Raw genomic sequence first — 126,846 nt, forward strand, 5'->3', positions numbered from 1 at the left:
ATTTCTCACATTTCAAATGTCTTAATGATTCAGGAAGAAGAGTCTCAGTCTTTTCTTGATGTATGCAGCCTTAAGTACCAAAAGAGATTTCAGTGGTGGAATTTACCCAATTGCAGAGTAGGCCAAACCATGGGGATATGTACCTCCACCTGTGACCCCCCTCTGCACAAATCCAAGCAGCCTCAGAGACCATTTCTGGTAAGCACCATGAATTTACAGAGGTTAAAAGATTTTCCGGCCGGCCGCATCCCCTGTGACTGAAGAGGGCAAGGAAATGGGCCATTGGTCCCCCCTCAACTGGGCCTTCACTGTACTTTTGCTTCCTTCTTCATCATTTCTCACTACCATGAACCTTAACGATTCAGTCATTCTGGTGGGTATAGAAAGGCCTCAAACATGTGGTCCCCATCTTGGGCCCAACTAGAATTGCCCATTTTCATAGACTGCTTCAATCGTCATGATTCATGAATGACGCCCAAACTATGGCCTAGTCTTGTAATTCTTAGGGCCCATGGAGTTATTATTGATAATTAAAATTAATTCAAATATAAAAAATCTGTACTTTCATCGTTATCCATTTACCATATGCAAAAAGAGGCAAAAGCAATTGGTCGCACCCTGATTCTCAAAGACAATTTTTCCCAATCATTTCAACAAATATTGTTCTTTATTCTATCAATATTTTAGGCATTTGAGTTAATGACATTTATTAAGTAGCACGAGTAGTCCTGTCAATGGGTCATTGGGTTGGGTCTGGTCTGTGTCAGGATAGACCGGATCCAGATGTGAAAAATATTTGCAGAATCAGTTCCAAACCAGAACCTATAGTTAGGACTACCAGTTCTATTCCAGTAAAACCCAATTATACTTTAACCTGTAAATTGGCAATAAATCTACTTAATTGTATGAGAATTATATTGAAAAGATATAATATTTGAAAAGATTTGACCAATCAAAGCACCTCTGCGAATTTGATGACTACCACCTGATTGGTTAACTTTTTTATAATACTGATTGATTGACTGTAAGTTTTTATGGTATCATGTCTTTCCAATATGACAGTGAAACCTTAATTAAATTGATACATTTGAACATCGTAATATGATAATATCACAAGTATATCATGAGAAAAATAAGTGTTTTATGATGAAAGAGAAAATGGAAAACAGATAAAGAGTGTCTTTGTAATATAAACCAACATAAATTGGTTTGATTCTTAATTAGTTTGAAACAACCAAAACTGATCCCAACCCATTTATAATTATAATCGGGGGAATTCAGACCCAGACCCTACACTATTTGGCTTATTTGATTCAAGCCTGTGCGACCCATTGACAATCCTAAATATACTTAGGAGATAACAGATTGTGCTAAAGCCTCTGCACAATGCACGAGACTCTCACATTGAAATAGTTAAATATGAGCTTCAATCCCCTCTCATACAATCCTTATACAAACAAAACAGCACATAGTATTGAAGAAGGAAAAGAAAATATAGGAATCCACTTTGTAGGTTTTCTGTGTGCGTTCTGCTTAATATAGTAATAGGTTATTCATATGGAGAAAGGAGGGATAGACATCAAAAGAGATCATTTCAATAAACACTAACCAGTCACCAGTCTGATCTTTTCTCAGTCTTATCTCTTCCCACATTAAAGGCTTGATGATAACGATGACGAATATGTCTACAATTTAATCAAATTATTCAAATGATTTCAGAACAATCTGGAAGTTCACTAGCTGCCAATGTAGACTATTTGTTTTTCAGAGGTGCTTATTTTAATCTTTGTAGCAACATCTTTATCCAACTTAATCTATGTTTTTTTTTTTTCTTATATTACGAATTGCAAGAAAATAGTTTTGATAACCTAAATCCGGTTCAACCCACAAACCAGGTTGGGTTGAATCATAAAACCAATACTGCTTATTTTATTGTGCATTCGCATTTCAACCGGCCGGCCCAGGCAGTGGTATCATTTGTTGGGTCTGGACCAAGCGAACCAACTTGATCATCTGGTCGAATCGGTAGGTAAGAACTTTGGCATTCCATTAATTCAAGTATCAAACTATTAATTATGTCCGAATAAAAAATTGGGCCGTTTTCACCTATCCAGACCAAGCCCACCACCCCATTGACACCCATAAAACTCAAATGACAAATATACCCTTCACCTCGGGTTGATAAAACTCTCCACCTCCCAACGTCGATGGATCATGGTCCATGGAATCTCATCAGGCCCCTCAGTTGCCGAGGAAAATGCCACTCATGTCATGTGGGCTTTTTCGTCAATACATTCTCGAAAACGACAATACACGAGAGACAATCAGACAAACGACCTCTTCTATTCGTTTAATTTTTGGGCGTGAGGTTAGTTGAAAGATAGAAAATATTTAATAAATTCTACCCTTAACAATGATAGACACGGAGTCACATACGCATCACACCGTCCAAGAGGAATCCTACAGATAGGCCCGGCCACGCGGATCCCACGTGGGTAAAAGCTGCGTCAGCGGGTGGATAAAATCAAAATCGGTTAAATATTTTTTAAATAAGTCATTTATTACCGCACGCCAAATTTCTTGAATTATTTTTTTTTCTTACGAAAAAATTGGAACACCGCAGAAACAGAGGGAAGCGGCATCGGCTGCAACTTAAAGCAAATGATTAATGTGGGGAGTTTAATATTAGTTTATTCGTTGCAGCCACGCGACTACAGGACTACAGGAGGAGACCATCCTTCTCTCGCGTATTTCCAATTTTCCAATTCCGCGCTTCTTGGCTTCTGTTCCGTCCTTTCCTTGTTTGTGAGTTGTGTGGAATCAAAACCCCAAATCTCACGATAATATGATGACATTAACAGCTAAAACGAACTAACACGTGTGGAATGAATGAACACGTGAAGGACCAAAAAAAGGTATGCTGCCATCCATCGCATTTCGCATAGGGATGTCAGTGGGTCGGATTAAGTTGTAAACCCGCACTGGCCCGAACGTATCAGGTGAGGTTCGGGTTAATCTTAAACTGGTTTTTGGATCGGGTTCATGGTGAGGTACATTTGTGACTAACCCAACTCATTGACATTGCTATGATTAGGGCTGTCAATGGATTCTGAAAACCCGTTACATGAGCCAAACTTCGACCCGATTACTGTTAAAACCACCATCCCGTTTATTAATCGGTTCGGATTCAAATTTATCCCCATTCAAATTTATATAGATATAATATCTATGTTCATACTTTTTTATATATGTATAGGTAAAAAAATAATTATTTTTTTTATTTTAAGTGAACATTATAGTCTATCCCACCTCACGCAAATTTGAATTTTAATGATTATAGAGTAGAGTTCATTAAATCCAAATCCAATGTTTTGTTTTTATTTTTGGGAAAATTGGATTTGAAAATTCAATGGTCGGATCTTCAAATCAAACCCCTTTTCTACACAATGCTATGTATAACTGTAAGATGAGCTGATTTATCAAAAACAAAAAAGTATAAGATGAGCTTAGTCAAGTGTGGATTCTCATAAGCTGATTTATCATACACGTGTGTCAGTCATAATTTGTCCTCGTACGATAAAATGCGAGCCGAGATATTGAAGGGGATGATGCAGGTCATGTTCTTGGTTAGGTTAAACGTGTTAAACGGTTAAAGTTTAACCCTACGATTGCGGGGCCCACATTGGCCAACCATGAGAGCCGAGTCTCAACTCCCAACCTTCCTGGCCCCCGCTGTCCCCACGACGCGCATAACTGAAACTCGTCGCTCTGTCCTTCAATGCAATCGAGACAAAACCCATAATCACCAAAATTACAAAAAATATATAAAAATTTAAAAATAAAATCGTAATTCGTAAAACTGAAAAGAAATTCAGTAACGAAAAAAACGAATAAAAACAAGGAAACAAAATAAATAAAAAAATCAGTATTATCCACTTACAGTGAGGACCGATTTTGTGGGGACGAAATCCAATCTCCACAGTCACAGGCCCATGCACGCCATCCAATGAACGCCAGTGACGGAACGGCCGAATGAGCCTCTAAAAGCCTCGTGTTCCTTGGAGCACTGAACTTGATACATCCATTCGATCCTTACCGTCCAATTTCATAAAATGGGGTCCACAACGAAAAGGAATTTAGATCAGAATGTCAATGACGTGAGGGCTCGGGAGCTGGGATGGCCGGATGGTTAAACAAAAGTAGAAAAATTAGAGAAAGGAAAAGAGGATTATTCCGGCTTCCGACACGAATCACACGATGTGCGTCTAAAATACGCCGTAAGCGTTACCCGAATATGCTCTCCAGTTCAGGCTCATTTTCTTTTTTGAATTTTTTTTATTTTATTTCAATATCTTTCCCTCTCTCGCACTCCCTCTCTCTCGACTGGACTACTTGTACTACTTCTCTCTCTCGTGTGTATATAAGGCCGAAGCGAGGAGCTAGACGCAAGAGCACAAGCACGAATCCTCGCAAAGGGTTGCTTTTTCTTGGTGAACTCGGAAGGAGTTACTGATTCCTGTGTATTTTCGTCATTGTTCTGGCCGGTTTCGGGCGGAAGCTGCTGTTTTGCGGTGATATTCTGGCAAAATTTCGACCATGGGTGCGGCGATTCTCTCGGATCTCGCCACGGAGATCTTGATTCCGGTTTGTGCCGTAATTGGGATTGTGTTTTCTCTCGTTCAGTGGCTTCTTGTCTCTCGAGTTAAGCTCTCGCCTGAGAGGCAGACGTCGTCGAACAACAGTAAGAATGGGTATAACGATTACTTGATTGAAGAGGAAGAAGGTCTCAACGATCACAATATCGTTACTAAATGTGCCGACATTCAGAGTGCCATCTCTGAAGGTGAGGTGTTTGGTTTAGATCGTTAGTTTCTTGTGAGGGTTTTGGGTTCTTTTTCTTCTCTGGATCTAGTAGTGTTTGTTTGTGACGCTCGTGTTTGTTTGCGTGATTTTGCGTGGATCGTGTTGGTTTGTATTGCAAAGTTGAATTTTTTTATAGGCTTGCTATTCTGCAGTTCTTGAATCTGTGTTTTCTGTCTCTGTGAATTTGAAATGTATGTTTTCTCTTTTGAGCTTATATTTGGAAGGAAGAAGACGCTAAGGTTTTCTGAGGAAACAGTTGTTGGAGCTTCATTGTTGCTGGTATCCAAGCATTTGATGAAACACTCTGAACAAGGGATTTTTTTTTTTTCTTTTCAGTTCTTGTTTTCTGAAACACGAATTAACAATCTTGTTTTTGGTTTCCAAATTGTGACTTTTGGCCTTCGTTTTGCTGTCTTCTTGTTTGTACTATGTTATCGCTGTTTCCGGTTGATCATGCGCATCAGTTGGGAAAGTGCTGATATTGTTTACAAGTAATTAGAGCAGGCGTTGGTATGGTGGAGGTTTGGTACCGTTTTCTTTTTGCGACTTACTGTGTCTGATATTTTCGACTTTCCTTTTGTGTGGTCATATGTAGGAGTTGTTCTTTTTTTTTCTTCTCTTATGTTTTATTCGTTTATAATATTTTTTTAGTAAGCTTCAATTATAGATCTTCAACTCCTTTATTTTATTTTAACTCTTTATTATTAATTTTATAAGTTGAATTGACTGTGCCAGCTAGCTTGGTTTTAAAATCTCCTGCTGATTATAGTGGACACCTGTGATCAAATTCCGATTTCATCAGGGTTGGAGGGAGGGCTTCCCTGTTTCAATGGCCAATTTGCCTAGCAAAAACTCTCTATCATGGAGGCTTTCTTGGCTTTTCTTTTTTGTCCGAGTTAAATAATTTGATCGTGATGATCAGTCAAATAAAAATAATAATTTGATTGTGATGCCTTTTCAAAATCTTGAACATGGATATGATGACTATCAAAAATATCTTGAATATGATGTGGTTGATGTGGTGTAATGCTATTTTTTTTCTTCTTCTTTTGGTAAGCTAAGTGGTGGTATGCGTGAATGCTTACGAAATTTTACCCCACTATGCATTAGTCTGCTGGGGTTTCAAGTACTTGCCCATACTCAGTTGGGTCATGCCCTGTTTGGGCAATCTTTAATGTCCCCGAGTTGCATGGATCCATGGACCTTGTTGTCTGGGAAAGAATGGAAAGTTGCTGCCATTTGGTATTTCATTATGTGCAAAAAATGTATCTAATATATGTAATGACTAGTATCTGAGTCAAACCTCGCAATTTGTAATGTTGGAACTAATTTGATTTAGGCGTAATTTTTCCAGGCAGTTTATTTCCGATGTTGGCTCTGAAACAATTGAAACTAATATTGGGTTTCAAAACTTGTTGGTTTTCTAATTGTACTTGCAATGCAAACACTTAATGATTTGTCAGAAGAGCTTGGGAGTTTCTAATTTATTGTATTTAAATGGTTGTTATAGGAGCTACTTCCTTCCTTTTCACCGAATATCAGTATGTTGGTGTCTTCATGGTTGCTTTTGCAATTCTCATCTTCCTCTTCCTTGGCTCTGTTGAGGGCTTTAGCACAAAAAGTCAGCCTTGCACCTACAATCCTGACATAACCTGCAAGCCTGCTCTTGCCAACGCCATCTTCAGCACTGTGTCCTTTATTCTTGGTGCTTTTACCTCTGTTGTTTCTGGCTTCCTTGGAATGAAGATTGCTACCTTTGCAAATGCCAGAACAACCTTGGAAGCAAGGAAAGGTGTGGGCAAGGCTTTCATCATAGCTTTCAGATCTGGTGCGGTCATGGGTTTTCTCCTTGCTGCAAATGGTCTTTTGGTGCTCTACATTGCCATCAACCTTTTCAAGCTATACTATGGTGATGACTGGGAAGGGCTTTTTGAGGCTATCACAGGTTATGGCCTTGGTGGATCTTCCATGGCCCTCTTTGGAAGAGTTGGTGGAGGTATCTACACAAAAGCTGCTGATGTAGGTGCTGATCTTGTTGGCAAGGTTGAAAGGAACATTCCAGAGGATGATCCAAGAAATCCAGCTGTAAGCATCATGGCATCTTTTTGTGGAGTATTTTGATATTTTTTACCTGTTTGGCTTCTTTATCACCATATCGTTTTTGTCCACTTTCAGGTGATTGCTGATAATGTTGGTGACAACGTTGGGGATATTGCTGGAATGGGATCTGATCTTTTTGGATCATATGCTGAGTCCTCCTGTGCTGCACTTGTTGTTGCTTCCATTTCCTCTTTTGGAATTAACCATGATTTAACTGCAATGTGTTATCCCTTGCTTATTAGCTCCATTGGTATCCTTGTTTGTTTGTTCACCACCCTCTTTGCAACTGATTTCTTTGAAATCAAGGCTGTCAAGGAAATTGAGCCTTCACTGAAGAGGCAGCTCATCATCTCCACCGCCTTGATGACTGTTGGAATTGCGCTTGTTACTTGGCTTGCCCTCCCATCATCCTTCACAATCTTCAATTTTGGAACCCAGAAAGTTGTGAAGAACTGGTAATTATCAAGGACCTGGCTTTTGCAAGAGACTTCTGACATGGAAGAAATGTTCTTGTAGATTTTTGTTATTAACACTATTAAGGACCCGGATTATGTTAACATTGTATGTTTATAATCAATCTTGGTTTGCAGGCAACTATTCCTCTGTGTTGCTGTTGGTCTATGGGCTGGACTTATTATTGGTTTTGTTACTGAATATTACACCAGTAACGCATACAGGTATTGCATATTTCTGTCATCTTCCCTCTATTATATAATATCACATTTTGTCGTGATCCTAATGCCTCTCTTTTTTTCAACAGCCCTGTGCAAGATGTGGCCGATTCCTGCAGGACAGGAGCTGCCACTAATGTTATCTTTGGGCTTGCTCTGGGATACAAATCTGTCATCATCCCAATATTTGCCATTGCAGTCTGTATATTTGTTGGCTTTAGCTTTGCAGCAATGTATGGCATTGCAGTAGCTGCTCTTGGAATGTTGAGCACCATTGCCACTGGATTGGCCATTGATGCATATGGTCCAATTAGTGACAATGCTGGAGGCATTGCTGAAATGGCTGGAATGAGCCACAGGATCCGAGAGAGAACTGATGCCCTCGATGCTGCAGGAAACACTACAGCTGCAATTGGGAAGGTACTGTCTTATGCTGTTTGAGCTCACTAAATTGCTTGTCCATCATCTCCATGTTACTGATATCAACATTACCCTGTTTCTAGGGATTTGCCATTGGGTCAGCGGCTTTGGTATCTCTAGCACTCTTTGGTGCCTTTGTGAGCCGTGCAGCTATTTCAGCTGTGGACGTCCTAACCCCCAAGGTCTTCATTGGGTTGATTGTGGGTGCCATGCTTCCTTACTGGTTCTCAGCCATGACCATGAAGAGTGTAGGAAGTGCAGCTCTGAAGATGGTTGAGGAGGTGCGCAGGCAATTCAACTCCATTCCAGGTATCATGGAGGGCACTACCAAGCCTGACTATGCAACCTGTGTCAAGATCTCCACTGATGCCTCCATCAAGGAAATGATCCCACCCGGTGCCTTGGTCATGCTTACACCACTCATTGTTGGTGTGATATTTGGTGTGGAGACCCTTTCTGGTGTTCTAGCCGGTTCTCTTGTTTCTGGTGTGCAGGTAATACATGAAATATTTGACATTTTAGCTCCAAATTAGTTTCATATCCAGGGAGGGAACTTCACCTTATGAACTTGAGTATCTCCTACCATGGCAGATTGCAATTTCTGCATCCAATACTGGTGGAGCGTGGGATAATGCCAAGAAGTATATCGAGGTAATAATCCTTCTGACACTCGTATACATGATTAATCCACATAGTGTTCAAGAAGTATTGGTTTACTGACACTGCCTTTGAATTGCATCATCAGGCTGGTGCGTCAGAGCATGCAAGGACCCTTGGCCCCAAAGGTTCAGACCCACACAAGGCAGCTGTGATTGGCGACACCATCGGCGACCCACTCAAGGACACGTCTGGCCCATCGCTCAACATTCTCATCAAGCTCATGGCCGTGGAATCACTTGTGTTTGCTCCCTTCTTTGCCAGACATGGTGGTCTGATCTTCAAGATCTTTTGAGAGGTGAATTTGATGTACAAGTCAGGGCGAGACGGAGATGGAGCCATTCTTATTGCTTCTTTATTCTCGCATCTCACCCCACTTCCCCTTTTCCCCTTTTGGGTTTCTGTAGTTGATGGCTGTTTGTATTATTTCAGTTCATAATTTCTAGGGTTGAGCCAAGGAGGCAAGTTTCTCTGATTTTGGTTGATGATGATGATAATGGCGATCGATTCAGATAACGGGAGGTAGTGCGGTCTGTTTTTGTTTATTTTCTTTTTCTTATATTACGTGAATTTCATAATTCATATTAGAATGGTCTGTCCCAAATTATGTATATCTTTAGTTTCTCTTGAAATAGAGAGAACGTTTTGGAAGAGTGGGAATTAGCGCTAGTCGTGCTTGCATTTGCCTAATATGTTGAAGTTGAACAGGGGGTGGTTCCTAGCCTCCTCCAGAAAGGCTGAATCTGAAATGCTCGACTGCCTAACCAGGTATCATCTGAAACATGAGAACTCAAGTGCCCTTACCGTTGAGACTTGAGAGAATCAGTTAGACATTTTCACTTGGGCAGTGAATGATGAGAGACCCCACCCTGGGCTGCTTTGTGTTTAATTGATACTTTATATTGATTATATGAGCTTAGGACGGCGGCCTTCTAAGTTGTAAGTTTCATCAAGTTTAGATGAAAATATTTTGTAATCAGAGGAACGAAAACTATTAGGTAAAAGTAAAACAGTGGCACCGACAAGTCAGACATGGACGAAGGCGCTAAGAAGATGCCAAAGACAAAAGTACAGTGATTGTTCTCTGTCACTGGTATACACTGTTACACTACACCTGGTCCTCAGTCTAAAGTTGCCTTGCCCTTGTTGGTTACATAATACTTGTGTGTTTTTTTCTTGGTCATATTTCATAAATCATATTATTTTCTGTTGATGTGCTAATTTCAACAACAAAATGAAAACAAAAAGTTTCATTGCGTGGATCATTACTTGGTATGATTGTTACCGTTCACATTGAATGTTTCCAAAAAATAATTTGTGGTCCGATTTTTCAGTTCCCATCATCATATGAATTATGAGCCGGCACATCACAGATCACACCCATAAAGGCTAACAAAGTGATGATGTGGCTACATTATGCATGCCTTTGATGCTACGTATCATTATTACATACTTTTTTTTTTTTTTGCGTCTTCTTTACATTATTACATACTTCATCAAAGTTGGGCACGTACGGTATCGCAGCCCACCATTCTCCTTGGTCCCGTCTTGACTCTTGACTCTTGAGGCCATGTATCACTTTCCTACTGCTGCCATGAACAATCCATACTGCTAAAAGATTTATAATTTCCATCACTGCATTGAGAGATCCATCAACAAAACAAAAATTCTATTGGTGTTTTCTTTTTTTCAAGTGAGAGTTTATTTGCTCATGTTACTGTCTTTGTTCGATTTTGACCCCATTTTGTCCAATAAACTCAACTCGTGTTCTAGACTCATATTATTACAGTTTCTGCATCTGCTGCTTATGGGTGGAACTTCAGAACTTGTATCGGGTTGGTTTAGAAAATTGTTAAATTTTCAACGGATACGAAATCAAACCCAAGTCTAAATGTAGCTGATATTCCTCAATTGGGGGGTAATTCGACTTGCAGCCCTAATTATACTGAACGGGTTTGGGACTTCTGGTTTGCTTCTTTTTGAATGACAGCATTCCTCTCATCCCATATTATATTCTGTGTAGGTTCAGAGTTCAGACCAATCAATTTGTATAACCATAAATGGCGTACAAAGAAAAGACAATGTTGCATTTGATCATGAGCTCTTTAATAGCTTATTCACTAAAACTCCAAGGCCACGTATAGTAAGGATGCAATTGCAAAACCGAGACAAATTTCTACTCTTTATTCAGTTTTTATAACTGTTTGGCAAGAATATGTCTTCATACTGAAAATCAAAGTACATCTTCTGTTTATTTTATTTTTTACACCTGTGCATTTTAAATTGTTTCACAAAACTTAGAAATATAAATTCAAATAGCACCCAAAAATGATGTAAAAACAAAGATAAAAGACAAGTAAAATAGAGATGATACATAGATTTGCATGGTTCAGCTTATAGCCTACGTTCACGAGTGAAGGAAGAGTAGAGTAAAAAGTTGTGTATAATTTTTCCCTAAAAACTGTAAACCCTGAAAAACACCAAAACATCTCAACTTCTATTTAAGCCAAAAAAGATGTATACAAGAGAAAGCCCCGAAAACTATGTAGCTCTTTGTATTTGGGCTGGACTCAAACTAAATATGGTTTGGCTCTGAATCACCCCTATGCTTCCACCATAAACCATTATAAAATTTTATCTTCGGATTTTTCTCAACTTAATTCATAACAGGCCATGAAGCAAGGCATAATAAAAAATAGCCAATATATAAAAAAGTAGATTCTAATTTTAAAATTCCTGTTATAGTTTTATACCCATCACAAGCAAATGCAATACAAAATTTAACAGTCCAAAAAAAAACAAAATTTCATTCATACCTTTTTACCAAATTTGCATTTACATCAATACATATGCTTTTTTGAACTCTTACCAAATACAGCCTAAAAAGTAATTCATTCAATTCAATTACTTTAGCTATTACCAAAGAGCACCTATGTTTGTGCAGTGGAGAGAACCAAATTAGACCAAGTCTTTAATGCTAAACAGTGGGGAAGTTCACCATATATTAACACTACCACAAGACGCAGCAGCCAGAAATTGAGTGAAAGCCAAAAATACCTTACCTAATACCTATACTTTGACGTGGCCACAAGTACCACTTGTATCATGGTTACATAATTGTGTGTTTTCACAGCTGACTTAACCTATTGCTCCTCCCTTTCCCTTTCCCTTTTCTTATTCTTCTTACTTGATCATTACCTTCTTTCTTTTTGAACAGTCCCTTTCCTCATAATTCAAAATTTAGTAAAAAAATTAATCAATAAAGGCTTTTCTTCTCAGTGTAAGATCACAAAACTGTAACCAAAGTTTAAATATTGATAAGACATGCACACACATGAAATGCAGTAATATGCATTTTTAAATCTACAAAAAAGAAACATGGATATTTTGAATGGTTTCTTTACATGGTAAGAGCCCGTTTCAACAAAGGTATGAATAGGCCTGTTCATGCTTCAAGCCCAATTATCTTTCGCGTGAGGAGCATGTTGGAAAATAAAAATCTCTCACCTATCAGCTTAAGGTTTTAGGTTGAAGGTTCCTTATGGGAGTTGAAATCATCCCCCACAAGGGGCACTCCACGATGTTCCACAGCACATCCCCGCTGTCTACTGGGAATATCTCCCCATGATAAAGTATTAGAAATGATGAGATATTGTCACATATCTATTAAAGGGAGTCCACGTGCCAAGATATTAGATAGTAAAATTGGGTGAGTGGAAATAGGACAAATTAAGTGGGACAAGTTGTTAGTGATGTGTAGGGATTAATTTGATTTTGTACATGGCTGAGTTGTTAGTTTGAGAGTTAATTGGAGTCTATATATATTCTTGTAAGTATGGTTTTGAGGATATGAATTAAAGAATTTTACCTAAAACCATTTGGTTTTTATCGGATGCTCTCATCTCCCTCGAAGTAGACAAAATTTACGTTACGTCCTATTCAGGATCGTAACAGATATCATCAGGAAATGTTCCTAATACACAGCAAGGATGTGCTGTGGGACGTTGTGGGGCACCCCCTTATGATAATCATTACAACCCTTCCCTATTTACCTTAACCTTGAAACCTTAAACTGAAGAAGTTAAAAATAAAAGAGCATTGTACGGTTAAAAAATGCCACACACAATTTATATTGCTCTCTGAAACGCCCAATGTTTGTGTTTAGCACGTGTTGATACTTTGAACCTTGCTATGGAGGGTTTCAACCCGCAAAACAACATAAATCTTAAAAATTAGGTGAAATGTATTGATATATTGATCTCTTGTTAAATTTATGATGCCTTTTCTTTCATTGGTAGATCTGAGATCAAATCAGCCCCCCACAAGACTGTGCCCCGCAATGTTACACAACCATCTCCGCTTCCGCTGTGTATTGAGAACATCTCCCAATGATAATATCAGAAATGACAATGTCATCATCTGAAGATGTTCTCAGTACACAATGGGGATGTGCTGTGGGACATTGTGGAACACAGTCTGGTGGGGGCTGATTTGAACTTGATAGATCTATCAATTTTTCCCATCAAATCAAACTGTTTTAAATGATTTTGATGCTAAGAAAGGACAATAAGATTGTAAAAATAAAAATAATAAACTATAGAATAACCATTCTGATAATTAAATTTATTAATCGCATACATATGATTCTTCTTTTTTGTACTTAACACCACAAGCGCACACACTAACTTTTCAACTAGGTGGTAATAGCAGGATTCAAATCCGTGTCTCTGTTGGGACAACCCAGTAACATGTCAACCGAGCCACTACTCGGTTAAATATATGTGATTCATGTCTTAAAATTATCAATTATGCATCCTTTTTCATTCTCACGGATCCGATATATTCTTAGTTTAAGATCATATATATTTCTATAAATAATTTAATCTACAAATAATAACATACTAACATATTAATGATTTAATACTTGTAGTATTTTTAAGAAGTTATATAGCAATGAGATAGTGTATATAATTTTAATCTTAATATAATCTATAGAAATATAAATAAATAAAATATAGTATAATTGTTTTAGTATTTTGGCTTAATATAGATAATGAATTAAGCCTAAACTAATTAAAGCAGCATTCTAATGCTTTATTATCATCATCAACTCATCATATTCAATATGTCATGTTGAATTTTTGAATTTTTAGTAGATTGGAAATTGAGACATTGATTGATATATTATTGGTGAAGTTATTGTATGATACCTCCATATACTATATGTTGATTGTGTTGTCTTGATTTACATAAATCATTAAAATATGTGCTTCTGATATTTTAACTAACACGTTTTCATGGTGATTAATATTTGTATTACTTTTAAGATTTAAAAAACATAAATCGTTTTTTTAAATAAAATTAACTGGTTTTTTTAGGAGACTGTATTTTAGGCTCAGTTTAGAAAGAGTATAAATACATATAAAATAATACAAATACAAGATTTTGCACTTTACGTACATGTATTTGTACTCTTTTCAAACTGTCTTAATTTTTTTTTTGTCGATGTGACAATTAAAAAAAAAACATATAAAAAGTAAAAAACAAGAATATTCATGTTATAGAAGACCCACCAAATGTTTGCCATGTGGTAGGTTGAAGACCGAACCATAATTTGTGGTTGTGTCCCAGGCGTGAGCCAATCCCTTTCTATCTATTATTGCATTTTATAATGATTCAAGTATAATCACTTTGATCATTAAACTTAGACCTTCTAAATCTATTTGGATGTTTCCAAGGCTTATAGTAAATTTAGGTCCTGTTTGGTTTGCTGGAATAGGGGTTTGGAATTAGAAATGGAATGGGCTATTCCGATTTTAACTGTTTGGTTGGGCGGAATCGAAATTCTACTCCTGTTCTTATTGGAATGGCATTCCCTCTTTTGAGGGAATGGTCAATCCCTCTCTTCCCCTCTTTTGGGAATGGAATTTCATTCCTGTTGATTTCAATTCTCATTTACATTCCTGTTTAAACCAAACAGACTATGTGAATAGACCATTCTGATTCTGATTCCAACTACGAACCAAACAGACCTTGATGATTTTATTAGATAAAAAGCCATTATCCAGTGGTGGCCACAGATATGGGTATTGGGAGGGATAGTCTTATACCCTAACTTTTGGCATTTTATTGGGGAAAATTCCCAATTAGTACCTTGTACTTTGGGCTTAGTGTCACTTTGGTCCCCAAACTTTAAAACACAACAATTCAATACCCAAACTTTCAAAACATGCCAATTTAATACCTACCATTAACTAGTCGTGAAGTGGCATTTGAAAAGACAAAAATTCCCTTCGAGTGTCATCTAATTTTCTTTATTGACCATCCAAATGCTGATAGAAAATGAACAGCCTCAAATCCTTGTCTTTTCTGTTCAACAAAGTTTGGGTCACCAGAATGCCCACTGAGACGTGACTCCAACCTTCTTGAATAGAAGAAAAAAAGATTTTTGACTGTTCATTTTTTATCAATGTTTGGATGATTAATAAAAAAAAAATAGATGACACTCGAAGAGCATTGTATCTTTTCAAATGCCACTTAACTACTGGTTAATGACAGATAATATATTGTAGCATTTAAAATTTGGGGGCCAAAATGACACCAGGCCCAAAGTACAATATACTAATATAATGAAAAATTTTCCCTATTATTTTATATAAAGTAACCCGTTTCAAGACTTAAATTTGCATTCTCAAAATTTCTGGCCCAAGATTTTATCATTACACCAAATAATGACCCCTACATGACTATAAGATGGGATCCATAAAAAACATGTTCAACTTTGTCTTTTAGTGCGTCTTTTCATGAACTCCACTGCCACCCATTCATAAGAGGGAGAAGTTTCCAAGAGCTATATAACTTTGTTGTTTACTTTAGTGACATTATTGATGTATTCCTCTCATAATTATTCCATGGGCTTCTTTCTTTTCAAAGTCTTTTTCAAGGCAACATATCCAAACTATCTCTTTCCTTCATGGAACCAGCACATCTACTTTTATTGGGTCTTCAACGGTTTTATTGGTATTATTGGACCGATCGATCATGATTTGACATATTAGCTTCATATACATAGGAACAACATGCTTTAGGCTTACATGGCATATTGACTAGATAATATTTGTACATACAAAATAATATTTGTACTCCTTCCAAACTGAGCCTAGGGATCACTTTGTTTGTAATGTAAATTTCATTTGCACTATGTAATTGAATGAAACATGGAGTATTTATTGGTTTCTTTTATTTGCAAAGTAATAGATAATATAAACATAGACATGTTTTGGTGTGAGAGAAATTTTTAGGTATATATTGTTTGGTTTTATTTTATTGCTCACAAGCTAAATAATTAAGTATATCTTTTAAATATTACATAATCTTTTTTTTTTTCATTTTAATATATTAACTAGATAGTGATGGCCCCGTGCTAAGTATGGAGCCACCATTCTAACCTTTTTTTTTTAATATCCATTATCAATTTATGTCAGGTATTTTTTTTTTTTGTATATAAGAGATTAGATCAAGTTTTGTTTATAAACAATAATCCAATTTATTTGAGATTCACTATTTACATAGTGTATCTAATTTTAGTATCTTATTTAATTTTAAAAATTAAATCATGTTTTAAAGATATAATAGAAATGCATTATCACCATTATGCTTTAGAATGAATTTTTGATGCATTACTTTTCGACATTATTATCTAGGGTTTAGACATGATAAAAAAAAAATCATCATCATCATCATCATTATTACTATGGTATAATGATTGATCAAAGCTCTTTTGGTATAATGTCTTTTGAGAACATTCATTTACTCTATTACTAACAATAATCCTAATCCTAGAATAATAATGATTGTGGCGACATCAAACATCATCATCATCATTATTACTATGATGTTGAAATTGAAGTTTCTAAGAATTTTCATATGAACTTTTTTCTTCATCTAATCATCAAGTTGAACCCATATGGATGGTGATTCGAGTGAAAGACAAGTAGCATGATGGCCCTTTGTTATGATCCTCAAAACTCCCTTAGATTTCTTATAAATATAAAAACATCCCTCACCTTTTAAAAGGACATTAACCACTCTTATAGACTTACTTTTGTGTTTGGTATATCTTTGGTTTATTAAATAAATGTTTGTACTTGATTTATCTTCAAAACCGAGAAAAGTACTTGATAGACCGTTTTTGGACCAATTAAGTACCATTAGGTGCCACGTCGGCGGAATAGTGAATAAATGCTCAATCGTTGGGAGAAACATTAAATGAAACTTCCCCTATCAATTGGTCCGCAGATAAATAAAAACTCACTTTTGTGAATATTAATATATACGAATGAATATAATGGAGAAATTGCTGATTTAATGATAACATGACAACATTTTAATAAACACGTATCACGAAATGCCTACAAAACAAAAAACACACTATATTGAGAGGAAAGTAATCACCTTTCACTTGGGGTATTCCACAATGTGAATGATTATGCTTTTTTAAAACAAAAACAATTGTTTTGTTTTTGTGAAAACAAAGCCATCCACATTAAACACCCTCTTATTCTACATTAATTGCTGATTCACAAGAGTCAAACACTTTGGGCATCAGATTCAAACATCCAAAACCCCATCGAAAAACATTTTCTATATTTTCTTACATTCTTATTCTACATTTTCTTACATCCAAAACCTCTTATTCTACATTATTCTACATTAATTACATTCGAGGCTTAGGAAAAAACAAAGAGGAGAGATTTTAGTATTTGTCAAAAACCTCAGGGAGGTGTAAGGATTTTTCCCAAAGATTGGGGCATTTTGTAATTTGTCTTAACTAAAAATGGATTTTACATGAAAAGACAAAACAATATTTGGGATAACTACAATATAAACCAAGGTTTTAAAAACCGAACCATTCTAGCTATCGGTTTTCGGGTCAGGAGTTCAATAGTCTGGATTGAACGGTTCAGACGGCTTGCATATTAGGGTAAATGTTTATATGAGATTTGTCCTAATATGCAAACCTCATAAGAGATGTTGGTTGAGAGTAGAAAGAGAATTGTTGTTTGAGACAGAAAAAAAGAAAGAAGAAGAAGGAATGAGAGGAGGGAAGGAGAGGAGGGAAGAAGAAGGAAGAGGATGAGGATAACTGGATGCTCACTGGCAACGACGACAATGAGGCGGCGACAACAAATACTGATATGAGATATGAGTTCCTAGATATGAGAAAGTTTGTGTCTTCTTTTTCTTCTTCTTCTTCTTCTTCTTGGATCTCAGATATGAGAACTGGGAAGATCTGAGTTCGTGTTTTCTTCTTCTTCTTCGTGCTAGATCACAGATCTGAATTCGTGTTTGATCTCAGATCAGAATCATCAAGTTCTCTGTAATTTTATATTGCAAACTGCTGACCGGGTCAAACGAGTCGACGGTTCGATTGCCCGGGTCAGCATTTTTTTGACAAAATCAACAGGTTTTGACCTAATAACGGGTTAGGGGTGAAACGAAACTGATTGTCTGAACGGTTTTCGGGCCGAATGGTCTGACCGTCCGGCTCAATGACGGTTCAAAAGCATCGATACAAACCATATGTTGGCACTTTTCCTTCTCATGCAAACACTTCCGTTCAACACAATTAAAATGCTATGCACCATCACCGTCTAATTAGAATCTTTCTACATGGATCCACACTATAACGGTGGAACGTTGTGCTTGTATACAGGGAAATAGTCTAACTACTTTTATAAATTTTCAGATTTCAGATTTCCGTTGGAAGTCAGCCTTTGCCCTTTGGTAAGGACGTAAGGTAACCCCACCCAGTCAACTGTCCACGCCTCCACGGGGTGCAACTTGGGCGGGCTTCCGGGTTCGGGTCGGAGAGTTGTTAAAATTTCAATGGACTTCAAATCGGGTACCCTATAAAGAAATATAGGGTTTGCTCCGTTATCATCCGTTACTGGTTCGCTACGCAAACGCAATGGCCTCGTTCTCTGCATTGCATCCTTCCCAAACGACTCCGAATCTACCTACGAAGCTGCATGCAATCTCTCGCAGCTTTCCTCATTCTCGGCCTGCATTTCTCTCCTTCACTTCCAGAACCCGAGTTCCTCGCCACAGTCTCCAAATCAGAGCTCTCGATGCTGCTCAACCCTATGATTACGAGGCAAAGATAAATGACCGCTTAGAGAAGAGCACGAAGCTGAAGATTGCCATTATTGGGTTCGGAAACTTCGGCCAATTCTTGGCTAAGACCTTGGTTCGACAAGGCCACACTGTTTTAGCACATTCTCGGTCGAACTATTCGGCCGCGGCTCGTGAATTAGGGGTTTCGTTCTTTTCTGATCCTGATGATCTCTGTGAAGAGCACCCAGAGGTAATCCTTCTCTGTACTTCAATTACTTCCACCGAGTCCGTTCTTAAGTCGTTTCCGGTGCAAAGGTTGAAAAGGAACACCTTGTTTGTCGACGTTCTTTCGGTGAAAGAGTTTCCCAGAAAATTGTTCCTTAAGGTGCTGCCGCCGGAGTTTGATATTCTCTGCACTCACCCCATGTTTGGACCAGAGAGTGGAAAACATGGGTGGGCTGGGCTTAAGTTCGTCTATGACAAAGTGAGGATTGGGAGCGAGGAATCAAGGATTAACCGGTGTAATCATTTTCTGAATATTTTTGCTCAGGAGGGTTGTGTCATGATTGAAATGTGTTGTATAGAACATGATAAGTATGCAGCAGGGTCACAGTTCATAACTCATACAATTGGGAGAGCACTGGGGAAGTTTGGACTGGAGACTACACCTATAAATACTAAGGGGTATGATACATTATTTAATTTGGTGGAGAACACAGAAGGGGATAGCTTTGATCTTTACTATGGGCTGTTTATGTATAACAAGAATGCACTGGAGCAATTAGAGAGGTTGAGCCTAGCTTTCGAGTCACTAAAGAAGCAGCTTTTCGGCCATCTACATGATGTTCTTAGAAAACAACTATTTGAAGATACTGAGGGGTTGGATCTTTCTGAGGAGAAAAAATTGCTTCCTGAACTACGTCCAAATGGTGTTGGAATCAAACCACCAGAAGGAACTTGAGATAAGGCCCTAAGGAAATCATCCTTTTTTGTCTTCTTTTGCTTCCATGATGATGGAAAAAAGGCTTGGCAGAATGTATGCATGAACAAAGAATCACTGGTAGGATTGACTTATCATTACACAATCGGTTGATATCATAGAGAACAGAAATAGGAGACAGAATCAAAATTGAATTAAACTTATTTTCTTTTATTTGTTTTGGTAGGCATTGTAGCTTCAAATTGCAAAATTGAGGATTAAAATGTTCTCTGATATAGATTTCAGGAAAAATTGGATCTTGATTTGGTTGTGCTGAATCTTAATATTGTTCTTCATACAGTCATCAGAAAGGAATGTAAGTTATTTCTGATCATCCTGCGCACCAAGTGTTCTGTTTCTTTTTTGCCACTGGTAAATATAACACTTGATTTGACGAGAAGAAATTTAAGTCTTGATAAATCTATGGCTACGTTCAAATTATTTCTTATCTTCTTCACATAAACTGTTGTGTCACTACTGGTAAAGTGGTAAGCTATAATCCATATTTTACATAAAAAGGCAATTAGGCCCAGATAAATTAATGCCTGCATAGAGGTAGATCAGTGGTTCCTCCACCATGATTATCTTCATGATGGGCTCATCTATGGTTGGTTCTTTCATTGTTCTGTTTTCCTCAGCCATTTTCTCAGAGTGGTTATTTCTTTTGTCAACTCTTCAATGTTTTCAGGTTTTTCAATTGGTTTTATTCGTTTGAGACTTTCTTTTTTCATTGTTCACTTCATATCTGATCTCCAAGTGTTTTGTGTTGTTTCTCTCTCATAAGACCTGGTTTTCTTGTTTCGTTATTACTTTTTTCATTTTAGATGGGTAGGAGAGGAGTTGTGCTTACTATAAATCTGTCCTTATTAGATTTTACAAAACCTTTGGAGAAGATTATGACATGAACAGCAATAGGGAAGAGTTATGGTGAGCTCTCTCTCTACCATGACCAGAGCACCAGAACATAATGATAGCTTATATAAATATTGTAATTTATGTACAATTGCTCGGATACCTCTGAGATGGAAAAAATATAAAATAGAAAGAGAACAAGAAGAACCAGAAAATAACACTTCTGTACATTCTACTATGTAAAACATCCTATACTAATATGGTACAGCATATCATCTTTCATCTGTGTTTTCTTCAGTCCTTCCAAAACAAATTTCAGTTTTGATGCTAATCAATGAAGACAACTAGAGATGCTGATAATTTACAATTAAGAAAATTAATTATATCACTTGGAAATAGTTTTCTTTTTTTCCTTTATAGACGGCCTTAGAAATCTGGAGCTGAGGAACCCCTAAGGACCAACTAGGTGGGGTTGACCAGAGAAATTAGTTCATTTTAAGGGTATATCTGATATAATTGTTTCTTTCAGTAAGGCCAGGTCATATTTGATATTGTCTGCACAGATCCCATGATGGAATTTTGAATTTTTGGATGTGGGAGAAGATGGATTTCATGGCTTGGATAAAATGCTAATTGTACATTTTTCTCCCAAGTTCCAACTACTGTATGTCACATCGGTGGCATGTTCAAGGTTCTAATTTGAAAACCACTTGAATTTACAGTTATGTATGTTGCACCATATTCTTATGGTTTTACGTACTTTGTCTATAGTTGAATCAAATGTTCCTGAATGTGTGTTCTAAATGGTGCTATCTAATGCTAGCTCTTGTATTCATTTCATCTCTTGAAATGGCTCTTAACAAGAGTGTCGGCAAAGGATTTTGATTGGAACATTAAATTTTATCGGGCTGACAATGTGAGAATCTTTTGGATTAACTGTTGAAGTCCCCATGGACATTGAGTATTGATTGTAATCCAGAGTTTCTACATGTTCCACCAAACTGTGCCAGCGAGGTCCTCAGAAACTTGGTTAGCACATAGCTTATTTGCCCATTCCAATACTTCAAGAGAAAATATCATGATTACATTGGATTTAGATTAGAACATTAAATTTTGTTGGGCTGACAATGCAGGATTCTTTTGGATTAACTGTTGAAGTCCTCATGGACTATTGATTGTAGTCCAGACTCCAGAGTTTCTACATGTGCAGCCAGCCAAACTGTACCAGGGAGGTCCTCAGAAACTTGATTAGCACATAGCTTTTTTGCCCATTCCAATACTAAAAGAAAAATTATACGTTTACATTGCTTACACATTTCAACTCTGATGAAAATATGAGGGTCAAACTAGACCCTTGGGCACCCCACAAAAAAAAAAAAAAAAAAACGCTTGACCATTGGCCTGCATTGGTATTTTTTTACTAATTGATACATGTACATGCAGGTTGGTACAAATAAAAACAAACATGCAATGAAAAGTTGTTCCATGTATCTTCATGGATTGGAGACAGGAATATTTCAGCATATTCACCCTTGTTCAAACAGTGAAATATTTCAGCAGCTCAATGTGTGTCTCTCAATGTAAATATGTCTTGGTGAAGATATGAAGTTTTTGTTTCTTTGGGCTATGTGAGTCCTTGACTTAATGCATTTCATGTATGTTTTATATCAGTCCTTAGTTTTTGAAGTTCATTTTGTCTTTTTTTTTTTTTTAAGCTCAATTTTCGTTTGTGCTAGTATTTTGATATTGCACGTGATAGAACCGCATGCTTACTGAATTTATCTAGTAAAATTACTATCCTTTGCTCTTTGATTTGCTTAGCCCCTTTTCTATTTTCACTACTATGTGCTTACTAACCTCATAACCTGATACTGAAGGTTTTACGACCTCATTGAATTCTGTAAAAGAAAAGTTTTGATAAACTTTTGAAGTAACATATTTAGTAGTTGATTTAGCCAATGCATTTTGAATTCATAAAGGGGTGTAGACACCACACCTTGTGGGCAGAGACCAGTCCACATTATACCACTGTCCTCAGTTGTTCTAAATTATGGACAGAATTGTGTGGATAGAAATTAGTCCACACCATGATCTGTTGATTTTATACATCACGTACAGTTTCTGAATTATTAATATATTTGCCATTTATGTCAATTATTAGAAGATAAAATGTCTATAATATGAATTTATGTAATAGTATAAAACCATTTTGATGAATAAAAAATGGTGAGAAGACTAATTAAAAAAAATGGTACAATGTTTAGAAAAATCATTATAATATTATCTTCAGTAATAAAGAATTTAAAAATGAATTTGATTATAAATAAAAATATGTTAGAAGAGTAACAAAAATGAGGGTGGTTGGGGCGGTGTAACACAGGTATAGTACACCGAATTCTTCCCACAAAATTGTTCCACACGAAACTGAACGCCCCATTATATGGTGTACGGTAGTGAACACTCCTAGTGACATATGAAGACTTGGGTCATTTGATGCTTTTTATAACTGAATTTCTGGTAACATTTTGATTGTGGCCGCGACTTTTTATTGACTCCCAATAAAATATGGACACCGTTGTATTATAATTCAAAACATGAGGTGATCTGCTTTTAGGTTAGATCGTTAACATGCCCGTGTTTCATTGGGTAGTTGCAAGAAAATGCTGTGACAGAGGTGAGGTTGCAGTGAACTCTCAAAATTGTATCCAATGTATATTGGGCCTAGTTTTATTGGGAGAGAAAATCTGATTTAGTTTTTGCTTTGACTTTTACCTTGGTCGATTGCAGCTTAGGTGGAATAACTAAACAAAAGCCGTAACACAAAGTCAACCAGAATATGCACTCTCATATATTTGTGCTAGTGTATGAAACAGTTTAAAGGCCAGTAATAAATACTATATAAAACAGAGTTTTGGGCAGTCAAGAAACATGGTTGAAAATGAAAGTCATTTGAAAGAACTGAAAACTAACACGAATATGTGATTAAACGATTTGATCACATGCGTAGAAGACTATCTACAGAATGTGTTAGTAGGGGTGCAACTTGGGCCAACCCAAGTTAGCATATTAATCTGTTTCAGGCTTTTGGGTCAGGGCTGTTCAAAAGCCCAATTCGAGCCCCCTCCTAGTTGCACCTCTACCTGTAATATAAGTTGCAAGGTGAATCCGTGAATGTATGGAAAGGCTGGAGGCAAACCAAAACGGACGTGGGTTGAAATAGTTAGAAATGTTTTAATTATTCATTGATCAAGACAAAACAGCATTTATGTAGCCAATCCCATATAATTGGCATAAGGCTTATATAATGATGATGTATTTGTACTAGTGTAAATGAAAATGCATTGCAAATAAACAGAGCGCATAGCATTGAGAATTCACAGTTACGCATTTTCTTGATATGACAAGGCATTTTGGGCTTTGTAGTTGCTTTCTTTGCATTTCAACGAAGGCCAGAATAGCAACTAGTTTCAGCCCTCATTCACTAAGGATGTGTTTGGTTTGAAGGTAAAAGTAGGTATACAAATCCAGATAGTCATTATTCTCCAATAAAAATCATCTCCAAAGTGTTATTTTAATTTATTAATTATTTTATTTCATTTTTGTTTGTGGTTAATGGGCTTTGGGAGATGTTTTGGGCTTCCCTGGAAGCTCGGTAATTTGGAATGCGACTTTTGGGATGGACAACGGACTTTAGGGTTCCTTTCGGCCCAGCAAGGATGGAGGCTATAAAGACGAATACTAACTACTAACCGACCCTAAAGACCTCGAGAGAAACATATGCTGAAACTGCTGATGGTATGGTTTGCGTCGCCACCCAATTTATTGCATCACATAGCCTTGATCGTCCTTTCGGCTGAGATTTGTTAAATGAAAATTTACACACTACTCTCTATCTCACTGCAGAATTCTGAATTACAACCCCTCATAGTCTATTAAGTAATTCTCTTATAAATCGCATCCTGCTGATAGATTTGACATCAATTTACAATCAGGATTCATCCCCTGTATGATGGAGGTAAAGAATTCTGAGATCAGCCATTCTCCCTATAAAGAACTTACATCAGAAAACCACAGAGAGAGAGAGAGGAGCAATACACGATAACACGATATCATGCCAAGCACATGAAGAATGAAGCAATTGACGAAACAGTTTGGACTCGCCTCCCACTATTCAATGGGCCATAGTGATATGAAGATTATTATCATCCACATTAAATGAAATGATGAAATGGGCCTATCACTAACCAGTAATTAAGCCCAAATGTGGAAATAACACAATTTTGAACCAAAATTCTTTCTGCTTGGTTGGTTCTACACATGGCAATTGGGTTGGGTCAAGACTCTTTGGGTTGTTGGATTGAATTTTCGGTTCCGTCTGTAAATGTTAGATTGACCCACCTGTCAATTTGGGCCATCCCTAAAAATAACTGAAATTTTAAAAAATAAAGAAAAAATATATAAAAAATGGTAAAATTAACAAATTAACCTTACAATTCCAAAAATAAAATAGAAAATTTGAACATTCAATAATTCAACAAATAAACGGGAGACTAAATAGTAAAGATTAAAGAGTGAGAACTTCTAATCTTCTAACAATATATAAATAGTCCCAATTGACCTGATAATTGGGTCAATGGATTGATCCAGACCCAACCCAACCCAATCCAGTTTTTTTTCGGGCTTGGGTCGGGTCATTCTCAAATTCAGTACCTAAGCCTAAATAAGACTCTAACCCTGTTCTCATCATTCTCATTCAACATCTATTAGTCTCTCGCTCTCATGCTTACAGAAGAAGCATGTAAACCGAGGATGCTTCTTCCTCTCTTCCTGCCTCTGCAGCTCTCTGTCGTAAGCGACCATTATTCATTCTTCAACCAGATTTCTAAGTTCAACTTTATATGAATGCCCATAATGTCTGCGAACTTCCACAAGAATCAAGCTTCGAGTAGTAATAATTCCATGATTTCCATCACTGTAAGCAGTCACCATGTTTGTTAGACTTGCAAGTACTAAACCCATTACATATTTTTTAACTTTTCTGGTTCCCTTTCATTTTGCTTTGCTTTCTGTTTCATTAGTTTACGAATTATAGATGATGGGAGCTCAATTTATGATAAATGGAGGCAGAAAGATCATCTTCCTTTGAGAAATCTGAAGGAATTTTGTACCGCCAGGAAACGGAAGCGACAAATCCCTGGTTAAAAATCAAGCCCAAGAAGCAAAACTAATCGAAATTGAAAGTCTGCAGGGATCATGGAGAATTTTCACAATGAAAAGGATGAATTTTACAATGAATCAGTGGTCGTGAAACATAAGGAAAGAGAGCCTTGTAAGAGAGGTGTTGGTGACAATGAATCAGAGGAAGGAGTATCAACAGGAAGTCGGTGTTGCACTGTTAATTCATCGTCATCTTTCATGGTTACCACTCTTGTAGGTGGTGCAAGCTCATGTGGGAAAGACTGTAGAACAAATTGCAGGTCTTCAAATTCGAACCAGACGAGCAAGAATTCATCCGGAGACTCGGGAAGTAGGACTAGCAAACATTCTAATGTGGATAAGATACGGCTGAGGCTCAGTGCGATCAAACAACTTGATATGAGATTGCAAATTCTTGAAGAAGATACCAAGAATTTCAGAGAAGCGTTTTTAAAGGCTATAGATGAAAGAAATGAATTGATGAATGAGATAGGGAGGATATTTCAAACCATGCATCAGTGTCTAAGAAATAAAAAAACAGAGGGAAAACCTCTGGAGTGTGCTCGGACTCCTCTGATCCTTGAAGAAGAAGATACCAAGAATCTAAAAGAAGCTTTGTCTGGGGCTATGGATGAAAGAGAGGAGTTGATGAATGAGATATGGAAGATATTTCAAATCATACATCAATGTCTAAGAAATCAAACAGCAGTAGGAAACTCTCTGGAGTGTGATCTGATCCTAAGCGGTAATGAGGTATGATCTGCGTCCTATTTCTTTCATTATTCTCTATGTTCAAGAAATAATTCTTTCTGAGATTTCACTGCATCTGTATTTAGTATTCAAGTTTATGAGACACCTTCTAACCTCTTGTAAAAGCGTAGAAAATTGAAACTTCCATGGTTTGCATTACTCCAATCAGTTCAGTCAGATTGATTTGGGCAATTTGGTTATGGTATTCTTTTCTTATGCTTTCATTGTGATGCCTTAAAATCTGTTTTTATAGTAATAAAAGGAAAAATAATGCAAACCCTCTTACAGAACTTTGTCTTTTGGTATTTCTGTAAATTTCAACTCACAAACCACTTTCTCCTGAGTTGCAGAACTGTGTCAGATTAACTAGGCAAAGCATGCCCAAGCATCAAAATTTCGATACTATATGCCCCATATCCGGCATATCGTATTGTATCGGCAAGGCCCCAATGTTCTAAATAAGGGGATTTTAACCAGTTTCAGGGGGTAGGCAGGCTTAAGACCGACCCCCTGACCAATTTTCATCCCATTATTAGTATTCTGCGTTTGTTCTGATAAATAATTGTGCATGTGTATGAACAGGATAATGCCACAGGAAGCGGTCTGCCACAAGTTCTACAGCAAGGGGCAAGTCCCCTTCTGATCACTAGAGTACTTAAAATCAATGCCTTCACATTACAGCACCTTTCTGGAGTGACTCAAGGATGCTCAAATGGAAGCCATGGATTGAATGCTATTCCTTGAATGAATATGTCTTGTGATCTGTTTACCAAGAGTTGAACTCCGTCATGCTGACATCGTGGCAAATTTGGATGAGTGTCTTCTGGATATTCTTTCTTCTCAGTTGTGTTTAGTTTCTGTAACTGTACACATAGGAGATACTGCAATTTCAGCATTTTTTTCTATTTGGTATTAACTGCAGTTTCAGCAATTGACCCTTGCGCTTTTGGTTCTGTTCTCATATTATCATCTTATCTACTAAACAGCAAAGCAGAAAAAAGGGAACAAGAGAAAGGAGAAAATTGTGGGAGAGAGAAAGAGACTCCTTACTTAAAGGAAAGATTGTCCAGACACTCAAGATGTGTGCACCTGCACCAACAGATTAAACTCTCCTAACCATTGTGCCCACCATGAAATCTATGCTTCCTATTTAACGAGGACCTTAAGACCTATTTAGCCAACCATAAATGATGCAGCCCTGAGACAGAAAATACAACCAAGAGTTTTTCACCCATGATCTACCAAAATAATTTTTTTTTCACATGAAGGCAGAGATCCCACCTCTGCAAGTTCCCGAAATAGAATCCACAAAGAAGTGAACATAACAAATGGTTTGACGGTTTCAGTTCTCTATGGATTTCAGGATTTCAGGTTCATCAATGCAGCGGCTTACGTTGGATAACATAATGCAAAACTATAGTTTCATAGCATCTTTTTGTATGGGATGAGAATGTAGTTTGATTCCATCAATCATGGGAATCAAACTCATGATTCACTAGTGAAGAAATAACGAATTGGTTGATTGTCTTGTCGATGGGAAAAATAAAATCCTATAGGGTTCAGTTCACCAAGGGAGGAAAGAATATTCATGGTTTTCAAAACCGGATAGGACCGGATGATCGGACTGGAAAAACCGGGACCGGTTCCATTTTCCCCAAAAACCGGATTCCCCCCCAAAACCATTGATTTTGGTCAGCGAATCGCTGAACCGGGCGGTTAACCATTTGAACGGTTTTGACCTTTTTTATTTTTTTTGAATTTTTTTTTATTTTTGTCAGAACGGGCCGAGCATTCGGTTCGAACGGTCAGACTGTTCAACCTGGTAACCGGACCCCTGACCAGTTCGGTCACCAGGTTGGTTTTAAAAACCATGAGAATATTTCAGATTTAATAAGTGCTGATTTCAAATCTAAAATTGGGAGAAAGAAGATGAATGGATGATTCATCGAGGAAACCTCACAGAAAATAGTGTGAAGGAGAAATGTAGTGGTACAAGATTTTAACAAGAAAAAGAAGATTGAATTAGATATTATTAGAATGCCTTCTTACCGGATATTCCAAAGTGCAGTATCATGACCTCATGAGACCAATTAGAATGTAAGCACAACCTAAGGCCGGATACTACTAACAAAAAAAAAAAATAGAATTATTACATTGCCATACAAGTTACAAAGTTTCAGTAATAGTATATCCCCTGATTGAAAAACAGGCTTGCACATCCAGACATACAAAACACAGAGATCAGATTTCTCCTCGGTAGCCCCCTGAACCAAAATAGTCTCTCCGTGAATTGGCAATCGCCATACTCTTCTGGTGCTCCAATTTTGGACAGTCACGGATACGATGGCCAAGCCCACCACAATATGCACAACCCTTCACTCCACTGGCATTAGTGATGGCATCAATATCTTCCATTGGATCATTAAGTTCAGCCAGCACTGGAGGGATCCTCTGCTTGGCTTCTTGCAATAGGTGCTTCAGGTCCAGAAGTGTGGTCTCGCTTTGGTTCTTGTTTATAAATGTTGTTGCTATTCCTGTCTTTCCACATCTTCCTGTTCGTCCAATCCTATGGACATAGTTCTCAATTTCTGCAGGCATGTCATAATTGATGACATGCTGAATATCGGGAAAATCCAAACCCTTCGAAGCGACATCAGTTGCTACCAAGACATCCTTCTTCCCTGCTTTGAAAGATGCAATTGCATATTCTCTTTCTTCTTGGTCCTTGCCGCCATGTATGGCAACTGCTTCAACTCCTTTCAGCAGGAGATATTCATGAATATCATCCACATCAGCTTTATTCTCACAAAATATCAAAACAGGAGGCGGTGTCTTTTGTAGGCATTCAAGTAAATAAACTATTTTAGCCTCTTGTTTCACATACTCCACTTCTTGTATGACATCTAAGTTTGCAGCTCCTGCCCTTCCAACATTAACTGTGACAGGTTTCACCAAAGCACTCCTTGCAAAATTCTGGATCTTTGTTGGCATGGTGGCAGAGAAAAGAAGAGTTTGTCTTTGAGCTTTAAAATGGTCAAATACCTCCCTTATGTCATCTTCAAAACCTAAGTCCACTAATCTATCTGCTTCATCCAATGTCAGATACCTGAAGATAGAATAATATAGTGAGGACAACGTATTAAGAATCACTCCATAAAAGAAAATTTATTACAAAACTATACTAGTTCAAGAAGTTAGATTATAAAAGTAAAATAGCAATATGAATTATGAAAACATCAGGTAAATTCATTTAAGAACCAGCGAGATTAACTTCCAGCTTATGGAAGTTCATCAATGAAATTCCTGTCTGCCCTATCAAAATTTCCATGGAGAAAATTTTCAACTAAATATAAAACTGGCACTTTCAGTTAGATGAGGCCACCTTTTCCAAGTTTTTTTTGTATAAAATGGAAATATCAATATACAATTCTGAATTCTAATCCAAATATAGATATTATATGTCTGAAACATGTAAATATGTGATAATGCAAATTAAAAACTAGACAGCCAATAAAGATAAATTAAGAGTAACGCTGGCTGTTCAGGCCAAATGAAAGAAAAAAAAAAAAAGTCTTTTGAGCCTTCAAATGTATGAAATTTGCCTAAATCCCGTAATAAGTAGAAAGCAGAACAATCATCTTCCCTATCTTTTCCTTTTTTTTTATCAATCTTCCCCATCTTTTCCTGATCAAGGTTATCTTTTACCAGCATCCTTTCTTGGAGAAATCAAGTTTGGATTTGTACATTCAAACTGACCTCTTCAAAAAATACCAATTAACCCCTAAGAATTTATTGAATCTGGATAGTGTGAAAATTTAATGGTGAATTAAATGTACAGAAAGCAATTTTCTGTCCTGTCTAAATATGCCTTTATAGATTAAATAGGCACCTACTAAACTAAGTATCAACCAACTGAATTATATGTAAACACTAATAAATCCAGAATCACGGATAAATGCAAGCAAAAGCTTTAAAGGAATCAGAAGCTTGGAATTTGTAGTTCATACCTGCAATTATCGAGATTCATCTTCTTCTTGGCAAGCATATCCTTCAACCTCCCAGGCGTGGCAACAACAATATGTACTCCCTTCTTCACAACCTCCAGCTGCGACCGCATATCGACACCACCGATACAAAGCAATGGTCTCAACTCCGGATACCCAGACTCCTTAAGTGGAATCAAAAACTGCTCAACAACCTCATACGTCTGTCTAGCGAGCTCTCTTGACGGGCAAATCACCAACCCAAAAGGCCCTTCTCCGGGAACAATCGGCATCGTCACCTCTTCCTGCAAAGCCGCCATAATCAATGGCAGGACAAAAACCAATGTCTTCCCAGAACCCGTGAAGGCAATCCCAATCATGTCTCTCCCCGACAATATCACCGGAAGCCCTTGAACCTGAATAGGCGTGGGCTGCACGATTCCCTTAGCCTTCAACTTCTTCAGAATCGGCTCCGGCAACCGCATATCCTTGAAATTCTTAATTGGCGGCGGAACATCTTCGCCGTCGACAAGTATATGCCACTGCTTCCGGATCGAGTCACACTCCTTCTGCGGTATCCGTCGAATATGCAACGGAGGCTTCCATCCCGTCACCAGCGGTTCCGTATACGTAATGCCCTTTGCGAGCTCGCGTACCGACATTAGGGTTTTCCGGTCGGAGAGGTGTTCGATCATCTCCTTCTCCTGTTGGACAAGCTGCTCGGTGGGGCTAATCTCAGGGAGGTCACGCTTCAGTTGGGAAGCCTTGACAAGGAGGCTGGGTTTGGCTTCGGCAAGTTTGGCCCGCTCGGTTTCGTCTTCGAGCGCCGACGACTTGCCCTTGCGTTGGAGGATCTTCTGAGCTTCCATGAGACGGCGCTTCTTCACCGGGATGTATTCGACATAGTCATCGTCTTCCTCCATGACCGACGGAGGCTCCATCTTGCTCTGATCGACGGGATGCTCGCTTGACTTGCACCGAGACTGCGGAACTTGAAGCCCGACGAACTGAAGACCAGAGAAAGGTTTTCTGGTTTTGAGGCTCAAGACGGTGGATTGATGGGTGTTAATATCATTTTATATAGGGTTATTTCGGTAATTAACCACTTAGCACCCACAGAGTGTTCATCTCACGGCCACGGTCTGTTATACGCGCAGTAGGTCTAGACTCTCGGTCCATACCTTGAATCCCAGAAGACTGAAGACCTTTTCGCTCTGTTTGTGCAAAGTGTATGTTGGAATGAGTTCGAGACCTGTACCACGAAGAGAGAGCCCATGGGGGTTGCCGGAGGGAGATAATCGGCAACCGCAGGCGCACAGGTGTAATGATCGAGTTGAGGATGTAATCCAGGTAATGTGCAGAGTTTAAGCTCTTAGATCATCATGAATTCCAGTTGGGTCCGTGGAGGGAGTGGACTTATGATGCTTTACGCGTTTCACTAGCTTTATTACTTTGTTCGTTTTCTGTTTATCAGAAATCTTTATTAGTGTTCTGCTTGATTAAGAGTTGCAGTAACTGCTTATTGCATATTCTCATTTAAATCAATCTATTTCCATGACTTTGCATCCTTTGAATGATGATTGTTCATGTAACACGCCTCTCTTTCCCTCCCTTTTTTATGAGCAACTTTTAATTTCGTCAGAAAGAAAGAACACCTTTACATCCCAGGTGATATGGCATAAGACTGCCATTATATATTCTCTCTTTTCCAAGATGAAAGCTTCACCTTTGGCCTATGTAATGGCATTGCTTGAATCACCTCTAGCAAAAGTGGCAGTGGGCTAAAAGCCTAAAACCATTTGCCTTGGTGATTCGAATTCCACAAAGTAAATCCTTTATTTTTGCCTCATTTAACTCCAGCCCTGTAATTATCCATAATAAACCAAACTTAAAATAAAACTAGAAATCTATCCTGCTTCAATGAAATTCCTTCAGTACCCACTAGGCCAAAATTTATAACTGAGCTCCTATCGGTTTCAATTTAAGATCTTGGGAAAACTGGGTATCCTAACTGCTGTTCACCAGATGATGCTATGCCATTTCCATTGCATCACACATCACACATTTACTTATCAATTTCCAATAACTGTGCATACAACTGGAATAAGTAGCTCCAAACATAAATCATTATTTTCTTGCCCTTTTGTAAGATTAAGTAGCTCATGTGTCTCCATTCAACTGAGGCACCTACCTTCTTGTGAGTTGCTTTCAACTCATGTGAAAATTAATTATAATAGAATGCATGGGTGGCCTACACAGACAGCTTGAAGAGATCCAGGTGTCACAACCTTTTCTAAATGATTTAGTCTCAGATCTTCTAAAGGAGAATGAATGAAGATGATCAGGGAAAGGAGAAATCAAGAAAGGAGTCGCTTATGCCTTTCTAGTGTTAATTTGGTTATCCGTGGTCAGCACTAAACTTAAATGTTTTTTGAAACAGGTAAAGTATAATTTCATTAATACTAAGAGGATGTACATGAGATTATGTACCAAATGAAACTTTAAGCACCACCCCGCCCCAAAAAAAAAAAAAAATCTACATTCGAAAAAGAAGAGAAAGTATCATTTTAAAATACAGTATTAATCACCACATATTCTGGTGATGCTCTCTGTTCGAAAATCCTCAAGTTTCGTTCTGACCAGATGGCCCACAAGACTTCTAGAGGAACTGCTGACAAACAAACTCTGCCTTTCCTTGACAAGCCCAGAATGTCCCATTCTTGTGAAAGGTCCTTGACTGAGAAGGGACAGCACCAATGCAGATTAGCAGCCCTTGAAAAGTGGCTCCAAACAGCTGAGCTGAAGCTGCAATGCAAGAACAAATGGCTTACTGACTCACCCTTCCTGCTGCATAACACACAGTCTGTCTTGGATAGGGTATCCTCAAGAGCATTTCCTTAGTCAGACGCTTCTCTAGAGCGACTACCCAAGTAAAGAATTTCATTTTAGAAGGTGCAGCTGAACCCCGAATGGCTTTGCTGGGAAAATGGTTCCCCAAAGCTCCAACTAGGCCCTTGTAAAAAGATTTGACTGTGAAAACCCCTGTAGAAGTCCACTTCCAAAGTCTAGAGTCCTGATTCTGCACATCCAGAAGTTGGTTCTGCAGTAGAGCTAACAAATCAGAAATTTGATTAATCTCCCAATCATTGAAAACTCCTTCTAAAGGTAGGGCTCCAGCAAATTGAATTATCATTCACCTCATAGTAGTCTGCCACCCTAGCCAGTTTGTTATCTGCCATGTTAAACAAAGAGGGAAATCTGTCTTTTAAAGCAAAATCACCACACCAAAAATCTAACCAGAATCTCACCTTCTTCCCATCCTGACTTTGAAATGCAGCCCCTCACTAAAACTACTGAAGGTTTTTGATATTCCCTTTCACAAGCTGCAGCCGTAGGATGAAAAGGGCATTTCTGTATCCCATCCATTGCTACACAAACAATACGTCTCAGCAATAACCTTCCTCCACAAATTGTTTGGCTCCATAGCAAATCTCCAGAGCCAGCTGACCAAGAGAGCTTTGTTAAACAGTTTGACCTTCCTTAACCCCAGACCTCCAAAAGAGACATGATCCCAGCATTAAACTTAAATGGTTGAATGTGTGCTTTCAATTAATAGATTAGAATTGGCATGCTTATGGATTTCATATTCTTCAATACATGTTACAGCTGAACAAGAGAGCTTTGTTAAACAGTTTGACCTTCCTTAACCCCAGACCTCCAAAAGAGACCTGATCCCAGCATTAAACTTAAATGGTTGAATGTGTGCTTTCAATTAATAGATTAGAACTGGTGTGCTTATGGATTTCATATTCTTCAATACATGTTACATTTAATTTATTTGCCTGAACTATATTGAGATTACAATACCTAGAATGGCAACAGGATAGGTTTGGGTCCTACTTGGACCTCTCTTTAACTTTAATCTTGACCTTTGTTTGATCTGCCTTGTGCGTAGAGTAGGGCATAGCAGGAAGTGGATCAAAGCAGGTAGATTGAGAAAGCTTAACATTAAAAGAAAAGAAAAGAAAAGAAAAGAGTAGAATAGATAAGTATCTTTGATCTTTCCACCTGCCTTACTTCTTTCTCTTGCATCTCACATATTTCTAGCCAAATTGTTATCTATTTTTGGAATCTTACGCTACTGATTATAATGATAGAAGGATTTGATCTTCTGTCTTCTTCAAGTCAAGGCTGAATTTGAATTGGAGAGTGGATTTGGATTTGCATTCCATTTATGTGCTGATTCTCAGAAATTGAAATGACTTTCCTCTCCATTTCATTTGAAATAGGGTTATACATTTTGCTACCTGTGGAGTTTGCAAATCCACAGATGACAGAGTTGACAATTCCAATTCCTCTCTGATCCAAACACAACCAAATTCTGCACTTTTTATGCAGAATTGCCATCTCTCTCACATTCTTCACTGATCATTTGGTACATCACCTATTTAATTTAAAATGAGGGTGTGTGGAAGAAGGATATTTCTACCCTCCAACCTTCCTCTGAATTTTCAGATCAACCTACTTTCTCTCATTAGAATATCTCTCCTCTTGACCAGCATACTCCTCTAGAGACTTATCAACTAAATTACATAGAAAGGTTCCTAGCCGCTCATCTTTTACTTAAAGTTCCACACTTTTCATCTCCATGGATCCCAATTCATCTCATCTTTTCTCCATCTATTCTCAGTCAATGGCATTCAGACCAAAAACATTGTTTTAAAATTCTTGATCATGTTTGCGGTTTGACAGAAAATGAATGCATACAGTTACCTATAGGAAAGTGTGGGGAACAAAGTGTGATGCTCTATGATGATTTTTAGAGACAATATTAAACTCACAATGAGTTTCCTGTTTTAAAATGTTTATATTGATAGGCTGTTACATATGTCATTAAGCTCTACAAGGCTTTGGAGTACCTTTATGTGAACTCCTAGTAATTTGTAACATTGTTGTGATGAAAAAACTTTGTGTTGAAGGTTAGGACCTATCCAGTCTACCCCTCCCAAGACCCCAGATGGCTAGGACATTGGGTAATGGCCTTTTTGTTGTTGTGACAAAAAAAACTTTATCTTATAACTAGAGAAATAATGATCTGGGGATAATCAAATATCTGACCTGATAATTGCATTACATTTTGTCTTATCTCTATGATCTATATGCTGTTTGTTTTATTACCGTTGTAGTGTCCTCACCACTGGTTCTTTATAGTGGACAAGGGCTTCCTCTTCATTAATAAAGTTTGATTTTACTAAAATGGGGTCCACTACTCAATGTTGGCCCCAGCTATCTGGGGATTTTGGAGGGGTGGACTGGATATGGACCTAATGATTTGATATGAAATAATTGCCAACTTAGATAACATTTTTTAACATTTTTTCTATATAAAGCTTCCTGTTTAGACAACCTTTTCTTATTTGGAACTTTCCTCTTTATATACTAGTTTACTGTTTTAGCAATATATATTTATTTGGTGGGAAATACACTCAGGGTGACTATCATAGTAATAGAAAGATGAATGCATCGCCCTATTGTGTTTTTAAATAAGTTGCTAAAAGTGGAGTTAAGTTGGTACTGTTGATTGTAGGCTTGATCTGCCAGACAAAGCAAACACTTGCTATCTTAACTGCTTCCTTTATCCTTCCTTTTGGTTGTTCTATTGGCTTTCTTGTATTTTCTTTCTTATTAAAGTTGCTTTGTTGTTGAATATAGTTTTGGGTGGCAAGGATGTTTCCGAAAATCTGCATAGATCAAATATATTGACTTTTGCCAAGATTCATGAATTTATTCTCATTTAACCCCCCATGAATCATGATGCTCAAGCAGCATTGTTGACTGTGTTATTAAGAGGTGGCTAACTTCTTCATTTGTAAAAAGCCCCTTGATTTGATATTTTTCCTTTCAATTGTGTTATAATTTATCATCAAATGTTATAGTTTAAGCTGCTTGAATTAGCGATTTGTAACACTTGTGTTTTGTTTTTCTTGTTAACTCTGTAGGCTTGCTTTGAGGGAAACCCATTTAAAACAGTTCCAGGCCCTTTCAAGCTCTTCTGGCGGTGCATGCGTTCTAAACCAGGGTACAGTGGAAAAATAAACTTTATCCCTTATTTCTTTTTTGTTCAAGTTAGAAATGTTAATCAATGTCCTCATGCTTAACATGGGGGAAGCTACTTATCTGACATATAAGAATCATTTTTATTTAATTTAAAATTATAATGGTAAATATATGAAATACATAAAAGCAAACACATGTATTTGAAATTTGAAACATCTGTTGAAAGGTTATTATTCTGCAAGTTTAGTACCGCAGGGGTACTTTGGTACTTTCATCACCTTTTATTTTAAGTTGTGTCGCCCTAGTATAAATAATAAAAAACTAATGCCGCCAGCATCTCCTTTTGTGACTCCAAATCTCTTTCTTTCTTCTCCCTTCCTTTCTTCCTTCTTCTCTTCTGGATAACATGGTATCAGAGCGGGACTATCAGATCTGAAAGAAGAGATTGAGCAAACCTTTTCTGTCTTCTTCCTTTGCCAGCTATAGTGAGATTTATTGAAGATCCAGATCCAGATTCAGATCGGACTGAAGTACTCTCTCTCCCTTTCTCCTTTTTTATTTTTTCTGGCTGTGTGCCAGAACAGAACCTGTAATAGGTTCAGTTAGTTAATGTGATGTGAGCAGCACCCTCTTCTTTCCTTTTTGTGGGGTCGGCTAATCCCTGTAACAGATTGTAGGTTGGTGATGACTTTTATATGCTGCGACAGCAGCCTTCTGATGAATTTGTAGGTCAGGGGATGATCTGTATATGCTGTGACAGCAACCACACTTGATTTGTAGGTCAAGAGGGGACTTGTACATGCTGTGACAGCAGCCATACCTGATTTATGGTAGGCCAGTGATGACCCGTGAGTTCTGTACCGGTAGCTGTTTTTGTTTAAAGAACGGAGATTTAAAAGGGGGGAAAGTAGGGGAGTGCTTGTCTCTAATTCCCTGGTGCAAAGTTTTTTATTGGGGTGTTCGGTTGTTTGTTTTTGGATTTTTGTGTTCACTTGGAGTGTAACCTGGAGTTGTAATTATGAATGGTGAAGACTCTACCACATCTGGAGTCTCCTCAATGCAGAACGGAGTAAGTGGGGGTATAGATTTATCCTTCCCTATGGTTGTTATACCCCTGGATGGCTTGAATTATTTAGAATGGTCGAGGGGGATCAAGTTCTACATTACTGCAAGGGGAATGATTGGGTATATAAATGGGAGAATTAAAGAACCGAATTCCGGGAGTGCCAAGTATAACAGATGGAACCAGGAAAGCAGTATGGTTATGTCCTAGTTTTTGGTGTCTATGCAATCTCAGGTGGGAAGGAACTTTATGTGGGCTGAAACTGCTTATGAGAGTTGGGAGTAGGCAAAATTGACTTATTCTGAACTGCCCTCTCACACGAGAGCCCATTGGGCTTGAAGCGTGGACAACACAGGCCCACCCATACCTTGTACACTTAACTAATTATAATGGGGGTGACGAGAACTGAACACTAGACCGCTGGGAAGCCAAAATGGGCCCAAGAATTAAGTAAGAAGCAAGGTTCAAATTTGAATAAGAAGTCAAGACAGCAAAGTCCAAGAAAGTTCACCACAACAAATATGGCTTCTCAAGAGAATCAACCCCCTACTACTACTATGACTCAGACACACTTCTAGTTCTGACCCGAGGGAGGATATTATTAATTCCTTCTGCAACCTCGTTAGATGGATTCTTCTCCTCTTTCAACTTCATTTGTGTCTATATCACGTTAACTCTGCCACACCTTTCCATGTATCGTTTCATTCCCCTGGCTCTCCTTGGATAATTGATTTTGGAGCGTCAAAGCATATGACTGGTAAGTCCACTTATTTCTAGACCTATCACCTCCTCTCTGGAAGAGACAAGGTGAGACTAGCTGATGGTTCATATTCTACCATAGTTGGTTAAAGAACCATTTCTCTTCCCTTTGGCCTCACCCTGACTAATGTCTTACATGTTCCAAAATTTCCTATTAATTTGTTCTCTGTTAATAGTATCACTAATTCTTTAAACTGCTCAGTAACTTTTTCCCTTCTTATTGTGTACTCTAGGACTTAGCTTTGGGGAAGGCGATTGGTAGATGACGTATGGTGGATGGACTCTAAATGCTGGAGAATAAGGTCGGTCTTACAGTCATAGAGTCTAAGAGTCAGTCTAGTACATGTCAGGTCTATTTATGGCACAATCGTCTTGGTCATTTGCTTTTTGAGTCTTTAAAATTGGTGTTGCCATAGTTATTTAAGTCAATGTCAGTGTTACAGTTTACATGTCAAACTTGTCAATTGAGTAAGCATTGTAGAACTCATTTTTCTTTAAAAAATAATAAATCTGAATTTTCTTTCCATATTATTCATTCTGATGTTTGGGGCCTTGTTACTTTACCGTTCGACAGTGGCTACAAATATTTTATTACCTTTATTGATGATTACTCCAAATACACATGGATATATCCCATGCGAACCAGGGATGGAGTACCAAAAATCATCTAAGATTTCCACCACATGATCTTCACCCAATTTCAAACGAAGATCCAAATTTCCCAATCCGATAATGCCAAAGAATTTTTTCATAATGACCTCATGGAATTCTTTGCTTTGCATGGATTATTTCATCGTAGCTTGTATGCCCTAACACCACAACAAAATGGTGGTGTTGAAAGAAAGAACCGACACCTTCTTGAAGTGAACAGGGGTTTACTCATTCATATGAATGTCTCGAAACGTTTTTGGCTTGAGGCTGTCCTTTATGCTACCTATCTCATTAATCCTATGCCCACCCGCTGGTTAGAGTGCAAAGCCTCACATCAGCTTCTTTTTCCTAAGGCTCCTCTTCTTTCTATTCCTCCACGTGTGTTTGGTTGTCGTTAGGGGTGATCATGGGCTGGGCCGGGCTTTGCACTTATGATAAGGGCTACAGCTTAGGCCCAGGCTCGGCCTGGGGTTCCGGGCTTGAAACATAAGCCCTAGCCCAAGTTTATAGGGCCCAGGCCGGGCCGTGCCGTGCCTAATTCCAGGCCAATGTCACTCATATATAAAACGTTAAGTATCTATATATTAAATAACATAACATGCATATAAACTTATTTTATACATTATATAATATAAAATATTACATATAATATCAATTATACATGTCATGTTATAATATTTATATATAAAATATATAATATAATGCAAAATAGCATGTATACATTATACACAAAATGTGCAAGTTTAAATATATGCAGGTTGGGCCGGGCTGGGCTTGATGTATTTAGCCCAACCCTGGCCTAAAATTTGCAGGCCCGATGTGGGCTTGGGCCTAAACACAAAACCCAGGCCCAAGCTCAGAATTTCAAGGCCGGGCCAGACTAAAATGATCACCCCTAGTTGTCGTTGCTTTGTTCAAAATATGGCCCATCGTGGAAAATTGGATCCTCGTGCTATTCCTTGCATTTTCTTAGGGTACTCCCTCACTCAAAAGGGTTACCGATGTTTTGATCCCGTCTCTCGTAGATATTATGTTTCTATGGATGTCTCTTTCTTTGAGAGTTGAGAGTGAGCCTTTCTTCCCTGTTTCTCCTCAGGGGGAGTGTAGAAATGAGGAGAAACTGGTTCAACTACCTCCTCTTCTTGATCCTCCTCCCTTTCGGGTTTTCTTTCGACGTCACAAAGGCTAACCAAGTTCCAGATCTATGGAGCATCCAGAAGCTGTACCACCAATGCCATCAAACTTTCTAGGGGTGGATCCTTCCCAACTAGGTACTTTGGTTCCCATTGATGCTCCTGACTCTATTGCCATTGATACCTCTATTGCTGATGACCTTAACCTTCCTATTGCTTACTAGAAAGGTGTTAGGTCTTGCACCACTAAACACCCCATGTCCCACTTTGTTTCCTATGAGAACATTTCACCTTCCTTTCAAGCCTTTCTATCTTCCATTGACAGTGTTCCTATTCCTAAGAATGTGGCAGAAGCTCTTTTGATACCTGAATGGACAGATGCTATGAAGGAAGAGATAAATGCTTTACATAAAAATGGCACATGGGAACTCGTAGATCTTCCTGGGGGGAAGGAACCAGTTGGGTGTAAATGGGTTTTCACAGTAAAACATAGGGTCGATAGAACAGTGAGCAGTATAAAGCTCATTTAGTGGAAAAGGGGTTTACACAAGTGTATGGAGTGGATTATGCAGAAACTTTTGCACCCCTTGCTAAGATGAACTCCATTAGATTTCTTTTCTCCTTAGTTGCTAATCTTGATTGGGACCTTCGTCAACTTGACGTCAAGAATGCATTCTTAAATGGTGACCTTGAAGAGGAAGTATAGGTGGTGCAACCCCCTGCTTTCTAGGGCTCAAGGTAATGAACAAAAAGTGTGTAGGTTAAAAAAATCATTATATGGCCTACAACAATCACCGAGAGCCAGGTTCAGTAGATTCCATGTAGCAGTTCAGCAAAGGGGATACAAACAGTGTTAATCTGACCACACATTGTTTGTGAAAAGAGGGGAAGGAAAGATTGCAGCACTAATAGTATATGTTGATGATATGGTTATCACTGGTGATTGGAATGATGAAACACAAAAGTTGAAGAGTTTCCTTGCTACCCAGTCTGAAGTGAAGGATCTAGGTCCTCTAAGGTACTTCCTTGGGATTAATGTGGCCCACTCACAAAAGGGTATCATCATTTCCCAAAGAAAGTATGTCCTAGATCTACTCCTATTGATCCTAACTACAAATTAGGAGATTGTCAAGGTGAACCCATTGAGGATGTGCAACAATTTCAGAGACTTGTAGGAAGACTGCTATATCATTCTATGACTCAACCAGACATTGCTTATGCAGTGGGTGTTCTTAAGCCAGTTCATGCATGCCCCTAAGATTACCCACCTTGAAGCAACAGAAAGAGTTCTCAAATATCTTAAGAAGTTCCTAGGGGCAGGCTTGTTGTTTCAAAAGAACGGGCATTTGAAAGTTGAAGTGTATACCAATGCAGGTTGGGCAGGATCCTTGAATGACCGGAAGTCAACTAGTGGTTAATTTACCTTTATAGGAGGGAACCTAGTTACTTGGAGAAGCAAAAGCAGAATGTGGTAACTAGGTCTAGTGCTGAAGCTGAATATCGGGCTATGTCTCATGGAGTGGCTGAAATTATGTGGCTAAAAAATTTGTTGAGTGAGTTGGGCTTTCTGGTTTATGGACCTATGACTCTTTACTGTGATAACAAAGCAGCCGTAAAATCGCTGCTAATCTAGTGCTGCATGATAGAACTAAGCATATCTAAGTTGAAAAACATTTCATTAGAGAAAATGTTGTCACAGGGGAAGTGTGTACTCCCTATGTCAGTTCTGAAGACCAACTTGTAGACATCTTCACAAAAGGGTTACATCACTTGCGACATTATGATTTATGTGACAAGTTGGGCATGGTTGATATCTATGTCCCAACTTGAGAGGGAGTGTTGAAAGGTTATCATTAATAAAAATCTGACGCCGCCAGCATCTCCTTTTGTGACTCCAAATCTCTTTCTTTCATCTCTCCTTTCTCTTCTCTCTTCTCTCTTCCTTTCTTCCTTCTCTTCTGGATAACAACATCAAACATGTAAGAAAATATTGTTTGGAAGAGATATTGATTATGGACTCCAATAGTCTCTACTCTTACCAAGACCACACAATTCTTGTGATTAGGATTTTGAGTTTTCTAAAATATAATAAATTCCTGGGGTAACAAAAGAAGGAAAAAAGAGTGTCAATACCAGCATCTGTATTAACTATTACATGTCATTAACAGTTGGTAATTTAATACCTCAGTACCCACTGAACTATTGCTCATTGAAGCTGGTTTACACCATAAATGGGCCTTGCATGATTTGAGATCCATGGAGAGGGGCCTAGTACATGATAAAGTAGCTGTTGTTGCTATTTGTGGTTATTATCATTAATTCATCTCAATTTTCCTGCAGGGAGGAACCAACAGATCCATTTTATTATTTGCAGCTGGATCCCCCTAAGAGAGAAGAGGCCAAACTCGAGTGAAGCTTTAACTATTATAAGGTTTGGTTAAGACATGAAGAATCGTCTTTCCAGCTGCCTTGACATTGTTAATAAAGACTTTCCTTGGGATTGAGACAGTTTGAATGTCAGTGCTGAATACTGGAATTCATTGCATCATTGGCTTGTTAGCTCCTTGTCTAATGTTTTGTTGCCTTGCTGAAGCAAGGACAAGTTTATTTGGAGCATAAACTGGAATTAGCTCATATTGGAAGGGAAGTTCTGTATTTTGTAGGAGTAATCAAATGTGTCTATAATAAAAAGAACTCAGCATATAGTGGACTGAAGAGTCTCCAACTTCCCAAACTTTAAAATGTGAGAAGTATCTTTGGAAGAAAAGCATATCTCGAAAAAAAGATTTTTCATAACTTGCTGCCAATCATCTCAGTGGTTGAAGGTTCCTCTTCAACCCGCCTTACAGAACCAAAAAAAGTAGCAAAATGTAGCCCTCCTGACCACTGCCATGAATTGAAACATGTTATAAAGTCTGGATAAATTTGTCTTACCAGAAAATATCAGTCTTGATTTTCTCGAGAAATAAAGTTACATATGCTCAAATCTGAATGGGGAACAAAGTATCTAGGCCATGTTAAGTTTCGCCCAGTTTCAAATTTTTAGAAGCCAAGAGGACCCTAAAAAATTGCTTGGTGAAAAAGCAGTAAACGGGCTTTTTCCACCCAAAAAAGCCGTTTGAAAAAGCAGTTGATGCCTTGATGGGCGGCTTATTGCCTCTTGCGCTTTCAAGAAGTGCTTCATCTTTTGCATCCTAGTTTTGTCCATTTAAACTTTTTTAAACACCCAGATTGCCCCTGTTAAAAATCTAAAGCCCTCGCCCCCATTTCTTCCTCACTTTCCTCTCTATTCTCATTTTTATCATTTGCAGCGGTAGCAGGTTATAACCAGGTTCCGTTTCCAGCCAACTTATTTGCAGCAAAGAAAATAGTGTTTAATGAGCATAAAATGCTGTTTATACATTTTTTTTTTGTTTATAAACAATGGAGAGTATTCTCTTTATATTGGCAAAAACCTGTTTTCTATCAAGCAATATTCACAAATAATTGCTGTTTCATTAGAAAAAACATCTTACCGATGGATGTTTTTAAGAGGGTGTTTGGTTTTGTTTATGTTTATTGAGCAAATGTTTTGTATTTGTGTGGTTGTAAAATTGAGAAAAGCAATTAATGAGGGCACTTATGACACATATGCGTCATTAGGCACCACATCGGCAAAGTGTCATTAGAAGCTTCAAAATAAAATTTCTTTAAAGGGGAGAGGTGCACAAAAACCGATGTTTACTTTTGCAAACATTAATACAAACAGATGCAATTAATGAGGCATTTGCTGATGGAACGCCTATATGGCACCATTTACTCAATAAACGTAAACACAACCAAACGTATACTCAATAAGTGCTTCTAAACAAGCCTGTTTAAGGCAAAGAAAAAAAAAAACCCACCAAAAGCAGCCCTAACCATTTTAATGTTTAAAATTTATATGTAAAATTATTTTTTTGTTTGGAGCAATTCAAGGTTCTAGCAGCTGCATGTACAACAGCTTATTGACCCTACCATATGCATATCTGTAATACATCCCATATGCAGCCAACCTGCTTGCCGTTGCTGACATTTCTCACATGTTGAAACCTTTACTTACTTTTATCCATCTATTAATCTTTTCTCTATTTTATGAGCATTAAGTGCCATTTGGTAACGTTAGGTGGTCGTGGGATCAAAAGAACGTTGGTTTTTTTAAGCAACAACAAAAACGCTCAATTGGAAGTTTACCAAATATTGTCTTCCTTATTAATGTCTCTCTTGTTGATTTATGGGAAAATTTATCTTCTTTGGCATCCGTCCTTTGCCTTTCTTCCGATCTTCCTGAGTGATCACAAAGATGTGAAATTCCAAAAAAGAAAAGTGAATAAACAGTATTGCCTTCTACCAACCAGAAGAACAATGATTGATCATCAAACAAGTAGAGCAATTTCAAACCTTAATCGGTTGAGGACCAAAGCTTAAGATGGATTAGGCTTTTGGCAATCTGTTCATTTGTTCCTATACTTTGGGCCGCCAAAAAGAGGAATTAGGAGTCATTTTGCACCCATGTTCCGTCAGAGAGAGGGAAAGATGAATTTCATATACTACTTCCATAGAAACACGGTGGTCTCTTATTAATTTAACCCAACTACGATGAACAGAAGTTAGCTTCTCCGTCTACAAAATACTATACTAAAATCCATGATTAGGTTCTAATGCAACTAATCCACTAACCATGATCAGAAAAGCACCTTCCCCCTTGTCAAGGTTAATTTTAACCAACTATGCGAGGATGAGAAGTTGTTGCAAAAGTTATTTTAGCTGGTCCTTCTGCAATTTGTAGGAGAGCACAATAGGCCTTGAGCAAAGGATGGAGGAAAGGGTTGTAGGAGAACATCTTGGGCCAACAGTTCTCATTGATTTCAGTCGTAGCCTTGCAACATGCAGGTCCCAGAAAGCGCGGTTGGAATCTCAAGTAGGCACTGAGAATTTCTTCCTCACACCCTTCAACGCCATGCAGAAATGTCAAGCACTTCACGACCTCAGGGTCTGTCAAAAACCAGTTGGGATTTGAATGAGCTAGACTCGATACAGCCAACATGGCTAAACGCGCTATGATCATAAGCATGGAAGACGTTTCTCCTGGTCTCTTCATCAATGGCTACTAGCAAGAAGGTTGTGTTCTTTCTCTGCCTGCAACGCTATCCTATAATCTAGTGCCGTAGAGTTTGAGGCTTTATAGAGCAAGGTTTCTCCCCAGATGTTTGGAACTGTTGTGGGTTTTTGCCTCTTCAGGTTTACCATCAACGTTTCATTAGAATTTATGTTGTATACAACAAAGATCTCAATCAGGGTCGGTTTCTGGTAAAATGAAGTCAATGTTGAATCTTCAACTGCCCTACGTATGTGGCAGTTTCCCAATCTCTTAACACCCATTTCACAGTTTGTGAACTTCTGGCATTGAAACGATTAAACATTTTGCTCCATCTCCAATACTAGATGATGGATCCATTGGGTAGTCTTCAATTGCCTCGTTAATGATATTGTTTCAGAATTTGGCAAATTGTACAGCACTTGTTCCCTATCCTGTAGATATCTACAGTACTCAGGTGGGGTCAGCCTCGACCACAATGAACCAGCCAATGCATTCAACAAACTTGCAATTGCTTCCAGCTGTACTTGATTTAAGGCCTTGGAAAAAACTTCAGAACCGGATTGGATGGATAGAATTGATGTAGCGCGATCCGGCCAGTCTTAGCTTTCAATGACCTTGCTTCTGAACGGGGTAGCAGGGAACCTGAAACGGAGGAGATGAGGAAGATCCGGGGGAGAACCCGATGTAGCGGCTCCAAAGCTCAAGTTAGAATCCTTCAAAAACAAGATAATACCAGATAGCGCAAAGTTTGCATACCTCTTTGTTGGGGGGCAGGGGGCTCTTATAATCACTTCGCGCACTCGTTCCGAGGCCCTTGTCAGGTTGGGTATGATTACCCTTGCGCTTGTCAATTCGGCCGTCGTCCTTTCTGCTGGGACAAAACCGCCACTACCTAACTGTCTTTCTAACTGGAGATGGCGGTGTCAGTGGCGGTGGCAGTGGCCGTTTAAAGTGCGGCCACCAAGCGTCAGATCCCAAGTCAGTCAGGTGCGGTGCCCTCGGGCACGGACTTCCTCAGTGTCAGGCATGGTACGATTTGCTTGGTTTTGGTGCCCAAAAGGTGATGCGGAGTGGTGAACGAGACAAAGTCTTGAGTTCGGAGGTATCTATAGGGCAGGTCAGTTCGGCGAGGTGAATCCCGAACTGTTACAAGGTTGGCCAGCTCGGCAAGGTATATCCCGAGCTGTTACAAGGTTGGTCAGTTCGGCGAGGTGAATCCCGAACTGTTACAAGGTTGGCCAGCTCGGCGAGGTATATCCCAAGCTGTTACAAGGTCAGTTCGGCGAGGTATAATTCGAGTAGTTATAAGGTTGGCCAGTTTGGATTACTCTGGTTTTGGACCAAGGGTGAGTTTGGGCCCCACGTAGGGAGTTCGGTCTGCTGGTGTCCCCTTGTTCACGCCTAGGCTTGGCCCTTTTGCCGAGCTGTCGTTTCTGCCATGTGTCGCATAACTGTGAGGTCGGGCCAAATCTTCCTTCATCAATTGCCCCCCACTCCTCGCGCCAAGGGTCTTCCCCTGGTGCGGGGAGTTTCGCAAGGTAGTAGGTGGATTTGCCGCGTCATTTGGATCTTGACTATGCGAGTTGCTTTTGCCAGGGTTCTTTGGTTTCCGTGAAAGCTGGAAACGTGCCTACTCATAAATGCTGATGGTTGCGACAACACGCATTTTAAATTTCAAAAATTTGCGCCGCTGGGACGTGACAGCGGGTCATTCAAAAAGACGCGCCACTGTTGTACGTGCGCGGGCGGATGTCAGGGAGACGTGTGACGCAGTCAATTTCGGAAAGACGCATGTCGGCACGACGTCAGTTTCAAAAAGGCGTGCTCTGACGTTTCGCTCTTTTCGGAAAGACGTGCGCCAATCACGTCTCAACCTTACGGGATGTGCGGTCAGTGAAAACGTGGACCGTCGGATCGTCTTTGATCTGCACGGTTGATCCTTGGTTACTGTAGCTATAAATAGTGGGGGACCCCAATCGATTTGTCACTTCTGCGGTGTCTACTGAGCTCGCGTCCAATTTTTCAGCTCGCGTCCAAGTTTTTTCCAACTCGCGTCAAGGCTGGTTACATAGCCTTCAAGGTTCTTTGGCTTGTTCCCGTCTCCGGAGCCTTCAAAACTTTCTTCCGGTGAGTACCTTCCTGAATCCACCTTTTCCTCAATGTCTAGCTTTGATAGCTCAGACGACTCTTCAAGTAGGGCCGACGTAGGTTCTACCAACTGAGCCATGTCCCCCGACTGCCTCAGTGATCCTGAGGTGGAACTCGAGGACTATGAACCAGTAGGCCGAGCCGCCTCGGGCAGTTTGGCGTCTACCTCCCGCCGAGGTCGGATGCTAGACAGGTTTGGTCCCTCGACCATGACGCCTGAGGGGCTTCAATCCATACTTATGTCTTACAACCTTCCCGGGGGGTATACATATTTTATTCCTTCGGGTAGCTTTCCTTGGGAACACGGTCCTGATGAGATCGTGATTTTTTGAGAGCAGCTCGCTGCGGGGTTGAGACTTCCTTTCCACTCTCTTCTTGTCGAAGTCATAAACCATTTCGGTGTCACCATTGGCCAACTTCATCCAAACTCTATTCGGAACCTGGTGGGGACAGTTTTCCTTTTTTGCGAGCAGAACTTCCCCTTGGACTTAGAGATATTCTCCTCCATCTTGATGCTCAAGAGACAAGCGGGTTCTCTTCTTGGGGGAAGACGGGCATATTACCTTTCTCCTCGCCAGGGTTTTAAGCTTCTGCACGATCTTCCTAATAAGGTCCCGGTGTGGAAGCGGGACTACTTTGGTGTGCGAAGTGCACAAGGATGGCCCTTTCAGACCGGGTGGGGTGAGGCCGCTCCCGATTCAGGTGTTACTCTCGATAAAGAGACGGTGAAGGGCCTCCGGCAATGGGCACGGCAGGGTTTAAAGTGCAATCACTACCTAACGGAGGCCAAGCTTATTGTGGCCGACCTGAGTTCGAGTATTGGACATGAAGCGGCTTAAAGCGGCTATGCGGCCGTTTAGCCTCTGAACTTCTTTTACTTTCCGAGGTGGTCTCATATCTAGAATGGCTTTTATCTTGTTTGGGTTGGCCTCAATACCGCGCCGATTGACAATGTACCCTAGGAATTTGCCCGAGGTGACGCCGAAGACACATTTTTTGGGTTCAATTTCATGCTAAACTAACGCAGGACTTGGAAAACAAAATCTAAGTCTTGTATTAATTCTTGTGAAAACTGAGTCTTGACAACCATGTCGTCTACATAGCACTCTATCTTCGTGCCAATCAAGGGCCGAAACAGCCTATTTACAAGTCTTTGGAAAGTCGCCCCAGCATTTTTTAGTCCGAAGGGCATGACCTTGTAGCAATATAGGTCGAACTCGGTTATGAAGCTGGTTTTTTCCTCATCGGATGGGTCCATCTGGATTTGGTTGTAGCCCGAGTAGGCGTCCAGGAAGCTTAGCAACTCATTTCCTGAGGTCGCGTCCACTAGGCGGTCAATTCTGGGGAGGGGGAAGCAATCTTTCGGACAAGCTCGGTTCAGGTCGGTGTAGTCGACGCACATGCGCCACTTTCCGTTTGCCTTTTTTACCAACACCGGGTTGGCCACCCAGCTCGGGTAATGGAATTCCCTTATGAAGTTTGCTGCGAGGAGCTTCTCGACCTCCTCGTCGACCGCCCTCCAGCGTTCTGGGGCTAAGTTGTGTTTCTTCTGTCTAACAGGTCTGACTACAGAGTCAGTATTAAGTTTGTGAGTTATCAGGTCGGGGCTAATGTCAGGCATGTCGGCCGTGGACCAGGCGAAAATATCTAAATTTTGAAGTAAAAAACTCACCAGTTCGGTTTGTAGGAGTTCCTCGACGGAAGCTCCGATCTGAAGTGTGCGAGTTGGGTCCGTAGCCGAAGTCGGGATTGCGACTGTTTCCTCCGTGGGAGAAGTTCGTTCCTCACCTTGCCCCGCAGGCCGCTCCAGTTCGAGGTCATCGGCCGCCTTGGTTTTTCCCTTTAGGGCGGCAACATAACACTTGCGGGATTCGAGCTGGTCGCCCCGCGCTACCCCCACACCGAAGTCCGTAGGGAATTTCATGGCCAAATAGTAGGTGGAGACCACCGCTCGTAGGATATGCGTGATCGGCCGCCCTATTATGGCATTGTATGGGGAGGGGGTCGCGACCACCAGGAAATCATGGTTGAGTCTAACCGCACAAGGCCATGTGCCGACTTCCACAGGTACCGTTATTTTTCCGAGGGGCCTGACTTCCTCTCCGTTGAAACCCACCAAGGGAGTGCTCGCGGGCTTCAGCTCACTCCTCTGTAGCTGTAACTGGTCAAATGCTGATTTAAAGAGGATGTCCGCTGAGCTGCCCGAATCTACGAGTGCACGTCTGACCTCGAAGCCGCTGATCCTTAGCTTAATGACAAGCGCGTCATCATGGGGGTAGCAAACCCCTCGCGCGTCGTCCTCCGTGAAGAAGATTGGTTCTTCGGTCTTTGGTCTCTTTGGGGGGTTCCGTTCTTCGAGAGCCGCTTCACGAACTGAAGTCCGGGCCGCTGCCGAGGTACACCCCGCTACCACCGAACCTCCCACAATTACATGAATGGTTCCCCGAACTGGCCTCTCTTCCGGAGGCTGTCGTTGCAATGGTTCGGCAGGTCTGCTGCTAGACTCGGGGGCATCCTTTTCGTGCTCCCCTTGTCGACCTGCCTTATTGTTATTATTGTTGTGCTGTACAAAGTTTCTCAAGTATCCGCGACGGATGAGCCCCTCTATCTCGTCCCGGAGGTTATTACACTGCTTGGTACTATGACCATGGTCTCTATGGAAACTACAATATAAATTCTTATTTCTCTCGTTCGGATTTCCCTTTAGGTGAGGTGGCCACTTCACGTACGGGGCGTCTTTGATCGTCATTAAGATCTCAGTCCGCCTTGTGTTTAACGGCGTGTAGTCCGTCCGAACTGCTAGGGGGGCTCGGAATGACTGGTTCGACTTTGGCTCCCGGGCTGGGTTTTTTCAGTCGACCGGGTTGGAGAGCTCGCCTTCCCTCTTTCTTTTCTCGTTCCTGCCTTCGGTTCGTTGGTTGATTTCTTCCTCTGTCCTCATGAACTTATCCGCGAGCTTGAGGAATTCGGCCACGGTTGCGGGCTGGTTAGCCACCATGTGCCATTTGAATTCTTTGTGCGTCACCCCTCTTTTGGCCGCCGTGAGCTGCACTACGGGGTCCAACGCGGTATCTGCAAGCATGCTTCGTTGAATCGCTTGATGTAGCCCCGGATGGATTCTCCTTCTCTTTGGACTACTCCGAAGATGCTTTCCTCTGTTCTGGGGCACCGTTGGATGGTGACAAAGTCTGCGATGAAGACCTGCACGAACTGGGCCTAGCACTTTATCGACCCGGGGGCCAGGTTCCTGTACCAAGTGCGGGATACCCCCCTGGGGGTGGTGGTAAAGGCCACGCACATGCACGATTCGCTGGCCCTGGCGAGGTGCATTTGGGACTGAAAGGCGTCAACGTGGTCATTGGGGTCGAAGGACCCATCGTACTTGTCCAGAGGTGGGAGCTTGAAATTTCTGGGTAAGGGGACCGCCAGGAGTTCTGATGCGAGGGGGGAAGGAACCAAGAGAATCGGGGCAGCTCCTACCTCGCCCGAGCTTGTCTCTTTGCCTCTGAGTTCTGACAAGGCACGGGTGGCGGTTCAGCGACTTCGCCGGCACCTTGGTTGTTGAGTGGGCCTTGTACTGGCGCTGCTGGCCTCCGTGTTACCGAGCTTGATGGTCCCGGAATGCTGGTAGTCTGCCGCCAGGGCGCCGAATCGGTTTTCCATGAGCAGGAACTCAGGCTTGGAGCGCCGGGGTGCCGATCTCGCGGGCGAGGTTCCCAACCCGCCTGCGGGTTGCGAAGCGGGGATGATATTTTTCTCTCTTCGGCCTAGGAACGAGGCCTGGCTGTTAGGGGGGTTCTGGGGCCGGGAGGCCTTCGCCTGGTGGGGGTGTCCATCCTGCGGGGAGGCCTTGATCGGCCTCGGAGCGGGGTGGCGAGGTGGAAGTAGTGGTTGGTTCAATGGCAGTTGGGGGAACTGCTGTTGATAGTGATACTGGGAGATGTTGTATAGTACTTGGTGCTGGTGAAGCTAGTGCTGTTGGAACTGTTGCATTTGGGCTTGCATTGCCCGCATGCACTGCATCAAGTCGTCCAACCGGTTTTGGCTGGCTGCCAGGGGACGGCAGTCGGTTCAGTAAAGGTTGTCTCAATGGGGAGAGGAAAGGGGATGCTTGTAGTAGGAAGGTTTACGGGCGCCACTGCTTGTGGCGCATTCAAGCTGGGGATCCCATCCACCGAAAGGGGGATGGTGAACTGTCCAACGCACACCACGGGGACTTGAAGTTGTTCCCCGGTGGTGTTTGTCTTCGTGCCACGTCCGGTGTTGCTGGAGGAGGCCATGAGTGTTGGGTTTTTTGAAGAAAAGGGGTTATGGAAGTTTGGAGGGAGGCTTTTTGAAGCTTTCCCACAGACGGCGCCAATTGATGGAGCGCGATCCGGCCGGTCTTAACTGTCAACGACCTTGCTTCTGAACGGGGTAGCAGGGAACTTAAAACGGAGGAGATGAGGAAGCTCCGGGGGGGAACCCGGTGTAGCGGCTCCGAAGCTCAAGTTAGAATCCTTCAAAAGCAAGATAATACCAGATAGCGCAAAGTTTGCATACCTCTTTGTTGGGGGGCAGGGGGCTCTTATAATCACTTTGCGCACTCGTTCCGAGGCCCTTGTCAGGTCGGGTATGATTACCCTTGCGCTTGTCAATTTGGCCGTCATCCTTTCTGCTGGGACAGAACCGTCACTGCCTAACCGTCTTTCTAACTGGAGATGGCGGTGTCAGTGGCGGTGGCAGGTGGCCGTTTAAAGTGCGGCCGCCAAGCGTCAGATCCCAAGTCAATCAGGTGCAGTGCCCTCGGGCACGGACTTCCTCAGTGTCAGGCATGGTACGATTTGTTTGGTTTTGGTGCCCAGAAGGTGATGCGGAGTGGTGAGTGAGGCGAAGTCTTGAGTTCGGAGGTATCTATAGGGCAGGTCAGTTCGGCGAGGTGAATCCCGAACTGTTACAAGGTTGGCCAGTTCGGCGAGGTATATCCTGAGCTGTTACAAGGTTGGTCAATTCGGCGAGGTGAATCCCGAACTGTTACAAGGTTGGCCAGCTCGGCGAGGTATATCCCGAGCTGTTACAAGGTCAGTTCAGCGAGGTATATCCCAAACTGTTATAAGGTTGGCCAGTTCGGATTACTCTGGTTTTGGGCCAAGGGTGAATTCGGGCCCCCCGTAGGGAGTTCGGTCCGCTGGTGTTCCCTTGTTCACGCCTAGGCTTGGCCTTTTTGCCGAGCTGTCGTTTCTGCCACATGTCACATAACTGTGAGGTCGGACCAAATCTTCCTTCATCAAGAATCATCCGCCTAAACCTATTATCAGGGAAGTTAGTACGGTATTGTAAAAATTAACGACCCCTATCGGCATAGTCAAAAGCTCATGCTCCTTGATGCATCAGATGTTGATTCTGTTCTTGGGAAAGCAGGGCCTCAGGCCTTCAGTCACAGCCAGCCAATTTTGCTTTGTTACCCTTGGTGCGGTCAGAAGCTCAAGAAGATAGAGATTATCAGTTCGACACACTCCCACACCAATTTTAACTGGATCTGATGGGTGTTTTTGTTTTGTTTTGTTTATTTATGTTCTTTTTTTTGGCACACACATGTTCTTCTTGCATCCTAATAAAGTGTGAGTTTTTGTTTTACAGGGCAAGGTCTGTCTCAGGTATTTGAAAGAGTTGCTTGGCAATCCTTTCAGTTTTATTGCGCTCTATCTTCACTGCCCATTTGTTAATTGTACCATTAACAGTCAGATGATGGTGGGGCTTATCAGAAGTTACTAAGCATTCACTTGCAGGTAACATGGAAGTTCTCAATCAGGAGTCTCATATTGGCAGGCCATGCCATTTCATACAGGGAAAGGATCTCATCTTTCCCCTTAAGATGCTCCTCAATATCCTATTCAATCCTAACCCAGGAAAAAAAAAAGAAAGGAAAAAAAAAAGCCAGAGAATAGCCAGAAGTATTAACTAAAGTATAACAGAAAATCCTAATAAATTGTTTATATTAGCGAAGTTTGGACCAAAGTTTCAATATTAAAAAGAGTGAATGGGTATGGGCTACTTCTGTGCTGGAGCTTGCCTCTTACATTATACATTGTTAATCTCCACCTCAAATGGAAACAGTCGAGAGGTAGTGCTTGTGCTTGTGTTTGTGCTTGTACCATTTCTTGCCTTTTCACACACCGTTTTCAATCCCAATTGTTGCAACTGATGAACAACATGTGACATCCTTGGCCGCACTGACGGGACATGTTGTGTGCAAGTATATACAAGGTCCACCACCTTTTGTATGACCCCAACTTCAGGAATGTCGGAGATAACTGGATCTAGCAGTTCTGGATACCGGTGAGACTGCACCAGAGGTGTAGCCCATTCAAATATGGTTTGCCAACCCACAGAATCAACTGCTTGGGCAGGTCTACGGCCACTAATAAGTTCAAGCAACAGCACTCCAAAGCTATAAACATCACTTTTTGTTGTCAGCTCATTTCTGTAGACAAATTCTGGAGCTAGGTACCCATAGGTACCCGCCATCACTGTCCTTTCATGCATCACTTCCCATGGTACAAATTTTGACAGTCCTACACCCATCAAATGCGCTCCAAACTCTTCATCAAGCAGTACATTGCTGGCACGGATATCTCGATGCACCACATGTGGCTTCACCTTGTCATGCAGGAATCTATAAATAACAGATGAAGAAGAGTCACAGAAATATTAGAAGACTTATCAGGTACTTAAAAGGCATAGATTTAATATCCTAATTATAATAGAGATGCACAATTAATGGTACTGATCAGCATTTAGAATGATATGTAAGGTGCCAACTGGCTAATTGGTAAGGTCTCTGGGTTGTAGCGGTGACTTGGGATTGAATCCCGCCTCCACCTGGGTTGGGGATGATGTGGGTTTTGGGAGATGGGTTACCCCTGTTGTGTAGCCCCATAAAATAATGGCATTGAACTAATAAAGAGGTAGGACAGTCGCATCATGGAACTGCCAAAACAAGTAAAGTTAGAGATAAAACATACAAACAGGAAATTACTGAAATCAAAGCTACATGAGGGCTCGGAAAAAATTAAAAAGAAAAAAGAAAAATGTCACAAACAGGAAATGGTGAAAAGAACATTCACATTAATAGTACATCATCTGTGACACAAATGCATCAAAATCAACTCAAGTGCGTTCTTATTATAGAAGTCTCCAGGTTCACCGCTTGGTTTTAACTGCCTCCCTCCCCCCATCATCCTTTCTCTTTTTATATAACTGGTAGAAAGATAAATTGTAAACAAGGAGACCCACAGTCACCCAAGTACAGCCAAGTTCTGTCACTAGGCATATAAATAGCATAGTTAGATACAAAAGAAAGGCATACCATCATTCAAAACTGATTTGCATCAGGAACTATAACAGAGAAGCCATGATCCAACCAATTGTGAACAGAAATTTCATGCACAGAATGCAGAATGTTATGAGTAAAGGTTCAAATAGAACTAAAAACCTTTACTAACCAAGCAACTAGAAGTGAATACAGATGGTTAATCAAGAAAAGGATCCTTACATGCACTTTTGAAGAAAAACACAAAGTGCTATAATGCAAAAACTGGAAGGAACAATTGCAGATTTATGTGCACATTTAGCTTATGCCAAAGAACAGGTACAAAATTAAATACATACGCAATGCCTTGTGCAAGAGTTGTTGCGATTCTCATTCTCATTGCCCAATCCAAGCTTCTCCCACCTCTAGGTATGTGATGTAGCCATCTATCCAAGGGTCCATTAGCAACAAACTCATAAACAATATAACGGTCACCATGATCATAGCAACATCCTTTCACAGCTACAAGATTAGGATGATGAAGCTTAGCAACTCTTCCAATCTCAGAATAGAATTCCTTCTTTCTTTGGAAGCTAGACCTTTTCAATCTCTTCACTGCTACCCTTGTTCCATCAGGTAAAAGCCCACTGTATGTCCCACCAGTTTTAGCATCTCCAACAAGACGATTTCCTTCACTAAAATTCTTTGTAATTGATCTCAACTCCTCATTGATGAAGACTTTCCATGATGGAGGAACTAATGCAGATGCTGAAGGATTAGATGCTTTGCGAGATCTTCTACGTCTCTTGCTTCTCCTGTATGCAAGCAGCCAAACCACAACAGCCAAAGTTGTACAAAGGATCAACCCACTAACAGTTGCAAGGATGATAAGATATTCCTTGTGACAGCGGTGGTGGTAGCATTTGTTCTCTGGTCATAGACAAAAAGCTTTATAATAAGGATGAGAAACTTTTGCTTTAAAAAAAAGTAATAATTAGACACGCAAAAGTGAGGAAAGCAAAGAAGAAACGTGGATAGATACAGGTCAAAGTCATATACATGAAGAGGAAAAAAGATTGTAATGATATTAAGCACAAAGTGAGTGAATACCTATATTGAGCATACAGATGAACTCATGAGAGGTATTGCATCTCTTGCCTACAAGGGTTGCCCGGCCATTAGTCACTAAGGTACATGTATTAATCAGATTAATGCCCTGGCATGATGAATTTGAGCAATTGGAGCGAAAAGGTGCCCCAGGGAAGATTGACTCATTCCAATGAGTTGTATTGTCAGACCACTTCCAACTAAAACCACTAGTAGAATTGAAGCCTCTTCCTCCAACCCAGCAACCATTCACTGTAGTGCTACAGAGTTTTCCAGCAAAGCTTAGCTCCTGAGCTGATGTTAGTGCTGCCAAGTGCCCATAATATTCCTTACATTGGGATTCTGACTCATCCCAAGAAAGGGAGCTTGCTATTAGTCGAAAACACTTGCTTTTACTGGGGCTGATTTCCCAACCATCAGGACAAAGTGCTGTTAATAAAAAACCACTTAATATAAAAGCAGCCCAGAACCTTATAGAATATTAGGAAAAATTAGAATTTCAAAAAGCTATTTTGATAATCAAGAACAAGACAAATAAAATGCATTACTATGTTCAACATCTTATAAGCAAGTAACTCCTAAAATATATCAAACATCTTGGCAAGTTTAATCAACCATGTGATTGGTATCAAAAAAGAAAAACTTTCCCATCAAGGCATATTGTAACATTTACTACGTTTTGCTTACTTTGATATTTTACTTCGAATTCATTGGAAAACTGTAACAAACATTAAATCTTTCATGCTTCTCTCATTCTCCCTACTTTCCTTGTGAAGCCTAAAAGATCTTTAACCAAACTTCTCAAAGTTCTTACAAAAGAGATATTTTTTGAAGAAGGGTAAAGTATAATGCATTAACTCGAAAGAATATGGTCCTATGTACAATGAGTTGCTGTACAAGTATAAAAGAAATCAGGACCTCTAAAAAATTCACCCTTTGAAAGCATTATGAATAGACAACCAATCTCTGAGGACCATATACTTCCAATTCCAGTATAGTTATTAACTATAGATAAATAAGACTTCAAAAAGTAATTGTAGAAATAAAGGAATACCTATGCATGCTTTAAATTTATTCCAAATCAGTTTTGAGAGTAAAGAAACAAAATGTGAATAAACTTGCTCTAATAGCACGCACCCTTCTTCCTCTCTTTTCTTTCTCATAGAATCACACTTAAACAAGTCTATCTATTCTTCTCATTGAGTAAATTAAGCCCAACTTTTTATTAATAAAACATGTTTAGAAGAAAAAAAAATCCATAATAACAAAGGAATAAAAGAGAATGAAATTTGATTGATGCACATATTACACGCTTTTTGTAATTATCATTTAAAGGCTGTCCAATATTTATGCAATTCTTGGGTATGCGTTTTTTCCCAGAAGTAGCGCATAGACCTCCTACTACTAAATAGAAACCTATTTTGTTGGGCACGCATCTGAAACACAATTGAAACTTCTTTTAAGGCAAGGCCATAGTTTATAATTCCTTTCGGTTTTGAGTAGTGACATTTGCACAGTTAAACTTTATTATATTTCTATCCGTCTAAGTATGCTGTTTGGTTGCATACATACATTTTATACATTCAATGTATTCTCCAATATTATCATAATATATCAACATAGATGTGTTGGGTGCTATATGATTAGCTATCCTGTCTTAAATCCATGGTAATAAGCTATCGTTTTAACTCTTTGCCTCAGGGTTTTACAAATTGATGAAGATATTGACAAGGTTATATACTTTGAAGAAGCATTTGGGTCATTTACTTAGTTGGGTTCTAATTTAAGCTACAAAATAGTAGTTAGGGCTTCAATGGTACTCGGAAGGAAGTAGTAATTGGGAGTATCTTGAGCTGTATGTGGAGTGTTTCAAAACTCCAAATACAGGATAACAACACCAGAGAGAACATGCCTTATAACACTAAAGTCGGAACGCAGTATTTGTGTGTGTGTGTGTGTGTGTGTGAGAGAGAGAGAGAGAGAGAGAGAGAGAGAGAGAAAGAGAGGGAGAGGGGGTGATGGCAAGCTGAGAAGAAAGATTTACCGCTTTGTGCCCTAACGAGATTGGTGAGGTAGAAGGCAAAGGCCAGTACACAGGAAAATGGGAAGATTCTAATCTTGCTCTTCATGCTGCAAATCTGAAGAAGAAACGTTCCCCACTAAAACCCTCCTCCCGTTCCTCCTCCTAAGACAGGAGGAGAGACAGAGGTGGAAAGAAAGTATCAATTCAAGTCCTCCATGGATGGACGTGCTTGTGATTCACTACTAACAGCAGCTGCTACGCTGCTACCTGCTAGGTAGCTACCCTCTCCGCCTCTCCCTCACCAGTCCGAGGAGTTGAAATCAGCCCCCCACAACGTCCCACAGCACATCCCACTGAACTACCTCTCTCACCTCCTGTCTGAACAGAAGAAATGATCAAATGACACTTGTATTCTAAACTTTCAGACAAATCCAAAAGACCTCCCTGAAATTTCTGAAATAAGGGTTGACTTAAATACCTCTCCTCCCCCTGTAAGCTGTAACCGTCACCTCTATGTCGGTGACGGACATAATCATTTATAAAATGACTGTTATGCCCTTTCAATTTTTTTTTTTTTAACCATCGGGCGGTACCGCAAAAAGTAATAAACCGTCCGTTTTACCGAATTGGATTATATCCGGTTAAGGGTGATCAATCTGTAATGGTTGGATTAAATATGCCAATATGGATCCATTCTCTATCAGATTGAGCAAATTCAGCAAACCCCAATTCTGTTTGCAAGTAATGGCTGAAGCTGATTTGGGTTGATTACCATACTCTAAAAAATTTTATTAGTTAATAAATAAGTCATTCAGTTCAGCTAATTCATCCCTTTGATAATTGGTGCAGTAGAATACAATACAGCTATGCCTGGAGACTAATATCTAATGTACAGGACACAAAGATGAAGCAATCAATGTAATTCTGAAACTTTGTTTTACATCTGCGTCATACAATTCTTAAACAAATAATGAAATCAACAGTAGGCACTATCAGAGACAGGCTACACAACTGAACCAGATAACAGAGGAACATAACCATCTACAGACTCTCTGCGTCTACAACAGCATAGACACAACCAGGCAACCAGCAAAGAACAGTACAGAGACCATCTGCACATCTGATCTCTCTTTGAGTTGAAGAACAAGATCCATTATCTTGGTTGAACCTCCTGAATCAGAGTTGCCAGTTTCGAGTTCGACCGGTACTCCGTCGTACTGTGGAAACCAAATGGTCTGGAAAGCAGGGTCGAAGAAGTCCTCCACGCCATGAACGATCACATGCCCGTCGTTGTACAGGTCCCAATGCGTGATTCTGACGCCATTGATGGAAGCTTTTCCGCGTACTGAAGTGACGACAAGGGGATGCCCAGAAAAGAGGGTGTCGACCTTGGACCAATGGAGCTTCGATGAATCCAAAACCTCTCTATCTAACTTACCCAGTGCAACGTGGTATCGCAGAAGGGTCAAGGGGGATCCTACGTATTTGAAGTCGGGGACATGAAGGCTTTGTCAGAGGGGCAAAATATGGTGATTGTGTGATCTTTGTTGTTGAGGAACTCGGCTGGGATCATGGTGCTGAGAGCCATGTCAAGAGTCAGGGACATGGTTAGGTAATTGGCATCTGAAAGAGCACGCTTGATCTTCTCGACTGGTATTCCTTCTTGAGCTTGATGATCAGTAGCAGCAACAGTAGGTCTCATGATGGGTGAAATGGATAAGAGGAGACCAATCAAATTTTAATTCCAGAACTAATTCCACTTTTATAATAGACATTTATTTTTATTTTTATTTTCCACAAGTGTATGGACTTTTATTTTTGGGACTCTGTCATAACATCCTTTTTAATATATCGATGGAAAATTGGAAAAAAGCTAGATTAACAAAATATTTTCCATTTTTTTAATATATCCAAATACCCTTTAATTGTGCCTAGAGGTGCATCTTGGATAGGTTGTATAAGGTTGAGGGCCAATCCAAGCCCAACCTAAAAAATTAAAAAGAAAAAAAAAAAAAAAAAGGCTCAACCTATGTAAAAGCCTTGAGCTTAAGCCTGGCCCAACATAAACTTAACCTAACAAAACTCAAGCTAGGCTTGGGCTAAGATTGGGTCAGGTTATGTTAGTTAGGCAGGCGGGTTGGTTGGACTTAAAAGAATTTATTAATGTATTTTATTGCAGTCATCTTTAGGGCTGCAAACGGATCGGATTGAATCGGATATAGGCATATCTAAAATTATTTTGTTTATATTTAAATTTGAATTAGATCATATCCATTTGGATATCTAAATTTGAATCCAATTTGGATTATAATCGAATATTAAATAGTATAAATAAATTAGACTAAAAATTATCAAAACATTATATATTACTAATAAAATGAGCTAAAAATAACTTTAATATTGTATTTTATGAACAAAATGAATTGAAAATGACATTCAAAGAAGTTGGACCTATTACAATTTAGTGAAACTACAACATTGGGCCAACTTCAATGATAGATATAATATAATTTTTAAGTACATATGAGCATATTTATTTTAAATTGGTTGGGCTTTGTTGCCCAACTTTGGAGTAGAATGGATTCAAAATATGTACAAATTTCATTAACAAACTTACATGCATATATATATATATATATATATATATATATATATATATACTACTATATAAAAGCACAAATGGTCTCAGAATATTTCTGGAATTCTTTGAGGACAAAATTTACCCCTCCATTTTTAATTTATTGATATAAAATTAAGGGCAAATAGGGTAATCGGTAATTGATAGTAATTCTATTGAAAATAGGTAATTTTAAGATAACACTCGCCTATATTTAAGACAATGATTATTGAAAATATATTTATCACAAAAAATAATAATTAATTAATTAAGATACAATAAATATTTATTTTAGTATGTATTAATCTATAATACATATAGATTATGATTTTAAAACTATTATTAATAAATACGAATTATTTTTGAAAGTTATTTTCTATAATTTTTAATTAATATAAGTGAACTTAGTTATTTACAATATTATTTAGTTATTTAAATAATCTCATCATTTAAATTTGAAAATATTAATTATTTATTGAATATAATAATCCAGAAAATTATAATTTATACGATTATTACATAATTTTATTATTGATTTTATAAAATATTAAATTATTATTATTTTGAATATTATGTTATAATTATTTTTATAGTTTTAAGAAAATTTTTAAATTTGTTACATAATTTCATTATTTTAACTGTTTAAAATCTAGTTATGTTATATTTGGTTAGTTAAAATATTTGTTTAAATATTTAAATAATATATAAAATATTTAAAAATTTTCGTTATTTTTATTTTATTTATATTAAATTTATTACATAATATTAAAAATTTTTTATTTAAGATATTTAGTTCTTGAAATATTTAAACAATATTTTATTTTTACTATTAAATTTTTATTATTTGAATAACATTTAAATTGAATAATCCAGAAAAACCTAATTTATATTGTTAGTACATAATTTCGTGCATTTTGTAAAAATATAAAATTATTAATAATATGAATATTATTAAATCGATTATAATTATTTTTTTGTGTTTTTAATAAATATTTTAAAGTTATTATATAATTTTTAGGAATATTTAAAAAAAATTAAAATTTTTAATTCAAACTTTCTTTAGATAGATATAGATAAAAAGTGTGGGAGAGGATAAATAGGAATTAGAGATAATTTAGGAGAAAGTGGGGGATAATGGGGGAAATAGTTTAGGAGAAATTTTAGGAGCTGATATTATTTATGTTATTGGGAAAATGTGGGAAAGAGAGAGAGAGAGAGAGAGAGAGAGAGAGAGAGAGGATTTAGTTAATTTTTTATAGGGAAAGAGAGCATCTCATTGGTTGTTTAAAAAATAATATTAAATAAAAAATAAAAAATTCAAATAAAAGGAGAAAATTTATAGACTGATGTGTTTTTTTTTTAAGAAAAATGCATGTGTTTTAATATATATATATATATATAAAGAGAGAGAGAGAGAGAGAGAGAGAGAGAGAGAGAGACTTATCTATCACTGAATACACCTTTTGTTTTGCATCTGCGTCATACAATTCTTGAAAGAAATAACGAAAGAAACAGTAGACACTATCAGAGACAGACTAAACAACTGAACCAGATACGGCCAAGGGAACAAATCCATCTATAGACTCTCTGCGTCGAAGACAGCATAGACACATAACAAGGCAACCAACAAAGAACAGCACAGAAGCCATCTGTAAATCCGATCTCTCTGTCAACTGAAGAAGAATATCTACCACCACCTTGCTTGAACCTTCTTTATGGGACTCATGATCATTGTCCAACAGTCCATCGTACTGAGGGAACCAAAGGGTCTGGAAAGCAGGGTCAAAAAAGTCCTCCACGCCATGAACGATCACATGCCCGTCGTTGTACAGGTCCTAATGCGTGATTTTGATGCCATTGATGGAAGCTTTTCCACCACGTACTGAAGTGACGACAAGGGGATGCCCAGAAAGGAGGGTGTCAACCTTGGACCAATGGAGCTTCGGTGAATCCAAAACCTCTCTGTCTAACTTACCCAGTGCAATATGGTATCGCAAAAGGGTCAAGGGAGGTCCTGCGTATTTGAAGTTGGGGGGCATGAAGGCTTTGTCAGAAGGGCAGAAGATGGTGATTGTCTGTTGTTTGTTGCTGAGGAACTCGGCTGGGATCATGGTGCTGAGAGCCATGTCTAGAGTCAGGGACATGGTTAGATAATTGGCATCCGAAAGAGCACGCTTGATCTTCTCCACTGGTATTCCTTCTTGGGCTTGATGATCAGCAGCAGCTGCTCTCATGATGGGTGAGACGGATAAGAGGAAGAGAATAAAAATGAGGGAGGAAAAGTGGGGGATGGAAGCCATTAGCGCGAGACTGTAAGTGGAAGTAACAAGATGATGAAGATGGATTCAGAAAACAGATGCAAAACCGCCTTAGGTTTGGAAATATTTATAGAGCGAAGTGATGTGATCGACAAAAAGAGTAGTAGTTGGTTTTGGATTAGGAAAGTGATTAATAGTTGTAGTTTGAGCCAATTACGCGGCAATCCTTACATACACGCTGTAATTAAGAAGGTGAAATCCTATTTCAGTATTTCTATTTCCTATTAAGGATCCCCAGCAATGGATCCCGCTATTTAGTAGTAGTGACCTATGAACCAGAAACTATTCTCTTGGTAGTCTGGGGCCAAGGGTCTGTTTGGTTCGGGGGAATAAGACCCTGGAATCGGAATCGGAATGTGTCATTCCGTTTCCGAATGTTTGGTCGAACGGAATTGGAATCCCTCGTATGGGAGAATGGCCATTCCCGACCCCTCCCCAGGGAATGTGATTCCCATTCCGGTTTATAATTTTTTTGGACAAAAATGCCCTCATCATTTTCGACCTAGGCGAAGAGACGAAACAGGAGACTGGAGATTGGAGTTTCCCCATTTTTAATTCAGTCGAAGAGACGAAAGAGAGATTGCTAGAACTCCAAGCCTTCTTCCATCGCCGAACAGAGAGCTGAACCATTTCGTTTAATTGGTATGTAAACCGCTATTCCACTTCACTTGGTGATGATTGTAGATTTTATCGTCGGAACACCTATGCGAAACTTCGCTTCTTTCTTGTGATTTGTTTATTCATATTGATCTCTTTAATTGTTTCACTTGGTTTTAATTTGATTGCTTGCTTCACGTTCAAATATAATTCTGATTGGATTTTCTCTTTTGCTGGAATTTGATCCATTTCATTTTTTTTCGATATGCATTTAACTGTTATTTAATCCAGTATCCTTACGGAGCTACTTTTGTGGTAAACTTTTTTGTCGGCCATCTGTTTGTTTTTTGTATTGCATTCTCTCTATTTTGGAGTTTCCCCATCTTCCTTTTAATCTCCAAAAACAAAAGACTCTCTCTCTCTCTCTCTCTCTCTTCTGTTATTCATAAAATCTTAGATGGAACAGGAAGATTCTTCGTAATTTAATTGTTTCCTCTACTATAGCTGGTCATGCATTGAAACCGATATGGGCGATTGATTTTCCATCAACTCAATGATGATTTTCCATAAGATCAGCGAGTATGATCTTCCCACAATTGCCTGTGTCTAGCCCGTCAAACTGGTGAGAGATTTGCAGGATATCTTTCTCTGCTATTTTCCCCATCTCCTTAAGCTTGTAGATAACGTACTCAGATTTGCTGGATGTACACAAAAAAGAAAATAGTACAAAGTTAGAAAGGATAAGAAACCAAAATGTAAGAAAGAAATGGTCCTTGGTCAAAGCAAAATGGATGCAACAACCAAAGAAAATTGCTTGCTCTCTCTCTCCTGGTCAGAGTCAGAAAGCAAGAGAACTCATCTGAATAAAGATCATGTTCTTCCATTCCTGTCTTTATTTTTTCTATTTTTAATCAGCTACAGACTAGATGGTAAGTTTCAGAGATTTCATACAGTTTGGATGATACAAGAATTGCACTTGTAGAATCAACAAACCACAAATATTCTTGTAGTTTATATTGGAAGACTATGCCCATTGTATTTACATCTATATTTGGCAGAAACTATCTCAATGGTCTTACTATTGCTCATAATATGCTGTTACATTCAAAAAAAAAAAATATATTTATATATATATATATATATATATATATTTTTTTTTTTTTTTGAAAAACTGTGACTTAAGCACCACACATTGGTAAGTTTTCTTTGGAGTTTAGGTATTTCTTTGGAGGTGTACTACTGTAGCTCATTATTTTTATAATGAACGCTAGTACGTCAAGCTAGAATATGTGCCATTACTAAATATTGTGAATCTATCATTTGAAGTGCGGATAGGATACCTTCGATTATTCCTTTTAGTTGAATAGTCATGTTTTAACATTCCCTCTAATGGAACAAGAAATAATGATCAAAGCTTGAGTGCACATTGTACAATTATGCTTCATTTCAGTTATTTCATCATAAAATGGTATGCCTATGAACATATTGCAATTTAGTGATGTAGTTAATTTATTTCCTCAAATTGCTTATTAAAATTCGGCAAACATAATTGTTGATTCTCAGCCTCTGAAGCGGAAGAGTGAAACAGAAGATTGTGAAGGCTTCCATGAGTGGACCACCAGTCCTGGATACACTGAAGTGGTTAACAGCCCCCTTTGTACACCAATATCAGGAAAAGGGGGCAGGGTATACAGCAAGTCAAAGGTTCCAAAGCATAGCAAATCAGGGCCTCAAACCCCTGTGCCAAATGCAAGTGAGAAGTGTCTCTACAATGGTTTATTTTTTGGCATTAATTCTCACTATGGTTTCTTTTTTGGCATTAAGTTGATTCAGTCCTTCCTATGGTACTTTGGATTGCTCAAAGAAAATTAAAATCGAATTATTTTTTAATTTCTCAGCTTTCAAAATCTCCTTGTCAAATAAAGCACTAAACTGGATGTGCATGTTTCTAGCACTTTTTTCCACTGTAGACATTACCAATGAATTATATGATCAAATTTCTTGCTAGTAGCCTCAAGATACTTAAAGAATTAACTAAAATATAACTAATAAACTAATATTGTTATTAGGTGCTAGCAACAAGTAGGGAAATGGCAAAATGTTGCAACCAGTGATATCATCTGACATAACTAAATAGCTAATAAACATAAAAGAGTGTTATATTGTTCAATGATGACTAATTATTTCTTATTTTTATTTTCATCTGTGCATTTGTGAATTTTATTTGGATATGGAACATGATTTACATCTTTCTTTATGTGTGCTTGATTTCAATAATGGTTTTGATGCCATAATATTGGTCCAGATGATTAACCCATTGAACAGAGGGTTGGTCTTAAAATGATGCTTAATTTAAAGCAAATATTTTTCTCATGCAGGAATATGTTCATGCTAAGATAAGTTCAATTGAGAGGATGCCCCATGACTCTGGTTGTGCATGCCGGTTTTATGTAATATGCTATAGAGCCCAAGAACCTCACAGCATGGTGAAGATGACACACTTGGGGAAGAAATCAGAGAAGTAAAACTTGAAAATATTGGTATCTTACAAAAACTTTAGAGAAAACCTTCAGAAGATGTCTACTATCGTTGGAGCTACTCTGAAGACTGCTCCTTCATGCATAGAGCTATACTACACCGCGGTCAGTTCTCTTCTGATATATCATGGCTACTGGTTGCATCCATTTGGAAAGGACTTGGATTTGATGTCAAAACAGTGCAAAATAAAATGATCTATCAACTTCTTGATAGTGATCATCACATGTGTTCTCCAAGTTACTTGAACAATGTAAAGACCATAAACTTCCAAATAGATAATGAAGTTATGAAATCCGGTAATATGAACTTTTCCCCTGTGCTTCCTGTAAATACATTTGTTTAAATGATCCTATGGATGTGGATCTTGTTCATGATATGAAAGAAGATAAGCATTTTCTCCATATATGCACTTGGTAGCAGGTTGCCAATGTGTGTATATGTTGAAAATATATAATTAGTGGATGTTTTTGAGGTTCTTTTAACAGGCGCAGAATTGGAAACTTTAGCTGATTACAATTCCAGCTTCTAGTTGAACCAAACAGCAGGAATCATAATCCGATTCTGATTCTTGATTGAACCAAACAGATGCCACGGGTCCTGTCCGTGAACCAAACGCACCCTAAAATAAATCACCGGTGGGATTTTCCTTCAGACACGTGGGTAGATTTCCTCTTGAAAAGCATTAAATATACTAATTAGAAACGTATTGTTCCTGATTCAAATTAGATTGGGTGTTCGAATCATTTGATAAATAATTGTTTCCTAATTCATCTCAAAAACCAGCTTTAAGACTTGTTACCCCGGTGCCTGATTAGTTTCCTAGTCAAACAAAAGAACCTAGATTAGCTTAGTTGATAATCAATAACAGTATTTTTATTATTATTATTATTATTATTATTTTTGCTTATTATCGTCAAGAATAGTAATTAGTAAGTGCGCAAACAAATCCAATAAGTTACTCTTTTTGCCACCCTCTTTTGATAGATTTCACTTTATCTGCAGTGGTGGTTGCACATATGCTTATATTTTGTTTGGGTATGCTCGGGTTGGACTGGTTTAGGTTTCAGCAACCTGTGGCCACGACCAAACCCAACGCGAATTTAGGTCAGGCCCAAGGTTTTTTGCCCATACAAAAGCTAAAATTGGATTGGATCAGGCTCGGATTTGGCCCGTTCAGGTTGCATTGCTGAAAGTGAATTTTTATGAACACTGTCCAGAATTTACCTTGTCTATCAAATAGCAAATGGGATAAAGCCTGATTACTAATGTTCTTTTCCAAATGTTTTTTAATATGTCTAGAGGTGCAACATGGACAGATCGTTTAAGGTTGAGGATAAACCCAGGCCAAACCTAATTAATATGCAAGTTTTGAGCTTGGGCCTGGCCCAACATAAGCTTAAACTAACAAAACTTATGCTGGGCTTGGGCTCAGGTTGGGTCAGGTAGTTAGAGAAGCGGGTTGGTTGGGTTTAAAAGTATTTTATTGCAGTATTAGGCTTCATGGCCAACTATAGAGTAAAATGGATTAAAAATTGCATTAACAAGTACACGTGCATATTTATATACATATCTATATATCATAATATGTGTGTGCATGTATGTATGTATAAATAGAGATCAAAGAGAGAAAGGGAGGTTAACCACTGATGCCGAAAAAGGTACCATGCCTGAGGATCTTTGACGAATTAAAACCCCCCTGTGAATTTTGACTATCGAAATTCCACAGCCTAGGCTATCAACAGGTCACCCCCTCGGATGGCAGGCCATGTTAGTTCACAAAGTCTCTTTGTAACAGTATGGATGCATGGCTGGATGATGTAATGTGTCATGCATGGAAAGCCCCGTTGACAGCCCAACCTGTCGAAGGTGGATAGCCAAAGTTTTCTCATCATATAGGGAGGGTACAACTTGGATCGTGTCTGTAATTTGTTAAGTTTTCAATTAACACAGAGTTTGATTAGTTAAAATTCTTTAAATGAAAATCCAACTTGCTTTCCTCTACTTCCAAGAACAAACAATCAACTATTGATCATCTAACATTTAGGCTGCTTTGGGTTGCAATACAAATGAATTTGCACTGGTGCAAATGGAAAGGAAGTGCAAATAGGTTGAGTGTAAATTCTGGTCTACTATTACTTCATATTTGACCTTGTTTGGTTTGTTTGTGAAAGTAAAATGGTTGTTTATTTGATCATCAACTATTTGGTTGTTTGGGAGTGAGGTAGGGAGCAAGATGACATATGAGGGTGAATCGAAATAGGAGGAAGGTGGTGCAAATATTGCATCAGTTTATGAGATGTAAAATTAATTCAAATTTCTGATGCATCAGGTAAAGTGCAGATCATAGTTACAAACAAATGGATGCAAAACTGAACCATGTGAACAATTTGTGCTGCAACCAAACACAGCCATAGGAACACCACATGTTTCTTACTACAGATTGGAAGTTGAAGATAATTTTATCTTTTCCCATTCCTCACTTTGTTAATGTGGATGTTTTTTCTATTGCAAAATAGAAAATCATATTGTCTAGATTGCCTAAACAACCAAAAATATTTTCAGCAATAATACGTTATATGCATTCTTTGTGAGGCGTAATTGTTTGCAACAATTTAAAATTAATATTATTAATCTGAGCGATTCTTTTTTTGTAAACAAAGACTAAACCAATTAAACCAAATTCACAATATATTGTAGACAACCCCGTAAAGAAAGGTAATCTTGTGGGGTCAGAAACCAATCAATTAAAACTACCTATTATACCCAAGGAGACAAATGGGTGAAGATTGAATGACAATCGAAAGCAAGGGAAAGGGAAAGAAACGAATTTTAAACCCAAGAAGACCCAGGAGATGTCTTACACAGGAAATGTTGGTACATCCTCTTGAATAAGCAAAGGCTACCACCGCCGTTATTTTTAAGTTACTCTTATTCTTTTGTTTTAGTTTTTTCTTTGCATTCTGCTTCGGCTTTTAGTTTTTATTTAAAGGGATCCTTATCATGTCCCCCTCCTTTCTTTCTTTAGTTAATTATTAATAAAATTATTCTTCTTCTTAAAAAACAAAAAAAAAAAAAAGTTTACAATATAAATAATGGGTGTCATACAGAATAGGGTGGTCATTCTCCAGTACACCTTCTGATATATCACATTTTGATCTGATTCGGATTTTAATTTTTAATAACCGGATGGAATTCGGATGTGACTGAATGAGTGGATCTTATTCTAACCCGACTACAGCTCTAAGAAGCATTTCTCAAGACAACTAACTTACTAGCTATTGACATCTGCAATATTTATGATGCTAAGCGTGGTGAATTTCTGTTCATCCTCAAATGGAATCTATTTTTATGAATTTTATAATCTTATAATCTTTTTTTATGCTTTAAATCATTACCATTACAAATTTAATTAATTAAATTGATGTCATTGAATAAAACAAAAAAAAACCATAACTTGTTTTTCCTCTTTTTCTTCTTTCATATTTGATAATTATTTATAATGGTGCCACTCTTAATTATTTACAATGGTGCCACTAAAACTTTTACCTTTTTCATATTTGTTAAAAATTATCTTTATCTCTCATTTTATTTACAATCGGGTTGTGTCGTACAGGTCGTGCTTCCTTCCCTTGAGATACTTTAGGGGGTCGGCATAGCATAGCCCTTGGCCTAAGCCCGTACAGGCTTGTGTCATGCCACGAGTCGGGCTAGTCCATGGGCAAACTCTTAGGCCAGGCCAAGCCACGAACTGAGTTAATCCATGTTTTTAAAATTGTTGAAAAAATAATGAAAAAGTTAACATAAATTAAAAATAGATAAAAAAATTTAAAAATCTTAAAATTTTATTTTATATGAATTTTAATGTATATAATTGTTTATATATGCAATAATAAAATGAAATAAGAAAATAAAATTATACATTATATAATTATTGTATATAATATATGGCTCGAGCCCTTGCGAGCTAAGTCTTAAGCCAAGCCGGACCAAGAAACGGGCTAAGCCAGGTTTTTTTTTTAATTTTGAAAAAAAATAATGAAAACTTTAACATAAATTAGAATAAATCGACAAAAATTTTAAAAATATCCTAAAATTTTGTTTTATATGAATTTTGATGTATACAGATGAAAATAAAATTATATATATACAATTATTACCGAACCACAAACCTGGCTAAGCCATGTTTTTATAAATTAAAAATAAAAAGATAAAAAATAAAAAATATCTTAAATTTTATTTTTTATAAATTTTGATGTGTACAATTGTTTATATATGCAATAATAAAATGAAATAGTATAATAAAATTGAAAATAAAATTATATATATATATTAATATATTATAATTATTGTATATAATATACAGCCCGAGCCCATGCATGCCCATTCCATGCCACGGGCCGGGCTGGTTTGTGATCCAAGTCTTAGGCCAAGCTGGGCCACGAACCAGACTATGCCATTTTTTTTTGAAAAAAATAATGAAAATTTTAACATAAATTAAAAAATAGACAAAAAATTAAAAACAGATCTTAAAATTTTATTTTAGCCCGAGCCTGCATGGGACCGTGCCATGCCATGGGCCTAGCTGGTCTGTAGGCCAAGTCTTAGGTCAAACCAAGCCATGAACCAAGATAAGCCTATTCATGGGCTCAATAGCCCGATAGTTCAACCCGACCTATTAATAGCGCTAAATTAGTTAATTAAATAATTTGAGATAGCCTTTACCAACCATGTGTTGATAATGCATAAAGTTTTATTTATTTATTTATTTATTTATTTTACTAAATTATTTAATTAGTTAATAATTTAATAATCTAACAAATTATTGTTGCTAGCAAAGTAAGACATAGATCGTGTATATATTTATATATATTTACTCTCTCACTTAATTGTCTATTTATCTCATTTCTTTTACTAAATTTATTTATTTGCTAGATTAAATTAATTATTATTTAACTATTTACAATTATTCCACTATATAAAACAAAAATACAATGACAAAAATCATCTCTCCCTCTTTCACTCTATTGCCTGATGGCTTTGATTTTTATTTATTTATTTATTTATCATTTTTTATTAAATTAAGTATATTATTATCCATAAACTTTATTTATTTTAAATAGATATTTTTTCAATAAATTTTTAATTAAAAATTTACCTTTCACAAATTTTTTCCTATATAATAATTTACCTTTGACAAACCACTTACCATCATGTTTTGCCCCATCAACGCAGGCCTAGTAAGAAAGGAATACAGAATGCTTCTGATGCATAGATCAGTTAACCAGTCACATAAAAAATTGCTAACGCTCACCATCCCCTATCAGAAATTTAAGTACATAAGATAGAGGGTTGAACTAGCTAGCCACTTAGCCAGACCAATTTGTAGATAGCCCTATGTTTAAAATGCTTATCACTAATTGAAAAGCTCAAAATTTTCTTTTAGCTTTAACATAGTCCTTTCAAGGTTTCTTAGTTGAGAATCACCATGCCATTTTATCACTCTGAAGTGGTTAAAAGTTAGTTGGTAATGTCAATGATCCAACAAAAGGCCAAGAAGATTTAAGTTTTCTCCTGAAAATTAATGGATTAACCATCACCTATCCATCCCCTCTTGTTCTTCATCCATTTTATCACTCTGCAATTCTTTTTTGGGTATTTAACAGAAAACAAGAAAGCAGTGGAATATGAAAGAGAAATCAGAGAATTACACAACAATTGAATCAAAAGTTTCTCAATTGGAAAATTTAATAAGAGTAATTAATTACAAGTTGGGGTAGAGCAGAGAGACAGCCTGTTCACCATTTCCAGAAAACATTAGAACCACACTTGTATTTATCCTTCCCCTCACACTCCAACTCCAAGTCATCACTTATAAAAGGTACTTTCTGCAAACCAAACAAAACAGAATTAAAACAAAAAGAATTGCACATATTAAAACCCAGTTGGAAAATTGGAATTGCTTAGGAATCACATAAACACGAGCAGAGAAAAGCATTATTCAAACCTTTTGTTTGGCGAGATCCTGGCAGCCGGTGAAGTTCTCAGGGAACTTGCAGGTGCCAAACTCTACTGTGTAAGCACGGGCGAAGTTTGCTCCACTTGTGGCCAGCCTCTTCTTGTCATTGAGTTCCTGTAGGCACCATTGATGTTTGAAAGTTAATTAAGCTTCACTACCCAGAAACAATCTATCTTCCTAATCCCTCCCATGATTTCACTATGGTAGAAATCATCCTAGAACCATGGTTCTGATATTAATTCTTTAAACAGATCGTCACTCAAATTATCTTATAATAAGCTAAGGGAGGCCATGTATTCTACCGACCTTGTTGGCCTTGCTCCTCTCGAGGTACTCTTCGATGATCCCGGCGTTGGCCGACGAGGCGGAGGCAGCAGTACTTGTGAAGAGAGCGGCCGCTAGGCAAAGAAGTGCAGCTCTACGACCCTCGCTCCCTCTCTCTACCTTGGAATCAGAAGCTTTAGCCTGTTGGGCCTTGATCATTGGAAACTTGGTGGTCGATGCAACCGACGATGATGCAACAGACGGCATGGCTGCAAGCTTCCAGTTGGCATCGGATGATGCGGTGCCGGAGATGGCGTAGTTGCAAGCCAACACACTGGAGTTCACGGCTGTCATTGCTTCAACTGTGAAGAGAAGAGAGGATTATTGGCTTCAATTGACTGAAGTAGAGGAAAATGGTGAAGAAGAACAATGGTGTTTTAATGGGGTTTGTCTTTGTTTAGGTTATAGTTACAGATTTGGTGATGATGTGGAGGGGTGGAGAAAATGGTGAAGTGAAGGGTCTGTGGTGGGGGTGTGGATAAGGTGAGATTTCCTCACGCCTATTGGCAGCTTTATTTCCTGTTGGGCCCCAACAATAAAATTTCCTGTTGGTCCCTCTGCAATCACATTCATTCAAAATATCAGAAGCAGCAGTTGTTTCCATTTCAACTCCCGAGTCACCAATCAAGTAAAACTATAATGGGCCATTTGATAATGGCCCAAGTAGGCCAACTGAATGACTTATTTGCTTTGTCTTTTACCGGATAAAAAGCGTCATACGATAAAATATTTAGGGGTAAAATGGTAAATAGAACATGACATTCAGAAATTAAAGAGCTCACCATCTAATTGATTACTTATTCACTAAAAGACAAACTAATGCGGTAGTTCAGTTCAGCTACTCAAGCCATTAATTCATTCAGTTCAACTACTTCAGCTTGGGTTGGGAGTTTTCTAAATTTTGAATAGGTCCACTCAAAAGCCCAAACTCCATAACGTAAATTCTTCAAATCAGATACCCAATTTGCACCCTTAGGTGATCATAGGCCAGCCTTTCGCACATGTTATAAGAACTATAACCTGGGCTAGGGCCCAACCCGGACTGGATTTCCAGGACTGAAACATAAGCTGGCCTAGTTTCAAATCCAGCCATTCTCTTGTCAGATTATCTTATATTTCCCCTGTAAAATAATAATTTTAAACATATTTTATATGAATTTGTTATAGATAAACATTGAGAGACATGTATAAAGCACTGAAGGGTTCAGGCTTGACTCTCAATCAGGTCATACCCGGAGCCACACCCATTAATAATCAAGACCCAAACCCCTGTGTAATAGGATCCGGCACCGAACCTTTGACAATCCTATAGATAGATGGGCTTCATTGATCCCTTCCTTTTAAGGGTGAGGGTCCAATTGGTTTGCAGAAATAGTGATTTGGAATTGAAATGATCCATCTTGATTTCAACCGTTTGGTTAGATGGAACCGGAATCCTATTCCTATTTTCTTCTTCTTTATTGAGAATGATAATCCATTCCGATGATTCTAATTCGAATTCTGATTCCAATTTCCATCTGATCCGATTTCAATTCCGATGGATTCCAATTCTGATTCGGCCCTAATTTCTTATTAGTGAAGCCGGTTAAATGTTGCGCTGCGAGTAATGCACCTTATTAATAAGGCGCGTAATTGGCTCAGACAGAACTCCTACTAATCCGAACAGAACTAATTAATCACAAGTTACAGCGTGTGAGAACAGATTGCCCATTGCCGCGTAATTGGCTCAGAACTCCTAATCCGAACACAACTAGACCTTCTTGATCAACTATAAATATTTCCGAACCTAATTAAGCAGCATCGTGCTTTCTGAATCTGAATCGTTCTTGTTATCTGTTTCACCCACTAATGGCTTCCAATTCCCACTTTCCCTCCCTCCTTTTTGTTTTCTCCCTGTTATCTGTTTCGCCCATTCTCAGATCCGCTGCTGCTGCTGCTCATCCAGCCCAAGAAGTAATACCAGTCGAGAAGATCAAGCACGCTCTCTCGGTCTCGGGTGCTAATTACGTAACCATGTCCATGACTCTCGACATGGTGACATGGCTCTCAGCACCATGATCCCAGAAGAATTCCTCGGCAACAAAGATCAGACAATCACCATATTCTGCCCCTCTGACAAAGCTTTCATATCCCCCAACTTCAAGTACGCAGGACCTCCTTTGACCCTTCTACGATACCACGTTGCACTGGGGAAGTTGGACAGAGAAGTTCTGGATTCACCGAAGCTCCATTGGTCCAAGGTCGACACCCTCCTTTCTGGGCATCCCCTTGTCGTCACTTCACTACGCGGAAGAGCTTCCATCAATGGTGTCGAAATCACGCATTGGAACCTGTACAACGACGGGCATGTGATCGTTCACGGCGTGGAGGACTTCTTCGACCCTGCTTTCCAGACCATTTGGTTTCCAGAGTACGATGGAGTACTGATGAACACAGGCAACACAGACACAGAAGGATCATCCAAGATGATGGATCTTTTTCTTCAGCTAACACAGAGATCAGATGCGCAGCTGGGCATCTAAATTTTTTGCATTTTTTTCGAGGCTATGAGAGTCTCCTGGGTTCCTTCTACAACTCTATCTTAGGCATTTTGGAACGCTAGAATTTGTTTCCAAAACCCCTGGACACTGAAGGAACTCGATTGGGGCTTTACATCTTCGAAGCGACGAAATTGTAGATAGAAAATGATAATCATAAGCAGTCTCCAAAGCAAATAGCAAGATCAGATGCTTAGTTTAAGGTTAATAATATATTAATTTTAAATTGTTGCAAACAATTACACCATAAAAAAGGATACATCTATCTAACCGTTATGGATATATAACATTTGAAATTGCTTATGAACTTTCCCTCAACAACAACAACTTTTCTGTTTGTTTCCTATTTTCCGATAAACCAAGCACACAGCATGAGGCAATACGAGCCAATGCAAGATGAACCGTAGAATGATATGCAAATTTCTTAAGTTTACCTCTTAAAACAATGATTTGGATATTACCCATGAGAGTCAAACAATAAAAAGAGAAGAAATCAAAGAATGAAACCCTTGTAAACTTTTGCTGCACATATAGGACGCAAAATAATCTAGCAGGCACCCATTCCTCGTTTTTCGTCGGGAACAGTTTGAATTTTGTTCACCCTGAGACAATCACCCAAAATAATCTAATTTATGGATATTTTATAAATAGAATTATGGGAATTTAGAGATATTTTAGAAATTGAATTATGATAAATTGAGAGTATTTTAAGACAATGTAAACCATATTACCCTTAATCATCGAAATTTTCAATTGTGTGACTTTAGAAAGGAATATGTTCAAGACAATGTAAATATTGGAACCACATAATGGCGATTTGAGTAATAGGAGTGTGCAGAATAATCTCCTTGAATAAAACAGCGAGGAGTTTGGACTTGCAAATGATGGAAGACGAAACACGCCTAAGAAGAAACTGGAGAGGTTTGAGGTCAGAGATATCGTAAGAGTGAACTAGAAGTGATCGCCTACATTTTGTACATGTAAAGGGAAATTTGGTATTATAAAAACCTTTGAAGTAAGTTGTTAATGGCTCTAAAAGGTGCATTGACAGAGGTCTTATTTATGTTATGTGGGGCAAGTCAATAAGACATATTTATAAGTAGTTTCTCAAATGTACAGGGTATGTATAAGTAATTAAACCTTTAAATTATTGGTTGAAATTCATATATAAAGTCTAATACCTGAAAGGTATTAAATCTAAAGTCTAATACCTGAAAGGTCAAAAGGATATAACTCGCGTCTAAAATCTAAAAAAAAAAAACAAAGTAGAAATGACTTTTTACTTTTTGGAGGCTCTAAAATGATAAAATCGTTTGAATTGGAGCAATTCCACAACATCTCTGAAACCATGAAGCTTGCTACTTTACCCATGGAAGTAGGTTGTTTGAAAATAGGACTTTTTGCATATTAAATGATCAAGCTTGGTCAATTGGCAGATTTAATTATGTTTTGAAAATAATGGCAAAGATTGTGAGTAGGAGAGGTTTTTAATTTTTTGGGACCAAATTGCCCTTCATTTAAACCCACTGATAAGACCGTACATCTCTCTTTTCTATTATCTTTCATTCTCTCGATCTCTCCCCTTCTTACTCTTTTCTTATTCTTATTCTTATGGTTCAAACTCCTCTCCCCTTCTCACCATCCTCATCATCAACCTGTTTGAAGCTTCTCTCCTCTGCATCTCTCTCTTTCTCTCTCCATTGCTACAAGCCTACAACTGACACTACTTACCACTAACGATACCCTTCTTCTTCTTCGTCTTCTTCTCTCTCTCTCTCTCTAGCATCAGTGGCAGCAACCAACTCCACTGCTACTATTCACCAAGCCAACAACCAATTCCACTGCTAAACTTTCCCTAAGCCACCAAACCAGGGGCCACATGAGCACATGAGTGAGGAAATGACAAGTTTGAAGTATTAAAGAGGATAAAACCTCCACCATGGAAGTAAATTACAAGAGGAATAAATTTGTATATCATTCTCATAAGTGCCTAAACTATCCGATATATAATAGACTAGATGGTGTTCAACAAATTTAGGCATCATCCAGCAACAAACATATTGAATGGTGTTTTATAGGCTTGGCAACCTTTGGGTATTACAAAGACTGGACAATTCCTTGTAATTTTGAATCATCAATTTCAATTGCAAATATCTATCACTCAAGTGACAAAATATTATTCACACCCTTAAATTCATTTAAAAAACCACAAAATTTTATATGATTCTCACAACTACATAGACCATCGGGTATAGTGGAGACCATATGGTGTTTTATAGACTCAAAAATGATCTGGCATTACACAAGTTGGATGGTTGCTTACAATTTTGAATCATCAATTATAGTTAAAATAATCAATTACACAGATGATCTAACACACTCAAATTCCTTTAAAACCAAACAAACCACATGGTTGTATATGATTCTCATAGGTATATAAACCATCTTGTATGGGGAAGACCGGATAATGTACTAGGCTTAAAACCCGTCTAACATTGAAAAGACTAGATGATTGCTTGCAATTTGGAACATCATTTATAGTTGCAAACATCTACACCCTAAATGATCTGGTTGCAGTTATACTATCAAATGCACCTAGAACCCAATAAACCACAAGGGTCTATATGATTCTCACAAGTGTATAGAACATCCGATATAGTGGACAAATGGTGTTCTTTAAGCAATAATGAATATTTAATAATAATATTTATTGATTAGTATCATTGTTATTGTTAAATAAATATTATTATTTATTTCAATAAATATAATATTGTTTATGATTTAAGTAATAATTATTACTATCAACATCATTAAATAATGTTTTTAATATTATTAACTAATATTGAATAATATTATTATTTTTTATTATTAAATAGATCATAGTAAGGGCATTATCATTATTTCACCACCTTTGTAATGTGTTTGTTTTTGGTAAAACATGAGACAAAGTCTTACCATTTCAAACGTCTTTTTTCTTATTAGACGTTAGAAACATAAATGATCTCAAACACACCTTACTAATTGCTTGTGAGATATGATATTTTTTTAAGGGAAATTGTCTAAAATTCACCATGAGTTTTCAACATTTCTCTTAAACTCACCACAACTTTTCAAATTGTCTAAATTCACCATGTCAGTAAGTTTTTATTTTTCAAAACTCACCTTCCATTAGTGCACCCTTAATGCTTCTTAACAGAGGTGTCCATGTCAGCACAAATAACAATTTTCATGACCAAATTACCCTTGAATGGTGAGTTAGAGGAAAAATGTTCTTTTCAGTTTTCAATTTTTATTGTTTCTTTTTGTATTTTTAATGTTTTGTTATAATTTCCAATGTTTTGTCATAATTTCTGTTTTTTTTTTTACATTTTTCTATTTTCTACAATCTATAAATTTTTTGTGTTTTTTCTACAATTTTTATTTTCTGATTTCATTTTTTAATTTCTATAGTTTCTATAATTTGAAAATATTTTTTTATTTTTTTTTGAAATTTCTATAATTTTTCATATTTTCATAACTTCTATGTTTTTATGTATTTTATATTTGAAAATATCTTTTTGAATTTTTCCTTTTTTCATGTCTAAATATTAAAGTGGTAATTTATTAACACCCATTAATTTATTTTGTATATATTTTATATTTTTATGTGAAAGTTAAAATGCTAATATATTAACGTCGGTTAGTCTGTTTAACGTCAAGTTAGTGACATGGTGAGCTTTAGACATTTGTGGTGAGTTTAAGAGAAATGCTGAAAACTCATGGTGAGTTTTAGACAATTTCCCTTTTTTAATCCATATCCATAATTAATAAGGAGAGAATAAATTCCAAGATTTGAAAATCCACAATTAATGGCTTCAATGGTAGTCATTAATGGATTTTATTTCAAATTTAAAAGCACCACAATTAATAAGAGGTGTGAATTAATGGGTTAACTGGTGCAATTAATGAGCATTTAAATTTGAATTTCAAAATACATTGTTTATATGGGTCAGTATTGGTTTGATACCAACTCATACAATCAATACCAACCAATACAAATGATGCACACACTTGTGGCCATCTGTTCATCCTCTAGGATATCTATACAATATGAGTCCAGATCTCCTGTCCACGTTTATCGCAGCCACACATGGAGAACATCTCATCCTTTGTATAGTATTATGTAGGGGGAGATGTTTCCAATTCACAGGGGTAGTGTATTGTGGGTAGTTGTAGGCAAAGTTCTTGTGGGCAGGAGATCTGGAGTCATACAATATGCCTTATATCAGATTTATCATATCAATAACTTTAAATCTTGAACCTTGGGAAGAAAGAGGTGGATTCGAGCAAAGCTAAGGAAAATACTTGGCTATTCGAGCTCGGCTCGCTAAAGTAGTGTTAAGCTCAACCTTGATTCAAGCTAGAAACTTGAGCTCAAGCTCAGCTCAACTCAAAGCTTGCAAGTACAAGCTTAAGCTTGATTTCTAGCCAATTTTTTTCTAAAAAATAAAAAATTATACATAAAAATATTTTTAATTTTACATACAAAAAATAAGAATTATAAAATTTATTTACTATTATACATAAAAATAAAAATATTATTATTTATTTAATAAAAATGATTTATTATAATAATTATATATTTATATGTATATGTATATGTATATTTATATATGTATGTAAAAAATTATTTATTTATTATACTATGCTCGATTAGGCTCTCGAGCCTCACTAGGCTCGAGCTCGGCTTAAAGCTCAATTTAAATCAAGCTGAGCTCGAATAGCTCGTGAGAAGCTCTACTTGTGGCCACCTTTAATGGGCTCAAACAAAAGGTAGACCGTATTGTTGTTTCTTCATTTGCTTCAACAATATTCATATATATTGAATTAGTTTAATAATATGGACATCTCTTAAATCTTATCAAAGGTTTTGTATTTAATGCTAGTTATTCATGAGCTTAATTTGAAATTTGAAAAGTTCACTATTAATAAAAGGTGGAATTTAATGGCTTGAATGGTGCAATTAATGAGCATTAAATTCAAATTCAAAATACATGTCAATATAATCCTTGTTGGTTGGTCAAACCCATACGAACTATAAATGATACACATGGTAATGAGAGGAATAGTTTTAAGATAAAAAACTTTCACCTTTCCACTTATGCCAAGTCTAAATCCCCTCGAATATGAATATGATATGCCCTATATCAGATGCATCATATTGATGCTTTGAGCCTTGGGCATAAGTGATCATCAAAATAGAGAAAATCTTCTGCAGATTGTTGTTTCCTTCTTTTCTTTACTTCATCGATATTCTTATGTGAAAATCTGACACCATCAAGAAATGGCACTAAAAAACTTTTACCATTCAAAGCACCCCTGTGAATTTTGATGAATACCACCTGATTGATCACAGCTTTTATGATACTGGTTAGTTGGCTATAAATTTTTTTGTATCATAGTGAAATCCTATTTATTTCACATTCAAATAGTTTACTAATATAGACACATGTTGAATCTAATTAGAGAGTTTGTACTAAAGTTATTATTATTTCATTATTCCAAATATTTAGTGTCATGAGAAACTATATATAGATTGAGAAGTGCAATTTCTTGTGTATTTGGGCAAGAGGAGGACCAAAAGGTCAAGTCAAGAACTACCAGTAATGGCAGTTGCATTCAAGTTTTTCTATGCAATACTCATACTTGGCATTCTTGGAAAAGGTTGGTCTCTCCACATTCATTCTCCCCTTTATTTTAATATTGTCATTTTGTAATTACTAGTTTTTCTAAGAAAAGGTGGAGAAAAAATGTTAGTAATATACATCAAAATATATCCCTAAGCTATCAACTACAAGCAAATTGAAAGACTAAGAAAATCAACAAAAATCAGTGGAAAATGTCTTGTTTTCCCCTCCATTTGTTCTATTTTGTTTCATCATTCCCAGTTTTAACTTTTGATAAATGTATTTTTCCATTACCTAGCCCTTTTGCCACATTGGAAGCTTGACTTGAATGTATTTACAAACTTAGAATAAAAGAGGCAGACAATGTTCCAATTGTCTCAAGGCCATTACTGGCTATGGGAAAGGAATTAAGTCCACCCCATGACTACAAGGTCATTTGATCATAATGGCTGAGGAGGCTGAATTGAATGGCTTGTCTTTGAAGGGGCATTTGTGCTTGTTTTTCATCTAATTCTAACCTATATAAAACCATTGCGTCGTAAATTCTTTTCAATCTACTAGCAAATATGCAGGTGCTTTCATTTTCATGTGACAATTTTATATTTTGATGATAATAGTAATAATATGTGTCAATACCAAATTTTTGTTTGATCTCTTCCTTCTATCTCCTCTCACCCTTGTCAAACCTTCAAACATGGAAACACAAATCCATCAAAACATGTAATTGACATTATCCACATGACAAGCATCCAATCAGAACATATAATAAATTCATAAACACCCCAAAACCTTAGAATATTAAAATTGAAAGATTAAAACCCCAAAGACAAGCAACACAAATATGGCATTGTATGTACATCCAATACCCACTTAAACCATCCCCATCACCTCAAACACCCTCAAAATAAGAGAAGGCACATTCCCTTAAGTTTCCTAAATTTACCATTAGATTTACTTTTAATGACCCCAATAAGTGAAAACAACGAAGTTAACATCTAACATTATATGACACTAAAACTCACTCATATGTCCGAACTCCAACCGTCAACCATTAAATCTCATAATTATTAAGATCCCCTTTTTGAAGTCTTGATTAAAAGAATTAATAAAAATTGAATACTCCCATTAGCCTCCACCCTATTAAGCCAGTGAAATATTATAAACAATTCAAATTAATGTTCTCTACCATTAGGAGCCATGAATTCAGACCAACCTTTGTCAATCACATCTAGGTTTCCATTAGGTTCATGAAACCTTCCAATGTTATGTTGGTGCAATTCTCCTACATCTGAAATTGTGAAGTTTATTATTTAACCCTTAGAAATGGACAGTTTGATAATATTATAAATAATAAAAAGAATATTAAATAAAAATATTGTTCTATTAATAAAAAAATATTATATTTTTTAAAATAAATAATTATTTATTATTTAATTAAAAATAATATTTATTTATTACTATTAACTACTAATAAATAAAACATATTTTAATTATTACTAATAAATATATTATGAAATATTCTTCTTATTACTATATAAATGTTAATACTAAATATTATTATTTATTCAAATGAAAATAGATCATTTATAATTTTATGACCATAACTATTTAATAGTAATATATTTGTTTTTGTTGTTGTTGCTAAATAGATGTCAATAATGAGGGAATTAATGTTATTTTATCACGTCTAAAATGCATCTAATTCTAAAAAAAAACGTGAAACCAAGTCTTACCAATTTAAATGTGTTTCGAACCTCTAATCAAACTTAAACCCAAATGCCAATGGCATCTAAAAAGCAAAGTTTTCAAACCTTAGACGTTTGGAAAGTGTTACCAAATGCCACCTTAACCTCCTTAACTATTGTATATTGGTAATTTGATATTTAGCCAAGGCCTTAGCTGCCATTTCAACAATCTTTGCAAGCCCTCCCCCCTAAGTGGTCTCAACTTTAGCATAAGTTTTTTCAACCACTAAACAAGCACTACCTTTGTGAACAAGTCCATCGTGGAACCTTTCTTAAAACTTAGGTGGCATTCAGTAGTGTGTAAATATTGTGGACAAGACCGTTTTGGCCCTATTCACAATAAGATATGGTGTTCTACTATGTGTAGGCGGTCATCATTCACAAAATAGCGTGGACAGGGACAGGCCACACCCATCCACAGTATTTTCTAGTGGATGGTCCACACTATGGTGTGGACAATTTGTGTGAAGGTTTCAGTGTAACGCACATGTATTATATTTGTCCAATTATTCTCATTTTGTTTAATCTTTTAATATTTTATCAATAAAATAATAATTTTTAATGCTAATTCTAGCACAAGTCTAATGATTCTCCTTCTCAACTCTTTTTTAATTATTTAAATATTAATTTTTAATATTTTTATCAATAAAATAATATTTAAAATATTAATTTTATTTTTAATTATTTAAAAAATGCAATTGTTGCCTACATTTTGATTATTTTTTTTCAATTTATTTACCATATAAAATGAAAAAATTAGACATTTATGATCGACTATGTATATCTCCCATAAAATGTATATGAGATACATAGAATCAAAAAGTATCTACAAAATGCCACCGTGGGTGTGGACTGGTACGATCCGCACAATCTATCCACAGTTCAGAACTGTGGACTATAGTATGGTGTGGATTGGTTCCTGCCACAAGGTGTGGTGTGGAGTAGTCCACACCCATCTATTTCTCATCCAAACTACAGAACACCCCCTTAATTTTGAATTAAATGCATGGACTTAAGCCCAACTAATTTGTAAGCTAGACCCAATTTTTGTACTTAAGCCTACTTATTGATTTGAGTTAGAGATTAATTATATTCTTTATTCTCAAATTTGCAGGTTGTTGCCATTGTGATATAAACAGCATTGTAGTTTCCCAACATCAAACCGAACATGTAGTCAATGGAAAACCTGAATTTGATGTGGAAGTAAAGAACAATTGTATCTGTACCCAGGAAAATGTGAGATTCAATTGTGTAGGATTTAGTTCTATCGAGGAAGTTGATCCTTCTATCTTTAGAAAGGAGGGAGACACCTGCCTCTTAAACAACGGAGAATATTTCTATGGTTTCACCAAAATTCAATTCAAATATGCATGGGATACTCACTTTGATTTAAAGCCTATGGACTCTGTAATTGCTTGCTCTTGAGGGGCAAGGAGCTATAGAATCCTTCCGTCCTTAGAGAATTTCAAATATGATTGAAACAATAAATAAAACTTCATTTGTTTCTTAAAATCAAGTATGTATTTTGGTAATGAAGCTTCAGCAGCAAAATCTAACCATCAAGTTGTTGGTTCTATGGGATCTTAATTTGGGTCTTCTATATTTACTTCAATAACCTTTTGGCTCCTTTCCAAGGTTGATGGAAGACTCAAATCATGCCAATATATAGCTTCTAATTGTGAACCAATGCAGTGTGCTAGCTTTTTTGTCAAGTAATCTTTCCACAAAATGAGAAGATAACAAAAATTGAGACATATACTCTTACAATGTAGATTACCTAATATTATTACAATAGATTTATACGTAGAGGTGTAAAGTGGGCCATGCCGGGCTGGCATGGCACGGCTCGTGGATGGCACATGCAAAGTGCGAGTCGTGTCGTGCTAGCCTGCAGGCCATCACGGACTATGCCGCCCTCCCAGCTAAAAATTTTTGGGGTCAGCTTGGCATGGCCCATGACCCTGGCTCGTGCCGTGCCATGCCATGCTGCGGCTGGGGCTGGCCCATGGGTTGAGCCTTGGGCCAGGTCGGGCTGTGCATCGGGCTAAAGATATTTATTTAAAAAAATTGACAAAAAACTTAAAATTTTAATTTTATATGAATTTTGTGTAAAAAATTGCTTATATATGCAATAATTAAATAAATTAGTAAAATAACATTAAAAAATATATTTATTTTATTAATATATTATATACTATATATTATTATATATTTATAATTTATATATTATTATATAACTATATACAAAATATATATATGGGCCATGTCGGCGGGTGGCACGGCCCACATGGTCGTGCCATGCCTAGCACAGCCTGTAGATCGTCATGGCAGGCTGGTCCAAGTTCATGCCAGGTCACGGGCAGCATGGCCTGATTTACACCTCTATTTATGCAATGGTAGAGTTTCAAACTGAAATATGTGCTCTTCACCGAAGTTTTTACAATTTAATGGTGGTGTTAGTTCCTATAAAAGCTTAATAGTTTTAATCAGATTTGTTCTAGGTTAGAAAATTGTCAATATAATGTGTATCATGTGGATTAAAAGAAGATGGCAAGAAAAAATTTGGTTTAAAAGAGGACATTAAATAATAATGTTGAAAAAGTATAGAAAAAACTTGTTCGAAAAGTTCCAAATGAAAGAGGAATGCTTAAATCAAGTAGATGCAAACAATCTAATAATATTGTGTAAGCCCATATATACCCATCTAATGTACCCAACCATCCATCCAATCTATTATCTATTTGACCTCGTTTGTTTTCCAAAAAGGATGGGGTAAGTCAGTGGATTCCATGGAATTGCAAGAACCCCACATTCGGGACATTGGTTAAGTTATTTACCAACCTATCAAAAACTCAAAATGCTCTTCTTATCATGCCTTACCTACATAACTAATTCCCCATCCGAACATTGTATTTGTAAGCACCAAAGCAACATTTCCCCCAGGAATCACATGTCCAGAGAAACACATTACCCGAGTAACAAAAAATGAATGAGGCCTTTATCTATATCTATGCTACCATTAAGAGTGTGAAAAAGGGTGGAATTTTTATTTGACTAAATTACCCATATTTTCAATTTAGTCCACTTTTAATTATGAGGGAAGAAAATGTAATTTGAACTATTGCTTTCAATTCATTCAATTCCTTCTTATTAAGTTTTTAAGGTAGTAGTTGTCATCACCTTCAATGAATTCCACTCTTAACTAAAATACCCATATTTTTTTATTTAGTCATACATGCATGCTCCACGAGACCAGCACTGGAAGGCAGTTGATAGGATCCTTGCTTATTTGAAGGGGCATCCAGGCAGAGGCATATTGTTTACTGATCATGGACAGCTGAAGCTAGAGACCTATACAGATGCGAATTTGGTAGGATGCCTTGATGACGGAAGATCAACTTCAGGAGTGTGCACCCTAGTTGGGGGTAACCTAGTCTCATGGAAGAGTTAGATTGTATAAAAGAATATAAGACCAATTCGGTATGGTTCAAAAATTATTACACCAATTTGATAAAATTCACAAGAAACTCTTGGCTATGAAATTTACACCAATTAAATAACAATAGGGATTAAGGGAGAAGGAGATTTTGACTGAGAGGGAGAGTGAGGGGGAAGAATGAGAAAGATTAAGGGAGAATAATAGAGAGAGGTTTTGACTATGCTACAAACCAAAGCAGAGAGGGTGGGAGAGATAGAGGGAGCGGGAGATCGAGAGATGACTATGAGAGTGAGAGAAGGGAGGGAGATTGAGAGACAGAGGGAGTGGGAGAGAAACTGAAAACCTATTTTCAATATAGGTTTTCTGCTGTGTCCAGCATGGAATAAGAGTCCCATGTTGGCAACAACCACATAAGCCTCTGGTGACGTGGTGGAGGTTTTTATAATTTGAAATGTAGAGCCGATTTTTAGAGTTTGGTTGGTTTCTGGACCAACCTACAACCTAATTTTAAATGTACAAACGACTTTGACAATAATTTTCCCTTTAAATTAAATATTTCATTTACATTATATAACATATTTTTTACTTATCACACATAATTTTTGTTTGTTTATGGTATCATTTTACTCAAATCACTAACCCGCCATCTAAAAATAAAAATTGTTGATTTCTAGGTTGACATTAAATTTTGCATTACATTTCTATCATTGATAAAATTATTTCTTATGTATAAAATTTATTTTTGTTCAATATAATGAATGTACAATATTAGAGATGTACCCAATATTTTATTTGTTATAAATATATAACATTAGATGTGTGTCCAAAATTTTCTCTTATCTTTTTTCTTATTTTTGTGATTCTTTGTATTTTCTATTATTAAAAATTTTATTATTTGACTCTGACATCATTTAATTTCTATGTAGATTTTGAAATTGGCTTTCCATTTATTTAATTATTTAATTATTTATTAATCCATTTGACCCCAAATGGTCAAATTGCTTGCCAACCACCGGGAGGGAAGAAAATGGTTTTGTTTTAAAATTACTTTTCAAAATATTTATTTTTATACTATTAAAATTAATATTTTAGATTTAAATATAAGAATTTAACGATGAGAAAAATATATTTTAAATATAGGATTTAATGAGAGAGAATAGAAAAATATTTTTTATTTCCAATTGGTTTTAAATTTTACACTCCATTTTCATCATTAACAAAAGTATTTCTTATTTAACATACTTATTATTATTTAATATGTATGTTAAAAATGTTTCCAAATTTTTTAATTTCTATTTTTTTATTTTATCTATTTTTTAATTTTATTATTTAATCGTGGCAGCATGGATTAACCCATTTGACCCAAAATGGTTTAATTTCTTACCACCACTTAGATGAAAACAGTATTTTTGCTTGGTAGATTTTAAAGGTATAAGCTTTAATTTATTAAGTATGAATTTAATTAATAAAACTTAATGATGAGAAGAAATAAAAATGACTTAATTATATGATTCAGTGAACACGAATGCAAGTTAATAACTTAAATGTTGGATTTAATGAGATATGATTGAATGCATTGAATATCTTTAGATTACCTATTTTCAACTTATTTAATATCAAGAACCAATTACCCTATTTGTCCTCATTTTTTATCATTAAATTTAAATATAGAGGGGTAAATATTATCCTTAGAAAATTTCAGAAATATTCTTGAGACCATTTACACTTTTTAATGTAGTATAGATTTTTTTATTATCTTACACTTTTGCATCTTGTTCTCCTTTCTTTTTATTTAGTGAAAATTTCTCTTTACTACCTTAACTTTGGGGGTAATGTCAAGTTAATAGGCAAACTTCAAAATGTATGACTACTGTACCAAACTTGGAAAACTGTCAATTTAATACTTAACTGATGCACGTAATGTCACATATAATTCATAACATTCTAAAATTCCAAAATTAGGGACATTGTTGATTGTTTTCTTCTTAGAAGCTGAAACTAAACCAAAGCGTATGTGGATGGAAATTTGTTGTTAAAAAGAAAACCAATACTAGAAATTATAAAAATAAGGACGGGTAATACTAGGAAACTAATACCAATAAGGATTTGGACGACGACGGACGCGACGCGAATAAAGGACTGATAATTGTCTCTAGTTGTTAAAACAGTTGTAAGATTCTTATTGAAAAAATAGTTAAATATATTTACTTGTAATTCGTTTTGATATGAAGGGACATTGATGACTGCAAGTGCTCACATATTTACTACTATTATTGGCTTGGGTTGTAACTCAGTTGCTCTCATACTCTTCACTGTCATCACTTGGTTCGCATCTGTTCTACTTGCCGACTGTTACAGGTCTCCTGGCCCTGTTACAGGCAAGAGAAACTACACATACATGGATTTAGTGAATGCCAATCTAGGTAAAAGAAAAAAAAGTTTCTTGAAACCAGTCTGTTCTTGGTGAGATTTTTAAGAGAAATTAAACAAACCCTTCAAATTTCCAAGTTCAAAACATTGATAAACCAATGGTCTCTCTTGAATGTCTGGAATTAATCCTGATGGGGTTTCTAATTTTCCCTTTTGTTCGGATACACCACCACTCATCTATCAGTATGGCATAAGTATTTTAATCCGATGCCCTCCAAGCTTTAAATGCTGTTCTTAATTTCTTTTCATTCAATTTTGATTTTATATTGCTTTTGTCAACGAGGGCAGTTCAAATGTCCAATTGCTTCCACAAGAACGCCCACCATGCCCGTGCGACAGATACATCACACTATCCCTTCATGATCATGTTTGCATGCATTCAGATAATTCTGTCTCAAATACCCAATTTTCACCAACTCTCTTGGCTATTCATCATAGCAACTATTATGTCATTTTCTTATTTTCTAATAGGAAACGGTCTCTCCGCAGCCAAAGTTGCAGGTTTTCCGTAACTAATTCATAATAACTCTGAAACCCAAAAAGGATTTCACTGCAACTGAGAAAATGTGGAGGGCCTTTCAGCCCTTTCATCGGAGACACTGCCTTTGCCTACACCTTCACTCCTGTCCTCCTCGTTGAGATAAATTACCAGACCTTTATACATGTTTGTCCGGCCTTCAGCTTCAAAATGTCATTTGTGTCATTTTTCCAAAGGAGGTTATAAAGAAAATTACATGAAGTCCAGACGACATTTGTATCATTTCAGACTAAATTGACAGTTTTCCAAAATTTGGGTACTGTAGTGATATATTTTGAAGTTCGGGTACTAATTTGACATTTGTGTTATTCTTTGTTTTTTGTTTTTCTTTTCTGTATTTCTTAAACTTTGCATTTTGATTTCTAATTTCTGCTTTTTTTCATCTTTTGTTTTCTTTTTTTGTTTTTTGTATTTTTCTTACTTTGACTTATAACAATTTAAGAGTTGTGACAAATCAACATCATCAATTTTCCGATTTTTATTTTTTTGTTGAAACATTTTTCGTTTGCTGCAAAATGCTAAATTCAGGAGGTAAGTGTCACTACCCGTAAATTACATGTAGTTTATCTGTAATTTAAGTATTTAACCCAAAAAACCGAACCATAACATGAAGGCTAACCCGACTTGATAAGCCGAATCCAACTCTAGAGTTGGGAAATATTGCTATTAAAGGGTTTTTCCATGGACTCCCGATCCACCACCAGAGACAGAGAGAGACCATCGAAAAAGCATACAGAGAAATGCTGAGAAGAAAACCAAGCAAGATAGAAGTTAAGGTCGAGGACAAGGAAGAATTAGAAGAAGCCCGCAAGCGCTCCACCACCACCGCTCCCCCTTCGCCCACTGGCGCCGCCGCTATCCTCCACCATTTAGACCGCAACAAGGACCCCTCCACCAAATCCCAACGAATCGGCCTTTCTTCTTAACACCACCCATTTTCTAACTCTACTCTTTAAGGAATAAACCAAAAGGCAATAAGGATTAGATTAGGAGACATGGAAGTAGAGGTCAAGCTCCGCCTCCCGGACTCCTCCGCTCACCAGAAGCTCTCTGAAGTCCTCTCACCCTTCCACCTCAAAACCCACCTCCAAGAAAACGTTTTCTTCGATGGCGCAGCTGCCGAGCTCTCTTCTAAGCGTGCCGTTCTCCGCCTCCGCTTCTACGATAGCGACTCCCTCTGCGTCGTCTCTCTCAAAGCCAAAGCCGTCATCGTTGACGGCATCAGCCGCGTCGAAGAGGATGAAGAGGAGATTGATCCTTCCATAGGTCGCGTTTGTGTTGCCGAGCCTTGGCGGCTTGCATCTCTTGATTCGTCAAGGATCTTGAGGAGGGTTAAGGAAGAAATCGGAATTGGTGATAAGGGTTTTGTTTGTCTGGGAAGGTTCAAGAATGTTCGAGCAGTTTTTGATTGGAAAGGGTTGAAGTTGGAATTAGACGAAACGCAATACGATTTCGGGACGTGTTATGAGATCGAGTGCGAGAGCGCCGATCCAGAGAGAGTCAGGAAATTGCTTGAAGAGTTCTTGACGGAGAATGGGATTAGTTATTCGTACTCGGAGGTTTCTAAATTTGCTATCTTTCGATCTGGGAAGCTGCCATAGTGAGTGAACAGCGATACCCTCTGTGAGACTGTGACCATCTCTTCGTGTCTTCTTGATATTTTCTGGCTTTTTCCTAGACGTCTGGGGCCTGGGCATTTGTTACTGAATTGTTTATGTTCTATTTTGCATGTCTGATATGATGTTCTTCGATGGGTGTTCATTTCTTGATTTCATGTCTTGTCTTTTCCTGGTTGAGAACTTTCTTATCCATTGATTACTATGAAAGCTTAATTGTTTTTCGGTTTTCTTTCCTGTAAGAAGCTGACAAGATTGGACAGCCTTGAGACGGCTTTTACTTTCAGTTTCTTTGTTCTTGGAGTAAGTGAATGCGTTTGAGATAAAATTGAACCGCATTCTTATATGCTTTCTTAATTTGTTGTTTGATCCATTCAGTTGAGTCACATAGCCATTTTATTGCAGTATCAATAGCATTTTGTTCTTCTTGTGAAAATTAAAGGGAACATTTCAGTTAGAGGTTCTAAGCTTCCATTTACACTAGAAGCTGAAGTGGCAGTGGTAATCCCCATTTTCCTGCTAGGAGTGTTGTTCAGTTCAACAAACTTTTAAATATATTCACTTTAGATCCCACCGGAACGCGTCAACATCATTCTCAACATGACCTGCTGGATACTTGTTCCATCGAAGAAATATGTCAACTAAATTTTGGTGGTAACTATTCTTTACTAACATGATGACACCATTCATGTCTAAGTCTAACACTCTAACTATGAATGTCTGCTTCATGTACCAATCTGCACTCGTTCAATGGAAATAGATAACAGCGAACTGAAAAGAAAAACACTTTTTTAGTGTATTTTTCATGACAGTATTTATGTCTAACTACGAATGTCTGCTTCATGGACCAATTTGCATTCATTCAATGGAAATTAATAATAGCAAACTGAAAAGCACAACTCTTTAGTGTATTTTTCAGTATAACTTTCCAAATTTTATGCCTTCACTAGGTGTTTAGAAATGGTTATGCTTTCTACATGTCTGCTCACATTTTGTAATAGCACCTTTTCTTGATTGAGGTTATTTCTGCTGAAATATATAAGCCAAACTAAATACGTTCCATTTTCTATCAATGAGAAAGAAACTCAACTAGAATATTCTGAAATGAGGATATTTTAGAGGGTCTATTAATTGTAATTGCCTAATAGATAGGCATAAGAGAAGACCCTGACTCAATGACTCCATCCATGTCCAACAATGAATGCCAATTGAGATCCTTGTATTATTTTTAACTTATGTCTGACCACTTCCCCTTTCAAACTCAACGTATGTGCCTATTTGGAGATATCCAAAAGAAAAAAATAAAAATAAAATCACTGTCTATTCATGTTAATAAAATGAACATACAGTTCCTTTCCACAAATAAGCAGTTTTACCTTGGTGGCACAGTTTGCCAATTACTTGGTGTGTAGTGTGATTACATACCTATAAATAGTTATTAAATCACACAAATATATAAAATTATAATATAAATAAGAAAATTATAGGGAGTTTAGAAAATTGGAATGTCAGCACTTAGCACCTTATTTACATGTCCTTTTTATCATGAGACTACTTTGTCTAAGAATTTAGTGCCAGAGTTTTTTTGGTGACTTGAGCATGGAGCATCATCTGCATATTACAAAAATGAAGTATCATGCCAAGTGCCAATATTCAGCATACCTTGATTTTAAGTAGATAGAACCTTTAGTTTTCTTTTTCTGATCGATAACAGAAACAGATTCGTTCAATATTAAGAAAAATAGTACAAGAGAAATAGTCACGTTATGGTTGATTTTTGCAACCTTTTATTAGTGATATGATATTGCAAAAATAAAATCTTTTATTGGCAACTCAAGCATTGCAAGAATAAATCTTTTCACCTTATCCATTTGTGTTGATCATTCATTGGACATAGGCTAACTTTTTTTTTTTTTTTTTTGCATTGCTTCTGCAGTTGAGTCTGTCTTCAAAATGCTATGAAACCATGTGTATCGTTTATTTAAATTCATTTTTCTCCCCTTCAATTGACAGATTGCATGAATGCACCTTATCTTTGGTGCAAGATTCCTTTTGAGTGTTTCTGAAACATAAATTCTGGAGAGATTAAGGCAAATGCCTTGTTCCTTTTTATTTTGTAGGGCCCGATACCCCTCTTTCTGAATGATCATGGATGCTGGACGCCCATTGATGCCAAACTGATTAGATCAATTGATGGAGGCTAGGTGGCAAAATGTATGTCAAGAACTGAACCACCTCTTATCTAGCAGACAATAATCCAACAAACACATCCATTCTAATGCAACTTTGTTTTCAATGCAATTATTTAGTCATCCATGAAAATCATCATTTTCCCCATCCAGCTTATGTTATTGATTCCAATTATATTCATGATCAAGCAAACCGTTTATTGTTGTTGAACCATATGATGCAACTTTAGCTACCTCTCTGTATTTTGGTAGCTATAGTTGGTTCGTGCAAGCTGAACATATAACAGTCTCAAAGAATATTTTTTAAGAATACTGTTTACACTGCAAGATATAAGATATTGATTAAAAAGCTTCAGAATTTGAATTTCCATCAGTAGGTGCCATACTGGTGATTTGTGCAACTATTGGCACTATTTATACCTCATTCTTAAGAGACTAAGTTTCAGAAAGAATGCTTTACCCCCCCAAAAAAAAAGTTTCAGCAGCAATAGTCTATAGAAAACGAGGAAAAACGACCCAGTTTCTGGCTTGGCACAAAGAAAATACAGGAGGAAGTAGAAACTATCTTGATCTTTTACAAGTTTCGGTCAACACCATGAATCAGACCACGGAAATGAACCAACCAGTTTCTTCATTCCAGGTCCAAGCCACTTCATGTGATCTAAGTTCTTTCTGATGTATTGGATCAAGCCTGTGACTTCCTAATTTTCTGCCAAGCCTAACAGATTCAACAACTACTCCATACATACTTTTGAAGTGTCTTGAGACACGTAGCCTCTTTGACATATTATTTATTGGGTAAAAGATTTAAACCTGCCCTAACATCTATGCTAAATACAAATACCTCTCTTTTCAAAATGGTCCGATACCTCCCCTGTTCGGTGATGTCATTGGACAAAAACCTATCTTCCATTAAGATTCCATCAAGAGCCGATTGTATGTGTCCTTAAAGTGTCGTTAAATATTTCCAAAAACCCAATCTTGCTTCTTCCTTCATTTGTTGCTGATCTTAGTCGATTCTCTGCCCAAATCCCATTCTCACTATTCTTCCAAAACAAACGAAACAATCATAATGAACATGCATAAAGTTGAGAAGTCAAACATTCCCTCTAGTATCCTATCCTGTGTCGATTTTCAATACTTTTGCAGCAGCCTTCTTATCATGTAAACATGTCGAGTTTCTGATCTATTCTGTGTTGTAGGGGAGTATGGAAATCACCAAGTCATCCTTTTCTTCCTGTACCCCCTCACAATCCGATCACCTTTGCCATTGTGCCAAGAAAATTTCCTTTAGCACCTCCGAGAACTTCATCATCTATGGTAGCAGAGTTCTTAGGATTATCTCTGATCAAATCATCAAAGTTAAGGATTAACCATCCATCCTTGTTTGCTCACCACGCAACCTAGATCATTCTTCTAAATGCAATGTTTTGGTTTTTGTATCGATCATTTATTCTCCATTGCATATTTCAATGGGTCATGTTTCTTACCACGAGAAATAATCCCTTGGTTTCTTTTCTAGTTCCTTCTTAGCTCTCTAGATTTCCCAAAAGATAATGGACCTCCCCCACCTCTCAATCTTGAGCCTATGCCATTGCATAATCACATCCTATGTACTCATGTGCTGGTCTCCAATTGCTTGAGCAAAATTTGTCACTTTCTTAAAAAGACGATAGATCGATTCCTCTTTAACGAAATTTGGCTTGTTGAATTATGGACAAGCAAAAGTTGATTGTCTTGGTGAGAGATGCAAGGGACATACATACAAGAGTGGCTCATGATCCAATAGCTTTGAGTTACAAGTGGTGTCCATCTTCTGTATGTAAGTCCTGTGTGCATGTACATGTACGAGCTCCCTAATTTTGGTGATTCCCCTCAGTGCATAACAGATTGAAAGTTCAACATTTTGGAAGAGTATATTTAAGATTTTTTAAGGGTAATTTGAGATTTATAGATGAGCCAAAGTTGATGAATATGCCAGGGAGCTGTTGGTTAGCAGTTATAAGCCTACCCTAATTATAAGTTGGTGAATATAGCCAGGGAGCCAAAGTTGATGAATATAGTAGATATTGCTTCCCATGCTAATACATCTAGAAAGGAAAAGGAAGCTAGATGCATGGATAGAGAGGTAGAGACATTCATTCAATAAAGTAAAGGTAAAATAATAGCAGACAAAGCAAATTGTTGATTCATCCAAGGACAGCAAATTCCAATTCCCCCTACTCCATAACCACAGAGAACCTGAACTCTCCTCTCTTACACCCCAAATTCCCTACCCGCACAAGGAAAACTAAAATTACATACCACTACACTATTTCCTCCTCTTAGAATGTGGCTGAGGAAGATCCTTCATCTTCGAGTCCGCATCTCCGCCCTATTACCTCTCACCCCACAATTGCCCCACACAATGTGCGACTGCCACATGTTTAGTCGCGCACGGTGGGGTGTTCCCGCGTGCGGGGCAAACGGCCCGATCCCAAAAAAGGCAAAAACTGAGTTTCTCCCATATTCTCACCCTCTCAACCTCAAATCGGAGTTTCTGACCCGTTTTAACACGAACTCGAATCCAACACCATCTCCGGCGCCCGCGATCGCTCGGACCCAACACCATCTTCAAAGTTCAGTTCAACCCTCGCCTCTGGTCCTGTCCATCTAAAAACCAGAATATAAAGGAGCTGTCGAGAAAAGAATCAAAAAAAGGAGAGAAGACTGATCGAGAATGAAGAAGCTCTACAGAAAAGGCAAAGTTCACCCATCGCCTCCGGTTGTCTCTGACCACCTCACTTTCCTTCCTGCGATGATTTTGACGCTCACTTGGCGCTGCCCCCCGAAGATAGGCAAGTATTGGCTTATCTTTTATCTTGCTCCGGTACCTATTCAAACACTTCCGGTGGTCAAGCTAAGAACAATCAGAAGAATCTTACTGGGGATCACCCACCTTCTTTTCATTGCAACTTCTTCCGGTGCTATACGAGCTATTGGGTTCGGTGGGACTATTCACCTAATCATCAGATGATTCATGAAATAACGGATGCTTTCGAAGATAGTTTGGTGCAGAAGTCCAACGTCAAAAGCAAGAAAGAGAGGAGGAAGAGGGTCAATATTTCAGATGACGGAAATCACATGGAAGAAAGTCCGAGTAAGGAGGAGCTGAATAAGTCGGAAGTAGTGGAGAGTAGTGATGACATTGGTGGAGATAAAGAAGTGGAGGAGATGGAGAAGGGTTCCGTGAGGAGGTTTGTGAGTTTCATCGGGGAGAGGATCTGGGGTGTTTGGGGCTAATAAAATGAAGAAAATTGAAAAAAGGTTAGTTCAGTTCACCGCAACTTTGTTTTTGTGTAAATTAACTTTTTTGCAATGTAAAAATTAAAAAGAGAATGAGTAATTTATTCATTAAAGCTCCATTTCTTTTGCTATAATCTGTGCCTTTTTATACATTTCTTCCTTCTATGGGTCTCTCTGTGTAATTTTTTTTCCTTATAATCAATCGGTAGGCATGGAAGCAGACCGGATTTTTCTGATAATATGATGAAATTTCAGCGGAGAGTACAATAATCAGGAGGATTCTAAGTTTCATACACAGCAACTGAAGCGTCATCTTCAATTTTTTTTTTCAACTTGCTCTTTACTCCTTTTGCTCTTAATCCAAGTTCCCTTTTGAGTGTCGAAACATCAGCAGAAATCACATTCTCCTTATTTTTTATGTTCTCTATGTCTGATCATTCTGATTTTTTTTTTTTTTTTTTTTGTTGTCGTTGAATTATTTTTAGTTTCAATCCATTTTTTATATGGTTTATATATCGGGCAATAACCAGCCAACATTTGGAATAACGGATAGAGGGAAACTGTATTTGGGGTGTTTTCTGAGTTTCTTTCTTTCTTTTGTTATTCTAATATATAGAAGATAGAAGTCATAGAACTCGTGAAGCTGCAATTCCAAAACTCTATAAAAGTGCCTATTTTTTATTTCAAAAAATCTGCACTTGATTTTGTCAGAGAGAGAGAGAGAGATGTGCTGAAACAACGGAAGCAAAGGAATTGAAGTATCTTCCTTTGGCGGTGGGAGGGTTCGGAAACGCAAAGACGTCAAAGCAGGGAAAGGGAGAAGAGTAACTAGATTTTATACAACAGAACGGAGGGGTTGAACGTACCTGGTGACGGTGAATTGGCTGGAGCGATCGCCAGTGCCGGAGATGGTGTTGGATTCGAGTTCGGGCTAGAACAGGGTCAGAGACTCCGATTTGAGATTGAGGGGACAGGAATATGAAAGAAACTCAATTTTTGCCTTTTTGGGATCATTTTGAAGCAAACAGAAAGGAATTAATAGCCGCCCCGTTAGTCCTGCATGCGGGAACACCCCACCGCGTGCGACTGAACATGTTGCAGTGGCACTTTCTGTGGGGCGATCGTGGGGCGAGAGGTGGTGGGGTGGAGATGCGAACGCTTCATCTTCCCCATCTTCGTCATCGTCACCATCCTCTTCATCTTCATCATTATTCATTTTCACCTGCTCCATCACCACTTGCATCAGCATCATCATCAGGGTGCCTTTGCTCATCATCACCTGAAGCACCCTCATCGTCCGGCTCATCTGCATCATCATCATCTTTTGTTTCATTACCATCCTCGTTTTTAGGGTCTGGCTATTTCATCCTGTGAAGTTCAACTAGAGAAAATCTACAAGGAAATCGTACCCATTTGCTCAATAAATTACTTGTACAAGAATAATGCAGAAAACAGTAACATTCTTCCAACCTCTCTTCTATGCCAGACATGTTTGGTAGCAATCCTATGCCATTTGATAGTGCTCCCATCTGGAACAGACTTAGCTCAAGTGAGAAAATACAGAAACCAAGAGGAAATTGCCTTGTGAAATACATTGGACATATAGAATAGAATCTATAATATAGGTTGTGAAATGAAAATTGCCTTTTCTTTTCCATCACTAGATATTCTCTAATCTCTAATGCCTTATCAAAGATATATAAATAGGATGTATTGAAACAGAGACCAAATGAATGGACAAAATGTGCAATAAAGTGGTAAATTGCCAATGGAGTGCTGAAAACAGGAAAACCAGAGAATTTGAATTAACTAGAAAAACATTTGTTCTGTTTCAATTTCTTAAAACCAAACCATATAGGATCAATGTCAAGGTCGACACATCACTACAAAAGAACAAGGTTGTGATTGGATTGGAGCAGAAACGAAAACGCATAATGGAGAAGAAAGACCATAAAACCTCTACATTCCAATTCATAGTTGGGTACAAAAATGATGCCTCACAGAATCGAGAGTAAAAGATTTTTGCCACATTAGCTGTAGGTTTCATGGATTTTCCAGTTTGTCGAGGGCAAGTCATTCTGGATTTCTGGTCCTGCACATTTTTTTCGCTTCCCACCGATGCTTTCACTCACAGTATATCCGTTAGGCTCAGTTTGGAAAGAGTACAAATATAAATCTGTAGAGTACAAAAAATTATATTTTGTATTATTTCGTATGTCTTTGTACTGTATATATTTGTACTTGTATTCTTTCCTAACTAAGCCTTGAGCACAAATAGGATGTCATTAAGCAAGGTTTATCTATCTGAAAAAGAAGAAAGGGACTAAACAATAAAATAAAATAAAATAAAAAACAGAAATAAAATCTCCCGTATAAGCACTACTAGAACCCTTCATATGGCAACACAAGAGAAAAGGAGGAATAAAAGGTGGAAGAGGGAGAAAGGGAGTGGGAGAAAATGGAGGAACAACAACTGCCCTAAAATTAAAACAATTCCATTGAATTGCAGAAGAGACCAGTTTTCGCATCCTGAAAATACTTAGCTTCAAAGAATAAGTAGAGACCTCAGAAGAAAATCAAATGAAGAGCTGTCACTGAAGTCTGTTGAAAAACAATTTGAACAGTCAAGGTGTAAAACCTAGATCCCAAAACCCTAGCACAAAAAAATTAACAACCCAAATAAAGTGAAGCAAATCATTCTAATTTGAATCACTAACAAATACGGTTTACATATTGTCTTAAATTATCTCCAAGTTTTCTGAGAATTGTCATCACTGTTAAATATTGACAAGAAAAAAAATATATATATATCAAATGTATCCTTCATTAATTCTCAAAGTTTCAAAAAAAAACCCAACTAATGACTAACTCATTTTCCAAACAGAGGAGACGGAAGTTTTTAACAGAACATGGGATCTTCCTCTGGATCATTCTCGGGGTTTTATACGGTGATTCTTCAAGTGTAAAACCGGTAGAATAGTGATTTGAGTTGCAGATCTGATTGGAGTTGAAATTGAGAAGAATCTGGAAGGTTTCCCGTTAGAGATCTTCCATATATAGAGATAGAGAGAGAGAGAGAGAGAGAGCTACTAAAAATAATCCCCAGCACCAGAAAAGGTTTCAACTCTCCGTCCTTCACGCTCCCCATTAGTGGCCCCTAGACCTATTCACAGGTCGGGCCGGGTTGGGTTCGAGCCAGGTTTGCCTCTACATTAATAGAACATTCTCAGGCCTGAGCCCGAGCTCGGCTTGACCATCGGGCCTAGGTCTTGAGCTCAAGCCCGACCCTCATATAAAGCCCAAAGCCCGGGCCCATCTAGAAATTTAGAAAATAGATTGTTTTCCTTTTTTATTCAATTAAAAACTATTTTATTTATATTAAAAGAGGCTCAAAACCTTAAAAAAATAATGAAAGGTCTCACTATTACTTGAAAAAATAGAAGTAAAGGCAAAATATATTATATATTTTTTATTATATAAAATATACTTTTACTATATAATACATTATCAACTCGGGCTCAAGCTTGGGCCGGGTTTTTTTGAGAAAGCTCAAGCCTGGCCTTAAAAAAAGGCCGGGCCTAATATTTTAGGCCCAAGCCTACATGCCTAAAATCCTGTCCAAGCCCGACTTAGATTGGGTCAGGCCGAGCTGGCCCATTGGGCTACCCGGCCCATGAACAGGTCTAGTAGCCCCTATCTTAGTTTCAAGTGAAGAGTTAGTGGTCATAGACAAGGTTTTAAAAAGTTAGTTGAGGCGTAGTGGCCCAAAAAGATGAAGCGTAAGCCTCAAGGCATTGTGAGGCATAAGCCTCTAAAATAAGAAAAAGTAATTAAAATCTATAAACAATAAAAATAACATGTAATATACCAAGTTAGAATGATGGAAGGTACAAATATACATAAAATAGAAGTTTAAAAACAATAAGCTTTAACTTTTAAGCATTAAATAAAATAATAATTAATCATTTAACAATTATAAGTATTTTACATTTTATGTTTCAAAATGCAACTTATGAAATTATTCATGTGAAGAATCATTTATATAATTGGCATTAGGTATATGATCTCCAACAGTTGTGAAGAAAAGAAACAATGCAATTGATTTGATCTATGCAAAAAGAATCAATAAAAAGAAAAATAATTCCATTAGGAAAAGGAATGAGAAAAGCAATTAACGGTAGGGAGTAACTAGTCAATTGTCAGAAAACTTAAAAATACTTTAAGACAATATGTAAACAGTAAAAGTAGAATTGGTCAGTTTCCTGAACCATATAGATACTTTAAGAAATTTGCCCTATTTTTATTTTAAATTAAAAGTTTATTTAACCCTTTTTTCTGACTAGGAAACCCAGCATTTGTTTGAAGGAGAATGATCATGGCTCCTCATATTTTTAATATATGATGTGGATACTTGCCTTAGGTTAACATCCAAGCCACCATCTATAAAACTTAGTCCATTTATTCCAATCCCAGTCTCTCTCTAGATATACCCAGCCAAACTGTCCTGAGAAAACTCATTTATCTTGTTGCCCCTGTTCATTGTTAGATTAGTCCTATTAACAAAATTCAATGTTTTCATTCACATGGAAGAGTCCAAAACAAGGCCGATTTAGACAGAATTATTGGCGTGTTCAATGGAGAATTTGGATTTGTCACATGGATCATCCCCTACGGATGACAAGAGAAAAGCTTTGCAATTATTGAGGGAAAAATATCCTACATTATGGTTTGGAAATCAAGTGGAAGGAAATTGTTTAGTTTATTTCATTGAACCATTTCAAATGAAATGATTTAACTTTTATACTATGTATGCGATTGAGCCAATAAACTTACCAAGGAAAAGAATGAAAGAAATAGAGTACCCGTGTGAGAGGGCTTTCATGATGCGGCTTCTTGCGTTACAAGGTAGGCCCCACACATAAAGCCATGAAGTTATATTTGGTAAAATCCCCAAAAAACTGAACATACACATGCATGAGTCATTATTTCAACTTTCTTGTGAAACTATAATTAGTAGCTTCTCCAAAGTGGTTAAATCAACGCTGAAGCATACAGGCTAAGAACCACTGGAGGGAAATCAGCAAAAAGTTAGAATTGGAGGAAAATCAGGATATAAACTTGTTTCTATTTTCTGTCAACGTTGTCAGATGAGCCCACCCTGAGTTTACCGTCTAAAGTCTCTTATTACCCACAACCTGGAAGTCAAAATGAAAATATTGCTAGATTTATCTTCGGCCAATTAAGTGGTGTGATACACGAATGCCTGTGTATCACATTGAAGAAAAAGATAAGAGATAAGAGACTTACAAGAATTGAACCACATAAGATAAATGTGGTATCCAACTCAAATAAATAAGTTTTACGTACATGTACCAAACTCCCCAGGTTTCTTGACTCCCCTCGGTTCCACAAAGAGAAAGGAACAAAGTACCAATACGTAGGACCATGGAGCACTGCCCCCTTGTTGATAATGTGTACAATCAATACATTTGATCCTTGCTAGGAAGTATACTTGTGTTTGTGGTAAACTAACTTTGATTAGAGGGTAAATAAACATCCTTGCTCCTGACTTTGCACTGTTAATTCTTGGCCCAACCTTCAGTTTTACTTGGTTTTCAAGTTACGAAAACTTCTTCCATCTCCATGACAGAATTTCATTAATGGTGGGAACCGGTTACTCAACATCGCAAGTATTACCTAGTAGTATGCATGTATGAAAAAAAATATCCTTGATCATAAGAAAGTTGAGAAGGTACAAAATCGAGAAATGGAGTGCTGGGATAAAAAATCTGCCTCAATTTTTCTTGTAATGTTCTTCCCATGTTTTCTTGCAATAATTCCATGTACGTTCAGCTCAGTCTCCAATTAATTATGAATAGTACACAGTTTTTTAACGGCCTCCATTTTGGTTTTCCTGTTTTGTGGTTATGATGAAGTACACAGTTTTTTATTGCATCCAGCTTACACTTATTCACTTAACCCTATATTGTCATAGTAAACAAGCTTTGAATCCCTTTTCTAATGCCTCTCCATCCAAGTTCTTCCCTATGAACACAATCTTGTTAATTCTTGGTTCATCTGGAGCCCACAATCTATCAGGGGAACCTTGGAATATGTCATGAACTCCCTGTTCCATCAATAAAACACAGCATACAAAACAAATCAATGTCACTCTACCAAAAGCATCAAAGACGATAGTAAATATTACGACCAGAACAGCTTAAAAAACAACTATGCAATTGGTTGTAAATCATTATGCATCTCAAAACACACGCACACAGGTATGCGTGCATGCATGCTTATTAGTTAAGGGCATCACAATCTCTTGATATACATTATAATAAATATCATTAATCATGTGCTTAAGATTTACGGCTAGAGTGCATCAAATTAAAGGATAGTGATGTGAAAACAAATAGTAGCAACATTTTATAAAGAAAACCTGTCAAATAGAAATGAATGAACATAGTATATATTCATCTGTAAAATGGATCAAAGTTCCACGTGATGAGACAGGAACAAAGAAGCTGCCAGGAGAAGGGGCCAGGGGGAATTAAGATCAAAAGACAGATCTTGGAATGGCAGAACCAACCTGGAAGACAAATCTTTCATTCATGCCCTGAACAGATAGAAGACCTTTCATACGATATATGTCATCACTACGCTCCAATAGTAATGTACCTAACCAAATATTAGCCTGCAATAGACAGTAAAAGCTTAGCAGTCTGTACAAATTCATGTCACTTCAACATATATAAATGCAATATGCAATTAAATCATTCCTACAGAGGGTAACGAAAAAGGAAAAAAACATGAATGGACTGTATTCATCTTGATCAGGTCAAATTGTGAAGGTGAAGCTTTGAGAACAATCACAAATGGCAGTAGAGTACAAATGGTTCAAAAATAAATGCACAAGAATGTGAAAGCCAACCTTCTCAAGATCCAGGTTTCCTTCACAAACTATGCTGACAGAAGAAACGCCAGGGTCATGACTATGATGATGAGCATGATCGCCAGCATGATGATCTGCATACAACAATGTCAAACACATTAATCATTTCTCTCTAGAAGTCCCAAGATCTGCATTTTTAATAGATAAGACAGACTCCCCAATATGCATCAGATTGTGATTCTTCTAGAAATGCTCCCCAGTGAAACATTCACAAATTTCCACACAAAAAAGAACCAACATGTAGCAAGTAGCAACTAACTCTGACAAGGCAAAAATAAAACAAATTTGAAACTGTCTAATATTGAAAGAAACCAGTCATAACATCATGGCCCATGTCGTATAATCATGTTAATACCCACCAACAAAAAGGAAATCAAGAAAATAAATGCAAGTATTATTTATTATAAGATAATCTCTCCTTGGAATTTACTAAAAAGACTTACCATGTTTGTGCTCATGTTCACCATGATGATGGTGGTGATCATGGTCATGGTCATGCTCATGCTCATGATCATGGTCATGGTCTTCCTTTGAACCGTCAACATTGACAGCACTCTCAATCCTAGAAAATTCCAGTTTATGTTAGTTAACAACATCCAAGGATACAGTTGAATTACAAGATAGATGTACCAATGTAAGAGACGGAAATATTTGCGAAGGACCTTAATATAGTAAGGAACAGAAAGCATAGGAAACCTAATGATACATAAATAAGAATTGATGTGACAAAGTTCCAAAAAAAATGAAATGACATTGAAGTAGGCAACCTCTACAACAACTTTGAGAACAAGATCCCACACAAGAAAGAAAACTTTGTTGATGTAGAACGGATAATGGTATTTTACCATTTCAACCTATCTGATACACTTCTAAGCAACAGAACTTAACATTTCTACAAACTTTTAAAGTAGTACACCAAATAAAAAAACAAAGTGGAGTTAAAAAATGAAAAGGAAAAAAAGCATTTACCTAATGAAGGCTTGCTTTTAGTCTTATATATTCTTTCTTTTTCTGATAAGTGCCTTTAGTCCTATATGGCTGACCAGATAGTGATGCACCTTGTCAAAATCACCATGAAAGACCCCATCCCAAGCCTCAAGGTTCTACAAGACAGATGTTTTACTTGTACAAAAGCGCACAAGGGCCTTCCGATCCATTAATATAAGAAGGCACTCCCAGCACTTCTTTCGCATCCTTCATGACCCAAACCTTCCACCATCCTAGCAGCACAAATCTTTCAACTCTGATGGCAGTAGGGCAGTAACATGGGAACTCTAGGACCTTCTGGAATGGAGGGAGTGTAGAGATGAAAAATGTAGTAGAGCAATATTTTCAGGCCCAATAGGCACTAGGAGCTCCCTAAGAGAGATTTGGCAATCCTGTAAGGCTTGAGGCTGGCAAAATAAATGAACATGGAAAAGATAATTATAGAAGGTGATTCAAAAGTAGTGATTGGTTGGCTAAAGTACGATGATCAAGTGTCATGGTATTACAGGAAAGCACTAAAGGAAATTAGATAGCTGACTAGGAGTTTTGAAGGTAACAGTTCAGTGGATTCAAATGTCAGCAAATAGTCTGGCTCATGCTTTAGCCAAAAGGGGGGATGAACTTTTTTGGGATCAACTATAAAGTATATGATATAAATGAAAGGGGGGAATTAGAATACTCTAGCCTCTACTTGGGATGTAGGAAATTTAAGAACCTCAAATCAGTGATTTAAAAGGCGCACCTAGGTGCACAGGCGAGGTGCATTTCAGGGTAGGCGCCTCGCCCAGGTCCTAGATGCAGCCCTTTCAAAAGGAGCATACCTGGTGCACCTTGCGCCTCAGCCCAGGCGTGCGCCTTTTGAAACTTTGATGCTCTTTTGCTTTTATTTGTGTCTAGCGGTTCACTCGCTCACCGAAGCTTTGAGAACCCCCTATTTGGTAATGTTGTTCATTCATTCATCCTAATAAAATGTCTTCTTAAAAAACATTTAAAATTATAAAATCATTATTTTTTGTGTGAGAACTAAGAATTTAATACCTAATATGGACTTGTTTGGGCTTGCCTCAAGGGGCGTGGTACAAAGGCGGCTCGTAGATTCAGGAATGTAATATGTTTTACCACATCACATTAGCTACTTTAAGTAATGCAATTGAGAAAAAAAGAGATTGTGGGCTTTATATGCTTGAAAATGTTTTATATATTTGATTTTATTTTTAAATTCTCATTTGAATATGCTTTACATGTTATATTTATGTATTTTAATATTAGATAATAGGTTTTTCAAAACATTTATTTTAAAACTAAAGTTTACATTTTTATTAACATTATGTTTAATATTTTTTATTTTTTGCATATTTTCAATTTTTTTGGCATTTTTTAGTTTTTTTTTATTTTTGCGCCTTGCTTAAAAAGGCGCACACCTTGCCTTGACCCCTGCGCCTTGCGCTTTTAAAACACTGCCTCAAATAAGTACTTCCTTCAAAGTTAAACTGCCTTCTTCCAAGAGGTAGGCTACAGTAACAATATGTCTTGGACTGGTGAACCTTTTAAGATACAGCAGGATGACATGCAAACCAGCCAATTCTACATAGAACAAATACAAAACCTTACATCTAAATCCTAAATCTGACTGAAGACACAATATTAGGTTCATTTACTGAACAACTATTGACATTTTTTTATTCATTGATGGGTTAGTAAGATAAGACTCATGCTGAATAAATACTGAAATGCATCAAATTTAATTCAGGATTAATTACTCTCTTAGGATGATTTTTTTTTTTTTGAAAGTTAAGGTAAAAATTTTATTGATAGGAGAAGAAACATATCACAAACAAGCTCCTAGTAGAGTGAAATCTCTACCAACAAGAGAGACACACTTATAAGTTCCACAAAGACTGAGAACTAAGCAACTGAGAAAGATTCTACTGCTTAAACTCTTTGATTACAGAGACCCAAAAGACCAATCTACTCACAGCACATCGAATTAACTCATCCACACTTTTTTACTTGTTAAAGAAGACTCAGTTGTTCCTTTCTGCCCAAATAGAACCAAGGACAGCTGCAGGGATGGTCTTCCAGATCAATTCCCTTTCTTTTTCAGATCTGACAGCTTCCAACACCAAAGAAGATCTTTAACTGAGCAAGGTATAACCTAGCTAATACCAGCTGCTTTGATGAAATGCTCCCAGACTTTGGAAAAGACTGTGCAATGGATGGTCAAGTGATCAATAAACTCTAGACAAAGCCCGCAAAGACCACAGTTCAGGTCAGGGAGCTGCATGCCTCTTCTGGCTGGATTGTCTTGACTCTTTAGTTAGACATCTATCCAGCACCAAAACCCAAACCAAGAAGTTCGACTTAGAGGGACTTATGAGATTCCAAATCTGTTTGAAAGGGAAGGACTCAGCACTGATGTCACTTAGCCACCACGGATTTAACAGAGAACAGGCCATCCCCACACCATTTCCACCTCCATTCATCTTCTTGTCTAGCAGAAACTGTCAATGCTTAAAAAGCTAAAGCAAACTCAGCACCTCACCCAACTCCTAGTCATAGAAATTTCTTCTGAACTGAGGTCCTAAAGTTACATTATTTCCCTCTATCTCCAAGCAGTCAGCTACCAAGGCTTCCTGGTTAACAGCACACCGAAAAAAGGAACATCAGTGCACCAAGGGTCTTTCCAAAAACTAAGCCTATCTCCTCTGCCACCTTAAAGCCCAACCCTCCGTAGAAAACAGGAAGAGTCTTCATAATCCCCTTCCAGAAGGAACAGCCCCAAGAGAGTAAGGAATCGACAGAGAACCAATCACCCCTGTCCACACCATATTTGGAGGTAATCAGATTTCTCCACCAAGAGCCTATCTCAGTGCCACATCCTCAAATCCATTTACCCAATAAAGCATTATTTAACACCTTGGTTCTTCTAACCCCCAAACCACCTTTCTCCACAGGAGAGCAAACCTGAATCCAATTTACCAAATGGATCTTTTCTTCATCCCAACCTCTCCACAAGAAATTTCTCTGCAAACTCACCAATTCCTTCACCACTTTCTTTTGATTAGGGTGACTCTCCCTCCAAAGGAAAGATACTTTGCCTTCCAGGAAGGCAGCTTCTTCTTCATATTGGTTCCCAAATGGAGGAAGTACACTTAGCCCCCAGAGGCAACCCAAGATACTTCACTGGGAGATAGTCCACCTGACACGCCAACACACCAGCCAAAACCTCCAAATCCTCAACCTGCCCCACTGAGCTAGTTGAGGATAGGTCTAAGTCACATAATAGCAATTAAAATAAGTGCTGTAATTCACTATTTATAGAATAGGCCTGAGTCACATAATAGCAATTTAAATAAGAAAAGAAACAACTAAGACTTGAAAGAAATAATGAACAAAAAAAAGGCTTGGACATTGGGCTAGTTATTGGATACTTAAAACCCAACAAAATCCATAGAAACCATTATGTCCTTGACAAAGATTTCACCCAAAGAGGAAGATTTTTTAGGGTCTCCATCTAAAAGCAGGCTTAAGTTGATCTGACCCAGTTCCAATCCTTAAACAAGCCACCGTGCACTGACTGGTGGCTACTAGTGTTGCATGGACACCCCACCATTGGAGGGGACTCAGGAGTTGATGTATTTCCATAAGTTGACTCATGTCCAAATCCCCAAAATTTGTTTCATATTCAGCTACCATGCAAAGCAGGAATATTTACCAAATACCTGCCAATGTCAACTCTCCAAAATTATGAATCTCACTTTAAGTGCCTTTATGTAACAGTGGTCAAACCATTTAAGCTTTCCAATGGGAGACTTTATCTTTATTTTCCCAATTTACATGTAACTTTTGACCCATTGTTTATTGGATCTTTTCCAATTAGCATTCAAATTAGGAACACAATGGAAAACAACTAATGTGGCCATATGGCAAATAGGCAATGCTATAGGTTTAATTTGTCAATTGTAAATTATAGCTTAATGATTCAAGTTGTTATGCAAGTCTATTAAAAAGTATAATATCTAATATTTTACTATATATTGAATATTACACTTTTTAATATTATATATATATAGTTCTTCTAGCCCTGCACAGCTCCTTTATGTAGGGGAGAGGGTTCCCTTTTGATTAAAATAATACTTTACCTTTTTTAGAAAAAAGATGATAAAATACCATTTATATGAGGCATATCTATTAATCCTACTTTTTGAGGTTCACCAAGTCAGATCCCTGGACATGTGTCAGATTCTGATTCCCATGTCCATCTCCACGCGACACTGGTGCTAGTGCAGCCCAAACTAAGTTGCCCTAGATTCTTTATATATCTCTTGTGATAAAACCATAGATCAGTAGGTTTGCATCACAAAGATAATAAAACATTGACCTTCAGTTGATCATTTATCAGAAGGAAAGGTATCTTAAGAAAAGGTAGTGCTCAGGAGGGTCATGACCACAGTTCATTGTGGACAGCATCAAACCATGTGTTTGGAGACATCCCCCAGCAGATTTTTCTCCCTGAACCAGCCTGGTTGTTTGGACAAAATTAGGAAGTAGCAACAAGTAAATATTTTATTCTTATTTTCAGGAGGTGTATCCATTTGTTTATACTACTGTTTTTCTGTATGGTGCCTTACTGTACATGAGAACACACCTGTACATGCTTCCTGTCTGGACTGATATATAATACATACTTTCCCTTTTTTCAAAAAGAATCAAAACGAAGCACCCTTAAAATACAGAACTAAAGCACATCTGAACTTTTTAAGCATTTATGGATATAGAAATTAAAAGAAGGGCACCTTCAAATGGCCTAAATGGAAATTGTGAAGAGAGGTAGAACAAATGCAAAGGACAGAAACCCACTGTCCAGTCAGTTGCATCTAGGAGATTTTCTAGGTCAAAGCACCAAGAAAGAATCAAATAATGTTCAATGAATTTACATGCATGCTGCAGTATCAGAAAATATACAGATTTAATTGAATGCATCCAACATACATGAGCTTATGAATGGTTTCAAAATAATTAACATATTCAACTCAATTAAGCTTTGTCCGGTTATCCCAACTATATGGAGTCAGCTACATGAATCCTGCTCTGTCATTCCACACATAAACTGACAATTCAGTATTCATGTTCATAGAGTTGGGCAAAAACTTTTAACACTGGCTGCCTACCTGACAGAACCAACCTCCTCCTTTATCCAGGCTTGGAACTAGAACCATGGATAAGGCCAATACTGGTGACTTTTCTAAAGGATTTAATATATATGCCATTACCCAATGTTGGTCCCCCTTATCTGAGCTCTTGGAGGGGGTGGACTGATATGGACCTAACCTTTGGCAATTTTTAGCACAAATTGGCTGCTCATTGACTTGAACCCGTCTTCTCATGCCTGTCAGCCCAAGACTCCAGCTAGCTGAGACCAACATTAGGTAATGGCCATTTTATCTCTAAACCAGTGCAAGAGTTAAGAAAGAGAAATATAACCTTTCCAAGTCAAACCCTCCAATCCCGAGAACATAGTCCAAATCAACTTTTCCAAATTCAGTTCGCTTTAGATGAGCCATGCTATTTATGGTCTGTAGTGCAATACAAAAATACAAGAAATTAAAATATTAGACTGAAAGAGGTACTGACATAATGCATAAGGTCAAATTAAAATAAGAAAGAAACACAATTTCTAACCTTTATCCGCTGGATCAAGGAAGCAACTTCTTGCTCACTAACAAGGTCAATCTAGAGTAATGCAGATTAGAAAATTATAATTTAGAAGCATATTTTACATATCCTTAGAAAACTTAAAGAAGCTTAATTATTATCTATGGTAAAATAAATAACAGAGATAATGGTTGCAACAATTTAAAAAAAAAAAAAGAAAAAAAAAAGAAAAGCTCCTAGCCAAAGTGACCAAAGCCAACTACTATTTCTTTCCATAACATAATGCCCCAATCCATGACTTCAGTAAAATGTCTGAACCAGCCTAAGGATTCCAAGAAATTTAACTCCCTACCTATGCTTCCCAATGTCCAACTGATCAAAATCCAAATTCTAAAGTGAAATAACATAAGGTTATACATTCTCTACCTTGTTTACTATAATCCGGTCTGCATAAGCAATTTGTTCAAGTGCCTCATTTACTACTCCTTTGGGTTTAACCTCATCCAGGTGAAAACCAGCATGTTTTGCATCAACCAAGGTTACAACACCATCTAGCTTGACATCATTGAAAACTTCGTCTTCAGCATAAAATGTTTGGATGATTGGTGAAGGATTTGCTAAGCCTGCAAGGATGTAGAATAGAATCAAGAAATACACAATGACCATAGAATGATCAGAGAAAGCACCTAACTTAGAAACACGGAATTCCAGCAGAAGGTTCGATTGAAAAAATAGTAAATTTGAATAGTTTATATGAAAATAATGGGGAAATCTTAACAGAATCATGTTTGTGAGTGGTGAGTTCTGCTAATATTAAGATATTCAGAGAAAAGGCAGATGCAACAAGAAGAATATTATACATTACTGGGTATATCTGATTAAATACTCCCACTCTTACTATCTATCAAAAAAAAATAAAAAATACTCCCACTCTTACTAAAAAAAGATTATATACTCCCACAGGCCTAACAAATGCCTTTTACCAATTTCATTTCATGACAGATTCTGGAGAAAAGCTTTATGCAAATACAAATAAGTTGCAAATTTTATCACCTTATCTCTGAAGTCTGAACCATTCATAAATCATAAAACCAAATTTCAACTGAATGGGAATCTCTTCTCATGTAATATATAAATTGAAGAAAAGAAGCTCAATTCATCAAAGTCATATGCCAACTACTGGTTGGCTAGTACCTCTGGGGAGGTAGCATATCATGCCTCCTCCAAGGCTGGTTGCACTTCCCCTTTTTTATCTCTTTAATAAAATTGCCTAATCATTCATCAAAAAAACCATTGGTAGGCTAGATAAATCCTGTTCCTCCATTATCAAGAGTCAAACCCATGTGAACAAGAAAAGAAGCTCTGGATCCTTAATATCTATCAAGGTGTCAGAATTCATTATCCAAAAAAAAATATCCTTGCAGTTTGCACTACAAATATGAGGGATAAACAGAAGTTCTTAACAATGGCAATTATGAGCATTTGGCATAATGTAATTTTATTCTGGAAAATACATAAATTACCGCAATACCGTGCAATAGCAAAAGGGACATCAAAAATTTCAATAAACAGCTAGCTACACACTCCAGCAGAGAGACAAATAAATAGCAGTAAAGCTGTCCAATGGTGTTGAAATCTGTAGACTGTAGAGCTTATCATATCTCTTATCTCTTCCAAATTCCCTAAAGGCATATCAAATAACAAATTAACAATAAAATGCATTGTTTCAGCTAAGTATATTAACTGCACTACAAGATGAGCCAACCTGTAGTTTCTATTACAATATGATCAAATTTTCCTTTCTTCTTAGCAACCAACTCTGAAATCATACGAACAAGATCACCCCTAACAGTGCAGCAGAGACAACCATTATTGAGCATGATTATGTCCTCAGCTCCAGTGGTCTTGGCAGCAACTAAAGAGCCATCAATATCCACCTCCCCGAACTGCAAATCAAATTAGCGAAAATTAAATTCCACACCAAGTAAAGAGCAAGATAATGGTTAAATCCCATAACTGGGTTATATGGCGACTGGCATCATAAAATACAGCCTAAGTTATAGGCAAACGATCAGAATTACCAAACAGAACGAAAAGTAATTAATCAATTAAATTACAAAATGCAGAAAAAATAAAATATTAACAAACAATTAAAAAGTAAACCCATACCTCGTTCTCAATCACTGCTATGCGCTTCCCATGGTTAGCAGTCAATATATGGTTAAGCAAAGTTGTCTGTTCAAACCAAAAACCAAACAAAAGAATATCATAAAAACCCATCTTTACAATTCCCAATAAATGCATGCACTCCAAGAAATTGCAAAAATAAATAAATAAATAAATTCAGATGCAGTGAATAAGAATGCACTATAAATGTCTCTGCATTCCCCTACAAAGGTATACAGCCCAATAGTCCACCCTTTACAAGACCCAGATAGCCGGGACCAACATTGGGTAATGGCCCTTCGAATAAGAATCGACATCTGTGCTTCCATATCAAAACTGAATTCCAGTAACACAACAGAAAGACATTTATTTCTTGTTACTCGAATTGCAAATAAACCAGGGAAAAAAAAAAGAAAACAAATAACATATAAAGGGTTATTATTCAGAGTACCTTCCCCGAACCCAAAAATCCAGTAATGATGGTTGCGGGAATTCGGTCGTCAGGAGGAATCTTAGTCAAAACATCCGAGCTATCGCTCTCTGTTGTAGCAGCTGCCACTGTGAAAGTACGAACTCGTCTCTTCGTTTTAGTGAAGCTCGAGACCAATTTCACATCGACTGAAGATGTTCGGAAGCATAGAGGCTTCGTTCTCCATACGAGAGGGAGCAGTGTGGTCCGGGCCCTAAGGGTATTTACCTGTCGTCTGGCTAATCCAACGAAGGTAGTTGCCAAGTCCAGGGACATAGCAGCCATGGCTGTCTGTTTGACACTTCTAGTTGCAGAGGTGATATCAATAGTGAAAGAGAGAGACTGGGAGAGTGGAGCAGAGGAATTTGGATGTCAAGATATTTTTAAAGAGGAGGATCTTAATATCTTATCCTGAAATTTCAAGACCCTCCGTAAATGATTTTTGTTTGCTTTCTGTGTAACTTGTAGCTGCAACGAGGTCTAGGGCGACAGGGCGTTCGGCCGCTTCGCATCTGCTGGTTTTCTTGTCCCCAATAGAATATGGACAGGTCAGCCAAGAAAATAAGTGGAGGATAAATCGCAAAGATCCCCTGTAATTTACATGTGTAAATCGACCCGCGGGCCGAGCCGAGCTGGGCCATGGTTCCCTTTTATGCCTCTGTTTGTTTTTGATATTTTGATATTTTGATTTTTTTTTTTGTTAAAATATTTTACTTTTCTTAATTCAATAATTTCTTTAAGCCTTAGGAATAAATTAGAAAAATTAAAAATATAATAAAAAATAAAAAATACTAAAATAGTTAAAAAATATAAAATAGACAATAAATTAGAAAAAAATATGAATTTTATTTTTCTGATTTGAAGAATACAATGGACAATGGATAATAGATGAATGAAATATAGAAAATGGAATAAAATATAAAAAAAATATAATACAATTATAAATTGAAAATAAAAAATTGCATTATTGAAAAAATAACAACTAATTTAAATAAAATTGAAAAAATTATGTCGATTTTAAAAATTGAAAAAAATACAATAATTGAAATAATGGAATATTGAGTATACAAAAAATATAAAAAAAAATATTGACTTCATCATTTTTCTTTAAGTTCCATCTCCATGTGCATCTTCATCCAATCATCTCCTTGAGTGTCATCATCTATTTCAAGTGAAACATCATGTATAATGGCATGTCCTCCTTTGTCTTATAATCTATTCTCAACATCCAACTAATCTTTAATGCAAATGCACATCTTTAAACTTTCATCATTCATACAACTTTTCTTGTTGTTTTAGTACCTTAGTATTTGCACTAAAACAAGATTCTGATGGAACTATAAATACTAGAGGGGTTAGTAGATCATGTGCCATGACGGAAAGGATTGGATAGTTTTTTTTCATGTCCTCTCCATCAAGTTAAAATATCAAAATTATCTCATCCTTCATTGTTGTAGGAATCATTTAAAGTGGAAATAATTGCTTATAAATAAAAGTTAAGCTTAGTAAATGAACTTGATGATGAACTAGTTGTTAATATAGTTGTTGGGGGCATTATTGTTATTTTATCTCCCTCCAAAGCCAAAATACATAAATACCCCTATATGGTTGTTTATAGTTTTTGGAGATTTAGGGGGGTATTTATATTACCCCCCCCCCCCTCACCCCACCCCCCACACACACAAAAAAAAAAGTTGAAAGTAGCTGTTAGGGGGTCTCTAATCGGGCAAGCCAAGCGCAACCCATTATGGGCCTACGAGGGTCGTGCCAGGTTGCAGGCAGCCAAGTCCGATTTACACCTCTGTCTATATAGGGTATGACAATTACCCCTCAACCTTTGTTTATGGCAAAAAATCCAACCCCCTAAACTTTTGCTTAAAATATCTAAACTTAATCTTCTCTTTTCTTTTTTTTTTTATCGGTGTAAAGGTACACTGATGACATTTTACATCGATCCATTAAAAAGTAATCGTTTGAATTTCAAAAAATGTGCATGAGAAAAGTAGAGTTTTATATGATTTTATTGATGCAATATTTACATCAATAATTGATATAGAACTCTACTTTAATGAACTTTTACATTGATTTGTGATGCAAAACTCTACTTTATCCAAACGTATGCAAAATTGAATTAAAGTAGAGTTTTATGTTGATCATGATTGTATACTCCTTCCAAATGCCGAAAAAATCGAACCAACATAAATATTTACACTGAGGATGTTTTACATTGGTTCCAAATGCAAAACTATTGATTAATAAAATTACTCTCATTTTTGAATTAATAAAACTACTTTTATTTATCAAAAAAAAAATTTACCCTACTTTTTGCATAATCACTTAAATACCTAATAAACAGCTGTTAGTAACCCTTAAGGTAAAGATGAAAAAAAAAAAGTCTACTTTATCATTGATTTTTTCTTCAAAGTTTGAAAATGTAATATTTCTTTTCCACCCAAATTTGCCATAACAACTCTATATCTTAAGTCCCAAAATCAGATCCGCCCAATTCTATTGTTACTCTAAACTTTTTAGGTATAATTTTTTTACCAAAACCATATCCACCCATATTTGCGGGTCGAAGAAGTTTCTTATGATTGATTACATGGGGTTACTACATTGCTTGAGCCATTAATGAAACCTGATGGCTCTTGTGCAAATAAAACCCAGCGGTTTTCAAACCCATCCTCACTTACCACCATCAAAATTGCTAGCTGAACTCCTATTGCTCATGATTTCGGTAACGAAATTCATTCGGAATCATCTTCTTCGTGGTCGACTCTTGAGCGGCAACTGATGCTTCTAACATTACAAATTGGTGATTTGATGAAAACCCTAGATTTGTTTCACATGAACCAAAAACTTCTTCGGTGCTTTCTCATGAAAGATCTAATCTCGAATGACAAGAACTTGGTGCACCTTCATTGAACTTAGAAATTGATATCAATGTAGAGGGGCCATAGGGTGAAATTCCAAATCCTTTATTCCAATAGGCTGGTAACGGTGAGGATCAAATGAACGAATTTGTTCTCGAAGAACCATCTGAAGAAGCCCGAGACGAAACTCCCAATATTGATATTAAGCAGGTCAAGAATGTACTCTCCGTTCTTCAAAGTAGTATGGATGGATCTCTAGAATCAAGCTTGGATAATATGGTATTAATGTAAAAATATCATCCAATTTCCTTAGTAAGGAACATGGTGATGGCATATGGTAGTGTCGCCCATCCAAATATAGCAGGATGAACCGAGTTGTTTTCAATTTACCAGCATTGTCTTGCAGCTTCCTTGGTTTGTATGGGTCTAGTCAGAGATGCACAACTGATGCATCAAGACAAGTGACGGCACAATCCATACTTGCCTTCATATTTCTGACTTTTCCCATTATTTTGATCCAAAAGGGTCAAGGTTGATTTCAGGCATCGGATTACAGTCCATTTTAGCTCAAAAACATATTCATTATGGTTGTATCTCCAGTAACCATGTCGTTGAAGAGAGATTGGTGTTTTTGTTTCATAGATCCTTGCCGTTGAAGAGAAAGAGTGTCTTTGTCTACTATTTAAAAAGGACGAAAGGTATTTTCGATTATAAAAGGGTAGTTTAGGAATTTTGGAAATAAAATAAAATGCCATGCAGCATCACATGCTGGAGGATGTTAATGGTTAGTTGACAGAAAAAGGGTGAATTTATCCATTGTCAGAAAATATAGGAGTACTTTAAGTGACAATGCAAACAAAAGGGTAAGTTCTTGTACCCTTTCTTTTTGTTGTCCACTTCTATTAAACACTAATTGACCTAAAAGAATCCTCCATTTTTCTAAGCAAAACCAGTAGAATGACAAGAATCATTTCACTTACATAAAAAAAAAAAAAAAAACAAGTTTCTTAAATTCTTTTTCATTTTTATAAAAATCGTCCAATCCTTTCTCCAATAAATCAAGGAAAACCAAATGAACCCTTAAATTTATATCTATTAGAAACAAATTTCTACCGTTTTCATTTGAATATTGAATCCAACCAAAAATATACAAGTGCCTATTCTTCCCTCGTTTCGTGAAAGACACATTATAAGGACACATATCCCACTATCAAGGATTGGAATTTTTAGGGTTGTGCTTCTTATCCAAAAAAAAGTTTGTGTTAAGATACCACCTACGAGTGGAAATTAGGTGAACTTGGATTCAGTCCTCACAAAATGGAGTTCAAATTTGTGCCCCACAATGACCCACTCTGCTATGTATTGGGAACATCTTTTGATGATAATACCAGACCCGATGATGTCATCATCGGGAGATGTTCCCAATACAAGGCAGGGATGCACTGTGGGACATTGTGGGGCATCCTGTGTGGGGAGCAGATCTGAATGCCACAAAATAGTGTTCACACCATACTTACAATGTTTTACTTCATGGGGAGGTATTCCCAGTGCACAATTGCAAGTGGTTGTGAATACGGTATGAAAACCATTTTGTGAAGACCAAATCCAATCTCAAATCAGGTTAGCCTGAATTAGCATTTTACATAGCTTCAGCTCAGACATTCTCGCTGGGTCCATCTAAATTTTGACAAAAGTCCGACCCAAATCCGCCCAAGCTGTAACCCAGTCTACCTAAACTATCAAAAGTTGTTATCCCCCACCTTTTACAAATGTATAAAAAAAAAAAAAACTCCTCTATTAAACATTCATAAAAAAAATGGATGGAAATTGGATGTATGAGTCTTGTGGCCTATTATTTAAAAAAAAAAAAGAAAAAAACTCATGCTGTATTGGATTAGACCCCTACTTCCTTTTTTGCCAAAAAAAAAAAAAAGTGGCCTATTAAATTTTTTGAAATACCTAAGTTATCTGTATAAGCGCATTGTTTGAAATACCTAAGTTTTCTAGTTCTTGGCAACCATAGGCTTTTTTGTCTGAAATAAATAACCTTAGGTTGTATTTGGTTTGAAAGAGGTAAGGCAACCCTACCTTTTGTTTGAAAGAAATAGCCTTATGTTCACTCTCGAGGGTAGGTGGTAATAACGGGACTCAAACCTATGCTTCCCTACCTTTGGTGTATAGGTTTCCCTACATATATGTGTATGTTTCCCTACCTTTTATTTAAAAGAAATAGCCTTAGGCATTTTATTTGAGAACAAAATCCTACCACATGTATGAAACAAATAGGGTTAATTTGATCATTTTACTTGATGTATGCTTTGAATGCATTCATAAATGTAGTGCTTGAAAGATGCTTGCATCCTTCATGGGATGAACCATATTGTTTTTATGTTTTAGTGGGGAATTGCAAGGGACTTCAACAACTGTGGTATGGCCATCGCATGGCTTTGACCACAAGGCCCTATTGTGTGCATCTAGATTTACTATCCACAAGTTGCTCCCACATATATACTTACCCGCAGAGCACCATCATCGTGTATTGGGAACACCTATCCATGAATGACAAGGGAGATATTCTCATTGCACAGTTGTAATGCTTTGTGGGTAGATATGTGGGAATAATTCATTAGGTAGCAGAACTGAGTCTCTATTGTAGTGTGGTTTAGACTATATATAGTTTAAAGCACATTATATCTCCTAGTCATTTTTGTTACATTTTTATGAATGAGATTATTCATACGACAAAATTTGTACCAAAATGGTATCAATATGATTTGTGTCTACACATCTCACCGTGTGACTATCATGAGAATGAGACCCATCATACATGCGATGTACGGACACAAATCATGGTGGAAGGAGATAGATTTTTTTTTTTTTTTGAACTTCTAGAACATTGTTTTGAAATCATAGTAAGAATAAACAAATTTGCAATAAATAAAATATTTTAAAAGAAAAACGATAGGCTTTAAAACATGCCACACTCTCAAATGGACATCCAATGGATATCGCTTGCTTTTAAACCAATGGATCCAAAAAAATTTCATTAGTCTTGAACACTACTTCAAAATTTTAAAACCCAAACTAGTACCTAATCAATTTTTCTTTCTTCTTTTTTAATGGCAATTCACTGGTTCAATAATTTAGGTTATATAAATCAATCCATGACATCATCAATTATCAAGCCCTAGCATGTAGCTACAAGGGGCTCTTTGATAATAGTTGGAATGGCTATACTAAAAAGTTTATTCCTTTATCTTTTTAATTAATGAATAAGGTTTTAAGGAGTATGCCCATCTGAAGTTGAAGTTGGGTAGCCCTTGAATATTTTACTTCAAATTATTTTATCCATTAAAGACAAAGCAAAAAGTTGTTCACTTGTTCACTCTATCAACTTATCAAACTATTCATTTTGGAACAATTGAATAAATGCAATCCTTGAGGTTAAGGCATATAGGTTTTTAAATGAAACAACTAAGTACGGGTTTTGGTTAAGGGATTACCTCTCTAAGAAATTTCAAAGCTTCTTGAAATTATATGGGTCTCAATATGAGACATTAAGATGGACTTATTGGAAAGGCAATTCAGCCGTTCAGGTCATCTTTTGCCATTTTTTAGACTACAACTTTTACACAATTAAGGTTTATGTTAATAAAAAATATTTTACTACAACCATACATGGTTCTACATGGTCTAAAGAATGTAAAGAATGTAAGACTTTTATGCATGGTTTGGATAGACTTTTATAAATTACTTTCGTAATTTTTAAAGTATGAAAGTACAAAAAACATAATATAGTGTTTATTTCCTTTTATACTTTTTGAAAGTATGAAAAACACCAAAAGCACAAAGTCACCTTTCCATATATACTTCATGCTTTTGGCAAAATAGTGCTTCTATTTTGTGCAAACAGTGGATCACGTGTGACCACTATTTGATAAAACTCTTGACCTACATCTGTTCATTGTTGCTGGAGTTGGATCATTGTCGTTGGTCTTAGACCACCAAATCATCAAAAACTATCACCCAAAGCACGAACGGGCATGTATTTGCTAGATATAAAATGGTACTTTTGTTTTGGAAAACATAATTTTTAAAATATGTTATCCAAATGGTTTTTAAAGCAAAAACACCAAAGCAATTTATGTACTTTGTACTTTGGTATTTTTAAAAGTATAAAAGTAGAAGTCTATCCAAATAATGCCTTAATGTTAATTGCTAAGTGTTTTTGTATGGGTCTATGAATCATTTAAAAAATAAAATAAAAATTAGTGAACTGGGCGAAGGAAAAGAAGTTTATAGAATAATATTTAAAATGTGAGAAGGCAAAGGAATTTAAAAACAATGAACTTGGGAAAGGAAAAGAAGAGAGGACCAAAGTGGAGATAATTTATCTATTGTAGATTCCAACCCAAGGTTCAAAATGTGAGACCCAAGAAAGAATGTTGTTTGTAGAAAAGTGTTTATTAATTTATTGCAAACCCTATATTGTTGGGCGTTAAAAGGCCAATCACAACCTATTTTTAATGGTTCACATCTAATAATTATATAGAAAAAATGGCAATAGTAATTGACCATCAATGACAAACAACTACAAATCTAGCATGATAATGATATTAGGCTATAGTGGCGTTCACCATTAACATTAAGTGACAATAATGGAAATGATGGCAACAAAAGAAGATCTCTACTCTCCTAGTTCCACCAACGACTGAAATTGTTAAAGCAGATGAGGAGGATTCCTCGTCAATAAATGAGGGTAGAGATCGTTAATATTCCGTGTTCTTACAGATCGCTCCATCAAGATTGCAGGTCTAAAAGAAGTAATCTGTAATTCTTGGTGATTGGAAGAAGCAACCATTCTTAACTTTGGTCCGAAGTCTTTCTTAGTTCGCTTTCCAACAAGTTTCGATCGGGATCAAGTTGTTGGCAAAGGATCCTGGCTTTTCAACAATGATCTTATTGTCACTCAAAAGGTTGAAGCACATACAAAACTAAAGAACTAGTCGCTTCACCTTGTAGAGTTTTGAATCCACCTCATCGGACTACCAGTTGCTTATCTAAATGTTAGTGCAGTCAAACACATTGCATTGCAGATAGGAAGACCATTTGAACCTGATGCACGGACTTCCACGACCAAGGCAGCAAGGCCTAAACTGTCCCACCAGGAGCCATGAATATCATATCTTGGAACTATCAAGGTGGGGGGGAGACCCTTGACAGTGTCCCATTTGACAAGGCTCCTCTCCATGCACAAACCTGATATTTTCTTTATTTCTGAAACAAAAAGTGGCTTGGAAAAATCACAATTTATTCTCAAAAATCTTTCCAGATATCATATTGAAATAATTCATTCTGTTGGGAGATTGGGAGGCATTTGGTTCGGCTAGAATTCTACCTTCTATCTTCAGTTTCTGAAAATTGTTGATAATGCTATCTACTGCACTGTTAAGAATAAACCTCATTACCAGGAGTGGGATCTCCTTTGTTTCTATGTCCCGCCAACCTATGGTGATCGAAGTAACTTATTGATGAATTGAGGGACTTTTATGCTAATGCCAGTGATGTTTATTCCCAGTCAAACAACTTCCTTTCCATGGCGATGGCTGATTGCATTCTTCTTGATCTTGGTTTCTCGGGCCCCCGCTTTACTTGGTCAAACAACAGAGGTCCTGATGAACTTATATGTCAATATCTTGATAGATTCCTGGCATTAACTGATTGGATTGGCTTGTTCCCTTCAACTTATGTGCAACATCTTGCTCGCTATGGTAGTGACCATCACCCAATTCTCTTGCAATCAAAGAAATGTTGGAATGCTCACCATATTACTATTCGTTCAGAACAACTGTGGATTCATAAACAAGATTTCAATAGTGTATTCACAAATATGTGGGAATCCAACCTTAATCCTCTACATTCCAAGATCCATTCTGTGTTTACCTGATTTGAAGAAATGGAGCAATTTATCATGTTGTTAGATGCAACATACAATCAACCATCTTGAATCTGAATTGCTTCAGCTTCAACCACTCCTTGCTTCTCCAGAAAAACTTCAAGATATTTTTAGAATTCAAAATGACCTTGAATGTTGGCTGAAGCGAAAACAATTGTACTAGAAGCAACGTGCCAAGGCTGATTGGACTTTGCATGGTGATAGATGCACTAAATTCTTTCATATCTCGGCTACCAACAGAAGAAGAAATAATGGAATTTACTGTCTTAAAAATTTTGTTGGAAGTTGGACCACCAACGATGCTGAAATCTCTTAAACTTTGTTTTCATACTTTAAGGATCTCTTTACTTCTTTTATCCCAGATTTATCAAATGCCCAAGTTCCAAATTTAGGCATTACTTTCTCTCCTGGAGAGAATGATTGGCTGTCTCGCATTCCCTCTGCTGAGGAGGTAAAGACTGCATTATTTGGGATCGGCCCTTGGAAATCACCAGGGCTTGATGGAATGCATGCAGACATCTTACATCAACATTGGTCAGTAGTGGGCAATGACATCACAGATTGGGTTCAACATATTTTTAGAGTTCCAGAGGACATTAAACATGTGAACTCCACTTATATTTGCTCGATCCCAAAGACGGAAACAATTGAAAGTGCAAAAGACTTCAGATATTGGCTTGAGCAATGTTCTTTACAAGACTGTTGCTAAGGTCGTTTGTAATCATCTAAAATTGATTCTCCCCAAACTGATCTCCCCATTCCAAAGTGCCTTCACTCCTGGGCAAAATATGACTGACAACAAAATAATCACTCAGGAGGTCCTTCATAGCATGAAGGAGCAAAAATGTAGAGTTGGAAACTTTCTTCTTAAACTTGATTTGGCTAAAGCTTATGACAAAATGGAATGGTACTTTTTGCGATTTGTTCTTCATCACTTTGATTTCTCAGCTGAAATTAGTAACATAATTTATCAATGTGTCTCTACAACCCAATTTGTGGTACTTGTAAATGGCAAACCAAGTACTCCTTTCAGTCCAAGTAGAGGATTGCGACAAGGGTGCCCACTATCGCCCTACCTCTTTATTTTATGTATGAAAATGTTTTCCAGGCTTTTCGAATCTAAGCTTCATGAAAGGGAAATTCATGGCTTCAACTTCACAAGAACTGGCATCCATATCTCTCACTTGATGTTTATAGACGATCTTCTTCTCTTCGGAAAAATGCAACTATACTGAGGCAAATCGCTTTCTGGGTGTGTTGCAAATGTTTTGTAATTAGTCTAGTCAAGAGATTAATTTTGAAAAATCAGCCATTTACTTCAGTACCAACACTCATAAAAGAATACGAATTCGCATAGCTAGCATTTTTGGTGTACCTTCATGAAACAAGGAGAAAAATATTTGGGTGGACCTCTCTTTGTAGGAAGATCTAAGAATGTTGAATGGAATTATTTGATAAATTGACTAAAATTGAAGTTGCCAGCTTGGAAAAGGAATACCCTCTTTCATGCCAGAAGAAGTGTGCTCATAAATTCTACTCTTCACGCATTACCCAATATGTAATGCAAACATATCTATTGTTGACATCAATTTGTAATAAGCTGAATAGTGTTTACCATAACTTTTGGTGGTCGGACTCAAGCTCCAATTCCTTACATCTTTGAAATAGGTCTTCATTTATGTTTCCAAATGATTTTGGTGGAATTGGCTTCCATGATGCAAATTTGAAGAATGTGGCTCTCATTAATAAGTTAGGTTGGCGTTTATTGAGAGACCCCAACGCTTTGTGGGCAAAAATTCTCTATGCTAAATATGTCAAGAACTCAAACTTTTGGAGACTCAAAATTAATAGTGGTTCTTCTTATATCTGGAAGGGAATTCTAAAATGCCATCAATACCTTCTCAAGGGTTGTCATTGGTTAGTGCCTAATGGCTGGAACATTAACATCACTAATGATCCATGGTTACCTATTGGTGTCCATCTAAACTCTTCTATGATCCAATACATGCCTTTAAAGGTGGTGGGCTTAGTTAACCGTTCAACAATGACTTGGCAACGAGATCTAGTGAATTTCCTCTTTGACTCTACAATATCCAATCAAATTTTCAATATTGCTCTCCCAGTCCCAAATGCAAAGATGCAAGACACTTTGACTTGGACCCTTATTTCTCACATGAAATATACAACAATCGTGGGGTACAAACTCTTATTATCTAAAAAGCCGTTATAATCCTCTGCTCATCTCTTAAGTAACGGGATCTCGTGGCATTATTTTTGGAGTTTGAAATTTATTCATCCTAAACTACAGATTTTTATTTGGAGGATTATGCATGATGCTCTTCCTATTAAAAGAAGACTAAAAGTGGCACTAAAACATTTTCCAATTTCTTGCTCTTTTTATGACAATGAAGAAGAATCACTTGAACACTTATTTCTCAATTGCCCTTTTGCTAAGCAAGTTTGGTTCAATGCGTATATTTCTATCCATTCTGACCTAAACTCTGAAAGGAGTTTGGTGGATTGGATCACATCTTGGTTTAAGCTCTTTAAATCAAGGTGCATCATTGATGTTGACTTACTGAAAATAATTTCTCCTTTGGAATATTTGGCTTGCAAGGAATGCGCTCATCTTTAAGAATAGGCCCGAGGCTCCTCAGTTTATTGCTCATCGTGCCACCAACTTAGCTCTTCACAACTTTTTTTATCTTCTCTAATTATCATGATAACTTTATGGATCATGCAAGCAACAGATTGGTGCAGCCAATGCTTTGGACAAAACCCCCCATCGGCTTTTTAAAAATCAACTTTGATAGTGCTAATTCCACTCAAAAGTCAGGTGTGGGTTTTATTGTGAGAGACCACACGGATTCCTTCATTTTTGCACGAGCCATTCTGATCAATCTCTCTCCTCTAGTTGTATTTGAAGCCACTACTCTTTTGGAAAGTACCAAGTTCGCCATTTCAATGGGTTTTTCTAATACCATCTTTGAAGGTGATAATGAATCAATTATCAAGCTCTTGTTGGAGGAAAACTCTAGTCCTCCTTGGAGTATCCTCACTCTCTTATCAAGTTGCAAGAGTCTCCTTAATCACCTTGATGGTTCCTCAGTTACTTTTACTCCAAGATCCAGTAGCCAAGTAGTTCACCACATAGCCAAACTTGCTCTTGTCTCTCTATTCAAACTTGGTCCTCTGCTCCTGAGTTTATTTCTATTGTATTGATCAAGAATGTAATTGAGATTGAAAGTTGAATGAAGTTGCCCAAGGGCTTTCAAAAAAAAAAAAAAAACCGAAGATCATTAATTGTTGATCATATCTACTATCTATTGTATCTCATTTCTCTCACCCACACCCACCAAACATATCTCTTGTGCTTTATATTCCAATTAGGTTGCCATCATCAATAGAAATCATAAAAGTTATCTTTCTCTTGATCACTTTTCTTTCTATCAAATTAAAGATAAAAAAATAAAGGAGTTTTGGCTTTGACAACCCTAAACTTTGCAAAAAGGCCAGTTTTGATCCTAAACAATTTACCCCAAACTTTGGAGAAAAGGTCAACCATAGGCAAAAAAAAGCGACATTTGAAATGGCATTGGCAAATAGTTAAATAATGAATAAAATAATAAAAAATGCTAAAATAACACTCTTCAATTAAAAAAACTAATAAATTACAAGTGAGCCCTACTTTAAACTACAACACATTAAATCTCACACAAGAATAAAATAAAAAAATATTTAATATAATAAATATCGAAAAGAATGTATAAATGGATCCCGCTTGAGATTCCCATCTCTCTCTTCCTCTCCATCTCCTTCTCCTTCTTCTTCTTCCTCCTCCCATACTCTGTCTTCCAACGTAACCACCCACTAGAATTTGGACATACCCAATCAACATATCGTATACAAACTAGAGAAATGTGACTCTGTCACACTCTTGATTAAGGGAGTGTGACTCTACGACTTTGACTATTCATCTTCAACCTCTCAACAACAATGAACGAGATGGAGATCTCTCTCCCTCTAAACTATTTGTGGCCATTTACCAAATTTGGTAGCATTTGAAAGCTTTGTTTGACAAAGTTCCCTACAATAACCGTCATTCAAGCCATCACAACATTGTCCCAGAAAGCAAAACAATCAAATTCTTCCAAGATACATGTCAATTGTTTTGGAACTATTATTGCAACATCAATTCACTAATAAGAGGTGATATAAAAAGTAACTTCTGTGAGAGAAAGCCACATTTCTTTATTTTGTATACGATAAGCCAGTTGATATGTCCAGATTCCAATGGGTGGTTATGGGGGAGGAGGGAGTATGGGAGGAGGAGGAGGAGGAGGAAGAAGAACAAGAAGAAGAAGAAGAAGAGAGAGAGAGAGAGAGAGAGAGAGAGAGAGAGAGGAAACTCAAGTAAGACCCAATTATATATTCTTTTTAATATTTATTAATTTATATCTTAAATATTTTTATTTTATTCTTGTGTGAGATCTAACATGCTATAGTTTTGAGTGGGATCCACTTGTAATTTATCAGTTTTTTTAATTGAATAGTGCCACATCAACATTTTTTACTATTTTGTTCATTATTTAATGAATTTGTCAACACCATTTCAAACATCGTCTGTTTTTGCCTATGGTTGACCTTTTCTCCGAAGTCTTGGGTCGAAAATGACCCTTTAAATTCTTTAGGATTGAAATTAGCCTTTTCACAAAGTACATGTTTGGCATCAATTCTGCAGTTGTAGCACCGTCTTCTCTGCTAATGTGTGGCTTGGAACACTATTTTCTCATAAAATGATGCCTTTATTTTTATTTGGAATCATTGCTGCCAGATAGGGCGTTTCTTGGAGCAACAACAGCTTTTTCTGTTTGGTACCATTGCTCTAGGAAACGTTTTTAACACTGATGCCCATTATCCAATGCCACATCGGTGCCACATCACCCCTATTGGCAGCAACAAGCTTCAGCTCCAAGAAATACCAAATTTGACGTTGCTTCAAGCCCATGGCTTGGAGCACCGTTTTTTTATGGAAAAACGGTTCCAAACAAATGCCCATTTCCTGGAGCACCATTTTTTTCCGATGTAGCACTTTTGCTCCAAGAAACGACAACAATGCCAAACAGCCCCAAAGTTTAAGGGTTTCCAAAGCCAAAAGACCAAAAATAAAGATATAAGCATTAGCTTTATATGATATGATGCTTTGATTTAACTTTTGTGATGATGTGTACCAAAATTAAGGTAAGTTTGGGCATCATATAGTATACGATATAGATGTCTTAAATCCTATTATAGCCAAGGTTCAAAGTATTGAAATGCACAGCACAAAAATTACCTATCATGAGATTAAGAGGGGCAATTCACTTTCTTTGAAAAATTTTCAAGCTTCAAGAGTTGAGCCAAGACATCCCTGGGAAAGGCATATTAGTATATTAGCCTCCAAAAGTGGCCACATGTCCTAGCTTCCAATGTTTAGCATTTTGGTAGATTCAAAAACCAATACATATCTACACCAAGACATTTTGGTAGTGTCATAATCCAAATCAACAGTGATTAATTAAATAAACATTAAAAGTAAAAGAAAACCATAAACATATTTTAGAGTTGGAACATTTGACTTCAACTAGTAACTGGGCACATGCGTTGCAAGTAGGAATTTCAAATTACAAATACAATTATTATTATTATTATTATTATTATTATTATTATTATTTATCACACATTTTTCTTAGAGTAACAAATATATAATATGAAAAAATGAATATGTGTCCAAACTTTCTATACATTTTTTATAATTTTTGTATTTTATATATTCTATTTTTTTTTACAATTGAATTATAATATCATGGATTGACTCATTTGACATGGATGTTTAAACCACTTACCTAGTACCCACCACCCTAACAAAAAGGTGGTCTAATTTTTGGTCGATTTTAATTTTTTTATTTCATTTTCATTATTAATAAAAACAAGTTTTGTAAACCCTTTAATT

The 126,846-nt window shown here is 37.3% G+C and overlaps 10 protein-coding genes, 3 long non-coding RNA genes and 1 pseudogene across 18 annotated transcripts; 9 read left to right on the forward strand and 5 right to left on the reverse strand.

The window, feature by feature from the left end:
* The first annotated feature begins 4,321 nt into the window (after positions 1-4,321).
* Positions 4,322-9,362, forward strand: LOC148869503 (pyrophosphate-energized vacuolar membrane proton pump-like). Its single transcript, XM_088971021.1, has 8 exons — positions 4,322-4,843; positions 6,374-6,948; positions 7,039-7,418; positions 7,554-7,640; positions 7,724-8,054; positions 8,138-8,548; positions 8,646-8,705; positions 8,800-9,362. The coding sequence occupies exons 1-8, from the start codon at positions 4,597-4,599 to the stop codon at positions 9,004-9,006; spliced, it is 2,298 nt and encodes a 765-aa protein (XP_088827147.1). The 5' UTR covers positions 4,322-4,596; the 3' UTR covers positions 9,007-9,362.
* Positions 9,363-18,384: 9,022 nt separating this feature from the next.
* LOC148869504 (arogenate dehydrogenase 2, chloroplastic pseudogene) lies at positions 18,385-22,468 on the forward strand (annotated as a pseudogene). 4 transcript variants are annotated; one of them, XR_016106638.1, is made up of 3 exons: positions 18,385-19,887; positions 20,046-20,122; positions 22,102-22,468. The product of XR_016106638.1 is annotated as an arogenate dehydrogenase 2, chloroplastic pseudogene, transcript variant X4 (transcript). The 4 variants fall into 4 exon arrangements; XR_016106636.1 differs by having other exon boundaries at positions 18,630-19,887; positions 19,994-21,687; positions 21,792-22,468; XR_016106635.1 differs by having other exon boundaries at positions 18,630-19,887; positions 20,046-21,687; positions 21,792-22,468.
* Positions 22,469-25,409: 2,941 nt separating this feature from the next.
* Positions 25,410-27,557, forward strand: LOC148869505 (uncharacterized). Its single transcript, XM_088972988.1, has 3 exons — positions 25,410-25,632; positions 25,737-26,607; positions 27,187-27,557. The coding sequence occupies exons 2-3, from the start codon at positions 25,912-25,914 to the stop codon at positions 27,346-27,348; spliced, it is 858 nt and encodes a 285-aa protein (XP_088829114.1). The 5' UTR covers positions 25,410-25,632; positions 25,737-25,911; the 3' UTR covers positions 27,349-27,557.
* Positions 27,558-28,601: 1,044 nt separating this feature from the next.
* Positions 28,602-31,528, reverse strand: LOC148869506 (DEAD-box protein abstrakt). The gene is made up of 2 exons (XM_088971022.1): positions 30,612-31,528; positions 28,602-29,710 (listed from the first exon to the last, which is right to left on the reverse strand). The coding sequence occupies exons 1-2, from the start codon at positions 31,526-31,528 to the stop codon at positions 28,846-28,848; spliced, it is 1,782 nt and encodes a 593-aa protein (XP_088827148.1). The 3' UTR covers positions 28,602-28,845.
* Positions 31,529-31,746: 218 nt separating this feature from the next.
* LOC148869507 (hexokinase-1 protein) lies at positions 31,747-42,965 on the forward strand. Its single transcript, XM_088971023.1, has 3 exons — positions 31,747-31,937; positions 36,587-36,666; positions 42,591-42,965. Exons 1-3 carry the CDS (start codon positions 31,827-31,829, stop codon positions 42,661-42,663), a joined length of 264 nt encoding a protein of 87 aa, XP_088827149.1. The 5' UTR covers positions 31,747-31,826; the 3' UTR covers positions 42,664-42,965.
* Positions 42,966-53,465: 10,500 nt separating this feature from the next.
* Positions 53,466-58,451, reverse strand: LOC148869508 (C-type lectin receptor-like tyrosine-protein kinase At1g52310). The gene is made up of 4 exons (XM_088971311.1): positions 57,960-58,451; positions 55,919-56,344; positions 55,168-55,738; positions 53,466-54,172 (listed from the first exon to the last, which is right to left on the reverse strand). Exons 1-4 carry the CDS (start codon positions 58,042-58,044, stop codon positions 53,578-53,580), a joined length of 1,677 nt encoding a protein of 558 aa, XP_088827437.1. The 5' UTR covers positions 58,045-58,451; the 3' UTR covers positions 53,466-53,577.
* Positions 58,452-62,606: 4,155 nt separating this feature from the next.
* Positions 62,607-66,338, forward strand: LOC148869509 (uncharacterized). Its single transcript, XR_016108276.1, has 3 exons — positions 62,607-63,515; positions 65,034-65,223; positions 65,849-66,338. It is a non-coding gene; the product is annotated as an uncharacterized LOC148869509 (long non-coding RNA).
* A 5,385-nt stretch (positions 66,339-71,723) lies between these two features.
* On the reverse strand, positions 71,724-72,923 carry LOC148869510 (photosystem I reaction center subunit N, chloroplastic-like). Its single transcript, XM_088970415.1, has 3 exons — positions 72,331-72,923; positions 72,013-72,138; positions 71,724-71,893 (listed from the first exon to the last, which is right to left on the reverse strand). The coding sequence occupies exons 1-3, from the start codon at positions 72,640-72,642 to the stop codon at positions 71,804-71,806; spliced, it is 528 nt and encodes a 175-aa protein (XP_088826541.1). The 5' UTR covers positions 72,643-72,923; the 3' UTR covers positions 71,724-71,803.
* Positions 72,924-74,387: 1,464 nt separating this feature from the next.
* Positions 74,388-74,870, forward strand: LOC148869511 (putative fasciclin-like arabinogalactan protein 20). The gene has a single exon (XM_088969913.1). It carries the CDS (start codon positions 74,388-74,390, stop codon positions 74,868-74,870), a length of 483 nt encoding a protein of 160 aa, XP_088826039.1.
* Positions 74,871-80,530: 5,660 nt separating this feature from the next.
* On the forward strand, positions 80,531-83,721 carry LOC148869512 (protein TAPETUM DETERMINANT 1-like). Its single transcript, XM_088969914.1, has 2 exons — positions 80,531-80,588; positions 83,411-83,721. Exons 1-2 carry the CDS (start codon positions 80,531-80,533, stop codon positions 83,719-83,721), a joined length of 369 nt encoding a protein of 122 aa, XP_088826040.1.
* A 5,649-nt stretch (positions 83,722-89,370) lies between these two features.
* Positions 89,371-92,656, forward strand: LOC148869513 (triphosphate tunnel metalloenzyme 3-like). Its single transcript, XM_088967979.1, has 2 exons — positions 89,371-90,326; positions 92,440-92,656. Exon 1 carries the CDS (start codon positions 89,699-89,701, stop codon positions 90,302-90,304), a length of 606 nt encoding a protein of 201 aa, XP_088824105.1. The 5' UTR covers positions 89,371-89,698; the 3' UTR covers positions 90,305-90,326; positions 92,440-92,656.
* A 1,993-nt stretch (positions 92,657-94,649) lies between these two features.
* LOC148869514 (uncharacterized) lies at positions 94,650-97,893 on the reverse strand. The gene is made up of 2 exons (XR_016106730.1): positions 96,660-97,893; positions 94,650-95,381 (listed from the first exon to the last, which is right to left on the reverse strand). It is a non-coding gene; the product is annotated as an uncharacterized LOC148869514 (long non-coding RNA).
* Positions 95,375-96,032, forward strand: LOC148869515 (uncharacterized). Its single transcript, XR_016106731.1, has 2 exons — positions 95,375-95,814; positions 96,003-96,032. It is a non-coding gene; the product is annotated as an uncharacterized LOC148869515 (long non-coding RNA).
* Positions 97,894-101,566: 3,673 nt separating the features above from the next.
* Positions 101,567-112,571, reverse strand: LOC148869516 (uncharacterized). 2 transcript variants are annotated; one of them, XM_088967981.1, is made up of 11 exons: positions 112,008-112,462; positions 111,784-111,892; positions 111,560-111,625; positions 111,156-111,336; positions 109,817-110,013; positions 109,418-109,468; positions 109,220-109,311; positions 103,192-103,310; positions 102,728-102,822; positions 102,386-102,490; positions 101,567-101,920 (listed from the first exon to the last, which is right to left on the reverse strand). In XM_088967981.1, the coding sequence occupies exons 2-11, from the start codon at positions 111,883-111,885 to the stop codon at positions 101,783-101,785; spliced, it is 1,146 nt and encodes a 381-aa protein (XP_088824107.1). In that variant the 5' UTR covers positions 111,886-111,892; positions 112,008-112,462; the 3' UTR covers positions 101,567-101,782. The 2 variants fall into 2 exon arrangements, with proteins under 2 accessions (XP_088824107.1, XP_088824106.1); XM_088967980.1 differs by lacking the exon at positions 111,784-111,892 and having other exon boundaries at positions 112,008-112,571.
* Between the last annotated feature and the right edge of the window lie 14,275 nt (positions 112,572-126,846).

The sequence above is a fragment of the Nelumbo lutea genome, chromosome 2 (assembly GCF_056320005.1).
Source record: "Nelumbo lutea isolate HS-2025 chromosome 2, American lotus-T2T, whole genome shotgun sequence".
NCBI lineage: Eukaryota > Viridiplantae > Streptophyta > Magnoliopsida > Proteales > Nelumbonaceae > Nelumbo > Nelumbo lutea.

Coding starts and splice junctions, on each gene's coding strand:
- LOC148869503 (XM_088971021.1), top strand. CDS start 4,597: ATGGGTGCGGCGATTCTCTCGGATCTCGCCACGGAGATCTTGATTCCG. Junction 7,419..7,553: donor CAGAAAGTTGTGAAGAACTG/GTAATTATCAAG, acceptor CTTGGTTTGCAG/GCAACTATTCCTCTGTGTTG. Junction 7,641..7,723: donor TACACCAGTAACGCATACAG/GTATTGCATATT, acceptor TTTTTTCAACAG/CCCTGTGCAAGATGTGGCCG.
- LOC148869505 (XM_088972988.1), top strand. CDS start 25,912: ATGGAGAATTTTCACAATGAAAAGGATGAATTTTACAATGAATCAGTG. Junction 26,608..27,186: donor TGATCCTAAGCGGTAATGAG/GTATGATCTGCG, acceptor GTGTATGAACAG/GATAATGCCACAGGAAGCGG.
- LOC148869506 (XM_088971022.1), bottom strand. CDS start 31,528: ATGGAGCCTCCGTCGGTCATGGAGGAAGACGATGACTATGTCGAATAC. Junction 29,711..30,611: donor ATGAATCTCGATAATTGCAG/GTATGAACTACA, acceptor TTCTATCTTCAG/GTATCTGACATTGGATGAAG.
- LOC148869507 (XM_088971023.1), top strand. CDS start 31,827: ATGAGTTCGAGACCTGTACCACGAAGAGAGAGCCCATGGGGGTTGCCG. Junction 31,938..36,586: donor GAGTTGAGGATGTAATCCAG/GTAATGTGCAGA, acceptor TTAACTCTGTAG/GCTTGCTTTGAGGGAAACCC. Junction 36,667..42,590: donor TGCATGCGTTCTAAACCAGG/GTACAGTGGAAA, acceptor ATTTTCCTGCAG/GGAGGAACCAACAGATCCAT.
- LOC148869508 (XM_088971311.1), bottom strand. CDS start 58,044: ATGAAGAGCAAGATTAGAATCTTCCCATTTTCCTGTGTACTGGCCTTT. Junction 55,739..55,918: donor CATCTGTATGCTCAATATAG/GTATTCACTCAC, acceptor GTCTATGACCAG/AGAACAAATGCTACCACCAC. Junction 54,173..55,167: donor ACTCTTGCACAAGGCATTGC/GTATGTATTTAA, acceptor TGTTATTTATAG/ATTCCTGCATGACAAGGTGA.
- LOC148869510 (XM_088970415.1), bottom strand. CDS start 72,642: ATGACAGCCGTGAACTCCAGTGTGTTGGCTTGCAACTACGCCATCTCC. Junction 72,139..72,330: donor AGAGGAGCAAGGCCAACAAG/GTCGGTAGAATA, acceptor TGGTGCCTACAG/GAACTCAATGACAAGAAGAG. Junction 71,894..72,012: donor AGGATCTCGCCAAACAAAAG/GTTTGAATAATG, acceptor TTTGGTTTGCAG/AAAGTACCTTTTATAAGTGA.
- LOC148869511 (XM_088969913.1), top strand. CDS start 74,388: ATGGCTCTCAGCACCATGATCCCAGAAGAATTCCTCGGCAACAAAGAT.
- LOC148869512 (XM_088969914.1), top strand. CDS start 80,531: ATGGCAGTTGCATTCAAGTTTTTCTATGCAATACTCATACTTGGCATT. Junction 80,589..83,410: donor ACTTGGCATTCTTGGAAAAG/GTTGGTCTCTCC, acceptor TCAAATTTGCAG/GTTGTTGCCATTGTGATATA.
- LOC148869513 (XM_088967979.1), top strand. CDS start 89,699: ATGGAAGTAGAGGTCAAGCTCCGCCTCCCGGACTCCTCCGCTCACCAG.
- LOC148869516 (XM_088967980.1), bottom strand. CDS start 112,310: ATGGCTGCTATGTCCCTGGACTTGGCAACTACCTTCGTTGGATTAGCC. Junction 111,337..111,559: donor TAGCAGTGATTGAGAACGAG/GTATGGGTTTAC, acceptor TTTGATTTGCAG/TTCGGGGAGGTGGATATTGA. Junction 103,311..109,219: donor GGAGGGTTTGACTTGGAAAG/GTTATATTTCTC, acceptor GGAATTTTCTAG/GATTGAGAGTGCTGTCAATG.